The sequence below is a fragment of the Schistocerca americana genome, chromosome 6, assembly GCF_021461395.2.
Source record: "Schistocerca americana isolate TAMUIC-IGC-003095 chromosome 6, iqSchAmer2.1, whole genome shotgun sequence".
In the NCBI taxonomy this organism is placed as follows: Eukaryota; Metazoa; Arthropoda; class Insecta; order Orthoptera; family Acrididae; genus Schistocerca; species Schistocerca americana.
Window position 1 is genome coordinate 585,979,058 of NC_060124.1, and position 144,179 is coordinate 586,123,236.

Below are 144,179 nucleotides of genomic sequence, written 5' to 3' on the forward strand. Positions count from 1 at the left end.
GCTCATCTTATACCCTCCTTTCAAGACACTGTCCATTCCGTTCAACTGCTCTTCCAAGTCCTTTGCTGTCTCTGACAGAATTACAATGTCATCGGCGAACCTCAAAGTTTTTATTTCTTCTCCATGGATTTTAATATCTACTCCGAATTTTTCTTTGGTTTCTTTTACTGCTTGCTCAATATACAGATTGAATAACATCGGGGAGAGGCTACAACCCTGTCTCACTCCCTTCCCAACCACTACTTCCCTTTCGTTCCCCTCGACTCTTATAACTGCCATCTGCTTTCTGTACAAATTGTAAATAGCCTTTCGCTCTCTGTATTTTATCCCTGCCACCTTCAGAATTTGAAAGAGAACATTCCAATCAACATTGTCAAAAGCTTTCTCTAAGTCTACAAATGCTAGAAACGTAGGTTTGCCTTTCCTTAATCTTTCTTCTAAGATAAGTCGTAAGGTCAGTATTGCCTCACGTGTTCCAGTGTTTCTACGGAATCCAAACTGATCTTCCCCGAGGTTGGCTTCTACTAGTTTTTCCATTCGTCTGTAAAGAATTCGTGTTAGTATTTTGCAGCTGTGGCTTATTAAGCTGATAGTTCGGTAATTTTCACATCTGTCAACACCTGCTTTCTTTGGGATTGGAATTATTATATTCTTCTTGAAGTCTGAGGGTATTTCGCCTGTTTCATACATCTTGCTCACCAGATGGTAGAGTTTTGTCATGACTGGCTCTCCCACGGCCGTCAGTAGTTCCAATGGAATATTGTCTACTCCGGGGGCCTTGTTTCGACTCAGGTCTTTCAGTGCTCTGTCAAACTCTTCACGCAGTATCATATCTCCCATTTCATCTTCATCTACATCCTCTTCCATTTCCATAATATTGTCCTGAAGTACATCGCTCTTGTATAGGCCCTCTATATACTCCTTCCACCTTTCTGCTTTCCCTTCTTTGCCTAGAACTGGGTTTCCATCAAAGCTCTTGATATTCATGCAAGTGGTTCTCCTTTCTCCAAAGGTCTCTTTAATTTTCCTGTAGGCAGTATCTGTCTTACCCCTAGTGAGATAAGCCTCTACATCCTCACATTTGTCCTCTAGCCATCCCTGCTTATCCATTTTGCACTTCCTGTCAATATCATTTTTGAGACGTTTGTATTTCTTTTTGCCTGCTTCATTTACTTCATTTTTATATTTTCTCCTTTCATCAATTAAATTCAATATTTCTTCTGTTACCCAAGGGTTTCTACTAGCCCTCGTCTTTTTACCTATTTGATCCTCTGCTGCCTTCAATATTTCATCCCTCAAAGCTACCCATTCTTCTTCTACTGTATTTCTTTCCCCCATTCCTGTCAATTGTTCCCTTATGCTCTCCCTGAAACTTTGTACAATCTCTGGTTCTTTCAGTTTATCCAGGTCCCATCTCCTTAAATTCCCACCTTTTTGCAGTTTCTTCAGTTTTAATCTACAGTTCATAAACAATAGATTGTGGTCACAGTCCCCATCTGCCCCTGGAAATGTCTTACAATTTAAAACCTGGTTCCTAAATCTCTGTCTTACCATTATATAATCTATCTGATACCTTTTAGTATCTCCAGGGTTCTCCCATGTATACAACCTTCTTTTATGATTCTTAAACCAAGTATTAGCTATGATTAAGTTATACTCTGCGCAAAATTCTACCAGGCGGCTTCCTCTTTCATTTCTTAGCCCCAATCCATTTTCACCTACTATGTTTCCTTCTCTCCCATTTCCTACTGATGAATTCCAGTCACCCATGACTATTATATTTTCGTCTCCCTTCACTACCTGAATAATTTCTTTTATCTCATCATACATTTCATCAATTTCTTCGTCATCTGCAGAGCTAGTTGGCATATAAACTTGTACTACTGTAGTAGGCGTGGGCTTTGTGTCTATCTTGGCCACAATAATGCGTTCACTATGCTGTTTGTAGTAGCTTACCCGTACACCTATTTTTTTTATTCATTATTAAACCCACTCCTGCATTGCCCCTATTTGATTTTGTATTTATAACCCTGTATTCACCTGACCAGAACTCTTGTTCCTCCTGCCACCGAACTTCACTAATTCCCACTATATCTAACTTTAACCTATCCATTTCCCTTTTCAAATTTTCTAACCTACCTGCCCCATTAAGGGATCTGACATTCCACGCTCCGATCCGTAGAACGCCAGTTTTCTTTCTCCTGATAACAACGTCCTCTTGAGAAGTCCCCGCCCGGAGATCCGAATGGGGGACTATTTTACCTCCGGAACATTTTACCCAAGAAGACACCATCATCATTTAACCATACAGTAAAGCTGTATACCCTCGGGAAAAATTACGGCTGTAGTTTCCCCTTGCTTTCAGCCGTTCGCAGTACCAGAACAGCAATGGCATTTTGGTTAATGTTACAAGGCCAGATCAGTCAATCATCCAGACTGTTGCCCCTGCAACTACTGAAAAGGCTGTTGCCCCTCTTCAGGAACTACACGTTTGTCTGGCCTCTCAACAGATACCCCTCCGTTGTGGTTGCACCTACGGTACGGCTATCGGTATCGCTGAGGCACGCAAGCCTCCCCACCAACGGCAAGGTCCATGGTTCATGGGGGGGTCACTATCTTATGGTCTCGTAATTATTTAACGCTACAGTGCACTTTCTGGATAGGATGGTGGATCTTTTGCTATATCTCACACTTCGACTCTCACAACCATCATCACGAAACTTTCCTCCAGACCGAGCGGTACAAAAGGAACATGCATAACCCACTACCTCTGAAACTACCTTGCTACTCTCCCATGCAAACCACACATACTGAAGTTACATGACATACACCACACTGCAACATGGAATACAACACAAGGAATAGTCACAACATTATAATCACATCACTTTCAGCTTTCCCACTTCAATTAGTATTCATCCCAGTTTCACACGACACTGGCCCACTTCGTAACTTTTCTTTCCTACTATGGACTCTGGAGGATATGTGCACGTCTTCCTGTGCAATGCAAGCCAAGTGGTGTTGCTGGATAGACGGCTGACTCTTGCTTCACTCTCAGAGTATTATAGTTTGAATCAAGCGTCACACGGAAACATAACACGCAAAGTAATATTAAGAACATATTCATCACACACGCGAGTCCTCAACTGATACCATGGACGAGTACTTCTCTTTATCCTTTGTCTCACACACAGATTGAGACTCACACAGTACTCACCACGTGGAAGTACTCGTCTCTAATTTCAAGTTCTGCACACGCCATTTCTTAAATATTTCCAACTTATAGTACACACGCCAGTAATTCAGCTTAACTTAAGCACTCAGAAGTATTTCAACTTATTGCTACAGGTGGTTTCATTGTGACCGTTGGTCACTTCCGAAGATTACTACGATCCCCTTAATATTACCTGCCTGACATTTAGTTCTCCCCACAAAAGTTCCTGAAATAGAGAAATTATTATTCCAAACTACTCTAAGTATTTCACATGCATACCATGTCTCCACTCTTTTGTTTTTACGGAGCACGCCTAAGACAGGTCTTACCAACACTAGATCCAGCGGCAGAGTGCTGAAACATGGCCGTTCTTCATGTCATCTCGCACCTCTGTCGAGGTGGGGGAAGACCATGCTACCGTATTGGTCAGCCACATTTCAGGCGCTCAAAGCTCCGGTAAATTTCATCTCTTTGGTTCCACCAAAGGTGACCAAAGGGTCGTCTCAAAGATGATCATATATTCACATTCACTATCTGCGGCTAGCAGACGACCATACATTCATTCATTTCACAGATCTCACCAAACTGGATGTAGGGATTTATTTTGTGGGAGTGCACATGTGATCAATTAAATAAATAAATTGTCATTCTTTCCCACACTGGTATCCGGCTTTGATGTATTAATTGAAATTGAGTTATTATTAGAAAAAATATGTTGTACTGACAAGAATAACGAAGAATGTTGTACCTATTTTCAATGTCGGGCGGTACTGTACCCTTTCACCCGCACGGGTCGAACTTGTTGACATGCGGCCGGACGATATTCTGTGGAGTGAAGATCCACATTGTACACTACAGGGTGCAGCGAATACACAGAACTGCCGAATCTTGGCTACTGTTAACCGCTTCCTGTGAACGAAGAGCCATTGGACTTGCCGTATGTGACTGTGTGGTGTGGATCACTCAGCACCTTTATTCTCGGTCCGTTCTTCTCGGTAGTTAATACACACAGGGGGCTGTCAGGTGGGCCGTGACGTCAGCACGTTTTCGAGACCTTCTTGTACAGCATGTCATTCCGGCTTTGGAATAGCGCAGCTGTATGGAAACCACTGTTTTCATGTAAGATGGGCAACGTATCATTTCGCTTACCCAGTGAAAGATCTGCTTAATGCATACAGCCTTCCGACAACGTGTTATCTCTACAGGTTTTCCAGATGCGTGGCCTGTAATATCACGTGATCTGAGTCCATGTAACTTTTGGCGCTGCGGATACCTAAAGGGACGCGTTTACCAGGGACACGTACGGCCTCTACCTGATCTGAAGGCCAGTGTTGTTTAGATCCCACAGGAACTGCTGCCAGCAAGTGTTGCTCACGTCGTTTTAAGGACGCAGCATCCCCTCGACGATGCTGGTGTTTCTATTGAAAAACTTGTGTTCGCGTCGGTTTATAATAAAATCAACGCTATGTGTTTCACTTGTTTGTTCTTTTCTGCCCTCGACCCGTTCCTATTCCGTTACGTATCAGAATATTTCTATACGTGTTAACAGAATCTTCCATCCGTTCTTGGTAGAACAACATTATAATGAATGAAAAGCACCCGTTTGCTTTTGTTCTACAATATTACTTTTATTGTTAACCGGTTTTCGGCTAACAAGGTCATCTACAGACATTTACTGAGTGTTATCACCATAGAAGATACAATGTTTGCAAACAACGTTGGAAGAGAATTAACACGTCTAGAGTGAAGTAGAAACATACAGTAAGTAACATCTTCGAGGGTGTGGTGGTAATGGAAGGAAAAAGTAAAAATTGAACAGTACATAAATAACAATGAAGTAGACAGGAAAACCTTTAACGCAAAATAGGAATAGCAAGCCTAGATAACAGTTTCTATTAATAAACAAAACTAATAAAATAAAATAAAATAAGTACTAGACAAGGCTACATCAGGAGGTATGAAACATGGAGAGTGATACGCAAACCAATTAAAAGAAAAGACAATTATCAACCTTTGCTGTTGTCTCATCAAATATTGTTCATATTTTACTTTGTTCATTTATTTAATGCAAACTGTTATACAGCCACTGTTTTGATTATAATGTTAATGTTAAAATGCAGTACCACCACACTCTAGAAGGTTGCATTTACTGTAGGTTCCCTCAAACGCCTCCATTTTCCTGCATTTATTTATTTCTGTTTATCTTATTGACATTGCTTTAGTTTCTTATGTATTCTGTAGTTACGTTGATAACTGTGTCTTATTTTAATTGGTTTGTGCATCACTCTCCATGTTTCATACCTCCTGATGTCGCCTTGTCTAGTACTAATTTTATTTTATTTTATTAGTTTTGTTTATTAGTAGAAACTGTTATGTAGGCATGCTATTCCTATTTTGTGTTAAAGGTTTTCCTGCCAATCCATTGTTATTTACGTATTGTTCAATTTTTACTTTTTCATTCCATTACCACCACACCCTCGAAGATGTTACTTACTGTATGTTTCTACTTCACTCTAGACGTGTTACTTCGCTTCCAGTGTTGTTTGCAAACATTGTAACCGCTTTGGTGACAATAGTAAATATCTGAAGATGGCCTTGTAAGCCGAAAACCGTTAACAATAAAAGTAATATTGTAGAACAAAAGCAAACTGGTGCTTTTGATTTATTATTTATGTCCGTCTTTCTTGCATTCATAGCGCCGTATTTGCATGTGGTTGCCGAAACTGGAACTAATTTTTTCCAACGTAAATCGGTTCCGCATTAGCGCATTAAAATATCTACAAAATTTCATTGTCATACAATAATTACAGCTCACACTGGATCTTGCGATGATTGATTTAGATTTCAAGTTACCTCGTTGTAATCTTCACCTCGGAGTAGTCTGCGAATCCCATATTTGTTAAATATTCTTATTATCCGTACAATGATTTTTGCTAAAAACCACACCTTGTCAATTCCTATCTATGTCGGCTTTCATCGAACCTTTAAACACAACACATATTAGATGATAAGTATTTTGTTACAGTGGGACCTTCTGGGTAACGAATCACAATCGTTTTTTCCATACGTATATACATACATTACTGATGTAAACTTCTGGTCATTGGCATTCCTTGACAGTGTGGCTGGCACAGAAGACTCTTCCCCACCTTTGACTACCCTGGAGTCCAAAATTAAAGCAACAAATGGAAATTCTGCAAGGTTGCGTTTATTTTGCCATAAAACAGCATAAAGTAGAAACACTGTAACCGATGTAGAACGTAATTAACTGCAACGTGCATAGCAGTAGACAAAGTGTTCTTCGTTTCTCTCCAACTTAACGCATTTGCACACACATTCTGACAACTGATTAATGTGCTCAATATGGGTTGTGACCACCTCTGTCACCACGATAGGCATGACGGTACACACTGTAAACGGTGTCATCAATCTCATGTTGAGGTAATAACGCCCATTCTTCCTGCAGAGCTGCTCACAAGTATAGGAGAGTGGTTGGTAGATGCTGACGTGATGCAGCCCATCCCCCCAGTGCATCCCAGATAAGCTCTATCGTACTCAAATTGGGAGAGGGAGCAGGCCACGTCATGCGTGCAATATCTTCCGTTTCCAGAAAAACATCAACCACTCGTGCTCTAGGATGTCGATCATTATCGTTCATCAATATGAATTATGGGCTCACAGCACCTCGCAGCAACCGCGCATCAAATCCCAAGATTTCCCCACAGTATCTGACATCGGTTAAATCTTGCTAATTCACTCGTACTATTTCATGAAAACGTGTTCGAGTGGTCAACATAATCCCTGCGCACACTGTTAGGGATCCTCCTCGATATCGGTCTCTTTCCACAATGTTTGGTACCTATAATCATTTTCCACGTGTCATCCAGATGCAAATCCGTTGAGAATCACTCTTCAGACCAAATTGGGACTCATCTGCGAAAAGAACATTGCCCAACCGTTCGACTGCCCAGGTGACACGTTGACAGCTCCTCTCTAGACGTTTCCTTCTGTAAAGACACGCCAGAGGTAAATAGACAGCAGGTCGCCAACAATAAAGGCCACTCTGCTGAAGCCTTCTGTACGCCGTTTGCCTCGATACAACACGTCCAGGGGATGCTGCGAGGTCAGATGCCAGTTGCAGTGCAGTAGTAAGCCGGTACCGTCGTGTCCTTAACACCCAAATAACGGTACACTCTGATCTCACATGTGATCGGCCCTGTCCTGGTCTCCGGGATACAGCTTCTGTCTCTATAAACTGTCGCTTCATCCGAGAAACAACAGAACGACTCACATTAAGCCGAAGTAGAGAGGATATAAAATGTGCACTGGCGATGGCAACGAAAGCGTTTCTGAAAAAGAGAAATTTGTTAACGTTGAGTACATATTTGAGTGTCAGGAAGTCTTTTCTGAGAGAATTTGTATGGAGTGTAGCCATGTACAGAAGTGAAACATGGACAGTTTAGACAAGAAGAGAATAGAAGCTTTCGAAATGTGGTGCTACGGGAGAATGCTCAAGATTAGATGGGTAGATCACGTAACTAATGAGGAGGTACTAAATAGAATTGGGGAGAACAAGAATTTAGGGCAGTACTGGAGGGAGGCGTGGAGGGTAAAAAGCGTAGTGGGGGGGGGGGGGGGTCAAGAGATAAACACAGTAAGCAGATTCAGAGGGATGTAGATTGGCGTAGTTACTCGGAGAGGAAGAGGCTTGAACAGGATAAAGTAGTATGGAGAACTGCATCAAACCAGTCTTTGGGCTGAAGACCACAACAACAACAACAACTTCACTTTAATCTTTATATTCACTCGATCACACGACTGCACTTTGAAAAGAAGAAGGAAAAAATCAGGACCCACCGAGTTACGGCGTTTTGCGACTCGTGGACGGCTGCAAAGATGTTTGCTGTTTTGCGTTGTCTGCTACCCTTGGCATCAGAGTGCTGTCTCGCGGCGGTGCGGTGAACTGTGACCTGACGGGCAACTGTCAACCTTCTGTGCTCTGAAACACACATAGGGCCGTTCGTCGTGGGTTCTCCGATTATCCTTTTATTGGTAGATACAGTCGATGTAGGCGCAATTCCGTGGTCGTTTAGTTGCTTAGCAACTGAATTCCAATCGTGATGTCATAAATATATACATTCATCAACCGAAATTCCAGCATATGGAAAAATCAGTTATACTGCTCCAGTTTGTTGAATTGCTCATTTCTGCTTTTGACTGTACTGATTTTGTTTCTACGTCGCACAGTTGTTTGCATGGGCACTTGAATAATGAAATCGTTACTTCTGGAACGAAGTGCATACATTTCGTCTATTTCCGTACTGCCTGGCTAATAGTAGCTTCTTGTATTAACACTTTAGCTTTCGTGCTCAGATCTTCCTTATTGTCTTTAAATCTTGTTACTCAGTTTTCTACTTGATAAACCGACATTCCAATTCGTTTCACGCCAGGGTCGCCATGTGCGAGGATTCGCTTATAATTTAAGTTACCTTGTTGAGATATTCATCTCAGAGTAACTGTGAACACCCAACATGTTAAATATTGTTTTTATCTGTACAATAACTTAATTTTTACTAAAAAGCAGGACTTGGCAATTCCGATCTTTGAACACTTTTATCGCGCCTTTAAACATAACACATACTGGGTTAGATGACAAGCACCTTGTTACAGGTTACCTTCTGGGTAGCGAATGAAGAAGAAGAAGGCGTGTGACGAGGGCCTCCCGTCGGGTAGACCGTTCGCCTGGTGCAAGTCTTTCGATTTGACGCTACTTTGGCGACTTGCGCGTCGATGGGGATGAAATGATGATGATTAGGACAACACAACACCCAGTCCCTGAGCGGAGGAAATCTCCGACCCAGCCGGGAATCGAAACCAGGCCCTTAGGATTGACAGTCCGTCGCGCTGAACACTCAGCTACCGGGGGCGGACTGGGTAGCGAATAATACGTACATATAGTCGTACATTATTGATATAAACTTCTGGTCTCTGGTATTCCTTGACAGCGTGGCTGGCGCAGAAGACTCTTTGCCGCCTTTGACTAGACTGGTGTCCAAAATTAAAGCAACAAACGGAAATTTTGCAAGGTTGCGTTTATTTTGCCACAAAACAGTATAAACAGGTGATAGTAAAATAGAAACAATGTAAATAATGCAGAACGTAATCAATCTTATACCCTTCTTATATACAGGAGTCACCTGTGCTTTTTTCCAATCATTTGAGCCTCAGCAAATGCCGAAGAGTTTTTTTTAATTTCATCAGTCTTCTGTCTGGTTTGATATAGCTTGCCGCGAATTCCTCTTCTGTGCCAACATCTTCATCTCAATGTAGCACTTGCAACCTATGTCCTCAATAATTTGATGGATGCATTCCAGTCTCTGTCTTCTTCTACAGTTTTTACCCTACCCTCTACAGCTCCCTCTGATACCATTGGAGTCATTCGCTGGTATCTTAACACTGCCTTTCATGTCCTCTTTGTTTTGTCCGTCATCGGTTATTTTTCTGCGTAGATAGTAGAACTCTTATACTTCATCTACATCGTAACCGTCAACTCCAATGTTAAATTTCTACCTGTTCTCATTTCAGCCACTTCTAATTATTTTCGTCTTTCTTCAATTTACTCTCAGTACTCATTAGGAGTACTCAATAGGAGTAAGCTGTAAGGTGAGGAGAGTAATAAACAACATATACAAGAGACAAGAGGGAATAATAAGAGTGGAAGAGCAAGAACGGACCGAGCGAGGTGGCACAGTAGTTAGCGAACTGAAGTCGCATTCGGGAGTAGACTGTTCATTTCATTCAGCACATCATGAAGTTTTTCTTCACTTTCAATGAGAATAGCAATGCCATCAACTAATCATATCCATGACATCCTTTCACTATGAATTTTAATTCTACTTCTGAACGTTTCTTTTATTTCCATCACTGCGTCTTCGTTGGATAGATTGAACAGTAGGGGTGAAAGACTACATCTGTGCCTTACACTCTTTTTAATCCGAGCACTTGGTTGCTTGGTTGATTTGGGGGAGGGTACCAATCAGGGAGGTCATCGGTCCCTTCGGATTAGGGGAGGACGGGGAAGGAAGTCGGGCGTGCCCTTTCAAAGGAACCATCCTGGCATTTGCCTGAAGCGATTTAGGAAAATCACGGAAAACCTAAATCAGGATGGGCGGATGTGGGAATCCTCGTCGTCCCGAATGCGACTCCAGTTCGGTAACCTCTGCGCCACCTCGCTCGGTCCGTTCTTGCTCTTCCACTCATAATCCCTCTTGTCTCTTGTATATGTTGTATATTACCCTCCTCACCCTATAGCTTACTCCTATTTTCCTCAGAATTTCGAGCATCTTGCACCGTTTGACACTGTCGAACGCATTTTCCACATCGACAAATCCTCTGTAAAATCGAACTAGGATTCCATCCAGACGTGGTGACTCATTTGTTTTCAACTCTTCCAGTAGCTTCTCGGCGTTAGCGATCCATATTTCGATTTTCTCCACACGGGAGCGTGTGCGGCGATGAGACGATGGTATGTCTGTATGTTGGCATATATGTACCTTTTTTAAAAGCGAAATTTGAGACTTCAGCTTTTGTTTTTCTGTCTTCTATTGACACGCTACACAGTCAACGAGTGACAAAATAGAATGCTTCAACCCTACTAGTGATTTTATGCAGAGCCAGAATGTTCTCGGTTTCTCGACTAGATCCTTCGCTGAGCTATGACAATAGAGCTTATTGTATGCTTCACGTTTCGTTATTTTGTCGGTACACGAATTTCTACTATTTTTTGCTTGTCGACGTTTCTGGTGCACCGATAGTGCATTAATCTCATTTTCCTAATTTTGTTGCTAAACAACGGTGGTTTTTTTTTCGCCCATAATCTACGAACTCGGCACATACTTCTCGAGAGTACGATTTGCAATTGGTTTAAACTTTGCCCATAATTACTCTAAGTCCATCGTACTAGAAATGTTTGTCACTCAGTTTCTATGTGGGTCGCTTACAACTGCTTATCTGCTCATGATGGATAATCCCCGTGTCTTTGTAGACACTACCTATAAGGTCAGATCTGTTTGCAGCTACAAAGACTTAAACACTGCGTGTATTTTATCTGCGTAGCTGCTAAAGAAAGTTTTCGGAAAATTCGTTCAGAAGTACCACCTGCAATGGATCCATAGATGTCCGGATCTATATTCTCGAAACTAAAGTCGCCTTAAACTAATATTCAATGGTCAGGGTGATTCCACGTTACTGAGCGAAGGCTTTCTTTGAATGATCCAACAGCTGTTACGGTGGAATCGGCTGGCCTGTAAAAACGTCCGATGATTAACTTGAGTTCACCTAGACTGGTTACTTGTGTCCAGATAAATCCGCAGTCAGACTCAATGTCGACCTCGCTAGACACAATACTTTGGTCGAGTGCATTAATCACTCCCCGTGTCATGGTATCTAACCTACATTTACGATATACGTTCCATGCCGCGTTAAATATTTCAAAGATTTCTGCTTCATGTTTCATCCAGCTCTCGGTTCAGATTGTGATTTGTTCGCAACGGCTTTCCTCGAGGACAGTAAAATCAGGATTTGTTATGATCACTTACTGTTAAAATTTTGACATTCGATGCCATTACTTTGAACGCGATCTGGTTACGGTCGCTGCATATCCATTGGCAAGTATTCATCAAAGGATGTCACTGTATCGCCTAGACGAAAAAAAAGAGAGAAATGCACTCTATAATCACTCTGCTAACCAAGTACCTGCTTCCTGCACAACTTAAGGATGACTGCACCCTGCACCTTCGATAACCGTAGGCAGGGCTAAGTCTACATCTCGGATGAGCCCACCCAGCAGACATACCAAGCCCTGGGAGCTATTTCCCTATGGGGCTCCGTAACGCGCCATACATTATAAATTCCGATAACTAATAAACCCCTTCACTCGTGTGCCTGCTCCAAACGCCTACCCTAGTGCAATCAAATGGTTGTCAAAGAGTCCAAATAGTGGGAATATTTTCAAAAGTTTTCTCTACAAGCTTTTTATATGCTTCTGAGGGTATAAGTCTCACCAAAATCTCAGTCCGGAAATGGGTCAAAAATGGGAAAAGCTTGAAAATGGGACTTTTATTGATTTTTTTCCCATAACTCCGCATCGGAAAAGTTTACTATTTATGAAAGTAGAGAGGATAACTTACCTCGCAGAATAGGTCTCATTGACTTTTTCCGTCAAACCAAACGCATGGCGTGTAGCGCATGTTGAAGTGAGCGCGGTTTGAAACCTGAGGAGATCGGCCATCTCAGGAGCTACCCCAGGCGCCCTTGCCGTACATCCGCTGAACATCCGTTGCCGAATTCCGTCTTCCAGGAGCGTCACGACGTAACTGGAGTGGTTGGTAGCTGATGCTCGCCGTGGTGGGCGGGTAAGATGTTCGTGAGAGGTCAATGACCTCCCCCCCTTCTGACACGGGGAAGGCCGGTCCTTTGTGTTGGTCTCCTGCGCCGGCAGTTTTTTACGAGTTCGCCCTCGGATGGCTGTTTGAACGCATCTGCGGTCGCTAAATTCAGTTTAAATGTATAAAATAATGATACATTATGAGTTCCAGTGAGACGTGTGTTCTGTGTGGTGGTTTACTGGGTGATGGGAGAGAAGTGTTGCCACTTAGACGTAAACTGGGCTTAGAGAATAGTCTTGAAACAAGTAAGAAGAGGATGCAGAGGATAGATGTCCTTTTGATGCATATGTGCAGAATGAAGCGACGAATGAAAATTTGTACCAAGCACTTTTTAAGGGTAAAATTGTGGCTAAGGCTCGTATGCCATATCGAAGAAAGTACACTAACGAAAAATTAATTGCTGCGGAGGCTAAAAGGGTTGCTAAACCGTAATTTGATTTCAGAACTGTTTTTTGTACGGATTAGCTATTATGCCAGAACTTTTGGCTCAATAAAACAAGCTCTTAGTCAATCGACGGGGTCCAGCGTATTGTGCGCGTTATCTGGAGCTGCCAGAGACTGATCCGAACCTTTCTGAGAGACAAAACAATGAATTATGGCGTTGAATAATACGTGGGATTGGACCAGTTCCTGACTTGGTTGCAGCAGACGACCAGTACCACATTAAATGCATGAAACTACTGCACAATAGCCCAAAGCAGATAGGAAAACAAACGAAGTTTACATGCCACAAAAAGATGTGTGTCGATTTTCGCTTCAGCACTCAGTACACTAGATCCACGGTGACTTCCATCCTGATGTGGAGACTGTGAACAGCTCAATTCCAGAAGTGTGGAAGTGATATAGTGACTGCCTCATCTGTGAGGAAATCAGCAGTTGTTTATTTCAAAAACAGGTTTCAAAATTCTTCCAGAAAGGTAATCTTCGTCGTAAGCGCGTCGACGTGTGGTTGGATCAGCAGCAGACATGCTTGTTACAGGTATTTGATCGCCTGTCCCCTTCCAGACCTGTTTGTTACAGAGAACGAGGTCCTTATCCCTGATACTGTCCAAAATATCGTTACGTGGCGATTGATAAAGAAGAAGCGAGGAAACTTGACTAAATGGTAGACGGAAAGCATGGTCTTAGCACACAGCGTCGTGGCAGCTGTCAGACCCAAGTCTTTCTCGTCAGCACTGCAAGTTCGCCTGTCCACATTCATCAGTAAGGCGTGTGGCTCTTAAAAACTAGTTGATTTACTATCTGCTTTAGGACAGAGTGCGTGCTACACAGAAGTGGTACGTTTTTTAGGTGTCAGCAATGATGGAAAATGGATAGGAATTTGATGCGTTCAGCCGTCATTTCACTTTGTCTTCGACAGTGCTGACTGCAGCACCCAAACTAGTGATGGAAACAACACTTCCCATGTGATGGGAGGAATCCAATGTGTCACATCACACTAGGGTTAGTCATATTTCACGTTGTTGTTATAATTTCCCATTGTGAAACCTCATAATTTCATTATTGTAACAAACAGTACATTGACTTCAACTCTAATTATTTACCTATTATCTGGTATGAACTGAAATTCATCTCACTTGACTGCAACGTATCTATATGTATTTTCATTTTGTTGATGAATCAATAAGTGTAGCCAACGGGGTGGCCGAGCGGTTCTAGGCGCTACAGTCGAGAACCGCGCGACCGCTACGGTTGCAGGTTCGAATCCTGCCTCGGGTATGGATGTATGTGATGTCCTTAGGTTAGTTAGGTTTAAGTAGTTCTAAGTTCTAGGGGACTGATGACCTCAGAAGTTAAGTCCCATCGTGCTCAGAGCCATTTGAACCAACCAAAGAAACTGGTACACCCGCCTCATATCGTGTCGGACCACGTGAGTAGGCAGAATTGCCGCAACACGACGTGGCATGGAGACGACTGTCTGAAGTAGTGCTGGAGGGAATTCGCACAATGATTCCTGCAGGGCTGTGTATAAATCCGTAAGAGTACGCGGGGTTGGAGATCCCTTCCGAACAGCACGTTGCAAGGCATTCCCAGATAAGCTCAATAATGTTCGTGTCTGGGGAGTTTCGTGGCCATAGGAAGTGTTTAAACTGAAAACAGTGTTCCTGGAGCCGCTCTGTAGCAATTCTGGAAGTGTGGGGTGTCGCATTGTCCTGCTGGAATCGTCCAAGTAGGTCGGAATGCACATAAATGGACATAAATAGATGCAGGTGATAAGACAGGATGATTACCTACGTGTCATCTGTCAAAGTCGTATCTAGACGTATTAGGGGTCCCATATCACTCCAACTGCACACGTCCTACATCATTACAGAGCCTTCACCAGCTTGAGCATTCCGCTACTGACATGCAGAGTCCATGGATTCATTAGGTTGTCTTCGTACCTGTAGATGTCCATCCACTCGATACAATTCGAAACGAGACTCTTCCGACCAGGGAACATGTTTCCAGTCATCAACAGTCCCAGGTTGGTGTTGATGGTCCAGCGCTGAAATCTGCAACAATTTACGGAAGGATTGCACTTCTATTACGGTGAACGATTCTCTTCACTTGTCGTTGGCCCCGTTCTTGCAGGATCTTTTACGGCCGCAGCGATGTCGGAGATTTGATGTTTTACCGAGTTATTGATATTCACGGTACACTCGTGAAATGGTCGTACGGGAAAATTCCCACCTCACCGTACCTCGGAGACGCTATGTCCCATCGCCACCACATTCAAACTTACTTATAAATGTTGATAATCTGCCATTGTGGCAGCAGTAGCCGATCTAACAACTGCGCCAGACACTTGTTGTCTTACAAAATAGGCGTTGCCGACCGCAGCGCCGTATTCTGCCTGTTTACATATCCCTATGTTTGAATATGCATGCCTATACCACTTCCTGTAGCGTTTCAGTGTATTAGAAGAACTGTAAGCGAAATGTTTTATACGTCATTTGTGGCACAAATCGTGAAGAACGCAACTTATGATATGATTTATGACGTCATTTTCATACACACCAAAGGCAGTCTAAATTCCTGAAGACTGCGTGAACCAATAGCAATATGAAAAAGTTGTAGAAAAGTCTTCTGACTCCTCTGACGAAGTGGTTTCCTAATGGTGACTGTTTTCGTGCTCAATGTCGTAAAACCATGTCCATCAGACAACTATTTGCTGACAGTGGTATAAAAACTTTGTCATGGTAAGGAAAGAGACCGGGCATGAACCCAATAGAACCTGCGAGCAGGTGTGAAGCAACTATTAAAGAAATGTACCGTTACCACGAGGGCACAGCTCATAGAGAAGCATACGGGAATATGGTACTCAGCCGAAGAAATTGAAAACCTTTATCCACTTCTAATAGAGACCATTCCAAGAAGAGCTGAACTGCATATAAAGACGAAAGGCGTGAAAACGAAATGAATAAATGTCGTGTGACTAGGGCCTCCCGTCGGGTAGACCGTTCGCCGGGTGCAAGTCTTTCCATTTGACGCCACTTCGGCGACTTTCGCGTCGATGGGGATGAAATGAAATGAAAAAACCAAATACTGATGTAACATTTAAGCGTCCCATCAATGCGAGTGCCTCAGAAAACCATATTACCAAACATTCTGCTTGAGTCTAATAATATGCACACAGCTGTACACGTGACGTCAGCTGTCTGCGAGCTGCTGTATCAGTCTGGCATTTTACTGTTGAGCGAAGACCGAAAATTCTTATTTACTGACGCTTCTTGACCTACAGATAATGACACTTGCGGAATTTAGTGTGTCCTGTTACGCATAAGATAGCTGGTGCAAGTCATCACGTGCACATGCGTTACACAGAGACATAAGTCAGATAAATGAAGTGAATAAACATCGTGCCTGACAGCGGCAAGTATCTGCTTTTGATAACAAAATCTCTGACGCGTTCTGCAAGGGTTTAAGAGGTCAGGCAGGATAGCCCGGGGAAAGTATGACGCAGACACTGAGGGTACTCGAATGACAATCGCTGCATGAGGGACGAGTTCGTTGCTATCCTTCTCATATGCCTCGCATAAGAATCACTGGAACGACGTAAGTGCGACTGGGATCCATCAGAGGACATACATTTATCTGTCGATCCATGCTAGAATAAAACATAGCAGGGACTATATTGCATTAGAATGAATTAGCCTCCACCCTGTACCGTGGAATGATTTTCGAAGTAAAGAGAATACACAGCAGGAGACGTCATTAAACCGGGAGGTATAAGAATGATGATTTGACTTAGAAACGTGCACATTGATACCTACATCCACGTATCGTACACACTCCGCAAGGCACCATACAGTGCATGGCGGAGAGCGCCTTCCACCACTAACAGTCATTTCCTTTTCTGTTCCAGTAGCAAATGGAGCCAGATTTAAACGGCTGCCTATGTGCCTCTGTAGAAGCCCTAACGTCTCTTAACTTGTCTTCGGGGTGGTTAGGCAAGACGTAAGTTGATGGCAGTAGAAACATTCTGCAGTCAATCTCAAGCGCCATTTCTCTAAATTTTCTGAATAGCGTTTCACGAAAAGAACGTCGCCTTTCGTCCAGGGATTCCCAATTGAGTTCACTGAGCTTTTTCGTAATACTTGCGTGATACGTGAACCTGCCGATGGCAAATCTAGCTGCAAGTCTCTGATATGCTTCGGTGGCTTCCCTGAATCCGACATAACGGGGATCCCAAAAACTCGCGCTGTACTCAGGAATAGGTAGCACTAATGTTCTATACGCAGTCGCCTTTACACACACATAAAAAAAAGGTTTTGCATCACCCAGGTTCGCAGAACTCCAGAAGACAGACGTTGACTATGGATATTGTATCACAGACATAGTCCCTATGACCAGAGATGTCACTAAACCTGCCAAAGATGTAAACAACCATTCCTGAGCAGCGTCAATTAGACGTGGAGGGTCCGACAGCTGATCAGTTCCAGTCATTCCACCAGGAACGAGCTACACGGCTCGTGTTGTCTGTAGTTCAACCATGCCTAGACGGTCAATACCGCAGTTCGATCGCGTCCGCTTTGTTACTTGGTGCCAGGAAGGGCTCTCAACAAGAAAAGTGTCCAGGCGTCTCGGAGTGAACCAAAGCCATATTGTTCGGACGTGGAGGAGATACAGAGAGACAGGAACTGTCGATAACATGCCTCGCTCAGGCTGCCCAAGGGCTACTACTGCAGTGGATGTCCGCTACCTACGGATTATGGCTCGGAGGAACCCTGACAGCAACGCCACCATGTTCAATAATGCTTTTCGCGCAGCCACAGGACGTCGTGTTACGTCTCAAACTGTGCGCAGGAGGCTGCATGATGCACAACTTCACTCCCGACGTCCATGGCGAGGTCCGTCTTTGCAACCACGACACCATGCAGTGCGGTACAGATGGGCCCAACAACCATGCCGAATGGACCGCTCAGGATTGGCATCACGTTCTCTTCACCGATGAGTGTCGCATATGCCTTCAAACAGACAATCGTCGGAGACGTGTTTGGAGGCAACACGGTCAGGCTGAACGCCTTAGACATACCGTCCAGCGAGTGCAGCAAGGTGCAGGTTCTTTGCTTTTTTGGGATGGGGGCCCGACGTACGCCGCTAGTGGTCATGGAAGGCGGCGTAACGGCTGCAAGATGCATGGATGCCATCCTCTGACCCGTAGTGCAACCACATCGGCAGCATATTGGAGAGGCACTCGTCTTCATGGACGACAATTTGCGCCCCCATCGTGCACATCTTGTGAATGACTTACTTCAGGATAACGACATCGCTCGACTAGAGTGGCCAGCATGTTCTCCAGACATGAACCCTATCGAGCATGCCTGGGATAGATTGAAAAGGGTTGTTTATGGACGACATGACCCACCAATCACTCTGAGGGACCTACGCCGAGCCGCCGTTGAGGAGTGGAACATTGTGGACCAACAGTTCCTTGATGAACTTGTGGATGGTATGCCATGACGAATACAGGCATGCATCCATGCAAGAGGACGTGCTACTGGGTATTAGAGGTACCGGTGTGTACAGCAACCTGGACCGCCATCTTGGAAGGTCTCGCTGTATGGTGGTACAACTTGCAAAGTGTGGTTTTCATGAGCAATAAAAAGGGTGGAAATGATGTTTATATTGACCTCTATTCCAATTTTCTGTACAGGTTCCGCAACTCTCTGAACCGAGGTGATGCAAACCATTTTTTATGTGTGCAGATCAGCTACACATGCATAAAATACTCCCAATAAACCGAAGTCGATCATTTGCCTTATCTAGAACAGACCTTATGGGCTCGTTCCATTTCATATCTTTATGCAACATTAAGCCTAGATATTTAATCGAAATGACAGGAGCAATCAGCACACCATTACTACTGTATTCGAACTTTACGGGATTATTTTTCCTACTCATCTGTCTTAATTTACTTGTTTCTACATTTGGAGCAAGCTGCCATCCGACATAGCAAACAGAAATTCTGTCCAACTCATCCTGAATCCTCGCCGCATCACGCAAATCCGACACTTTTCCGCACACTACAGGATCATCAGCAATCAATCCGAAACTGCTGCTCACTCTAAGCGTTAGGTCGTTTATGTGCACAGAGATCAAGAGCAGCCTGCTCACATTTCCACTTCTGACGATACTCTTGTCTCTGATAAACCCTCCGCCCTGTACCGTGGAATGATTTGCGGAGTATAGAGTGTATGCTGGGACAACATGCTGGGTTCTACAGCTGTGGAAATTAACATAAAAGCATGGATATCCGTAGGAAAATGAACACCGTCGGTTGGAATAGTTGCGCACAGTGTATACGTAATACTACGAGATCCAGTATACCGACAAATGCTGTCAAATGGTACTGGATTTGACGTCAGTAGTACAATACACAACAAGACATCAATGATTCAAGTAGTAGATGGTGGAACTCGGTATAAAGGCAGTCGGTTCTGTACGGTGTTAGTGTGTATGTACGAACATTTACTGCAGACAGGAAACAGACACCATTAGTGACAGAGCGTTCTGTGTGCATAAACAACTGTTGTGACATAACCACGAGAAAATGAGTTATCATGTGATGAAAAATCAAAAATCGATGCGTAGAAGGAAATGCGACTCTTTGAGTGTCAAATTACTAAGAAGTTGAACCTTTCAACAACATTGATTTATAACTTTGGTAGATTCTCGAACTTATGTACAGAACGGAAAATATGGGCAAAGTAGAAATTATCTGAGACGTCGAAACGGTTACTTTTGCTCCAAACAAGGGCCACAAACCATTATTCTTCTCAACTTGCTGCTCTTTTATTGTTGCCAGTAACTGGCAGATATGTACGACAAATTTTGTCAAACGAAACATCTTGCATTCAAGAAACGACTGCAGAAACCTGCTCTATTGGAGTTTGCTGAAAAACATATGTCATGGACTTGAAAGTAGGATAAAGAGATCTTCAGTGATAAGAAGTTTAATGTAGATGGTGAAACACGTATGTATTCAGTGTATTCATTGACAGCGATGGCGAGGCATGACAGAATCTCTGACCAGAGAGTTATTTATCGTGTCTAGTCTGCGCTTGACTGCGCGTGAGCTCAGTTGCGAGTTGGACTCGGTCGGAAGTTGTGTGTAGCGAGTCGCGAGAGGAAGTAGTCAGCCGACTGTAGTAGCGAATGGACGGTAGTACTGAGCGGGCGTCGGCATGGGTCGGCGGCGTGCGGCCTTTACAGCTCTGGTCAAGGTTCGGGACGAGGTATATTGTTAAATAAGGTAATGAAGCAGCATTGCGCACATCTGATAATGTAACATATGTTAATTGTAATTAATTTGTTCAAGAATTGACCCAATAATAATTTGGTTTTCAAAGCAATATTTCCTATGCTTTTCCTCCCAGAATCAATTTATCAGATTAATTACTGCACAGGGCCTAGGGTCAGCGATGCTGCCCTGTTATTGTGGGTTTAAGGATTAATCTTCATTTCTTCATTTTTGTGTCGAGTTTACCTTTGGGTCATTATTATTCTATAATTTTTGTGGGGAGCAAATATTTGGCTCGTTTTCATTATCATAGAATTTTCTTTATTTCTGCTGGGAGGTTACGTTTTACAGCACGATGTCCATTCACATTTAATTATTTTTATTTAATTTTTGTGGGGACGTTACACTTGGCTGTATTCCGATTAACATTTAAATATTGTTATTTTTTCTTTAATTTTTGTGGGGAGGTTACACTTCGCTGTATTCCGATTAACATTTAAACATTGTTATTTTTTCTTTAATTTTTGTGGGGAGGTTACACTTGGCGACATCCGGTCAGGATCGTATTTCTTTGTGAATCTTCTAAGAAACAGTCAGATATCTGCTCTTGTTTACTTAATATAATTAGCATTTTACTAATTTTGTGACTTTCTTTCCTCAGATCATCGGCAATTCGTTGCTCTTTGTTGTATTTGTGTTTGTTGCTTTTTGCATTGTGCTTATTTCATTTGTGAATAATTGTGACTATTGTAAAAATGCCGCGAAAGTATAATGAGTGAAATAACCGAATTAAACAACTTGACCGATAGTAATTGTGACACGCAATGTAATGATGACAATCCTCCATTTAGTAACAATCAGTACGTACCGACCACTAATAATGATTTTGATCTTAGTGATGAACAGACGAATTCAATTGTGTCCTCTGTTAATTTGACGACAATTGATGACGCGGGGCGTTCTATTGCAATGAGCGCTGCCCAGCTTAACGCAACCGGTTTGCAAAAATTAAGTAATGAACAGACAAATTTGTCTAATGAATATGAACAGTGTAATCAGAGTACCACAGATTTATTTAATTCCGATGCAGTGACTAACAATGCACATCTGATTAGCACACATTTTCAAGAATCACAAAATAACCAAATGGTTACAGAAAACGTGACAATTGCAGGTACGCCATTAAACAGCACAAAGAATACAGTAGCGAATTTTGACATGGATCGAATCATAGCATTAATGACACAACTTAACGAGAACAATCTTAAACAACAAAGTGAGAATCTCAAACAACAACTTAATGAAAATTCCAAACAACAGAATGAAAGACAAGACGACATTCACAAACAACTTAATGAAAAATTAGACAACAATTCCAGACAGCTTAGCGAGCAGATTAGAGCCGTTGCCGCGCAGTGTCATGATACCAAGGAACGATTACGTGAGGAAATTGAGAAGTGCGCTAGGAAAAGTAGCGAAGAAATTTGATCGGTTGCTCAAGAATTAAGGGATTTGCAAACAGCTACAACAGAAACACTTAGAGAGGAAATTAGTGTAGTCGGTAAACAATGCTCTGAAAAAGCGACACAATTACGCGACGAGTTTAAAGTAATTACAGCAGAACTTTCGCGCACAATAGATGCAAAGATTGACGCGAAATTTGACCAACAGAACACTCAAATTGACGAACGTTTTAATCTTCACCTACAAAACAGTAATACGCGTTTCCGCAAATTTATACAGGATCAAAATAAAGTAAAACGTCAGGTCATGGAAACAATCACTGCGCAGAGACAAGAAGATAAACGTAAAATGTTTGCGAAGGCAAAAACATACGTAGACAACAATATTGCTACAGTATCGGACAAAATTAATACCATCAAACAGTTGAACACAGAATTACGTGATGAAATTTCTGATCTTAAATTAAAAAACAGACACACACACAGCAGACTTTCAGACAGTGAGAGACAGACTCGAACAATTAGAACTAACACAGGATTCCGATGTCATTAAAGCATACGTTAAAAAATTGAACGAAACCACACGAGAAATTCAAAAACAAATTAATGCTTGTGACACTAAAACCGATGATCAGGTAAAAATACTGACTGAAAAATATGATGAATTGGCCAGTCCTATTGACGTTAATGACAGCAAATCAGACGATACTTCACCGGTTTCATTTAATCAAACACCTGAATTCCAAAATCTACAACAGACAATTAATGAGATCGATTCATCTAATAACACATTACGTAAAAATTGTCAAGTTTACAGCAAGAGGTAACAGAGATAAAAAAAATTTCAGGGCTTAACACATCACACAGACGCCACTTTGCGAACATTTGTCAGACTCACGCAGCGCGTATAATTTGGGTAATCTACAGAGAGTACGGGACTTAGATTCCGAACAGGCACAGACAAATAGATTCTCTTACAATACTGAACCTGTTTCGTCATACAGAGACGATAATTTCGATTACAAACATTTTCTATCAGTGAGAAAATTTAAAGTATTTAATAATGACACAGCACAGATACACGATTTGAACTGTATACGACAATTTATTTTTGTACTTTCAACAGCATTACCTGTAATGCAGAAATTAGGGGGGGGGGGGGGTTGGGTTGTTTGGGGGAAGAGACCAAACAGCGAGGTCATCGGTCTCATCGGATAAGGGAAGGATGGGGAAGGAAGTCGGCCGTGCCCTTTCAAAGGAACTATCCCAGCATTTGCCTGGAGCGATTTAGGGAAATCACGGAAAACCTAAATCAGGATCGCCGGACGCGGGATTGAACCGTCGTCCTCCCGAATGCGAGTCCAGTGTGCTACCACTGCGCCACCTCGCTCGGTGCAGAAATTAGAATTAGCAAGAAAACAACAATTTGCTTTTGGACTTTTACCGCCATTGCCTGCAATGCAAAAGCTAAAATTTATTTGCAGTGCATAATAAACCTCAGAGGATTCATTACGCTTTAATGAATATGTGCCGTAGCGTGCATAGGGCCCCGAGCTGTAGTAGTGCTGTTTGATTTTTAGTTTTCTGCACTGCTGCCTTCTCTTCTACTATCCTTTATATCTATCAAAACAGCTCTTTAACTATTGCTCTACCTAGTATTAAGAATGACTAATGAAAAACCGATACGACAAGTTTTTACCGAAAGTGACAGTTCTCTTTAGACACTCCCGAAATGACAACTATCGCCGTAATTTATAATATCAGAGAAAAATTTAATCATCAGTATGTGTAAAATTAACAGCAAACGCATTTTTTTGGTAACAATAGAAGTTTTCCACCGTAACAGCATGAAAGCAAGCCGGTTAACGTACCTAACCAACAATGTAATGCACAAGGTCAACCAAGCTTTAATGCTTCGCCGCGTGCGCGTACAATCCCAGGTACAACAAATAGTAACGCACGGCAGCAAGGAAATAACTACGTGCAGAAAACACAGTACTTCAATTCCTATCGCAATGCACCGTATAGGAATGACTATCACGACAGACGTAAAAATAATGAGCATAATTACCAACATACGTTTAATAACAGTCGGTCTTACCAGCAGCAGAATGATTAACAACAACATATTCTCATGAATGAACCAGACAGTAGGTATCATCCAGAGCGCAATACGTCTGGAAGAAATAATAGAACAGTTCAAATAGTCGAAATGCCACAGAATCGTCCTGACAATAATAATACGTCAGATAGAATTTGACTAGATACTGTACAGGTCGCATCTTCCGGTAACACAAGCACTACTTTAGACACGCAGAATGTTGTTCATGAAAATGTTATTACTTTTGACGACATCAGAGACTCTCTTTTGCAGGAAAGACCAATTGTGCAAAAATCCATTTCACATCCTGTCATCGAAATTAAAATTGGTTCATCGAAATTTTCAGCAGTAATCGATTCTGGATCACCTATGTCTGTTATAAATGAGGAGACTTTCAACGAGTGTAACAAAGAGAATACCTATCCTACATTACCATTAGGCAAAACGAAAGTAAAAGGAGCAGTATCGAGTAAAGGAGTAGATGTTAAATTACAGACACAGTTATCATTTTGTATTGCAGGTCATACTTTTCACTCAAATTTTTGGATTGTTCCTTTATTGACGACAAACATTATTTTAGGTACGAATTTTCTGGTACAACACGATGCCATTATTGACTTTCAAAATTCCTATTTAATGTTGAAGGATGAAAATGTACAATTGGCTTTAGAATTTCAGCATTCTTTATCTGCGGAAGAACACACAATTAGTCGTACAGAGGTCATTTCTGCATCACGTAACATAGACTGTAATTCCACATTGTTCACTGATACGTACGTACATAACTATAATACTCCAGACGAAGCTGACTACGACGTAATACAGATGATTTCTGATAAAGTTAAGCAGAGTTGTGCAAATACATACGACGAACGCTCACAACTACACAAAATTCTTTTACAGCAAGCTCCAGTTTTTGACAACATTCCTGGTACTATGTCCGGTTTTATGTATGAATTTCAAGTCAAACAGCACGACACATTTAAAGCTAAGCATTATCCCATCCCATATATCCATAGAGAACAGGTTAAGAAAGAATTGCAAGCTATGCTTGACCAAGGTATTATTGAACCGGCAGTTAGTCAGTACATAAACCCGCTCCATATTGTTAAGAAAAAGGATGGCTCACTTCGCCTCGTGCTTGATTCGCGTCACATCAATGACATCATTATTAATGAAACAGATCGACCACAGACACTAGAGGAACTACTACAGAAATTTCACGGTACTGTTATCTATTCTACATTAGATCTGAAATCGGGATTTTGGCAAATTCAGCTCCATCCGAATTGCAGAAAATACACAGCATTTCTCTGTTTTGGTGACTGTTATCAATTTTGTAAATTCCCATTCGGTTTAACTATTTCTTCAGCAGCTTTTATTCGCGGTTTGAACACAATACTTCCGACAGAACTTAAAGACAGAATCACGACGTACGTAGACGACATTCTTATTGCAGAAGCTAACTGGACTGAACACAATTTGATTCTAGAACAACTGTTGCAAACTTTTCATGCTCAAGGACTTACAGTTAATCTCAGTAAATCGCATTTTGGCAAAACTTCTATAAAATTTCTTGGACACGTAATTTCAGCAGAAGGCATTGCGCCTGATCCGGAAAAACTTCAAGCTTTACGTGACATTACTGTTCCTACGACAAAAAAACAATTACGCAGCTTTTTGGGTTTAATTAACTTCTTTCGTAAATTTATTCATCACTCTGCTTTAGACACATCTAGATTATGTCAATTGACAGGTAAAAACACTATTTGGTCCTGGGATAAGCAAGCACATTCTGAATTTATGAACCTGAAACATGCTTTGTTGAATGCACCACTTTTATCGCACCCAGATCTTACCAGAAATTTTTCCATTGCGACCGACAGTTCTAACACCGCTTTAGGCGTACATATTTTTCAGGAAATTGAAGAAGATGGCTCAACAGTAATTAAAAACATCGCATTTGCAAGTCGCATTCTATCACCTGCTGAACGTAATTATTCTGTCACAGAACTGGAAACATTATGTGTTGTTTGGGCTTTCACGAGATTTCGGCACTTTCTTTATGGAAGACATACCACCGTTTACACAGACCATAGAGCAATACAATTTTTACTTTCGGCTAAATTTACACACGACAGACTCAGTAGGTGGAAACTTTATCTACAGGAATTTAATTTCACAATTGTTCACATTCCCGGCACACAAAATATTATAGCGACGCACTATCCCGTTCTCTCAGCAACAATCAGCAAGACATCGCAACCAACTTCTGCAAAGCAAATTTCAGCGTCATGTACACTCAACAAGTTGCATTTGAAAATTTCATTTCGTCGTCATTACAGGACATAGCACAAGAGCAGAATAAAGACAACGTATGGAAAGAGATTAAACACCTCTGGCAAGATAGGAATAATGTTACGATTAGAAACCATTACACTGTACGCAATGACATTCTATTTCGCCGCTCTGATCCTGACAGCAACAATTGGTTATTATGCATTCCTGATGAGCTTGTTAACAAATTAATCTGGTATACTTATTTAAGTTACGCACATTACGGAACTAAAAAATGTTTTCTTATACTGAGACAGAACTGTTATTTTGCCAACATGGAGAAACGTATACGACGAGTTTTAGCGTCATGTAAAATCTGCCAGAAAGCTAAGTCGGACACAACTTCACATATTCCTCCATTATATCCCATTGTACATGTTAAATTAAGACATATGGCCGCTGTAAACATTTTTGGTCCGATTCCCAAAACTAATAGAGGTTTTTGCTACATCTTTGTCGCTGTTGAATTCTCTTCAAAATTTGTTACCTTCACTCCGTTACGCAAAGCTACTGCTAAAACTGTTTCGAAAGCATTTGTAAAACATTTTCTATTTCTTGTAGGGCATGTGTTGAAAGTAATTTCCGATAATGGATCACAATTTCGATTTGCTATATGGACACGTATGTTACGAGCTAGAAACATTTCTCCGATCTATATATCCAGGTACCATGCTTCTTCGAACCCTTGTGAACGATTAATGAAAGAAATTGGTAAACTGTGTAGAATATACTTCCACAAAAGACATATTGATTGGGACACACACATATTCTCATTCCAAGATGCAATTAATTCCATTCCAAATGAATCCACTATGCTATCTCCGTCTGTTATACTGAAAAATGTAGAACCACCTAACAAAATTACAGAATTAGTAAACTTTCCTACATCTCGTCGATTACGACACCACGAAATAATTGACATTGCGCTGAACAACATCAAACGTGCCGCAGAGCGCCGGAGAAGACAGCAAAAACAGGTTTGTACACGCCGTGACTTTCACATTGGACAGAAAATATTAGTACGTACACACTATTTATCCAACAAAGGAAAAGGTAGGTGCAGTAAATTTGAACTTCCATACGCAGGTCCATATCGGATTCGCAGCGTTCCTCACCCCAATGTTGTACAAGTTGAAACTTTGAGAACCAGAAAATCCAAAGGCAACCACCATTGGTCAAACATCAAACCTTTTATTGAATGAAGACACTTTATGATTTAACATGCTATAATGCCATTTTGCTACTTTTATGATCACTTATGCAATTATATTCACAAGACGACTTATTGATGATTATCGTATTTTTTCTTGGCAAATGCCCGGCAAGGTAAGGTTAGCAGGTCGCTTTTCTTGTCGTTACACATTAGACAGTGCACATTTTCCAGATAAAATTACGTATGTTACGAATAATTATGCAATTCTATCTAGTGATATATTAATTTTATCAAATTTTTTCTCTGTTAAAGTCTTCAATTCTCGCCTCTATTAACTACACAACATACAAGCTGAACACAACGAACGTCACAATTTTTGTCTTTCTTAGGTATATACGATTGTTTCATGTTTTGTTTGTATGCACTATGAAATAGTTAAGATATAGCAAACACCAGTTGACTTTGACATTTTGCCTTATGATATCTCAACATCGTGACTACTTTACTGTTACATTGTGATACACTGAGTACATTTTTGCCTCTGAACACTATATACGTTTTTCACATATTACGTTTTTTGTCATGTTATGCTGTATGCTTAATTATGTTACCATAAACCAGTCATTATTTAGTGAGTATATGATGTAAATGCAAGATATTAATCTTTGTTCATCAATTTCAGAAAGAAATGATGCGTGAAAGAAATAAATTAAACAAAATGGGAATTTCACCTTCGGAATGAACGAAAGAGAATGCAATACTTCGTGATGAAGAGTAAATGGATCAGCATTAACAAGAATATACTATACACATCGTAGAATAGCAGTCTTAACTATTTTTTCTTTCAGAATACGAGGCGATTGATGCAGGCTGTCAGACAGAACTACACATCTTCGTTTTAGTGATGGAATATACTAGAGATAAGGGATAGTTGTATAATGAGTAATGAAGTGATTTTTTGCAGATGATAATGAATGCTGATGAATAATGATGAAGAATATGCTACTATGGATAATGAAGTTTTTCTTTACAGGTAATGAGAATAATGGAGTTATGATAATATAGATAATGAAGTTATGGATAATGAAGTTTTTCTTTGCAGATGAGGATAATGTGGAAGTTATGGATTCATGCTATGTAGTTATTTAAGTATTTGTTGCAGTTCGCTTTGACAGCAGGTGTTGTATTGCATAGTATAATGACTGAAGGTTTTGGAAAGGACAGCTATGGAACACAATTTTATACACATTTCATTACCTGTTAATTCGAAGTTCACTACTTTTCAGCATAAAATGCGTTTCTTCTTTCAGCTTAATAATCCATTTTTTATATATTTTTGCAGGAGAAATTATTTATGAAATTAATGTGCTATAAGCAGTTGTTCATTAAATCTATGTCATTTATGAATGTGATTACATATACTCTACTTTTTTCATAATCTTGCTACAGCTGACTCATGACGAATGACGTTACACATTTTCATTTACAGGAACAACCCAGAAGCAAATTTTTTCTTTTTCTCTTCTTACTTTCCCCTATAAATTCCCAAAGCAATGCATTGCTAACAAAAAAATGTATTACCAGTCCCAAATAATGATACCAGTTTAAGAGAGTTCTGAGTAATTCTGATTAGCTCTGAATAGTATGTCACTTGAATAATGAATGCATAAATGAATGCTACTGATTACTGTATTGAGATGACCAATGATTAATTAATAATGCTTTGTAACTGGGAAATGAATGCTACTGATTACTGTATTGGGATGACCAATGATTAATTAATAATGCTTTGTAACTGGGAAATGAATGCTACTGATTACTGTATTGAGATGACCAATGATTAATTAATAATGCTTTGTAACTGGGAATTGAATGCTACTGATTACTGTATTGAGATGATCAATGATTAATTAATAATGCTTTGTAACTGGGAAATGAATGCTACTGATTACTGTATTGAGATGACCAATGATTAATTAATAATGCTTTGTAACTGGGAAATGAATGCTACTGATTACTGTATTGAGATGACCAATGATTAATTAATAATTCTTTGTAACTGGGAAATGAATGCTACTGATTACTGTATTGGGATGACCAATGATTAATTATCAACATTATTCTGTAATACTATGTTATTGACTACCTCCTGTTTTAAGTAATGACTTCTGATGATTTGTAATTAGGGAATGAATGCCAATGTTCTCTGTAAAACGAATGACTTCTATGATTTGTAATTAGAGAATGAGTGCCAATGTTCTCTGTAAAACAATTAATGAACATTTTTCTGTAATACTACATACATGGTACAGAAATGTTCAATGACTGGGCTATGAATGCCGCAAACTACTAATGTAATTCCCAATGAAGACTAGTATGTGACTTAATGTCCTTCACCTTCTGACCTAACTACCCTGAATTACTGCAATATCCATTTGTCCTGTATATCCTCTTGATCATGGAGCACTATATTTGGTTTTTGCACTAATTCTACGTTGGTGTGCCTTGTAAGAGCGTGGTGTTGACACAACATGCTGTCCACCACCGTGAGCGATGGAGATGTTATTATGGTCCCACTGTTTGGTGTACCTGATGTACTGCCAAAATGGTGACACGAAATATTACTACGACATCTCAGTGTCTTGGGTACGCTGATAAATACTTCTGGGAAAAGAACTTCAGATTGTCTCACTTGGTGTTGTACTTCTGTGGAAAGATATGGACTTTCAATGCAGCTGCGTGCAACCTGAAGTGCTACAACCATGATGCAATCCTTCCCTTTCCTATCCTAATTCTTGTAACATAGTGAAAATCATTTTTTTTGCTAACATCATTTGTATTCATGGCCTATACATTTTTTTCGATTTGCTGATATATTCTGAATTTCAGTGTGTGTGCACTTTTGTCATTTTTCTAACATGATTTCTACTCATTGTATGTGCATTTTGATTTGCTGATATGTTCTGAACTACAGTACATGTGCACTTATGTCATTTGTCAATGAGATTTGTACTCATTATGTTTATTTGTTGTGAAAACGTTGAAGAATTTTTCAGTGCATGTGCACTTATGTCATTTGTTAATATGTTTTGTACTCACAGTTCGTTATTGTCTAATATGTTTTGTACTCGGTGCATGTGCACCATATTTACTTCATGTTCTACATCTGTTTGTAAAGTTAATCAGTTAAAAAAAAAATTTGTTGCTCATGGCAAGTCCAAAAGACTCACCATCGCTGCCAAATTTTTGCCCCCCCCCCCTTCCCCCCAGTGGAGGGTTATGAAACACGTATGTATTCAGTGTATTCATTGACAGCGATGGCGAGGCATGACAGAATCTCTGACCAGAGAGTTATTTATCGTGTCTAGTCTGCGCTTGACTGCGCGAGACTCCAGTTGCGAGTTGGACTCGGTCGGAAGTTGTGTGTAGCGAGTCGCGAGAGGAAGTAGTCAGCCGACTGTAGTAGTGAATGGACGGTAGTACTGAGCGGGCGTCGGCATGGGTCGGCGGTGTGCGGCCTTTACATCTCTGGTCAAGGTTTGGGACGAGGTATATTGTTAAATAAGGTAATTAAGCAGCATTGCGCACATCTGATAATGTAACATATGTTAACTGTAATTAATTTGTTCAAGAATTGACCCAATAATAATTTTGTTTTCAAAGCAATCGTTTTAAGAAAAGAATCATTCCAATTGAAACAATATTTCCTATGCTTTTCCTCCCAGAATCAATTTATCAGATTAATTACTGCACAGGGCCTAGGGTCAGCGATGCTGCCCTATTATTGTGGGTTTAAGGATTAATCTTCATTTCTTAATTTTTGTGCCGAGTTTACCTTTGGGTCATTATTATTCTATAATTTTTGTGGGGAGCAAACATTTGGCTCGTTTTCATTATAATAGAATTTTCTTTATTTCTGCTGGGAGGTTACGTTTTACAGCACGATGTCCATTCACATTTAATTATTTTTCTTTAATTTTTGTGGGGACGTTACAATGGTCCGGATGGACTTCAATATGATCGACATAATATGAGAACAGAGCAGCAGATAAGAATGAGCGAAAATTTTGCTGGTGGAAGCGTTAGGATTTGAACAGCATTCTGCTCCAAAGGCAAATCAGGCATTTCTTGAGTGAACGTTAGGAAGACCTCTTAATATATACACTGAGATGCTAGAGACAGAGTGGATTAGAATGTATGAGGACATAAGGGATGAAAGTCTAATGTTTCAGCAAGATAATGCACCTGACCAGGTTTCTGCAAAACAAAAAATTGGTTTTCAGGTAAAAATATCTATGGCTTGCCCCGACCTGCACGTAGCCTAGCTTCGAACTCCATGGAAAACCTATTGTGGAATACTTGCAAGGCCTGTTTGTCGCATTGGAAGGTAATTTGCGGTCATATGTGAGCTGAAAAGAGCGATAAGGGAAGAGCGGGCGACAATGTCACTGCAAGAATTACAAGCCCTAACTAAACCAAAGCCGAAGAGAATTTTTGAGGCAATTATGAAAAAGGGAGGTTGGACAAAGTGCTAACAATACAATAACGCTACAGGACAGTGAGTGCCTTTGTACTAATTTCCATATAGGAAATACAAACGCCCTATTTTGTTACTCGTGTTATGGAAGAAACTATCTAATTTTGTCATGATTATTTATGTCTTATGTGTATTTACTATTTTCATAATAAATTAGATACATGTATGCTTGAGACATTGTGTATTACTTTCGTAGGAACCATACTTTTATACTGATTTCCACTACTATTGTATTTAAAAAGTCCTCGAGTCACTGACATATTTTAGAACCTATCCCGTACGCAAGAACATTTTCTTAAAAATCTGTAACAGGGCACTATGTCAAACGATTTCTGGGAATCTAGGAATATGGGATATACCTGTTGCCCTTCGTCAATGGTACGCAGCATCTCGTGTGAGAAAATGGGAAGCTGAGTTCCGCACGACCGATGCTTTCTAAATCCGTTCTGATTTGTGGACAGAAGCTTTCCTGTCACAAAGAAATTGATTTATTTTGAAATTGGAATATTCTGAAGAATTTTGCAGAAAACCGACGTTAAGGCTGTTGGCTTGTAATTGTAAGTAGCCTTCTTCATCCTTCTTACGTACGAGGTCACCTGACCATTTTTTCAGTCGCTTGGGATTGCGCTCTTGGGGGAAATGCGCGTAAATTGGAAACTAAGTAAGGAGAAAATTCCGAAGATTGCTCACTGCAAAACCTAATTGAGGTATCACCTGTAGCGAGCGGCTTGTTTGTTTTCAATCCTTCCAGTTCTATCGCTACGCCCGGGATGCTATTTCTATGTCCTTTATACGGGTCTCTGTGCGACGGAGAAATAATGGATTGTCTGAACGATCCTCCTGAATGAATGACCACTTCTGAATTAACTGTTATGAAGCCATAGTATCACTGTATTGCGGTATCAGTAAAATGTAAGACGCATTAGTTACCTAGATGTGTAATTTGTTTGACACAGCACGTTTCGGGACGATATGCCCATATTATCAAATTCTTAAAATTAATATGCCGTCAGGCACAGTCAAAAATAATAAACAGTGGCAAACATGCATTGTCAGATGTATGTGATGGAGACTGCTGTATGTTTGACGATGCATGTTTACTGATTACTTATTATTTTTTACTGTATTTAGACGCATGTTACAATCTAAGGAAAAAAGAAAGAAAAAAACGAGGCACCAAGATGGAATTATCCTAATGGGACGGAAATCCGTAGATGTGATGTACTTGTACAGACGAACAAATAATTTCGGAAAATGTAGATGATTTATTCAAGCGAAAGAGCTTCACAAACTGAGCAAGGCCATCACGCGTTGGTTCACCTCTGGCCCCTTGTGATGAAGGGCAACAAAACGGGGCGTAGAATATCGTCGACGTACCGCTGCGCTGTAAGGGTCCTGCTATGAAAAGATATGGAACCCAGGACCACGAGTCTTGGTTGTCAGGCTGTATGGCACTGTACGACAGGTGACAGCCAGGTTGGTTCATAATGACGCCTCACTCTTGTGATGAATTTAGGCATCCGTGTGACTGGGCAGAAATTAGCTCTAATCGCTGATTGTATCGAACGATCTACCTGGAGCTACACGCGTAACACCGTGATGGAAATGGAAATGCCGTGTGGCTAGGGCCTCCCGTCGGGTAGACCGTTCGCCTCGTGCAAGTCTTTCGAGTTAACGCCACTTCGGCGACTTGCGTGTCGATGGGGATGAAATGATGATGAAACACACACAACACCCAGTCATCACGAGGCAGAGGAAATCCCTGGCCCCGCCGGGATTCGAACCCGGGACTCCGTGCGCGGGAAGCGAGAACGCTACCGCAAGACCACGAGATGCGGACAACACCGTGATGATGTCTACGCAGTTGCCGGCAGGTCATTCCCAGCCACAGGGACGCTGCGTTCTCACTGGCTGACAGCTGCTCTCTTGTAGATGTGGCCAGTGCTCAGTCTACACCGGTACACTGTACATGTAGCAAGGTGTTAAGAACTTTTCTAGCCAGCAATCAGAGCCTAATTACACCTATGAGGTATCCGAACATACTTTGAAAGGTGGCTACACTGTGCCACTGCGCCAGAGAGTGCGCCAAAGAGTACTTTTAAGCCGCCTCCACAGTGCCTGTTTAGAGTTCGTGGCAGTCAGTGGTTGTTAAGAGATCGGAGAGGACAGTGTGTGTTAAGAACTCATAGAGACAGTGTGTGCGTGGGCAGAGCTCGTGGTTGTTGTGAAGTTGGAGCAAGATGTTGTAGTAAAGAGTGTAGTTCCATGTCCTATGCAGTTATTTGATGGGAGAGATAGCAGATGTTATTGTAATGAGTGCATTTCGTCAATATATATGAAGGTAAAATTTATAATGTTTTTTTATTAATTGTCTATCTGAAATAATGTGTCACTACAGGTTCAGTCAACAAAGCATCTGGCTTGTGTTCTTGGATTAGAGTGGAATTCTGGTTTTCTTGCGTAATTATAGTTTTTCTAAATTTTCTTTTGTCACGTCAACATAGTTGGTGTTTAAAAAGAAAATTCTTGTCTTGTTGGAAAAGAACGGTGCCAGATGTGGACGTTGAGTCACACTCCCACATACAGAACAGTTACATTTGTGCTTGGATTTTGTAGGTTTTTTTAGTTGCTGGGGACTTAATGAATTAACTGTGTTTACGAAAATCTTCTTACATTGTTTGTTGCAGTCAGATAGCGTAATAATACTAGTCAGGGCCAACCGATTACGAGACTTACGTAATCGGACAGACAGTTACAAAAAAATATTTTCAATCAATTATTTATTTAAATAAGCCCCCATGCACGTGGCGACCGCTGCTTCGGATCGTCCCTTGGATTCTTCTGATTGTGAAAAATGTAGACTGTAGTATTGTTGTAGTGATTTGTAGTTTATTAATTGTAGTCTATTTTGCATGTGTAGATTTGGTAATTGGCATTCTTCTAATGGTATTTTTCAAAATTTAATTTTTATTGCCTTGTACACGCGTTTGACAAATTAGTGCAATTATTTCAATTGTTCGATTGATCGTGTCTGAGGGTGACATTTCATGTGAATAGTATTGTTGGAGATAAGGAGGCATTGTGTGTAATTTTCGAACAGTGACGAATTTTTTGTGTATTTTGTAAATGATTACGCGATCTATGAAAAAGGCAAAAATGATGAATAGTGAGAATAACGAAATTGTTGACATGGCGAACTCGCCAACAGAGGAAAACAGTACGGTGGATAATGAAGTGGAAAACAATGTAATAAGTCGGGAAAATAGTCCGGAACCATTTCAAAATTTTTCGCAATCAGATAATCCACAGAATCCGAGATTAACGATAGAAGATTCTGGAATAGTATCGAACACAGATAGCTTTACAGCCATGCAGAAGGAAGCTGGTTTTGTGGGAAATGTGAGGGGTGAAAAGAATTTTGAAACAGTTACTATGGAGCAGTTGATGAGTGCTATATTAAATGTGGGATCACAGTTACGATCTGAATTAAAAACAGATATGGAAAAACAAATAGGAACTATTAAAACTGATATGGGAACAAAGTTAGACTCACTGGGATCACAGATGGGAACAATTAAAACAGAGATAGGAGCAATGGAAACACGGATGGGAACAATGGAAACTCGGATAGATTCACGAATAGGAACATGTTTCAAAAATATGAAAGATGAATTAAAGAAAGAAATCAGAGAAGAAGTGCAACCGATTTTGAATGCTCACAATAATAGATTAATTGCAGTAGAAATCAGACAAAGGGAACAGGATAGAGAACAGGAAGAAAGAGATCGCGTGATAGTACAAAAATTTTCAGAGTTAAATTTACAACGTACAAACGATAAGAAAGAAATATTTGAAAGAATCGAGGAATCCGTACCAAATGACAGAATAAATAACTTAACGCAACAGTGTGAACACTTAACTACCAAATGTGACAATACTGAAACCCGAGTCGCGACACTTACGGAAGACGTAAATAAACAGAAAGAACAATTAGGTGACTTATCGGAAAGAGTTGAGGAAATTTCAGATAAACTGACAAATCTTAGTTTACATGGGGACAGAGATTCGGATGATACAGCTCCATTACCATTTGCAGAAACCGAAGAATACCAGAACATAAATAAGCATGTTGAAAATCAGGGAAAATTTAATGAACGCGTGAAAAGGGAATTTGAGGCATTACGAAAGCAAGTCAAGCAGATCGAAGGGGAAATTGTAGGAAAAGATAGCAGAAGAAATTTGGAATCACAGGTAGCAGAAGGGTTTGAAGAAAATAATTTGTTTCATTTACGGGATGCAACAAGAGAGCGCCAGGCGCGCGAACTTTACAATAATCGGCATTCGGACTGGGACAGACGCGGTAGGTCTTTGTCGCCACGAGGCGAAAACTTTGATTATAAACACTTTTTGACTGTCCGGAAATTTAAGATCTTCCGCAATTCTAAGAATGACATACATCCATGTGCATGGTTAGAACAAATTATGTACGCACTTCCGCCAAAGTTGCCATTAAGTCACAAATTAGAAATTATGTGCAGTTATTAAAGTCCTCAGGGGATTCACTACTCTAAGTGAATATGTGCCGTAGCGAGCATAGGGCCCCGAGCTGTAGTGGTGCTATTTCTCTTTTAGTTTTCTGTACCGCTGCCTACTCTTTTACTATTCTTTGCATCTGTCAAACCAACTCTTCGACTATCAATCTATCTAGAGAGTAAGTAAACATTAACCGGATATGACTATGTTACCCAAAGGAGATTTCGAAAATTACTGTTTGGACTTACTGTACCTTCAGCAGCATTCATTCCTAGCTTAAACGAAATTTTACCTGTTTATCTTCGTAACAATATTACTTCATATGTTGACGATATTCTTATTGCTAAACGTTCTTGGAGTGAGCACAACAAAATTTTGGATTCATTATTACGTATTTTTGCAAGAGTTGGCATTACAGTGAACTTGGAAAAATCTGAATTTGGTCGTTCTCAGGTGAAATTTCTCGGTCACATTATTTCTACAGAAGGTATTCTTCCTGATCCAGAGAAACTAGATGCTATTCAGTTCGCAATGACATTCCTTTTAAACGAAAATCGGTCGACAACTTTGTTTGGTTAGTTTGTATTCCTGATGAGTGGGTCAATAAATTGATTTGGTATACGCATTTCAGTTATGCACACTTTGGTCCCAGAAGGTGCTTTCATAAATTACGAGAAAATTGTTACTTCAGTAATATGGAAAAACGTATTCGATCTGTTCTTGCCAAATGTAAATTATGTCAAATGGCTAAGCCTCCAACGATTTCTCACAGAGCACCGTTGTTTCCCATCATTCCAGCGAAATTAAAGGAGATGGCTGCAGTCGATTTGTTTGGTCCAGTGGTTCGATCTACTAATGGTTTTGCGTACATTTTCGTAGCAGTGGAGTTGACGTCAAAATATGTGTGTTTTACACCGTTACGCAAAGCAACAGCTCGTTCAGTATCTAATGCTTTCATCAAACATTTTCTTAAAGAAGTTGGTCATGTTGATAAGGTTATATCAGATAATGGATCACAGTGTCGTTCTAAAATTTGGCTTCGTACTCTACAGCGTCGTAAAATTAAACCAATCTTTATTTCACTTTTTCACCCTCAATCTAACGCTTCAGAGAGATGGATGAAGGAAATCAATAAATTGTGCCGTCTTTATTGTCATCAGAATCACAGAACTTGGGATCAGTATCTTCATATTTTTCAAAACATTCTGAATGAACTTCCTAATGACTCAACTTCCTTACCACCTCTATTGGTATTAAAAAATAAAGCACCGACAAATCGCATATCTGAAATCATTCCTTTTCCGCCTTCACGGAAACTGCGGCATTCTGAAGTTGTCAACCTGGCTCTACGAAATATTGCATCTGCGGCTGCTAGAAGAGAGAAATCAGCCAAACGTCCTGGTCGTTCAAAAATCTTGTCAGTTGGTCAAAAGGTATTAATTAAGTCCCACCGTTTGTCTCATAAAGGAAAAGGCTTATGTCGCAAATTTTTTCTGCTTTATAACGGTCCATATAGGGTTCGCAAAATTATACATGATAACACTGTTGAAGTAGAAACTCTTAAATCTCGACGCTCTAAAGGAATACATCATATATCAAACGTTAAAATTTTTGTGGAATGACATACTTGTGAGAAACTAACAGCTACATGTAAACATGCGGAGAGTACAAGGATACCGCGCTGTGTTTTGGCGGCGGCACATACTCAAAGCAACAGTGAAGTCTGCGCGCCGCACAAGGCAGTCGTTGACCGCAAACAATTGCTTCCTACGTCACGCGCCTACAGCTGATCGAGCGCTCAGTGCGAATGCACTGACAGCCGTAAACAAATACACAGTCTAATTTCTCCGACTAAATTCTGTATAAAGCTATAAGGACTTGTTGAATTGTGTTATTAACATTCAGTATTTTGCAGGATACGGTGTATAAAGTATTTAAGACCTTCAGGTAAATTCTGTGCGTGTCCGACGTTAAGACGACTTGCTATCGAGAAATTTTCAGGAAGAACGTAATTTCGAAGAAGAAACTAATAAACTAAAAAAGGGTAACTATTAATTGAGTTCATTTTACAGGTAACCTATTTCCACTTAGGTACGTACTTTAGACGTAAATTGCTGCTCGCGATTACGTGATTCATACTTTGCGCTAATTTCATGTTCTATGGATTTACTTGTGAAGCGACGTGCTTGTATACATTTACTGATTTTGACAATTATTGATTAATGAACTGGGTTGACTTGTATATATTATGCATCGCTTGGCTACTATGCTTTTTCACTGATGTCATATTTTTTTTTAATTATGTGCCTGCTGTGCTTATTTATTTAAATTGTAATGGTAACCTGATTTATTGTGCTGATGTGTTTAGGTATGTAAGTTATACTTTGTGATTTATCTGCTTGCGCCTCCATGTTTACTTATTAAGATTACATATGAACATTTATTTGCTTATGCTGATATGATGCTAATGACCTGTTTATTACGTAAGATATATGTTTGCTGCTTTTTGTATGGATTACATATTTACACATTTCTGTTTTGTTGCCATAACTGCTCTTTAATTTGGTGTATAGCAATGCTGATGTACTGTGTATAAACATAGAGTTTAGGTTACACTGTGGTATTAATTATAGATTGTTCGCTTGGCAAAGCCTCGTTGTAGGAATTGTGCTGCATCCACTAGTTGCTGCATCCACTAGTTGACATTCTGTTCTCTACTGGTGTATTTACTCGCTATTGCTTGTTTTGCTTACGCTCAGTGCCTTATATTTTAAGATAAGAAAATTAACTGCTATAATTCGACGAACGACATTAGTACAAGAAAGTCATAGAAGTCACATGAGCTGAGGTTTTATGGAAGCTGTATAAATTTATGCTAATAGGAAGGAGGCTAACGACATGACAGACCAAAACTAGGTTTAGACCATTAACAGTTATTACACTGCATTTTCGTGAGCAATTGAAATAGGAAGTGACACTTGACACAAAAAATACTCCACATGTTTGCTTCTGTTTGCCATAATTCTTGAAGTGGTGTACACACTGTGAAATATTATGATCATTCACACTCCGTAATCGTACTTAATTACTGAGAGTTATTCAAACTAAGTCTGTTAGAGGTCAGGTATGCATTTCTTTTATTTAATGATGGACAAGGAACCAAAATGTATCTTATAATTTATAATGAGTAGAAAATTTGGGTCAGATGGATTACACAGAGGTTGTGTGTTGGCAATGTGTCTTCGGATTGTATGGGATGCTGAATTGAAGTTGCATTAGGATTTTATCTGTACTTGTTCGAGGAGACTGACTAGAGGAAAGAGTTGTTATGGAAGTGAAATGATATTGGTGCTGAGGTTTATATTTATCGACGTATTATTATAGGTATTGAGAGTATATGAAGTTGTTTGTGGACAAGAGGTAAGGTAAATGATGTTGATGATAAGAGTTATATGTATCGACGTATTGAAGAAGTATTAGTGACGTATTGAGATTATGTGATGCTGATGATTATCGAAGTTTTGGTGTATAAGAGGTAAAGTAAGTGAGGAGCATATTTTTTTTGGTTGGTCTTATGGAACAAGGAGGATGAAGAGAGCAGACTAGAACACTAAAATAGAAGGAAGATGGTCTATACACACACTTTGTTAAATAACTAAGCAGTATATACTTTTTTTTTGGAGAGAGGAAGTAATTGCATATCTTGGCTCACTGACAGTTGTTCAACAACAGTACATTTTGATCTGGCTTGGCAAACATTGGTCTTGACATGATGACTATGACGTTGACTTAACTATTATTGACTGTTATACATTGCTGCCAGTACTACTTGATACACATGATGAACATCAGATTTAGACAGAATTTCAGTTACACAATTAACACTATTCAATTACACAGTAGTATTTAATGTGGATGAGAGATGCGTGAGTGTGTTTTGTGTGTTTTCCTTTCCTAATCCTACCCACCTATCTCCTAAATATTATTTTATTTGTTTGTAGTGGCTTGCACTGACACCCATGAATATTATAGGTTTACTGGTATTTGTGTATTGTAATAGTTAATAGGATAATTATCTGATATCATTTGTGTGTTTGTTGTGATTTGTATGTTACTGTAAAAGCATCTGTATGTGCATTCAAACTATTGTTCATGCCTGAACTGTCTGATTAGTGAAGATAAATATTCTGAACTGTTACCTGCACTTTTCAACATGATGTGTGACATTTGGTCGTGTTTAATTTCTGCTGATGAACAGAGTGATCAGTGCTAATGAATTTGATGGAACTGCTTCTACTGAAAAGATGTCCCCTGTTGCTGTGTGCACCTGATCAACATTGCTGATGCCACTAATGGACTGTTTTTACTGAAATGGTGTCACTTGTTGGTGTCTGCACCTACTCAACATTGCTGGGTGCAACTGATGAACTGTTTCTACTGAAATGAAGTCACTTGTTGCTGTCTGCACCTACTCAACATTGCTGGGTGCCACTGATGAACTGCTTCTACTGAATTAATGTGACTTGTTGCTGTGTGTACCTCTTGAACTTTACTGGGTGCCACAGATGGAACTGCTTCTACTGAAATAATATCACTTGTTGGTGTCTGCACCTGCTCAACATTGCTGGGTGCAACTGATGAACTGTTTTTACTGAAATGAAGTCACTGGTTGCTGTCTGCACCAACTCAACATTGCTGGGTGCCACTGATGAACTGCTTCTACTGAACTAATGTGACTTGTTGCTGTGTGTACCTCTTGAACTTTACTGGGTGCCACAGATGGAACTGCTTCTACTGAAATAATGTCACTTGTTGGTGTCTGCACCTGCTCAACATTGCTGGGTGCAACTGATGGACTGCTTCTACTGAAATGATGTCACTTGTTGGTGTCTGCACCTGCTTAACATTGCTGGGTGCATCTGATGGATTGCTTCTACTGAACTAATGTGACTTGTTGCTGGGTGTACCTGCTAAACATTACTGGGTGCGACTGATGGACTGCTTCTACTGAAAAGATGTCACCTGTTAGTGTCTTTTTTTTTGTGTATAAACTAATCATTGAAAGCATTTTATGTGAACATTTGTATAAACTGATTTTTTGTATATTGTGTAAACTATTATGTAAAGTCACATGTATGAAAAGAAGTTGTATTGCTTACTGTATTTCATATATTAGGTTAGTAAAAGGTCAGTGCAAAGCCAAAATTTTTAACTAATTATGTGATGTTTAGGTATTAATATTATCTTTTATTTTTGTCTGTATTTTTGTGGACGAATTTGGTGGTATTTTCACCACCAATGCTGGCAAAAATACCATCAAATTCTGGCCTGTGGAGGAGGGGCATATGAAAGGTGGCTACACTGTGCCACTGCGCCAGAGAGTGCGCCAAAGAGTACTTTTAAGCCGCCTCCACAGTGCCTGTTTAGAGTTCGTGGCAGTCAGTGGTTGTTAAGAGATCGGAGAGGACAGTGTGTGTTAAGAACTCATAGAGACAGTGTGTGCGTGGGCAGAGCTCGTGGTTGTTGTGAAGTTGGAGCAAGATGTTGTAGTAAAGAGTGTAGTTCCATGTCCTATGCAGTTATTTGATGGGAGAGATAGCAGATGTTATTGTAATGAGTGCATTTCGTCAATATATATGAAGGTAAAATTTATAATGTTTTTTTATTAATTGTCTATCTGAAATAATGTGTCACTACAGGTTCAGTCAACAAAGCATCTGGCTTGTGTTCTTGGATTAGAGTGGAATTCTGGTTTTCTTGCGTAATTATAGTTTTTCTAAATTTTCTTTTGTCACGTCAACATAGTTGGTGTTTAAAAAGAAAATTCTTGTCTTGTTGGAAAAGAACGGTGCCAGATGTGGACGTTGAGTCACACTCCCACATACAGAACAGTTACATTTGTGCTTGGATTTTGTAGGTTTTTTTAGTTGCTGGGGACTTAATGAATTAACTGTGTTTACGAAAATCTTCTTACATTGTTTGTTGCAGTCAGATAGCGTAATAATACTAGTCAGGGCCAACCGATTACGAGACTTACGTAATCGGACAGACAGTTACAAAAAAATATTTTCAATCAATTATTTATTTAAATAAGCCCCCATGCAACTTTCAACTTCCTTCTTCCCTCCAACCGTATCCAACGATTCAGGCTGACAGGGGAGAGAGCTGCTCCAAGATGTTTGCTGTCAGAGATCATCTTTCCTGCATCAAGAGGGTCAACACAAGCGCCGTTAGACACAGGGGAACTATGAGCCTCTACACCCAGTGGCAGTACCTCTTCAAACGTGAACACTTTAGGTTAGGCCTGATAGAGACCGCTGTGATTTTTTTAAAATCTGTTTTCCGACTGATTTGTTGCGAACCACAACGAATTCCTCTCTTGCGCCGACCTCTTCATATCAGAGAAGCACTTTATCCTACGCCCTCAATTATTTTTTGTACGTATTTCAGTCCCTGTATACCCTTGCAGTTTTTACCCTCTATAGCTCCGCCTAGTACCACAGAAGGATTCCCTGATGTTGTAACACACCTCGAATTACGTGTCCCTACTTGTCACTGTTTTCTATATGCTCCATATTCTTCGTCAGTTCTGCAGAGAACCCCCTCATTCCTTACCTTATCAGTCCATCAAATTTTCAACCTCCTTCTGGTGCAACATACGTCAAACAATTTCACTCCCTTCTTTTCCAGTTTTCCCCCAGTCCATGATCCAATGCTGTGCTCCAGAGTTGCATTTTCAGAAATTTCTTCCTCTAATTAAGGCCTGTATGCGATATTAGTAGTCTTCTCTTAGCCAGGGATGCCCTCTTTACCTGTGATAGCCCGTTTTTGTGTCCTCACTTTGTGCGTCACACGCTATTTTGCTTCCAAGGTAGCAGAACGTATGAACTTCGTCTACTTTGCGGTCAGCAGTTTTGACATTAATTTTGTCGCTAACCTCATTAATGCTACTCCTGATTATTTCGGTTTACTTTCCATTCATAGTGTGTACTCATTCGCAGTTCATTCCATCCAATACATCCTGCAATACTGCCTCATCTGCGCTGAGGATGGCAGTTTTAGTCGAAAACCAAGTCACTGTAACCACTCACCACTTCCCACCAGATGCTCATGAGAATAATACCTCCACAATAAGACGTTTTTATTTCCATAAGGCATAGACTACCTGTAACGTACGACGTTCAGTGGACAGATTGGAGCACTGCCTCTGCATCTTACTTACAGTGATGTCAAGCAACACGAAGCTGCTTCCACACCCAAGCGTTATTTGCACTCAAACTCCGCTACAGAAGCCACAACATAGTAAGAAATACTGGCCAATTTCAGAAATAAGTGGAGGCGTCAAAATCTACGTAAATAAAGGGACTCCATTCAGTTTGCGATCAACCCTCATACTATATATATAAAAAAGATATTACTTTGACGTCCTAACATTATACACGGTTCAATCACACTAACGTGACCACAAGCCATGTTTGACGTAAACGGGCAATAAGCACTCACACACAGTAGGTGGCAACGTTAACAGGAAGGGTATACGGGGTGTTACAAAAAGGTACGGCCAAACTTTCAGGAAACATTCCTCACACACAAAGAAAGAAAATATGTTATGTGGACATGTGTCCGGAAACGCTTACTTTCCATGTTAGAGCTCATTTTATTACTTCTCTTCAAATCACATTAGTCATGGAATGGAAACACACAGCAACAGAACGTACCAGCGTGACTTCAAACACTTTGTTACAGGAAATGTTCAAAATGTCCTCCGTTAGCGAGGATACATGCATCCACCCCCCGTCGCATGGAATCCCTGATGGAAATGGAAATGTCGTGTGGGTACGGCCTCCCGTCGGGTAGACCGTTCGCCTGGTGCAGGTCTTTCGATTTGACGCCACTTCGGTGACCTGCGTGTCGATGGGGATGAAATGATGATGATTAGGACAACACAACACCCAGTCCCTGAGCGGCGAAAATTTCCGACCCAGCCGGGAATCGAACCCGGGCCCTTAGGTTTGACAGTCTGTCACGCTGACGACTCAGCTACCGGGCGCAGATGCAGCCCTGGAGAATGGCGTATTGTATCACAGCCGTCCACAATACGAGCAAGAAGAGTCTCTACATTTGGTGCCGGGTTTGCGTAGACAAGAGCTTTCAAATTCCTCCAAAAATGAAAGTCAAGAGGGTTGAGGTCAGGAGAGCGTGGAGGCCATGGAATTGGTCCGCCTCTACCAATCCATTGGTCTCCGAATCTGTTGTTGAGAAGCGTACGAACACTTCGACTGAAATGTGCAGGAGCTCCATCGTGCATGAACCACATGTTGTGTCGTACTTGTAAAGGCACATGTCCTAGCAGCACAGGTAGAGTATCCCGTATGAAATCATGATAACGTGCTCCATTGAGCGTAGGTGGAAGAACATAGGGCCCAATCAAGACATCACCAACAATGCCTGCCCAAACGTTCACAGAAAATCTGTGTTGATGACGTGATTGCACAATTGCGTGCGGATTCTCGTCAGCCCAAACATGTTGATTGTGAAAATTTACAATTTGATCACGTTGGAATGAAGCCTCATCCGTAAATAGAACATTTGCACTGAAATGAGGATTGACACACTGTTGGATGAACCATTCGCAGAAGTGTACCCGTGAAGGCCAATCAGCTGCTGATAGTGCCTGCACACGCTGTACATGGTACGGAAACAACTGGTTCTCCCGTAGCACTCTCCAGACAGTGACGTGGTCAACGTTACCTTGTACAGCAGCAACTTCTCTGATGCTGACATTAGGGTTATCGTCAACTGCACGAAGAACTGCCTCATCCATTGCAGGTGTCCTCGTCGTTCTAGGTCTTCCCCAGTCGCAAGTCATAGGCTGGAATGTTCCATGCTCCCTAAGACGCCGATCAATTGCTTCGAACGTTTTCCTGTCGGGACACTTTCGTTCTGGAAATCCGTCTCGATGCAAACGTACCGCGCCAGGCTATTGCCCCGTGCTAATCCATACATCAAATGGGCATCTGCCAACTCCGCATTTGTAAATATTGCACTGACTGCAAAACCACGTTCGTGATGAACACTAACCTGTTGATGCTACGTACTGATGTGCTTGATGCTAATACTGTAGAGCAATGAGTCGCATGTCAACACAAGCACCGAAGTCAACATTACCTTCCTTGAGTTGGGCCAACTGGCGGTGAATCGAGGAAGTGCAGTACATACTGACGAAACTAAAATGAGCACTAACATGGAAATTAAGCGTTTCCGGACACATGTCCACACAACATCTTTTCTTTATTTGTGTGTGAGGAATGTTTGCTGAGAGTTTGGCTATACCTTTTTGCAACACCCTGTATATATAAAAAGATATTACTTTGACGTCCTAACATTATACACGGTTCAATCACACTAACGTGACCACAGCCCATGTTCGACGTAAACGGGCAAAAAGCACTCACACACAGTAGGTGGCAGCGGTAACAGGGAGGGACCCGGAGGACAGCGCAGTCGTTGTAATGTGGAATCAGGGCGGGTTATCTGACATCTAAAAAGGGCATGATAATCGGCCAAGGATGGAAGCATTTTTGAAACCAGTAAATTTGTAAAATGTTCGCGCGCTGCCGTGGCTAAAGCACACTGTGCATGACAAAATCGCGTTATCGAAATCCGACGCCGAGGCAACTGCGGTTCACCACGGGCCACAGACCACAGGACTGAACGACGGCTGCGGAGGTGAGTGCTGGCCTTTAGACGTGCAGCTGTTGGGCAGTTGAGCGCCCAGATGAACAAAGGGGCTACCAGCAATGTGTCGTCAGCGCGCTTTCAGTGAACATAGCCGCGTGTGGGCCTCTGTAGCAGGCGCCATGTTCGTGCACCCATGCTCACTGCACTTCATCGTCGACGAAGTCTGGAGTTTGCACGTGAATACCGCAACAGGATGTCTATTAAGTGACGACTGGTGGCGTTCTCAGATGATTTTCGTTTCATGCTCAATCGGACAGATGGCCGTTGGCAAGTATGCCGTGAAACGTCTGAAAGCAAACATCCTGCAACAATCGTCAGAAGGGTCCAGGATGGATGGCACTCCCTGGGTGATCTCGTCACTCTCGTCATTGTGGAAGGAACACTGCATCAAAACAAGTATGCATCTGTCCTTGGGGACCATGTCCACCCCTACATATTGTTTGTTTTTCCTCGGCAAGACGCCATATACCACCGGGACAATGCAACGTGTCACACAGCTCGCAGTGTACGTGCCTGGCTCGAAAAGCACCAAGATGAGTTTACCATACTACACTGGCCATCAAACTCCCCGGGCTGAAATCCAATCGAGTACGTATGGAACCACCTCGGCCGGTGTGTTCGTATTTTGCATCCCCAACCGCGAAATCTACACTACTGGCCATTAAAATTGCTACACCAAGAAGGAATGCAGATGATAAACGGGTATTCATTGGACAAATATATTATACTAGAACTGACATGTGATTACATTTTCACGCATTTTGGGTGCATTGATCCTGAGAACTCAGTACTCAGAGCAACCACCTCTGGCCGTAATAACCGCCTTGATACGCCTGGGCATTGAGTCAAACAGAGCTTGGATGGCGTTTATAGGTACAGCTGCCCATGCAGCTTCAACACGATACCACAGTTCATCAAGAGTAGTGACTGGCGTATTGTGACGAGCCAGTTGCTCGGCCACCATTGACCAGACGTTTTCAATTGGTAAGAGATCTCGAGAACGTGCAGGCCAGGGCAACAGTCGAACATTTTCTGTATCCAGAAAGACCCGTACAGGACCTGCAACATGAGGTCGTGCATTATCCTGCTGAAATGTAGGGTTTCGCAGGGATCGAATGAAGGGTAGAGCCACGGGTCGTAACACATCTGAAATGCAACGTCCACTGTTCAAAGTGCCGTCAACGCGAACAAGAAGTGACCGAGACGTGTAAGCAATAGCACCCCATACCATCACGCCGGGTGATACGCCAGTATGGCGATGACGAATACATGCTTCCAATGTGCGTTCACCGCGATGTCGCCAAACACGGATGCGACCATCATGATGCTGTAAACACAACCTGGATTCATCAGAAAAATGACGTTTTGCCATTCGTGCACCGAGGTTCGTCATTGAGTATACCATCGCAGGCGCTCCTGTCTGTGATGCAGCGTCAAGGGTAACCGCAGCCATGGTCTCCGAGCTGATAGTCCATGCTGCTGCAAACGTCGTCGAACTGTTCGTGCAGATGGTTGTTGTCTTGCAAACGTCCCCGTCTGTTGACTCGGGGATCGAGACGAGGCTGCACGATCCGTTACAGCCATGCGGAGAAGGTGCCTGTCATCTCGACTGCTCGTGATATAAGGCGTTCCGTATTACCTTCCTGAACCCACCGATTCCATATTCTGATAACAGTCATTGGATCTCGACCAACGCGAGCAGCAATGTCGCGATACCATAAACCACAATCGCGGTAGGCAACAATCCGACCACTATCAAAGTCGGAAACGTGATGGTACTCATTTCACCGCCTTACACGAGGCATCACAACAAAGTTTCACCAGGCAACGGTGGTCAACTGCTGTTTGTGTATGAGAAATCGGTTGGAAACTTTCCTCATGTCAGCATGTTGTAGGTGTCGCCACCGGCGCCAACCTTGTGTGAATGCTCTGAAAAGCTAATCATTTGCATATCACAGCATCTTCTTCCTGTCGGTTAAATTCCGCGTCTGTAGCTCGTCATCCTCGTGGTGTAGCAATTTTAATGGCCAGTAGTGTAGCTCAGCTGGCCACGCCACTGGAGTCGTCGTGGCTCCACATGACTTCCAGAGCCTCGTTTACTCTTTTCCTGTGCGTGTCGCAGAGGTCGGCGTTGGTTGTTCAAGCTTTTTATGAGTGGTCACATTAATCTTACTAGATTCTGCCGCCACGAGGGTTCACATTGTTGATTGTTGTTAGTTTCATTGACTGACGAAACGGAAACACGTTCCCTGAGTTTTTATCATTATCAGGATGTACCGGGATGACAACTGGAAGAACAGTCTCACGAGGAGTGGGAGGTTGACAGTGACAGCTCCAGAGCCCCGTAGTGTGGACGTGGACTGGCTACACTCGCTCTGTAGCGTTCAGGTTGTAATGGTTCTTTATTTACGTGACCATTACGGCACTCCAACCCCAGTTCTCGACACCAGTAATATCTCACTACTTTTCTGCGAAGTAACAGACATATTTTTGTGACAATATTCAAATTTGGTTTGATTAATGTATAGGTACTGCGATGTATCGATATATTACAGTTATATAGTTCTTGTGTGTATTCATTTCTGTGAGACTGTCATAATTTTTGACTTACTTGTAACCGTTTTGGCGTGAATGCGCACACAACAGTCTTTGTTTCACTTTGCAGATGCTATGTTGTTATTTCGCTTCGTAAAAGAACAGTTAAGTCTTAAGTATGTGAAGATTGATACAAAACTGTTTTCTTGATGATGTGACAATTAAGAAGAAGTATATGTGAATTTACAAGAAGTTTATTAAAAATGTGGATCGTGAACACCAAGTCAAAAATTATTTCTACCATGCCATTGTTCTGATCTGGGATTGTTTGATCATTAAGAATTTCCTGAAAAACGCATTTGTTAGGTCTTCAAATATTGCTAAAATAGGGATCCGGACCTTCTAGCAGCCAAAATGGAATCACCCTAGAATCAACAAGATGAGCCATAACGACTTCGACGACATCTACGTGGGAATCCATTCAATATAAGTGCCAAATTAATGACTTCTTTACTGTGACCTCATTATTTCGATTCTGACGATACCATCCACAGTCAATAGTTTTCTAGTTGCCCGATAAAGCGAACATATGCTGCGTGAGCAACATTATTAATCTGATTTCTAATCTACTTTGCAAGTGGTGGTATTGTTAGAAGGTTCACGAAAATTAGCATTTTTGAGGATTTGCAACGCTCACACTACCTTTGCTGCAACATTTAGCTAATCAAATTCTTTACGGTCTTGCACTGAGAGGGTTGCACGATGTACTGTTTGAATGCCTATAGTACTGCGACTGTGGGCGTTGCCACCCACACCGGTGTAGACGGGGATTGCGTAACAGGCGAGGAACGCGGCTGCCCGCGGATCACGCTCTGAGCAGGAGCACCCGGACTGATGTAAACAAGCCGGCAGCCCGGGGCGGCCTTGGACGCTGAGGCACCCGCGCCGCCGGTTGCGCGGTGATAGGCGGCGACGTGCGCACAGTAGCGAAATTCTTTTTCCGCTGCTATCCGTAGGGGACGCCACGGGCGATCTATCTTCTCCCGCTCCGCCACCCCGTCGCCACGGCAACTGGAATAACTTTGCGACTCACGCTTCAGCGAGTCGAGCGGTGAGGACGAGTCACCAGCCAATCGCAGTCTTTTTCTGAGAGCCGCCTGCTCTGTGCCGTGTTGCGTCATTCAGAAGAAAATGGAGATATTTGGCAAGCACGGCTGGCTTCACGTTCGTAACAATGTCCCTCCCCAGTGTTGACTGTCAATGATAAAGCTAAGTATATAAGAAACTATCAGCCTCAATTGCGGTAATGAAACCAACCTTTACCTAGGTTTCAGACCAATTAATTGAGCCTTCTTCAGAAGATAAACCTGATTCTGTAATATGTCTACGAGGGCGTGGTCTAGAAATAAAACTGAAACAGCCCTCGTAGACTCATTACAGAATCAGGTTTATCTTCTGCAGAAGGCTCAATTACTTGGGCTGAAACCTAGGTTTCACTACCGCAATCGAGGCTGATAGTTTCTTATACATTAGATTATCACGGCCGGTCATTGTGGCCGAGCGATTCTAGGCGCTACAGTCTGGAGCCGCGCGACTGCTACGGTCGCAGGTTCGAATCCTGCCTCGGGCATGGATGTGTGTGATGTCCTTAGGTTAGTTAGGTTTATGTAGTTCTAAGTTCTAGGGCACTGATGACCTCAGATGTTAAGTCCGAGAGTGCTTAGAGCCATTTGAACCAGAGCCAGATTATCACGATTGCTGACAGGGCTGCATTTTGAAAGTAATAAAATGATAAAGTTATTTTATTTTAGCTATTCTGTTTTATAGCATTTTGTTTTTCGTGTATACCCCCTCTCTGGTGATTTTTGAACAATATATTCGCTATAGTTACCTGAAATATTTTGCGGAACTTAAGGAGCCTGTCTCCATTCTCATTCCTACTATCTAGCCCAAACTGTTTCGTAACTCTATCTTCTGTGCCTTCCCCTACTATTCCAGCATCTGGATGCGACATGGAGGCCATGTGATCAGCACACATCCCTCCCCGGCGTTTTTGAGACTTTGAATACCTCAGAACTGCTACTTTCTCGGCTGACGCTGGGTACAACCCGTATCAGTCCTCCCACCGAGGAAAACTCCTTGGCAGTAGTGGGCAGAGAACCCAGGGCCTCCGCATGGAAGCCATGTAAGGTAGCAGATTTGCACCTTACATGATGCTAAATCAGTAATAATACACCGAATAATAATTGATAATTGGTCCATCGGTAGGAGAGAATGGACACAGAAAAGGAAGTTGTGTGTGTCATGACAGACTAACGAGATGGGCTCAGAGGCTGGAACACGACCGGAACCCCTAAGGAAGGTGTTTATGTCATGCCAAACTAAAGGGATGGCCGCTGCCGGACCCCTTTGTCGGCTGCCACTACAGACCACCAAAGACGTTCGGAGAGGCTGGGCCATCACAACAAGAAGCGAGAAGGAGCTATATGCGGAAGAGAGAAAGAGAATTTCGCGCCACAGTGGAAAATTTGGGGAAGACTGTGACGGGATTGGCGCAGAGAGCGTAGAGATACGTGTTAAAAGTTTGGCGGCAACAGTAACCGTGGGAGAATTCTGTGTCGTGGTTGGGTACAAACGCGCACGGATACATGGAAGTCTGTGTCGTGATTGGCTACCAACGCGCACGGATCCATGCGGCGAAGAACGGCCAGGGTTTGCAAGAACTCTGACGGTGGACTCTGGGGTCGGCTGTGGAGGAGAGCAGTCGCGGTGTCTGGCTGCCCTGCTTGGAGAGCGTGGAGAGAAGTTACCGGCATTGAGTCCAGTGGTTACTCTCCAAGTCTGAATAGTTTTGAGCATACGACTCCACATACGTAGCATTATCTGTTCCTCTGAGGAGAGAAACAGATTTGCACTAACTTGTGGTGTTCAGATGCAATCTGAAGTGTACCTTTGCTGCCGCGCGCTTGAGTCGACCAACTACTCTTGGCATATGTGCAAGTAGCTTGAGTATTGACTAGTGACGGACTCCGCAATTGAACACTTGCGTACTGGATTTTACGGACGCAAACCACGTCCAAGCTGGAGATTAAAGCCAAGCTCGCTCACGGGAAAGACGGCATCACGACGTTGGCTGGGCCGACCGTCGTAATCACCACGGAGAATTACGGTGATATTAGCAATCATCAGCCAAAGTAGGGCACTGTAATTCTAAATGAGTTCGTATTCCGCTAGCTCTTTGACTGGCGCTCTCTGAGTCTGTGTCCGTTCAGGCAGAACTTCAATAGAGTCACTTGCGGGTTCAGTGTTGACTTAAGTAGTTAGGAAAAGAGGATGCATTGTGCCAATGATAGGCTAGTTAGGTTAGCGAGTGTATTGGATTGTCATGTTAGGCTAGAAATATTGCTCATCCTGTTCTGAATAAATCTTAATTTGGTATCATATGCTAATCACCGCATTATTGATTTCGTAGCTAGCAATCACCATATTTTTGTTTGATAATAAGAGTGTAATGATAATTTCGATGCAAATGATACTGGGGGCATAACCGCGCGATTAAACAGAGCCAACTTAAGTCAGATAGCAACTCAAGGTCTTCTAAGACTACCGATAGAGATTTTTCAATATATCGATAACTAAACCCCCGTGCGTTGCAGCCTTGTACACTGATCGCTCAGCTAAGCAGGCGGATGCGATCCCTACTAAAGCATTCCAATTCTTCACTACTACCAGCTTTTTGTTTTACATACTAAGTTACTCGTTCAGCGAATTCATATTCTCTCTGTCTTCATCTTCTGTTTGTGACATTGGCTTGCTGACGATTCTAACGAGAATAACCGAATCACTGAACTTTTCAAAGTAACTCGTTCTGTCACTTACCTCCCTGTTCATGACAAATCCTACTCCCATTTCACCATTTCTGCTGCTGTCGGTATTATCCCATATTCGTGCGTGTAGAAATCTTTAACTTGTTTCCATTTCACATCACTGACCCCACTATATCTAGACTTACTCTTTGCATTTCCCTTTTCATATTTTGCTACTCTCCTACCATATTCAGATTTCTGACATTCCACACTCTGACTTTCGTTGTTTATTCCATCTTTTTCTCGTAATCGCCCACCCCTTGGCAGTCCCCTCTCAGAGATGCGAATCAGTGACTAGTCCGGAATCTGTTGCTAATGAAGATAACGACACTTTTTTAATTACAGGTCAGGTGCTCTGAGGATACGCATTGTCTTTCCATTGCATTCTCCATCCTCATGCCGTTGATAATTGCTTAATACTCCCTTTATCAGGAGCAGTTCCTCATAGTAAGGGCAAGAGGGAGTTCTGAAGTCCTATCTGCTCCTCCACCCTCTTTGAAGAGGCCACTCAGAGAATGGGAATTACTCTTTATAACGAAAATGTTCGGCCGCTTGCTAATTAGTCGAAAGCACACACTACTCTGGGCTGCGAAGAGATGACAGACAGCCCTGCCTGTCATTTCTGCTGATCCAGAGCATCACTGACCCAAAAAAACTCCGTATTATTTCCTTTTTTTAATACTTTAATCGAAAATAAATTTGTAATAACTTAAAGCTAACAGTTTGTAAATAAAAGGGAGGTGAATCACATAATTCTGAAACTGAAGATACAACTATGAATTTTACATCAAAGAGAGACGTATAAAAGTTAGATATAAAACCGAATGGTTATTTAAATAAATTATTGGGATATGTCTTTCAAAAGCAGGAAATTATGTTGGTTTTCTTGGAAGAAAAGTGGGCAATAGTGACAATCGACGAAGCAGATATTTTGCAGCTGCAAATCTATATCTCGAGAAAGAATGTAAACGATTTAGTTTAAAAATTAGGATGTATAAGACTTTTAACAGACATCAACAACTATAAACCAAGTCTAGAATTATCATCGAAGATATAATTGCAAATACATTTGTCATACAAAAGCAATTTTTATTGTTTAAGGACACTGACCTGTTCTGCGTTTATTATAATAAAAGAGATATTTACAATGCGTATTGTCGAACGGCACTGTGTCTGATTGCCAGTCCAGAAAACCAGAGAGCCGACTGCTATTGCTTATATTTTGAATTAAAAATATCTTCAGCTAAGACAGCGACCGAAGACTTGAAGTATAAGGAATCATCTTCATTCTTCCCTATCATAGAGGCATAGGAACGTATACAGGTTATGACCATCTTGTGCACTTGGGTTGAGTGACATAAAGATGCGGAAGACAATAGAAACCGTTGCTTTAAAGACTCGTAAAATTTGTACATAGGACATGCAATCTTCCGAAACTTATGCCATGATAACCACTTCCTTTGCAAAGAAATCCAGAGGCAAGCTACTAACCTAGGAGTGAGGACTCACAAGAAGCGGTTTATCAGGAGGAAGACGAATAAGGCAAATGTTCCACGAATGGAAAAGTCCGAATGTCGCACGGACACTGAAAAACTTGAAAAGAAAGCTTAACAGGTTAAAATTAGGTTTGTAGGGAGTAGTGAAGAGAAGTGGAAACAGGACCGCGATTTACGGTCATACTGTTACAGGTAAGAGCGTAATCACACATTCACATATGGTGTTGGGGACAGTGGGTAATATCATTCTGAGATTTCACATGTTTCAGAGCATGTGTCCATGACAAGCGTTTCTTCAATCTGTTGCTGAACTGATACGTCTCTATGAGTAGTGGGACAAGATACAAGCATGTTTGTGTGTGAATGTAGGGGGGTGCGAGGGAAGGGGTAGCTTGTACCCCATGACTCCTTTCCCCCTCGCATTCCTCCGCTGGTTACCGCCATGGACGGAGCACTGAACGATCCTAGCTAAAACTGACCGCTGGAGGTGCTGATACGTCTCTGGAGTCACCAAAATCTGCTGGAGTTGTAGCAAGTGGGAGGCTAAGTGTGTCGCTGTCAAAAATCTGTGAGGCAGGTGACTTAACATTAGATTTCACGTTACCAAAGAAGGCGTGTACGGGAAAAAATGGAAGTTTTCGGACGACTGGCCTGACAAGTTGTGATGGAAATGCCGTGTACCCATTTGGTAGACGTTTCTGACTCGCATTGCCGATCAGAGCAATAGGGTATGCCATCTATCAGCAGAAACGGGCAAGAGACGACTATTACATGGAATTGGCCAAATAGCTAGTGACACCTGGAGCAGACTTTATAAAAACAAGAGTAACTTCACTATTAGAGACAGACAACAGGCGTGTACATTTTTCACCATGAGTTGTAACGTAAAAATGTTTGAATTCTTTGTGGGCGCGAGAGATTGGGGCCATTTTTGCAGTTGAGTGATTACGAGTTGTCCTTGTAGAGATGAGTTACCATTAGAACAGAAACACGTCCAAATCTACGTATGTATTCTGCGAGCATGGTGAAGGGTACGTCTCAGCAGTGCTACTGGCTTTTTGTCCACTTGCTTCCACATATTGATCGAGTCGTCGTACGCGTCCCAGTCTCTCTCATCTCATTGTCGTGACCCCTGCAGGAAATATGCGACGGTGGTGGCAAAGTGGTCTCACAGGCTTCTTCGAATACAGTTTCCCTAAATTTACCCAAAAGGGTTTCGCAAGAAACACATTGTCTCTGTTGTCTCTCTTTCGGAGCTTCACAATTTAGTTCGCCTTGCAGTTCTGTTACAATTTCGTATGGATTAGACCGCCCTGTAACCATCTTATCAGCAGGTCTCTGAATGTGTTCGATGTCTGTCGTCATGCCTACTTGATAATGACTCCAAACATTGGAACGGTACTCTAGAAATGGTCACCCAAACGTTTCGCATGTGAATTCCTTAACAGAAGCATACCACCTTACCAGAACTCTTATCCCATTCGTATTTCCCAATATGTATACACTTCAGCATTATTGATTTGTCTTTTTTTCTGACAATTTGTCACAATATCCAAAATGAGCTAAATTTACAAATCAACTGTAACTTTACATATCTCGATAGTGCTGCTTATTGAGTAGATTTTTTTAAACTCTACAAATCATACGTAACAGTTTAACAGAGCGATACACTACATTATACTGCATTACATTAGATACAGTGACACATAAACTTGACTTTGAGTAAAATTGTTGTGTATATTGTCATCTATAATTGATGTGCATTTCAGTTACATATTCTACTTCTAAATCTGCGTCCGTACCCCCCAAACCACTTTGAAGTGCATGACAGATGATACGACCCGTTACAGCAGTTATTAGGGTCTTTTCCCGTTCCATTCACGTATGGAGCATGGAAAGGGTGGCTGTTTGAAGGCCTGTTCACGTACTATAATTAATCGCATCTTGTACTTACGATCCCTGCGGTACCGATATGTAGGGTGTAGGTTTCCTAGAGTCATTATTTAAAGCTGCTTCTTGAAATTTTGTAAGTAGGCTCTCTCGGGATAGTTTACATCCACTTTCCAGTTCAGTTCCTTCAACACTTCTGTGGCACATTCCCACCTGTCAGTTAAAACTGTGACCATTCGTGCTGCCCTTCTACTTGATAGTGACTCCGAACATTGGAACGCTGCTCTAGACCTGGTCACACAAACTTTTTGCATGTGAATTCCTTAACAGAAGCATATCACTTCACCAGAACGTGTTTCTCGTGTCTGCTATGCATTTCAAAGTAGGTTGGAGGGTAAGACCCTTCTCTGCTTGTCCTATGTAGTACAGATCGACGCACTTGAGCAATATTCTAGGATCGGTCACACAAGAGATCTGTACGCAATCTCCTTAGTAAATATCCTCGGAATAGTGAAGCAACTTAAATAACTTAATAAAAGCAAGTCTTCCGGTCCAGACTGCATACCAATTAGGTTCTTTTCGGAGTACGCTGATGCATTAGCTCCATACTTAACAATCAGATACAAACGTTCGCTCGACGAAAGATCCGTACCCAAAGACTGGAAACTTGCACAGGTCACACCAATATTCAAAAAAGGTAGTAGGGGTAATCCACTAAATTTCAGGCCCATATCGTTAACGTCGATATGCAGCAGGATTTTGGAACATATATTGTGTTCGAACATTATGAATTACCTCGAAGGAAACTGTCTATTGACATACAGTCAATATGGGTTTAGAAAACATCGTTCCTGTGAAACGCAACTAGCTCTTTATTCGCATGAAGTGTTGAGTGCCATTGACAAGGGATTTCAGATCGATTCCGTATTTCTGGATTTCCGGAAGGCTTTTGACACTGTACCACACAAGCGGCTTGAAGTGAAATTGCATGCTTATGGAATATCGTCTTATTTATGTGACTGTATTTGTGATTTCCTGTCAGAGAGGTCACAGTTCGTGCTTATGGAATATTGTCTTATTTATGTGACTGTATTTGTTATTTCCTGTCAGAGAGGTCATAGTTCGTAGTAATAGACGGAAAGTCTTAAGATAGAAGTAATTTTTGGCGTTCCCGAAGGTAGTGTTATAGGCCCTTTGCTGTCGCTTATCTATATAAACGATTTGGGAGACAATCTGAGCAGCCGTCTAAGGTTATTTGCATATGACGCTGTCGTTTATCGACTAATAAAGTCATCAGAACATCAAAATAAATTGCAAAACGATTTAGAAAAGATGTCTGAATGGTGCGAAAATTGGCAGTTGACTCTAAATAACGGAAAGTGTGAGATCATCCACATGAGTGCTAAAAGGAATTCGTTAAACTTCGGTTACACGAAAAATCAGTCTAATCTAACGGCCGTAAATTCAACTAAATACCTAGGTATTACAATTACGAACAACGTAAATTGGAAGGAACACATAGAAAATGTTGTGGGGAAGGCTAACCAAACACTGCGTTTTATTGGCAGGACACTTAGAAAATGTAACAGACCTACTACGGAGACTGCCTACACTACGCTTGTCCGTCCTCTTTTAGAATACTGCTGCGCGGTGTGGGATCCTTACCAGATGGGACTGACGGAGTACATCGAAAAAGTTCAAAGAAGGACAGCACGTTTTGTATTACCAAGAGATATGGGAGAGAGTGTCACAGAAGTGATACAGGACTTGGGCTGGACATCATTAAAAGAAAGGCGTTTTTCATTGCAACGGATTTGGTTCAAATGGCTCTGAGCACTATGGGACTTAACTTCTAAGGTCATCAGTCCCCTAGAGCTTAGAACTACTTAAACCTAAATAACCTAACGACATCAAAAACATCCATGCCCGAGGCAGGATTCGAACCTGCGACCGTAGCAGCAGCGCGGTTCCGGACTGAGCGAGACCGCAAGACGACCGCGGCCGGCCATTGCAACGGAATCTTCTCACGAAATTCCAATGACCAACGTTCTTCTCCGAATGCGAAAATATTTTGTTGACACCGACCTACATAGGGAAAAACTATCACCACGATATAATAAGGGAACTCAGAGCTCGTACGGAAAGATGTAGGTGTTCGTTCTTTAAGCGCGCTATATGAGATTGGAGTAATAGAGAATTGTGAATGTGGTTCGATGAACCCTCTGCCAGGCACTTGAATATGATTTGCAAAGTATCCATGTAGATGTATACTGACTGCACTTCCCCAGTATTCTGCCAAAAAACCGAAGTCTCCTAACACCTTCATACACGATCGTTTTATTTCATGTCCCTGCAGAGTGTTACACACTGATATTTGTATCAGTTTACTGATTCCAACTGTGGCTCTCTGATATTGTAGTATACTACTTCATTATAGATAACTGCATCGTCTGCGGAAAGCCTTCAGCTACTCTTAACATTGTCCGCAAGGACATTAACATAAAACACGAACAGGAAGAGATACAAAAAGTTCCCTGGGGTACACCCGAAGTATTTCTAGATCTGTCGATGACTCCCCATGCTAGATAACTTGTTGCGTCCCCTCTACCAAAAAGTCTGAGTGCAGTCACAAAAGTCACTTGATACCCCATACGTAGCGTAGGTGTGGTACTGAGTCAAATGCTTTTCGGAAAATGTGAAATGCAGTATCTACCTGACTATCGTCATCCATCGTTTCAGCATGTCATGTGAGAAAGGTTTGAGTTGGGTTCCACTTGATCTATGTTTCCGCAATCATTGCTGGTTGGCACGTGTGACTGTTCGAGATGCCTCGTTGTGTTTGAGTTCAGAGTATGTTCTAAGATTCTATAAAAAGTGGGTGTGTCAGTAGTGTGGATTGGATTACTGTAGTGGAGGAATGTCTTGCCTCTCCGTATTAGCGTAAACCGGTGATATATGAAAGGTTATATTTCCTCAGGAACTGATTAAATTTGAAATTATAATAATAATAAATAATAGAATGCTGAACTGCAAAATTAAAGTGGTTTCTTTCATTGACTTCAAAAAAAGCCTTTTACTTGGTGGATTGAGAGAACCTACATCCGATCTTCAGAGAATTTGGGGTCAAAAACAAGCAGGCAAACATTATCAGAGAAATCTAAACAGGCAAAACTTCCAAAGTGAAGTTTTTGGGAGAATTGTTCCAACCATTTGAAATCAAGACAGGCGTGCGACAAGGCGATGGATTATCACCAATACTAATTAACTGTCTCGTAGAGAAGATTGTGAGAATTCGGAATTCCGAACTTGAAAATCAAGGGATTAGCCCAATATGTCTAGGAAGAAAATAGGGCGGAATCAAAGTCAACTGCTTGGCTTTCGCTGATGATTTTACAATACTTTCAGAGAATTTGGTAAAAGTGGCCATACAAATCAACCTACTAGAAAGGATCGCTGACAAGACAGGACCAAGGATCTCCAAAGAGAGAAGCGAAAATTCGTGACAAATGACAAACACGGACCACAATTTCTTGAAACAGAGGTTGGACGGATTGAGAGGGTAAAAAAATTCAAATATCTCGGTGAAGCCACACAAGAGAACGGACTGGAGAAAGCTTCTGTCGTGGACCGCATCTGAGAAATGGAGAGAACTTACGTATTAGCTAAACATATTTCCAACAAAAAATGCATCTTTTGGAATTCCAAAATAAAGCACTACAGTGCTGTGGCAAGAACGGAGTGCCCGTATGCCAGCGAAAGCCTCTCAATGAATTACAAGTTGGGAAAAAAAAAGGGTCAGCCCGCATCTCGTGGTCGTGCGGTAGCGTTCTCGCTTCCCACGCCCGGGTTCCCGGGTTCGATTCCCGGCGGGGTCAGGGATTTTCTCTGCCTCGTGATGGCTGGGTGTTGTGTGCTGTCCTTAGTTAGGTTTAAGTAGTTCTAAGTTCTAGGGGACTGATGACCATAGATGTTAAGTCCCATAGTGCTCAGAGCCATTTTTTGAAAAAAAGGGTCAAATGGCTCTGAGCACTATGGGACTTAACATCTGTGGTCATCAGTCCCCTAGAACTTAGAACTACTTAAACCTAACTAACCTAAGGACATCACACACATCCATGCCCGAGGCAGGATTCGAACCTGCGACCGTAGCGGTCTCTCGGTTCCAGACTGAAGCGCCTAGAACCGCACGGGCACACCGGCCGGCACAAGCTGGAAAAGCTGGAGACACTAGAAAGAAGGAAATTACGGAATATCGTGGGTCAAACCCCGGTTGAAACTGGCGGGAAACTTCGGAGCAACAATGAAATCTACAAAAAGGTGGAGAAAATCTCGGAGACCATGAAAAAGAGGAGGTTATCATTTCTAGAACACCTGCACAGAATGGACAAAACCAGACTAACCAAAAGGATATTCGACTACCTGTGGTAAAGAAGACAACAACGACGTGGGTTAATGAAGCTCGTAACGATCTGGAAAGGTACAACATTCAGGAAGTTCAGATGTTACATTGCGGATGGTACATTTCGGACCATGACCCAAAATTTGGAAGTACTTCAAGTCGAAAGAACAAAGAAGACTGGAAGATCGTGGACGGATGAACAGAAGCGACAGCACAGTGTCCATATGAAGGTGTACTGGAGAAAGAGGGAAATACGGACAAAGAAGAAAGGCAATTGCAGCGTGATCCTAAGTGCTCAAATCGCAAATAAAAATAAATAAATAATTTTCTATTGGGAAAGATAAATGGTGTTGTATATGTCCACTGCATGTGAGTGCAATATTTAGCTGGTCTGTTAGATACGCACCTTGTAAAGTTGATGCATTAAGTTGTTTTGAAAGCGGTGCTGATAATCAAGACAATAAAAGCGGGTTAAAACTTGTGAACTATCTGGGGAAGTTAATCTTTCATTACTGAGCAACTGTTTCACCAGGTATCCAGTCTACCTTACCAAATTCCCAACCAGACTAACATTAATTATAATCTTTTAATAGTCATCTTACAACAACCGGGGATATATATGATGTGTCGACAGAAGTGCCGACGCAGTGTGATTTGAGGGGACCGCAATGCACGCTATAAACACACGAAGGATGGCGTGAGGTCTGAAACAGGATACGTAATGAATGCTATAAAGAAAAGTACGTAGCTTCTGGAATACTTAACTTTAATCCATCCTTGGTATATCGCTATTGACGATACAAGTGAGACTCTATAGTTTCTGACAATATACTGCTAATGGCGCCTTGCTAGGTCGTAGCCATAGACTTAGCTGAAGACTATTCTAACTATCCGCTCTGCAAAGGAGCGAGGCTTCGTCAGTGTATTCGCTAGCAAAGTCGTCCGTACAACTGGGGCGAGTGCTATCCCGTATCTCGAGACCTGCCTTGTGGTGGCGCTCGGTCTGCGATCACACAGTGGCGACACGCGGGTCCGGCATGTACTAATGGACCGCGGCCGATTTAAAACTACCACCTAGCAAGTCTGGTGTCTGGCGGTGACACCACAATATATATATACAGGGTGTTACAAAAAGGTACGGCCAAACTTTCAGGAAACATTTCTCACACACAAAGAAAGAAAATATGTTATGTGGACATGTCTCCGGAAACGCTTACTTTCCATGTTAGAGCTCATTTTATTACTTCTCTTCAAATCACACTAATCATGGAATGGAAACACACAGCAACAGAACGTACCAACTGGACTTCAAACACTTTGTTACAGGAAATGTTCAAAATGTCCTCCGTTAGCGAGGATACATGCATCCACCCTCCGTCGCATGGAATCCCTGATGCGCTGATGCAGTCCTGGAGAATGTATTGTATCACAGCCGTCCACAATACGAGCACGAAGAGTCTCTACATTTGGTACCGGGGTTGCGTAGACAAGAGCTTTCAAATGCCCCCATAAATGAAAGTCAAGAGGGTTGAGGTCAGGAGAGCGTGGAGGCCATGGAATTGGTCCGCCTCTACCAATCTATCGGTCACCGAATCTGTTGTTGAGAAGCGTACGAATACTTCGACTGAAATGTGCAGGAGCTCCATCGTACATGAACCACATGTTGTGTCGTACTTGTAAAGGCACATGTTCTAGCAGCACAGGTAGAGTATCCCGTATGAAATCATGATAACGTGCTCCATTGAGCGTAGGTGGAAGAAACTAAAATGAGCTCTAACATGGAAATTAAGCGTTTCCGGACACATGTCCACATAACATCTTTTCTTTATTTGTGTGTGAGGAATGTTTCCTGAAAGTCTGGCCGTACCTTATATATATATATTTATAAAGAGAAGTTAAATAAAAAGAAATAAATGTTTATATTTGGACATTTATTTTAACATTGATCATTGTTCCGTTAAAATTTCAGCATATTAGACTTGATTCATATCTAAACTCGTGCCTTATGTAGGATTGTGAAAATGTGATTTTGTAATCTTATGGAACACATCAAATATGGAGCCAAGATTAGGAGACTGCATACAACACTGCATTAATAAAATAACACACGAAATACGTTGAAACATGTGCAAGAGGAAATTAATCAGAACCAACCGATTCAATTTTCACCCAAATAAGTTATGTTCGTAGTGCAATCCTGTCCGTCATGAAATTACCACACACTGGTATACTAAATTCACACTAACTCTCTGTGAAATCTTCCCGAAAAGAATAGCTGAGGGCTACTTTGATGATTACATCACATGCTTCACGTGGTCAACTTGGTTTACACAAAGAGTGTAACTCCACAATAATTTTGATAATTAAAATAAATTACATTGAAACACAATTTACAAAAGAAAAACCTCGAACTGGTTACTGTCGTCTTACTATTAACCTGATGGGTCAAACAATTGTATAAGCACGTGGTACTGGTCTCACAAAGTACACCCCAGGTGGGTTGAATATAAAGAAAAGTTGCTATATTGAAAAATATTGTCAAGATGAGACATTATAATCTCATGCACATTCGCATTTAACATTGATGATCTTAGTTAGAGTTACAGATCATCAACACATAGTTCCACATTACTCACAAAGTAGTGACAAAGCAACTACTGGAAGATATTCTGAACTTCACACTCGAATTACACTGCGTTGCAATTTAAGATAATATTAGATATTTTAGATCTAAACCTGAAATACAGGTGATTAAGTTTTCAGTTAGGCTGAACTTAAGAAATCCATTGTCCTACTCACTTAGCACAGATGCGCTTAGCCAGAGATCTTATCACTTCAGGCCCTTGCTGTGGACAGACTGGCATGGGCCCCTACTGAGGGTGCCTCGCAGATACAAACGGAAGTGACCAGAGAGGCAGCTTCCTATACCAACATGACAAGGGACGGACAGGACCATACTAAGAATAGAAACCTCTTTGCTTTTAGAAATCGTAGCTACCTGTTCCGACATTGGTCCTACTGTTCTCTAGCAGACAGGCTTGTCTGCTACTATCAAGCATGCAACTAGAAATACATTTGCTCATTCATCCTTTCACACAGAAGGGAAGGGGGATGACAGTATCTTATCATATACAGTACATAAAAGAAAGCGGATGGAGGTTCCGTATGAGACGGTGTGACATGAATTACATATAAGCTGTGTTTTATAGTGTAGTAGTGTGCCAGATCGTTCTTGATTATGTGTAAAAGTAACATCTTCCACTGCTCAGTCTCCTCCCAGATAGAGTCAGAAACATCATAGTAAATTTAGAAGTGGAATGTATGCCGTAAATGACAACAGATTTAAGAAATTAACATGAAAGGTGTTGTGACTTGGCAAGACAGCCAAGCCACTAGGAGATAGCCGAAAGGCATGCGTTTAAGCTCACGCAGGCTGGCGTGAGGTCTGGAACATGTCAATGATATGAGACTAGCAAAAATAGTACGTATCTGTTGGAATACTTAACTTTAATCCATAAGTGGTGAACATAGCTCTGACGGTACATGCATCACAAGATAAATAGCAGTTGATAATGGCGCCTTGCTAGGTCGTAGCAAATGACGTAGCTGAAGGCTATGCTAACTATCGTCTCGGCAAATGAGAGCGTAATTTGTCAGTGAACCATCGCTAGCAAAGTCGGCTGTACAACTGGGGCGAGTGCTAGGACGTTTTTCTAGACCTGCCGTGTGGCGGCGCTCGGTCTGCAATCACTGACAGTGGCGACACGCGGGTCCGACGTATACTACCGGACCGCGGCCGATTTAAAGGCTACCACCTAGCAAGTGTGGTTGTCTGGCGGTGACACCACAAAAGGAATCCAACAGAGACCTTCAACCTATTGAAACACGTTGGCGCCTCATGCACCAACCTGTTTCCAGAACGTGCTAATGCGGCACTCGCCAGTGCCCTTCTCTTAGGCTGTCACTGGCTGTCGTGTCTGGCGGACTGCCACAGGCTATCTCTGGGATGCTTAGCGCGGTATGTCTCACAGAGTACGTGGAGTTTGGCCTACGGAAGTCGCAGTCCTAGCCCGAGAAAATTGCAGTTTGAGACGTCATGTTCGCTGCAGGAAGTCTCTCTGATGCTGGTTTTCGTATTACATAACGTGCTCGTGGCTTAATCCGTGCATATTAACGCGTCTTTCACTCACTTCGCTTGCAGATCACGTGGGCTTTCGAGTGATGTTTAATTTTCATAGCACGTATTGGTTCAAATTGTAATGGAAATTCTGCATTTCCTTGTGGGTCAGCTCAAATTCATGTGCACACATGGGTGGCAATACACATTTATTATCAGCATATCCATGAGTGTCGGTGAGATTCAACCTGTCTCTCAACTAAAAGTAGGTAGGTATTTCCATTGTGTTAATTTTGGTCTTGTTAAATAATCATGCAACTGATGATTGTTGTGTGGTGGTTGAAACTAACTGTAATCAACCACATGGGGTTGTCTATCCTGTAATTATTCTTTTTGAATAGTAGAATATCTGTCTACCACACTCTGCATACGTATTTTCGCTGCATTAAAAGCTTTCTTCTATTTAAACACGCAATCACGTGGATTTATATACACTCCTATGCAAAACTTAAGAACGAAAGTGACTTTCACATCTGCCAAGTAACATAAGTCGATGAAACTTGGACCACACATAGATAGAATTCCCTGGGGTACACCCGTACATAGTGTAGTACAGATGAAAACTCAAAAAAAATAAATAAATAAATAAATAAATAAATAAAATAAAAAAAACTATAAGACGAACAGAAATGACACTTTTATTCAAAGACAGTAATTACACTGAAGTCAACGCGATTTATTACGGTCTCGTGGACATTACAAAAACAAATTGAAATGTACAAGCTAACAGTATGGTTTTAAATTACAGATCAAATTATCCTTTAAAAGACTTGACAAATTTAAAGCAAGATGTTTAAGATGGTAGTAAATTCCTATGGAACGAAACTGCCGAGTCCCTAGGCTTACACACTACTTAGTCCTAAGCATAACACACACACATACACACACACACACACACACACACACACACACACACACACACACACAAACACACACACACTACCATGTCCGAGGGAGGACTCGAACCTCCGACGAGGGGAGCCGCGCGAACCGTGACAAGGCGCCTCAGACAGCGCAGCTACCCTGTCTGGCCAAGATATTTAAGAGTCAAATGAAACAATGACTAACACAAACTTAGTAAAATTGCTTAAACAAATTTAAATGTCCCAAGTTAACATAATTGATTTTAAATTTCAAAGCGAAATTTAGCCTAGTCCTTTAAGGAACCTTTGTATTGTATTGTATTGTATGTTAACCGGGGACTTGGAAACGACGGAGAGGCTCCGTCCCCGCCGCAGCCGCAGTGGTCCACAACCCCTCGACGACTACCGCAGTCCACTTCACCCCTCCGCCGCACCACACCGAACCCAGGGTTATTGTGCGGCTCGGCCCCCGGTGGACCCCCCACGGAACGTCTCACACCAGACGAGTGTAACCGCTATGTTTGCGTGGTAGAAAAATGGTGGTGTATGTGTACGTGGAGAACTTGTTTGCGGAGCAATCGCCGACCTAGTGTAGCTGAAGCGGAATAAGGGGAACCAGCCCGCATTCGCCGAGGCAGACGGAAAACCACCTAAAAACCATCCACAGACTGGCGGCTAACCGGGCGGGCCTTAAGGGGCCTTACAAATTTAAAACAAAATTTTTAAAAGCCTAATGTGACAATGAATAGCACAAACTTAGTAAAAATGTGTAAACAAATTTAAGTCTCCATAGATAACAGAATAGTTTTAAATTTGAGACCAACATTTAACAAGGCCCTTTTAAGAAAGCTGACAAATTTAAGCAAATACAAGGGCCAGCAAATGGCCCGGCTGACTAGGGAACACTTGACTGGGAAAGGGCACGACACAAAGGTCATCCGAGCAAAAAGACAAAAAGAGGCGAACTCTGAAGAAACTGAACTTCAGCAGCAGTCACCGTACCGTAGAGGAGCTTCACCCAAGATAACGCCAGCGGCGAATCCGAAATGCTGCCAGTAATATCGTACCGCCGATGCACTCACGCTTCTCACACCTGGTCAATTGCACACGTAGACTGCGGAAACAGTAGCTAACCTGTCAGGCAACAGCAGAGAGCTCGTAAAATTAGCTTCATGCGACAAGAAGATATCTAGCAGCACCAACAGGTCAATTAGTACGATAACACACGTTCAGCAAATAGCTGCTATAATATTATTGAATTTCAGCTACTTTTCATGTGAGATATTTGTCATTAAAGAAAAGGACAGCCAACGAGCTGTAGTTCGTAAAGATGCTAAGCATCACAGCGCGAGAGTAAAGAGATGAAATATTTTTTTTAAATGTGCGCCTATACCAAAACGCGCGTCTAGTGTTTAAATACTCTAAATAAACACTATGACCCACTGGGCGCAGATATTTAAAATCATTGCCGCAGCGCTTGATAGCAAGAAGCTGCGAAACAGAAGAAAGAACAATCTATCTTTTGTTAAGAAGTATTCTAGAGACTTCATTATCCCTTGTACTTTTGATCGCCGACATGTTAAGACGCACTATGTAGCACTGCTACAAGTTGTATTTTTATTTTGTGTAAAAACTATGTGAAACGACGAACAAACATTTCGGTAACCCGTGTGAGGACATAATGTACTTACGCGCATACAAGGACGTTTAATTTTACGAAGGAACTGACTGACAAAGCAGCGATTATTGGACTGCACAAAAGAAATATCAGATGTAAGTCATGTATTCATTGTGTATTTGTCAATGTTTAGAGGCTTAAAGTCACTTTGTTCAAAATATATTAATATTTTACGATGCAGTAATTTTCTTCTTATTCTTTTCATTCACTAACCAAAAATGATGTTCAAATTGTATATGAGCTTTGTGACAGTTTCGCTCTTTATCGCGGTATCTCGATTGTATTTGGGAGACCACTAATGTGTTCAGTTTCCGATCTGTTAATCTTTCTCTTACGAAATTTCACTAATTTGCTTTCATTTCCATTTTTATATTCAGATGGATTCCTTAGGTATTTTCATCGAAGATTCTGACTGCGCGAAGGCAATCCGGGTCGAAAGGTCAATTATTCGCGTAATCAATCCGTACGTCTCCTGAACACAACCGAGAACCGACGCATCGGTGATCAGTTAATAATCTCTCTCTCTTTGAAAGTCCTACTAAAAAACGGTGACACAGGATAGCCGTAAGTACGCAATCTGGTGTTAGGTTGCATTTTGTCAGTAAATATTAAAAATAGTTCAAATGGCTCTGAGCACTATGGGACTTAACTACTGTGGTCATGAGTCCCCTAGAACTTAGAACTACTTAAACCTAACTAACCTAAGGATATCACACACATCCATGCCCGAGGCAGGATTCGAACCTGCGACCGTAGCAGTCGCGCGGTTCCGGACTGCGCGCCTAGAACCGCTAGACCACCGCGACCGGCAGTAAATATTACCAACCAACAGTTACAGCATCACAATGATTATTTACTACTATCTCTTATACAGAATAAGCAAGTTCCTAACGCCAGACTGCCTGAACAAGCAGTCCAGAATAAGGCACAACAAAAGCCGGCAAACGGCTATTAACAGACTAAACAAAGAATTTCAAGAATAGTACAATGTAAACACCGGCTGAAACTAGGAATGAGGATATTAATATAACCAAGCTACGAACATAGTTTACTTAGGTTTTAAATAACAGTTCTCAACTTCCCCTTCGAGTTTGTACTCCAGGTTCCTTTAATAATATAACGTTCAGATACCAATACAAGACGGCCTACAGACCAAATCAGGTTCGAAGAAATAGACAGGGAATCTCGATCCCAAAGGTGCCACAGCTCTCCGGCACAACACGCGGTGCAGTAACAGATCTGGCCAGATCAGAATCTAAAACATAATTAAAAGAGCAGATTGATCATATATGTTCGTCACAGCACCGGTAGCACCTGCGACCTGCGTGACATTCTCACCGCTTGTACAGACGATGACAGTAATAACGTTATTCATTATTTGTCAAGGAGAAACACTATCGAAACCAAACAATGAAAACCTGTCACCACAATCGTGAGCTACGGTGATCACGACTTCTCAGGAGAGCAAACACAGGGCGCTCAGCGAACACCGAGGTGGGCAGGCTCAGACAGTTTGTATAAGTGATACAGACCACGGCGGATCCAAATTTCCAAGAGTGCACAATTTCCTAACTCGGGGAAAAATCATAAAGCGCAGGACAATAACGACATAGTCCACTAACGCCGCCAAACTAGATCACACAATACGACTCGACAACTGGAAACAGGTGCCCTTTCAGCACATCGGAACGGTTAATCATAACCAAAGCAGTTCCCTCAGAACGAATCGGTCAAGACACCGATCACCGGCGTGTAACAACACACGTTTCCTCCAACCGACTTCCTTCTTACTCGTCCCCGGAGACAGTCCGTTCCACCCTCGCAAAAATTGCAAACCGCGGAACAAGAGCGCAGCCTGGCGAGCAGAGGGAAAACGAACCAGAGATTCTATCTACAGGCTGCAGTTGACACTAGAGACCCGCCAGGTTAGCCGAGAGCGCTAATGTGCTGCTTCCTGGACTCTGGTAGGCGCGCCAGCGGATTACCGACGACGGCCTGGATGTGAATTTTAGGCGGTTTTCCACATCCCACTAGGTGAATACCGGGCTGGTCCCCACATCCCACCTCAGTTACACGGCTCGCAACATATGTACACTTTCGTACTATTCCTTGGATTACACTAGTCGCAGGCAGTTGGGGTACACTAATTCCGTCCCAGGGGGGTATGGGGTAGTGGCAGGACGGGCATCCGGCCACCCCTTCCACTAACATTACCAAATCCGATTAACCATGCCGACCCTGCCTAACTGTGGGAAAAGGTGCAAGTGAAGGAAAGGAAGAAAGAAAGAAATTGCAATTGACACTAGCCGACACAGCTCGTCCTTCACCTTCTCTTTTCGACAAGGTCGCGCATTGTCATTCAAAAAAGTAACGTCATTGCCGAATGTACCCCTGAAAAGACGAACATGGGGACGGAGTACAGTATCACTACGAGATTGACATGTGGATGTATCGTGTTCGCACATTTGGCGGTGAGTACGCCTGTGCAACATTATGCCTCCCCACACCATAACACCTGGACCGTTGTGGCCGAGCGGTTCCAGGCGCTTCAGTCTGGAACCGCGCTGCTGCTACGGTCGCAGGTTCGAATCCTGCCTCGGCCATGCATGTGTGTGATGTCCTTAGGCTACGTTAGGTTTAAGTAGTTGTAAGTCTAGGGGACTGATGACCTGATATGTTAAGTCCCATAGCGCTTGGAGCCATTTGAATACCTGGACCACCAAAGCTGCTGTGTGCACTAGGTGTTCCTGGCTCCCGCTCTATGGGGGTACATAGAGAATCATTGGACTGAATCTGCTCTCACACGAGAAGAGCACGCGACCCCACTACTGAACGGTCCAGTCCCTAGGCTCTTTGCGATCTCGCGAAATGTGCTGCCGATGCGCCGGTTTCTACGGAACACCCTTCATCTACGTCTAAATGGATACTCTGGAAATCACATTTAAGAGCTGGCCGAAGGTTCATCGATCAACCTCTATTATTCCAATCTCGTACAGGGCGCGTAAAAAAACGAACACCTATATCTTTCGGTATGAGCTCTGATTTCCCTTATTTTCGTACGGTGATCGTTTCTCCCTATGTAGGTCGGCGTAAAGAAAATATTTTCGCACGCGGAGGAGAATGTGGGTGACTGAAATGTCGTGAGAAGATTCCACCGCAACGACAAACGCCTTTCTTTTACTGATGTCCACCCCAAATCCTGTATCATTTCAGCGACACTCTCCCACATATTTCGCGATAATACAAAACGCGCTGCCCTTCTTTGAACTTTTTCGATGTACTCCGTCAGTTCTCTCTGGTAAGGCTCCCACGCCGCGCAACAGTATTCTAAAAGAGGACGGACAGGCGCAGTGTAGGCAGTCTCCGTAGCAGGTCTGTTACATTTTCTGAGTGTACTGCCAATAAAACGCAGTCTTTCGTTAGCATTTCCCAAAACATTTTCTATCCGTTCCTTCATATTTAAGTTGTCCCTAATTCTAATTCCTAGTTATTTGGTTGGATTTACGGCCATTAGATATGACTGATTTATCGTGTAACCGAGGGTAAACGGATTTCTGTTAGCACCCATGTGGATGACCTCACGCTTTTCGTTATTGAGGGTCGACTGCCAATTTTCGCACAATACAGATATCTTTTCTACATCATTTTGCAATTTGTTTCGATCTTCTGACGACTTTGCTAGCTAAACAACAGCGTCATCTGCAGACGGCTGCTCAGTTTGTCTCCTAAATCGTTTACATAGATAAGGAACAACATAGGGACGATAACATTACCTAGGCGCTTCAGTCTGGAATCGCGCGGCCGCTACGGTCGCAGGTTCGAATCCTGCCTCGGGCATGGATGTGTGTGATGTCCTTAGGTTAGTTAGGTTTAAGTAGTTCTAAGTTCTAGGGGACTGATTACCTCAGAAGTTAAGTCCCATAGTGCTGAGAGCCATTTGAACCATTTGATAACATTACCTGAGTAATGCCAGAAATCACGTATGTTTTTCTTGATGACTTTGCGTCAGCTACTACGAACTGTGACCTCTCTGACAGGAAATCACGAATCCAGTCACATAACTGAGACGATACTACATAAACACGCTATTTCACTACAAGCCCCTCGTTTGGTACCGTGTCAAAAGCCTTCTAGGAATCTAAAAATACGAAATAAATTTGAAATCCCTTGTCAGTAGCACTCAACACTTCACGTGAGTAACGAGCTCTTGTGTTTGACAAGAACGATGTTTCCTAAATCCGCGTTGACTGTGTGTCGATAGAACGTTTTCGTCGATGTAATTCATTATGTTCGAACACAATATATGTTCAAAAATCCTGCTGCATTTCGACGTTTATGATATGGGCCTATAATGTAGTGGATTACTCTTACTACGTTTCTTGAATATTGGTGTGACCTGTACAAGTTTCCAGTCTTGGGTTCGGATCTTTCGTCGAGCGAACTACTGTATATAGTTGTTAAGGATGGAACTATTGTATCAGCTTACAGCAGCAGCTTACTGGCCGTCAGGCAAGAAGACCACCCTCTGCGAAGTCGCCGTGCCCCTGCTGTGCGTGATATGCGTGCCTCGCAGTCATATTGCACACCTACACACACCCAACACACACACACACACACACACACACACACATACACGCAAGCCGTCTTTTTCCGTTTCTTGAACTGTCTCGTGTTGCGGGGTGCGCCTCATTTGGCGCTGAAGTCACGGATCTCTAGCTTTTTGTGCACGGCTGGGAGGCCTCTGGCAACATATTCCCGCACTGTCTTTCATTTCGAACGAGTGTCATGTTGCTTTATCTGCAGTTTTGCAGAGCAGTCAATTGAACTAGTATAGGGTTTCTTCATGGTATGAGGTACCATTTAATGGTTCTGCTTCAATAAAAAAAAATTGTGCTTGCTCTTCCTTGCTACGCACTCTTCTGCTGTCTTTTGTAACATTTTCAGCACTCAGGTAAGTCGATGTGACGCAGTTTGGTGAAATGCGCAGTTTGGGGAGCGATGCCGTCAGCCTCAGTCTCACAACATAAACTTCGTCGTTGGCTACTAGAAGTCAAAGTATCTTCCGGCCGTACAGACGGCAAATATATTTTCTTGCACGAGTTTCGTCTATGAGATTAGGTTCATTGCACATCTATTCACAAATGCAGCACCATTCCGGGTAAAGATTTAACAGTCTGTTTCCTTCAGAAACATATAAGTGAAATTGCCTTTTGCGCTTACGAAAGCACTACCGTTGTTATTAAAAACAGACTGCGTTATCAGGGAACGATGTCTAAAATCTGGGTGATAATAGGCGCAAAACTTGTTCCAAAATTGGAACTGAACATTTAGTTTCACTGTTCAAGACGACGGTAAGTTTTCACTGTCACAGAAACGGACTGAAGGTTTTGTAGGTAGGGGACGAACTGCCACCTCCTCCCCTCCCCCACGCACCCCTTCCACACCAAGTTTGCAATTATGTACAGAAAGTACCTTCCGCCAAACAGTAATGTTGCTTGCGGTGTATAGACGTAGCTGTATATGGAGATGCATGAAATGTGCCGAAATTATGGTTATAAATTCCAGGATGAAATACTGTACGGAGAATCAGATAGAAAATCTGAAGACATATTGGGGAAAAATAAGTATGGTTGCAGGACAGAAAAAAAAACTTACAGTGACGGAATTTTGACAGTGCAGTTGGGGATGAAAGGCAGAGCTCAGAGTTTCAAAATCAGAGCAACTTGCCAGCAGCGTGGTCCTGGAAAATGCCTCGCCTGTGTAAAGTGGAACAAGATCTTCAAAGTCATTAGAAGATTCGGTTAAAGAACAGGGATGGAAGCGTAATCTACAACTTCTACAAAGCCCTAGTGGGAGTAATATAATTGGTAGATAGAAAAGTATTATAGTGGGGCAGTATCTGTATAGTTCGATTCAGTGTTCTTTCCGACATGCATGACACTGAAAACTGCGTATACGATTGTACAACGGTTACAAAATTTGTACCTTCAGAACCGACCCAAACTTCGAGGCGGTTAAGGCGATGGCTCGCGTAAAGCGGGAAATCGGGTTCGAGTCCTGCTCCGGGACAAATTTTCATAGTTACTTGTAAATCTTGTAGCCGTTGTACAATCGTATTCGCAATTTGCGAATGCATTTCATAAAAAAACTTAGTTTGTGTTGAGAAGAGTGTTAGACAGGGTTGAAACACGTCAACACTGCTGTTTCTCCAAGAACGAATAAAGCAAGCAAAAGCTAATTACAGGACAGGAATGAAACCTGACCAGGAACAGTTTTTATTGACGAGGTTCTCCACCTACATGGCCCCTTTGGCCAGATGTTAAGAAGCGCTAAGGAGACTTGTTGACAAGAATGGACTAGATACTTAGCACGGAGGTTCCCTAAAGGATAAACAAACAACACGCAGGTGATGAGCGGCAGGGAAGGGAGTATTTATGTATTTAGTCGTGTCAAAAGCGTTGCATAGAAAATTGACAAAAGGAGAAAGGCAGACTAAATATATAAAATTAATACATAGAATGGAAATGTAGATAAAATGTGAGGCAAGTGGAGCCATATAATAATAGTTTCAAATAAGCAGATTACAAACACTAAGTATAATCAGACCAAAAATAAGCAACCGCGACGGCATTGTCCCTGGCCCACAACAGGTTCTCTAGCCCGCAGGAAACTGAACACTGAGCAGTTGTACATGTGCTTGGTGGTCTCTTCGGCTCCACCATCGCATGCAGTTGATGGATTCCCAAGATAGTTCCATATGCTCATATTATCCTTTGTTCTTCCCACGTCACTTCTGTTGAGGAACTTGCATATTTTCCGTTGCAGGTTTTCTCCTGTGGGGAGGGCGTCCACGATGCGATCTCTGCGTTTCTGGTTGTTCATAGATTTTGTCGTCCCATTGACGCTGATGTACTGTCTTTGACGGAAGTTTTTAGAAAGATCTTCCTAGATTTCAGCCTGCATGGGCGAGGTTTGTGTCCATGCAGCGGGTGAGCAGCGTTTAGTTCCGCTTTGCTTCTCTCTGTGTTCCCGCCTGATACAGGGTGAAAAGTATTTAAACCGACAAACCGTGGGAGGTTGTAGGGGACATCAAAACAAATATTTTTCCCTAATGTCATTTTTTCCTATGAGGAGTGTTTAAACCGGTAAAGAAAGATTTCTCTGGCGGCAAATTAATTAAACCAACAAACACTTTTCCATTTTTTTATGACCAAGAGACAACACATTAATACAAACCAATTTGAGTTACAGTAGATTATCAAAAATGCCTCCATTGAAACGTAAACAAAGGTTACACCGTCGGATCATGTTCTGTCTGACACGGGCAAAAATCCCAGGAGTATCCTGAATTGTTCCTGCTGCTGCTACTATCCGGGCAACCAGGTCCGCTTCTGATGCAACAGGAGTTGCTTAAACAAGGTTGCACATCTCTCCCCACACAAAAAAGTCCAGAGGGGACATATCTAGGGATCGAGCAGGCCATGGTACAGGACCACCTCTGCCAGTCCACGTTTCTGGGAACCAACGGTCCAGGAATCGACGCACACGACGGCTGAAATGAGCCGGCGCCCCGCCATGTTGGAACCACATGCGTTGCCTTGTAGGGAGCGGGACGTCTTCCAGCAACTCTGGCGAGTAAATTGTAATACTGCCTGCCACTTAATGTCCTAGGTAGCAGATACGGCCCAATTAAACAACACCGACCCACACAATAACGAAGAATCGCACCTCATGAGCGCTAGTAACTGTGGCATGTGGGTTATCCTCACTCTAAACATGTGAATCGTACATGTTGAAGACTCCATCACGCCTGAACGTTGCTTCATCGGTAAACAACACAGAGGATGGAAATGTAGGATACATTTCACACAGTTCCAGGTACCACTGCGAAAACTGGTTCAAATGGCTCTGAGCACTATGGGACTCAACTGCTGAGGTCATTAGTCCCCTAGAACTTAGAACCAGTTAAACCTAACTAACCTAAGGACATCACAAACATCCATGCCCGAGGCAGGATTCGAACCTGCGACCGCAGCGGTCTTGCAGTTCCAGACTGCAGCGCCTTTAACCGCACGGCCACTTCGGCCGGCGCGAAAACTGGGCCGCCGACCTGAGTGGCCGAGCGGTTCTAGGCGCTACAGTCTGGAACCGCGCGACCACTACGGTCGCATGTTCGAATCCTGCCTCGGGCATGGAAGTGTGTGATGTCCTTAGGTTAGTTAGGTTTAAGCAGTTCTAAGTTCTAGGAGACTGTTGACCTCAACAGTTAAGTCCGATAGTGCTCAGAGCCATTTTTTCAATTTTCTATTTGCATCTTTGTTTCGTAGATGAAAGCGCTTACTTAAGTTCTGGCTGGATTTGGTTTCAGGTAGTTATTTTGGCAGTATGCCGCATGAGTGTGAAGTCCATTTGTTAGATGTCTCTCTCTAATGTTTCGAAGTCTTCGGCCTGACATTGTCAGCATAGATGCAGCATTTTGTGTTAAGAGATTGTGGCTGGTCGTTGGTATAGCTGTTAAACAAGGCTGGTGCTAGGACGCTACCTTGAGGGAGGCATCTCTTTTGTACTCTCCTCCTACTTTTCTTGCCGTCTAGTTCGACGTAGAATCTGCAGTTCCGAAAGTGAGTTCCAATGAAGCCGGTTCAGGGTAATGTCAACCACTGCCCAGGGGAGGCCCGAGTATATGTAAAACGCGAGCACATACTCTGCTTGGAGGCTCTTTTCGTGCCTCCCAGAGACGGGAGTAACGACTTGCTTAAGATCAAAACCGATAACGACACGGTAACTGCAAAAGCGAATGAACTCTTCTGTCGAGGGAACAAAATTACACAGGAGTAAGCAAAGAAAGCCGTCTCCAGCGAAAGGTGTCTGCTGATATGAAATGTTGAACGCAGGGGGAAGTCCCTGAAGGTTTTGAGCACAACGTTATATCGAAGTGAAACTTGCAAGATCAGGAACTCAGAGAAGAAAAAATTGGAAACACAGGAAATGTGGCGTCACTGGAGAATGTTAAAAATTATGTGACCAGATTATTGCGCCACTAGTAGTTTACTGGGCACAGGCTGAGTAAAACAGAGACATCTTCCACGTCTAACGCTAGGCGCCCCGGAAGGGAGCCAGTTTTGGCCGTTTAGGTGGGTTTACACGCGGGCCGCCTGCTGGAATGGAAAGTACTATCCAAGGTGCACCGAGCAGTTACCACCTAAGTTACGTAAGTCGTTAAGCAATGGAAAAAAAGGATTTTAACCATTGACTGTTTTTATTTGATCCTTAATATCTACAGGTTCCGGTTGGGTACCATATTCACAGGATATAAGATAGGAGTACATTGATGGGCGAAAACATTATGACCACCTTCATAATAGCTTGTTTGTCCGTCTTTGGGACGAAATACATCACTGATTCTGCGTATGAAGGATCCGACAATTTGCTGGTAGCTTTGTGGAGGTATGTGGCATTAGACGTCTACGCACGGGTGGTGTAATTCGCGTATATAAAGGACTGCTGAATTGTTTACGCGATGATGGAGCCCGTTAGCGACATGGATGGGTTCCAATAGGATTTACGTCAGGTGAATTTGGTCACAGAGACTATAACGCTTCTCAAACCACTGTACTGTCTCCGAAATAAGGACAATTATATTGTTGAAAGAAGACATCGCCGTCGGGGAAGATATCAAACATGAGGGATGCAGATGGTATGCAGTTGTCAGCGTGTCTTCGATTACTACCACAGGTCGCATGCAAGCGCTGAAGAATGTTTGCTGTAGCATAATACTGCTCCCACCAGACTGTGTCCGTAGCGCGCTGCACGTTTCGAGCCGCCGTCCATCTCGATGACAGTGTTTGTGGAGACGACCATCGAAGAAGTGTAACAAAAATGTGACTCTCCGAAAGAGCCGACACGTTTCCATTGATCGACGGTCGAATCCCGATGGTCACGTGCCCACTGCAACCGTAATTGACGATTTCGTTGCGTCAACATGTGAACTCGTAGGGTTGGTTCGCTGCGGAGGTGAATGTTCAACAATGTACGCTGGACGATGTGCTCCGAAACACTCGTCCGTGCACCAGCACTGTGCTCTTTCGGCAGAGATGCCACAGATCGCTATCCTACTTTACAGAGCAGACAAGCTGTGAAGAGTCGTGGATGTACATCTGTTTAGGTCCTAGTGGTAATTTCACTGTTGTTCTACCTCTTTCCGTAGGTGCTAACGACAGAAGCACATGAACATTCGACCAGCTTCTCCGTTTTCGAGATTCTCGTTCACAGGTTCTGTGTAATAATAATCTGCCCTTTGTCAAAGTCGATTTTCTCAACGAATTTCCCCATTTGCAGCCATTATATTCTCTAGGGTGGTCCTCCGTCCGCGTTTGCTGCGCTTACGTATTTTTTTTCCATGTCACCTCCCCGCAACGCCACCACGCCGCATCCAACGTCGCAGTAGGCAGTGGCCATAATGTTTTGCCTTATCAGTGTAGGTCATGTGAATACAAAAATAATTTTGTTTCCGGGTGATAGGAAATGGAAAACGCCATAATAAGTATAAGAAAAGAACGCAGCATGTTCTAAAAAAGTCTGAAAGAGATGTGCTTCCTGAATGAAATTTTCACTCTTGGGCGGAGTGTGTGCTGATATGAAACTCCCTGGCAGATTAAAAAACTGTGTGCTGGACCGTGGTAGGAGACGAGGTACTGGCGGAATTAAAGCCGTCAGGACGGGTCGTGAGTCGTGCTTGGGTAGCTCAGTTGGTGCCGGCACGATACCTCAGCGTATTCGGTCAGAGCGCTGACTGGCCTCTGTAATAAAAAAAACTGAGTGAAAAGATCAACAACGAACTTCAATGGATGTCGTCTGACGTCCGCCACGACGAAATGAAAAAAAAGAAAAAGAAACGGTTGGTAGAGCACTTGCCCGCGAAATGCAAAGGTCTCGAGTTCGAGTGTCGGTCCGGCATACAGTTTTAATGTGTCAGGAAGTTTCAGATGTGTTCCTGTTGCACATCCTTATCAGAATTTTGTGGAAGACGTTGTCTTTTTTTCTTATACCTATCATGAAGTTCTGCACTGATCTGTTTTTGCCTGATAACCTTTGAAGATGGTCCACGACCGAAACCGGTAGATATTAAAAAAAAAAGTTGGTTGTTAAAACGCGTGTTTTGAGTTACAACGTAGACTGGCGCAGGAGCACTCGATACCGTCGACGCACAGGAAAGGCAGAGCCGCTGTGGTGTAGACGGCCTGCCTGCATCACGTCTGAGAGAGCCGCTGCCCTGTCGTGGCCTGTGTGGCAGAAACCGATGTGACAGGCCCGCCCCTGCCACCGAGCCAGCGCCGTGGACTCGATACGCTGCAACTGCTCGGCCACCTGCATCAGCTGCTGCCAGCTCGTGCGGATAAGCTTATATCCAAGAATCGGCAACTTTTTAGAAAGCACGGCTCGTGCGAAACTCAGCTTGCCCTTTAGTCACATGATACCCTGCGAACCATGGATATAGGATAACAGGCGGATTCCATTTCATAGATTTTCGGAAAGCCTGATAGATCTCCAGAATGAGATTTTCACTCTGCAGCGGAGTGTGCGCTCATATGAAAATTCCTGGCAGATTAAAACTGTGTGCCGGACCGAGACTCGAACTCGGGACCTTTGCTTTTCGTGGGCAAGTGCTCTACCAACTGAGCAACCCAAGCACGAGTCACGCCCTGTCCTCACAGCTTTACTTCCGCCAGCACCTCGTCTCCTACGGGGGGGTGAGTCGTCCTTGGGTATCTCAGTGATAGAGTACTTGCCCACGAAAGGCAAAGGTCCCGAGTTCGAGCCTCGGTCTGGCACACACTTTTAGTCTGCCAGGAAGTTTATGATAGATCTCATTTGAGTGTTAATCGATTGTACAATAATGTCATGTCTTTTCTCTCGAGCTGTTACATGTCAGCGAGCAGCGATGTTATAAGCTGTTTCGAAAGTTAGGTTATCATCTTTGGTTTGCGCGTAGGAACAGTAGCAGACAGTGGTTGGTCGTGTTAAAGTGAGGAAGCAGTTGTAATATTATGTTTCAAACGTAAAGTCTCAATCAATCGATGTGTTCAATTAAGGTGATTATGTAATGGTAACTGATCTGAGAAGGAGGAAGTGTAATGGAATCTTTTATTTACGTGAAGAGGAATTATAAGGTTATTTTTTTGAAGTCACACTTTTATTTCTGTAGCGCCATTTGTTACCTACATCTCTCTTACAATTTTTGATTGATAATAGTGTTTTTAAAAAATACGAAAGGAACCAAGTGTGTTCCGAAAATACTTCGATTTGCAACTAACAGAGAACTCATCGCATCTCACTAGTGTCTCTGTGTAGACATAGTAATTTGCAGCTTCAGCTTAGCGGCGCGTAAGACAGAGCAGTACCACAACGTGTTATCCAGACTTGCGCAGAACAGAGGTAAGGACTAAATATTTTAATTTTTTTTTTTAAATTCAATCGGGGCCAACTTCATAGACAGATAGATTTTTGTATGTTGTGTACCAGTTTTAGTTCTGGGATCTGTGCAAAACTAATTATCGTAGGTTTTATGTCAAAGCTCATTATTCAGGCAATTTATACTGTTCAAAATTCTTGCAGTCAGATTTAACTTTTACAGCATTAAAGGCCTCCCTTTATATTACGACCATTAGTTATTGTTGCCGCGCGGGGTAGTCGTGGGTTCTAAGGCGCCTTGCCATGGCTCGCGCGGCTTCCTCCCCGTCGGACGTTCGAGTCCTTCCTTGGGCATGGGTGTGTGTGTTGTCGTAAGTGTAAGTTTGTTTAAGATTTACTAGTGTGTATGCCTCGAGACGGATGACCTAAGCAGTTTGGTCCCATAGCACTTACCACAAATTTCCAATTTACAGCGCAGTTTTGCCTTCACATTACGACAGTACAAGTTTCATTACGACGGTTGATTTATTATTACAGCTTAGATCTTACAATCAGAAACAGTACTTTAACTTTTATTTATTTAGATAACTTTCGAGCCTTCGACGATGTGCGCCGTTGCAGGCTATTAAAGACGGTTCGACCTCGCGGAACAGGTTCACAGATATGTGAGTGGCTCGAAGCCACTCTGTTGTCCTTGACGGCGTGTGCTGATCAGAGACAAGGGTATCGTCAGCAGTGCCCTAGGGAAGTGTGGTGGGACCGCTGTTGTTCACTATGTACATAATTGGTGTGGCGGACAGGGTGGGCGGTAATCTGCGGTAGTTTGCTAATGATGCTGGGGTGTGTGGGAGGGTGTCATCGTTGAGTGACTGTAGGAGGTGATGAATCGGAGCTAGCTCTCAATGTGCAAAAATGTAAGTTAATGCGGATGGGTAGGAAAAACAAACCAGTAATGTTCGGATACATTAGTTGTGTGCTGTTTGACGCAGACACGTCATTTAAATATCTGGGTGTAGTGTTGCAAAGCGATATGAAGTGGAACGAGCATCTGAGGATTGTGATAGCAAAGGATAGCAGTCCATTTCGGTTTATTGGCAGAATTCTAGGAAAATGTGGTTCTTGCGTAAAGGAGACCACATACAGGACATTATTGCGATCTTTTCTTGAGCAATGCTCGAGTGTTTGGGATCCTTGTGATGTCGGATTGAAGGAAGACATCGAAGCAGTTGAGTGCTATCGACAGGGGATGTCAAATTGATTCCATATTTTTAGATTTCCAGAAGGCTTTCGACACCGTTCCTCACAAGCGTCTTCTAACGAAACTGCGTGCCTACGGAGTATCGCCTCAGTTGTGCGCCTGAATTCGTGATTTCCTGTCATAAAGGTCACAGTTCGTAGTAATAGACGGAAAGTCATCGACTAAAACAGAAGTAATACCCGGCGTTCCCCAAGGAAGTGTTATAGGCCCTCTATTGTTGCTGATCTATATTACCGAAATAGGAGACAATGTGAGTAACCGTCTTAGATTGTTTGCAGATGATGCTGTCATTTACCGTCTTGTAAAGTCATCAGATGATCAAAATAAATTGCAAAACGATTTAGATAAGATATCTGTATGGTGCGAAAAGTGGCAATTGACCCTGAATAAGGAGAAGTGTGAAGTTATTCACATGAGTACTAAAAGAAATCCGCTAAATTTCGATTACGCAATCACACAAATCTGAAGCTTGTAAATTCAACTAAATACTTAGGGATTACAATTACAAATAACCTAAATTGCAACGAGCACATTGATAATATTGTGGGTAGATGAAACGAAAGACTGTGGTTCATTGGCAGAACACTTACAAGTTCTGTTCTGTTCTGTTCTGTTCTGGACTATTGCTGTGCGGTGTGGGATCCACATCAGGTGGGACTGACGGATGATATCGAAAAAGTACAAAGAAGGGCAACTCGTTTTGTATTATCTCGAAATAGGGGACGTAGTGTCACAGACATGGTACGTGAATTGGAGTGGCAATCATGGAAACAAAGGCGTTTTTCGTTGCGACGGGATCTGCTCATGAAATTTCAGTCACCAGTTTTCTCCTCAGATTGGGAAAACATTCTGTTGGCACCCACTTCCATAGGAAGAAATGATCATCACGATAAAATAAATCACAGAAAAATTTAAGTACTCCTTCTTCCCGCGTGCCGTTCGAGAGTGGAACGGTAGAGAGACAGCTTAAAGGTGGTTCATTGAACCCTCTGCCGGGCACTTTATTGTGAATAGCGGAGTAATCACGTAGATGTAGAGGTGGGCTGCTAGATTTGTTGCCAGTAGAATCGAACAAAACGCAAGTGCTACGGAGATGCTTCTGGAACTCAAATGGGGATCCCTGCAGGGAAGAGGACATGCTTTTCGAGGAACACTATGGAGAAAATTTAGAGAACTGGCATCTAAAGCTGACTGCAGAACAATTCTGTTGCCTCCGACATTCACTGCGTGTATGGACCACGAAGGTAAATTACGTGAAATTAGGGCTCATACGGCGGGATATTGACTGTCGTTTAACCCTCGTTCTATTTGCGTGTGGAACAGGAAAGGAAATGACTAGTAGTGGAATAGCGTATCCTCCGCCACGTGTCGTAAGGTGACTGGGGAGTATCAAATGAAATGGTTCAAATGGCTCTGAGCACTATGGGACTTAACATCTGAGGTCATCAGTCCCCTAGAACGTAGAACTACTTAAACTTAACTAACCTAAGGACATCACATTCATCCATGCCCGAGGCAGGATTCGAACCTGCGACCGTAGCGGTCGCGCGATTCCAGACTGAAGCTCCTAGAACCGCTGGGCCAAGCTGGTCGGCCGCGGAGTATCGATATAGATAAGTCGAAACAAGGCCCCAGGAGTAGACAACATCCCATTAGAACTACTGACAGCCTTGGGAGAGCCAGTCCTGACAAAACTCTACCATCTGGTGAGCAAAATATATGAGACAGACGAAATACCCTCGGACTTCAAGAAAAATATAATAATTCCAATCCCAAAGAAAGCAGGTGTTGACAGATGTGAAAATTACCGAACTATCAGTTTAATAAGTCACGGCTGCAAAATACTGACACGAATTCTTTACAGACGAATGGAAAAACTAGTAGAAGCCGACCTCGGGGAAGATCAGTTTGAATTCTGTCGAAACGTTGGAACACGTGAGGCAATATTGACATTACGAGTTATCTTAGAAAAAAGATTAAGGAAAGGCAAACCTACGTTTCTAGCATTTGTAAACTTAGAGAAAGCTTTTGACAATGTTGACTGGAATACTCTCTTTCAAATTCTAAAGGTGGCAGGGGTAAAATACAGGGAGCGAAAGGCTATTTACAATTTGTACAGAAACCAGATGGCAGTTATAAGAGTCGAGGGACATGAAAGGGAAGCAGTGGTTGGGAAGGGAGTGAGACAGGGTTGTAGCCTCTCCCCGATGTTATTTAATCTGTATATTGAGCAAGCAGTAAAGGAAACAAAAGAAAAATTTGGAGTAGGTATTAAAATCCATGGAGAAGAAATAAAAACTCTGAGGTTCGCCGATGACATTGTAATTCTGTCAGAGACAGCAAAGGACTTGGAAGAGCAGTTGAACGGAATGGACGGTGTCTTGAAAGGAGGGTATAAGATGGACATCAACAAAAGCAAAACGAGGATAATGGAATGTAGTCGAATTAAGTCGGGTGATGCAGAGGGTATTAGATTAGGCAATGAGACACTTAAAGTAGTAAAGGAGTTTTGCTAGTAGGGGAGCAAAATAACTGATGATGGTCGAAGTAGAGAGGATATAAAATGTAGACTGGCAATGGCAAGGAAAGCGTTTCTGAAGAAGAGAAATTTGTTAGCATCGAGTATAGATTTAAGTGTGAAGGAATTCGCTTCTGAAAGTTATTGAATGGAGTGTAGTCATGTATGGAAGTGAAACATGGACGAAAACTAGTTTGGACAAGAAGAGAATAGAAGCTTTTGAACTGTGGTGCTACAGAAGAATGCTGAAGATTAGATGGGTAGATCACATAACTAATGAGGAGATATTGAATAGAATTGGGGAGAAGAGGAGCTTGTGGCACAACTTGACTAGAAGGCGGGATGTTCTGAGGCATCAAGGGATCACCAGTTTAGTATTGTAGGGCAGCGTGATGGGTAAAAATCGTAGAGGGAGACCAAGAGATGAATACAGTAAACAGATTCAGAAGGATGTAGGCTGCAGTAGGTACTGGGAGATGAAGCAGCTTGCACAGGATAGAGTAGCCTGGAGAGCTGCATCAAACCAGTCTCGGGACTGAAGACCACAACAACAACAAGTACAGTTGGAGGTCTACAGTTGGCGCCTGGGGCCGTGCAGCCGCACAGCTGCCACCGCTGCTGTTCGCCGCCTGGCTGTGCCTGTGTGGGCAGACGGGCTGCTGCCGTGCTGTGCCCCAACTGCGCTGGGTCCACGCCACGGCGTGCCTCTCCGCGCCCCTGTGCTCTGTGCACGCAGCCATCTGTCCTGCTCTGGTCTAGCCGCCGCACGCTGCCGCCAGAGCGTCCTTGCCGAGTCATTGCCTTCGTCACCCGCTACTCACAATGTCGCGGGTTCAAATGTTGACTGAAAAACTCTCTTTCAAATTCTAAATGTGGTTCAAATGGTTCAAATGGCTCTGAGCACTATGGGACTTAACATCTGAGGTCATCAGTCCTCTAGAACTTAGAACTACTTAAACCTGACAAACCTAAGGACATCACACACATCCATGCCCGAGGCAGGATTCGAACCTGCGACCGTAGCGGCCGCGCGGTTCCTGGCTGAAGCGCCTAGAACCGCTCGGCCACTCTGGCCGGCTGAAAGTAACAGTTACCAAATAAATTCGGTATGATGATTTTAAAAAAATGCCAATAAAAGCACTAATTGGATCTAGATCCTGAGATGTCATCTTATATTAGGTTAGTTACTCTTAACCCTTTATTTGGCTAACCCTTTATTTGGCAGTGTTGCTCTCAAGCAACATCAAATTTACGTTGGCCTTACGGGACAACAAACACTTCCCAGTGCCTTTTACTGGCATTGTTGCCTCCAGGTAACATTCCTTTACACACTGCGAATGCCAGTTCTTGTAATAGTTGAAGGTTTTCCACACAAGATGGCAGTTTGTGCAGTGGTGTTACAGGGATCTCCTCGTGTGAGAAAGACGGGTGTCTTATTTTGGTTCTGAAAGAGTGGATTTCAATAAATTGGCAGTAATCTTAGCAGATTTTCTTCAAGAAATACCCAGAGGTGAGTTTACAGCAGAAATATTTCAATCTAATATTGTTTTGAATTACGTAAATAGTATAAAACTTTTATGTTGCCTGTGAGCAACATTGCCCATAGTTGGGACATGTGCCATTAGTATATTACATATGCTTACGGCGGATATTCAAAACAATAAAATCGTGACACTTGCAAGCACATTTTGTGGTGTCCAACCACTCTCAACAGTAAAATGATGGGTCAGCAATGAGAAAAGAATTGATGTGCCCTGTCCCAGTATTGTACATCAGTACAACAAGCATATGGGAGGAGTTGATCTTGCTCGTATGCTGATAGAGCTCTACAGAGTACCAATCAAAACTAGGTGTTGGTACATGAGATTGTTTGGATTTACGCTAGATCTGAGTGTTGTAAATGCCTGGCTGGCATTTCGAAGAGAATGTCTGGACAAGAAGACCTCACTGAACTCATTCAGGGCAGATATTGCCAATGGTTTGATGTTTTCAGGGAAAAGGAAAGTAGGAAGGCCCTCAATAGACACAACACCACCACAAAAGAAGAGGAGGAAGCCAACAGCTCTGACTGTTACACAAGATGTTCGATTTGATAATATGGAGCATTGGCCTGTATACGGTCCCAAAGGTCGTTGTCGTTATTGTCCATCTGGATTTTCTACATTCATGTGTTCAAAATGCAATATAGTATTGTGCTTCGTTCCAAAGAGGTACTGTTTCCAAAAATCCCATTGCAAGAAGAACTAGAAGGGAAAATGAAACAGTTCTATTACATAGCAGGAATGCATAAATGTGTTTATAAATCAAATTATTCATGTACAGGAAACCTTTTGCTTCAGGTTACCTGTAAACACTTTCTTCTATAGTATGTATAAATGTGGTCTACTGCTGGCAATGTTGCTTGTAAGCAACATTTCATAATTTTCATAGTTTTTGTCAAAAATTTATAAAACTGACTGAATTGTATTTCTTTAAGCATAATAAATAAATATAAGCACAGAAATTTTTTTTTGTTTTTATTTTCACCATTTGCCAAATAAAGGGTTAAAATTAGACGCCAATGTTCTTTTATATTATATTAATAAAACTAATTTTGTTTTTTAGATTTTCGTCAGTCCCTGCGAGCCAGTGATTAGTTCTACAATAAAAAGCCACGCTCGTGCGTGAACAATAGTGACAATTTCTGTTTCATTTGTGGCGAGTTCGTATTTCCTACACAGAAAAGAAAGCTCACGCCTGTTGTCTGCAAAGCTTATCAACTGTGCATGGATGCGAGTTGGGTAACCAGGTAAAGGATGGGCTCCTTACTTTTGCTGTAATACCTGTGCTGCGCCTCTAAGGGAGTGGCCGAATGCGAAGCAAACAAATAAGCGATTCGCAGTGCCAGTTGTTTGGCGAAAACCAAAGAACCATACCAACGACTGTTATTTTTGTGCAGCACCGTCAAAGAAAGGCACGACGACGGTAAATTAAAGGAGTAATGTGTATCCAAACTTATCGTCAGCACTTCCGCCTGATTTCCAAATCCCGGAGTTGCCTCTACCTCAACCCCTATACATTGGACTATCGATGAAGAAGAACGTTTGTCACCTCCTGATGAACGTGAGATACAAGATGAACATTTTACAGTGAATAAGTCAAAGATTCATCGTCCTACACAGGACAATAATGATTAAAATATCTGAATTAGCTAAAATAATATTTAACAGGAATATTGCTGAAGTCTCTTAAATAGGTTATCTCGAAAATAATAACACTTCAAGGAAATAAAAATGTAAATGTTCGTTTCTTCAATATGGTGTCTCTCCGAAAGTTCTTGACCGATTGTCATCTCGTAGAATCGGGTGTACTGCCGGTGGTCCGCGTCTTCCCAACACGATATTTGGGCGTCGTAACTCGGCGTCTTCATCATGTGTTCCCTGAGACTGGTTGACGAGCTGACCTTGTCCCATATTTATGCCTGGGCGGTGTGTGGCGCTCCCTATGCCGTCCGCGCCCACTGTGGCCATTCCTGGCGGTGGTATCAGTCTCTAGGCGCTCCACCTTCGGCCCGCGCCCTTTGCGGCTTTCTTCTGACGTAGCGGACATCCCAAGGCGTTCCGTATTGGGTCCGCACCCGATACGCGCGATCCTAGCACTATTATGGCTCTGTTGAAGTTCCTGTTCGAGAATGAGGCACTTACAACTGCGGCCTACCAGCCGATGTGATTCTTCAGATACGTTGATGACAGGTTTGTGATCTGGCCACATGGCAAGAGAAGACTGGAGTTCCTGGACCTACTGAACACAAGACACCCCAACATCAAGTCCACCATGGAACTAGAGAGTGATGGTCAGCTCCCATGACTCAGTGTCCTGATAAAGAGGAAGGCAGACGAGACCATAGACCACAGTGTGTACAGGAAACCAACACACACTGACTTATATCTACAGACTGACAGCTGCCATCACCCAGCACAGAAGCCTGGAGTACTGAGAACACTCGCACACCGAGCCAAAACACTCTCTGACACAGGCAGCCTGACAGCGGAATTAGAACATCTACAAAGAGTGTTCGAATGGTTCAAAATTATTCACATGGCTCTGAGCACTATGGGACTTAACTTCTAAGGTCTTCAGTCCCCTAGAACTTAGAACTACTGAAACCTAACTAACCTAAGGACATCAAACATAGCCATGCCCGAGGCAGGATTCGAACCTGCGACCGTAGCGGTCGCGCGGTTCCAGACTGTCCGCTCGGCCACTTCGGCCGGCAAAGAGTGTTCACAGACAACAGATACTCCACCAGGGACACCCTCAAAGCGCTCTATCCCACCAGACGACCTGAGGCAACAGGAGAGTAGCAGGAAGAAGAGATCAGGAAAGTAGCCTTTCTACTGTATGCTGGGCCTACATCTGGCAAGATCAGCGGTATCTTGAAGAAACAATATCAAGAGTGTGTTCTGACCACCTAACAAGATAAGGACGCTCCTTGGAACTGTCAAGGATGATTTGGGGTTAAGGAAACCTGTTGTTTACCATATACCCTGAGAATGTGGGATGTCTTACATCGCTCAAACTACCAGAACAGTAGTAATATATAAAGAACACCAAAAATATACCAGGCTACGACAGGTAACTAAATCTGCAATAGCAGAACATTGCCTGGTCCTTGAGCACACTATGGATTATGACAAAACCAGGATCCTGGCTCAGACCCCCAGATTCTGGGCTAGTGTCGTTAATGAATCGATTGAAATCAAGATGGCGGAGAACTTGATCGACCGGGAAGGAGGATGCCAGCTTAGTACTGCATGGAATCCTGCTTTGAACTACTACAGAAACACTGGAAGGAAGTTTCCTCCTCCAGGAATGAACTACAGACGTCCGAGGGCGTAAGTAACGGAACAGAACGGCATACGCGATACCAGGTGGCACCAAGCTCCTTGGAGGATGGCCATCATAATATGCACCTTCAACAGCAGCCGGGTGCCGCAGGAAGCGCATCTCACAGGTGCATACCGGGTTCAGAAGGCTAGGAGAATGGCTCGGCCACGAGAGAAACCCGCCGCGATTCAACAGAGCCATGGTAGTGCTAGGATCGCGCCTATCGGGTGCAGACCCAATACGGAACGCCTTGGGACGTCCGCTACCTCAGAAGAAAGCCGCAACGGGCGCGGACCGAAGGTGGAGGGCCTAGAGACTGATACCACCGCCAGGAATGGCCACAGTGGGCGCGGACGGCATAGGGAGCGCCACACACCGTCCATTCATAAATATGGGACAAGGTCAGCTCGTCAAGCAGTCTCAGGGAACACATGATGAAGACGCCGAGTTACGACGTCCAAATATCGTGTTGGGAAGACGCGGACCACTGGCAGTACACTCGATTCTACGAGATGACAACATATCGCCGGGAAAGTCTTAGAAATTTCTTGACCGATTGCTTAGGAATTTTGGCAGACTGTTGAATTCTAATATGGGCTTGTTTTTAGGTACCTAATTCTTTAATATATGAAATATAATATAAGTATAAGTAACCTTTTGGATTTTTTTGTATCAAATTTTCCCTAGTATTAAACTCATATATATTTATTTATTACATATATTTAAAAAATAGGTACATAAAAACACGCCCTTATACCAGTGGAACGTTGTGTCAACATTTTAAAGCAATCGATCAGAATCTTTTGGAGATTTCAGGTTAGTAACTTCTACATTTTCCATATAAATACAAACGTAGATGATCGTTTCTTCAAATTTATTTATCACCGAAAGTTCTTCAAGGATTGCTTTGAAATTTTGCTACAACGTTGCATCCGAACAGTCAAGTGTTTTTATATATCAGATGGAACGCCATCTGGTATATATTAAATGTAGATGTAATAAAAGGGCAAAAGTGATAAAAATGTAAATATTGATTTCTTTGAAATCTTTAATCTCCAAATGTTCTTGAAATTTTGGTACAACATTGAATTCTAATATCAGTGAGTTTTTAGGAATCCAATTCTTTAATGTATATATATGTTTTAATACATATTATATATAAATATATATGTACAATATAAAGGGAAAGCGTTACCAAAAATCAGAAAATATACCTTTCCAATGTATTTCAAATTTTTACACGTTGCTGTAATAAACGTTTAGGCACATATAGACTATGTACTGTATAATATATAAATGTATACACTGACGGAAAACTAATCACAACACGAAAATAATAATAATAATGCAGAGTAATGACATTTCTGGAATATATTTGTCTAGGTAGCATATTTAAGTGATTAACATTGCAAGATCACAGGTTAATGTAAGGGCTAGATAAGTCACTGCAAATGTGAAATACTGGTACATCAATAACCGGTGTAATCGCAAGAATGTTGAATGCAAGCACGCAAACGTGCATGTACCGAATTGTACAGGTACCTGATGCCAGTTTGTGGAATGGAGTTGAATGTCTGTTGCACTCGGTCGGTCAATCCAGAGACAGTTAGTGCTGTTTCTGGATGACGCTGGACTCGTCGTCCGATGATGTGCCATATGCGCTCGTCTGGAGGCAGATCTGGAGATAGGTCAGGCCAAGCCAGCATGTCTACTCTCTATAGAGTATTTTGGGTAACAACAGCGGTATGTGGGCGAGCGTTATCCTGTTGGAAAACACTCACCGTAATACGGTTCATGTAAGGCGGCACAACAGGTTGAAGCACCAGACTCACGTACAGATCTGCAGTGAGAATGCATGGGATAACCACTGCTGTCATACGAATCGCACCCCAGACCATAAACTCCAGATGTAGGTCCAGTGTGTCCAACATGCAGACAGGTTGGTTGTAGCCGATCAGCTGGACTCTTTCTAACCAACACACGGCCATCACTGAAACCGAGACAGAACAATCTTTCATCAGGAAACAGAACAGACCTCTATTCTGGCTTCTAGTGAGCTCTCGCTTGACACTACGGAAGTCGCAAATGGCGGTGGTTTGGGGTGGGTGGAGTGCACGCTGCAAGGGGGGTCTGACTCAGAGCTGCCATTGAAGTATCCAATTTATAACAATCCGTTGTGTCGCCGTGGTGCCAGCTGCTGCTCAAATTGCTGCTGCACATCCAATACGCGGCGTCAGAGCCATACGCCAAACACGATCTTCTTCCCTCTTGGTAGTGCCACGTGGTGGTCCGAAGACCGGTCTTCTTGAGACCCGACATTCCCGGGCCACCCTTGCCAGCAGCAGGGGCGGATCCAGGATCTCGGTCAGGGGGAGGGCAAATTTTTGGTACCTGCCTTCCAAAAAATTAATTCCAAATAAAAGCATTAATACTCTATATACGCACACACACACACACACACACACACACACACACACACACACACACACACACATATATATATATATATATATATATATATATATATATATATATATATATAATATTCTGCTTTTAGTTTAATTGTGTATCGCTATGTGTTAAGTGTCTTTAATGAAATAACTTACTGCATTACCTAAAAAATATTCTTCAAATACGACACGTGCACTTGAAAAACTCCGTGTTTGTCTGCTAATGTAAAATAAACTATAAAAAGGCTAATGTTCGTTTCCATTCTTAAATCTTCGAAATTAGTTCACCAATTGCTTTCATATGACAGAATGTTGCCATCGAATTCGCGCATGTGTTTATACGCAGCAATGACGATACGACTGCGAAAAGTTGTAACAGGGTATTTGACTGTGTTCAGGAAATCATCTTATATTGTTAATTACGTCAGTATCTGTTTGAATCTGCTGACCGTAACATTTATATTCTTACTGTATGAGAGAATGGATTGTGAATGAATCCACAGACGTTATTTTCGTGTACATTATTACATTTGGCTAATTAATGTTTGTTCACATTCCGTATCAAAAGTGAGAAGAAAGCCAAAACGGGGGCGAAGCGTTCATCCAGATCGAAAACGTGCAATTGCAGAATAAAAGGGACTGTCGTAAGGTTCTCACTATTTGGAACTAATGAGAATATTTTCAAGTATTTCTTCGGTGTTCATTGCTTAATTATCAACACCATCTCTTTGCAAATTGCCACTAGAAACAAAATCTAACATACGCACTGCAGGGAAAGTGCTAAAAAAGGGACACAGATCGCTCAAGCGTCAGCGAATATTATCATTTTATTCGTAAGTATAGTTGTTTCTTCTGTAGTTTATTCACTGAATGGGAGAGGCTACAAGGTCTCTTTTTGAATTGTTACATCAAACTGCGTGCCATTGTTGACATCTTCGACTTCAAGTAAAACATACTAGATAGGCCGACGTAATCAACCCCTAAAGCAGTCCAAAAAAAAAGATCGGTCACGCACCAGGGGGGGGGGGGGAGGGCAATTGCCCCTATTGCTCCTCCGCCCCCCCCCCCCCCCCCCCTCGGATCCGCCCCTGGCCAGCAGGCACAGCCGGCCGAAGTGGCCGTGCGGTTAAAGGCGCTGCAGTCTGGAACCGCAAGGCCGCTACGGTCGCAGGTTCGAATCCTGCCTCGGGCATGGATGTTTGTGAAGTCCTTAGGTTAGTTAGGTTTAACTAGTTCTAAGTTCTAGGGGACTAATGACCTCAGCAGTTGAGTCCCATAGTGCTCAGAGCCATTTGAACCAGCAGGCACATGCAGTGGGTACATTCCTGCCAAGTCTTTCCGCATTATGACGGATGGAACATCCAGCTTCTCACAGCCATAGCCATGTTACACGACATCGTTCGAACTCAGTGGGGTGTTAATGACGGTGTGTTTGTCGTCTTAAAGGCGTTCTTGACTAACATCAACTCACCACGTCTAGTCTCGAAGGCTAACGCTCACGAGCGTTACAGCGTATATTGAAAGCAAAACTGATCTGCATCCTCGCAGTGGAGCTACTTGCACCACTCGTATGTCACTGGTACGGAATTTGAATAGACGTTGTGTTTCTGATGTCACACTTTCGTTTATGTCGCTAAAGTCTTTCTTTGTGTTGTGATATTTTTTCCGTCAGTGTGTGCCGTGTTGGATGCTGAGGTGGCCTCTCTGACTGAAGGCAGGCTTTATCTGCACCAGTGAAGCGGCAGAAGGGCAGCAGTGACTCGGGACAATGAGGGCGAATAAGCAACAAGTGTGCGTCTCGATTTATGTATGCACTGTCTACGCAGACAACTTGTTTGCTTGGCTCTAGAAGGAAGGCGCCGCTCTCTGTCTTACTGGATGTCGATATTGCGTATATTGGTCGCGGTCGTACTGAACACTGAAATTTGTGAACGAATAAGACGTGTAGAAGTGGTGTTGAAGACTCTGTGTTTTCAGGTGCGCTTGAATGATCATTGTGTCTCAAGTTATGGCTTCTTGATCCAAAGTACTAAAACTGTTCTTGAAGCCAATGCTAGATTTGATGCCCCTTGTGAGACTCTCGTGTACCCTTGGATTGCAGACACATTCTTTCGCTTGTTGTACCCTGGTCATAGCCGCCTCCAGGATTTGCTGCTAATCTGAGTTAAGCTGATGTACGCAGCATCAACTACTGCATGTGCCTTTAGGCTCACCTTTAGTACTGCGGCATTCATTTTTTAAAATTTCTTTCCCATTTATTCAGTGGAAGCCATTGCCGGTATTGCACTGAAAACATGTACAATGTACTTGCTTGATTCTGCTCACTTACGGCAAGCTCGCTCTGGGAGCATACATTAGTGAAATATTGTAATGTCTTCTCTAATACTGCCTGCCGCAGTGGCCGAGCGGTTCTAGGCGCTGCAGTCTGGAACCGCGAGACCGGGGGTTCGAATCCGGCCTGGGCCATGGATATGTGTGATGTCCTTAGGTTAGTTAGGTTTAAGTAGTTCTAAGTTTTAGCGGACTGATGACCTCAGAAGTTAGGTCCCATAGTGCTCAGAGCCATTTGAACCATTTTCTCTAATACCATTTTGTTTTAGGTATACTGCGAAGCCTTTTGCCTATGTTTACGTTTCGCAAACGAGTGTGGTACTTCGTATTCTTTGCACTCTTCCTAGTATTTCCCGACTTATGTCGTCGGTTTTCGAGGAGAATCGTTTACATGCAGTGTAGCGTATGCCGGATTGTGTGTGTTTTCTTCGTCACACGTTCGCGGCGGTAGTGCTATATAGTTCACCGTAAAACGGTCAATCCCTCCGGTATGGATAAGGTCACCCAATCGGCACTAGAAATCTGCCATCAGCACGCACCGACGGATGTTCCGTTGCTACCGATATCCGACAACCACGGTGAGATCCAGCCGGATGAATTGCCATTTCTGGAAACACCGCTTCTCCAGCATCATCAACAACAACAGGAGCTACAACATCAACCGGAACAGCAGCGTCTGCACCACTATCATCAACAACAGCAGCAATAGCTGGCTCAGTAGCAGCAGTTTCAACTGATGCTGCTACAACAACAGCAACTACAGCAATATCACCAGCACCAAACATTTGCATGACGTTAGTCAGCAGGTTAGCAATCCCAGCGACCCTTCGAGCTTTACACGTGAAGCCAATGCACCCACAAGTCAGCAACAGGACAGTGGTTCCCGTAGTAAATGGCTGTGTGTCGACTCACCTCCTGTCCCACACCGTGCTATGCGTGAGTTACCGGGTTCGGGTCCTCATTCTAGTAATGGTACAGTGCGGACTAACTCAGAACGCTCTCTGTATCAACCGTTGACCACCACTGCTTTGGTCGTAGGGCCAAGTGTCAACAATCGATACAGTCGATCAGATATTGTCGATATTGTCTCTGTGGAGCGCTTAGATAAGAACGTTGGCAAACTCCGCCCTATGTCGGCAGGCAGGTTTTTATTTTCCTATAACTCTCAGCTCAACATGACTGGATGACATTAGACCATCAGGCAGAAACAGAATCATGATAGAACTAAAACCTGCTGCGGCTGTCATTGCTTTGGTAGAAGGCCGTGTTTTCAAAGATCGTAAGTTTGATGTCTATATTCCCAACTTCATACTCCATACATATTGCATTATTCGTGATGTTGACATCAGCTTGACAGACAAGGAGATCATTGATGCAATGGAGAGCATATGGCCTGTCGCAAGCATCCAACGAAACACTAAGAGACACCATTCACATCCTTAACTAACTATACCGATTCCAGCTCTACTGGTGGTATTCCCCCAGGCTCTGCCCTCACATGTTGCTATTCCGGAGACGCGTTGTCCAGTGGAAAACTGCTGGCGTTTTCATCATCGGGCATGCCAATGTAGACGTCACACTCGATGGAGCAAGTGTTGTGGTCCACACTCAGCGGATTCATGTACTGCAACGCTTCCGACGTGTTTACATTGTTCTCGACCGGATCTAGTGACAGATCGCCTTTCTCTATCAACAAAAGCTCAAATGAGCAAAAGCCTTCGCCACGTCAGGGTGTGTAATTTGGAGCCCGCAACTCTCACACTCCGCTGCTCTCCGATAGCCTCCTAGTCCCCAAAATCCCCTGGTTTTCCCGCCTCTACATCCAAGGCTTTCCCCACCACCAATAGTCGCGCTACTAGATTCTTCTAGGCCACCATCGGTGTCGCCTCGGTTGGGCCCTCTCCCTAAGGGTGCCGCGCATCGTCAACACAACTTCCAGTCGGCAGACCGGGTGCCACGTCTGGCACGAGAAGTCCATCGAAGGCCGCGCTACTAGGCCATTCTGGCGACAGGGATTCTCAGCCATTCGTCACGAATATTCATTCTAAATCTGAGGAGGGTGTGGGATACGCCTTCTTTTTCTCATCTGGTGGCGCCTGCCAAATGTTTGCGCTTCCACCGGAATCTTCTATCTACACAGTGGAGTTACTGGCCATCAGGGAAGCTATTCATTATGGTACCCGGATATTCATATTCGTCCTGATACTTACGAACTCTCAAAGCGTTATGCAGAAATTGCAACATTCCCCGTTTGATAAACAGACCGACAGATACGTTATGGACATATTGGCGGCCATAAGGAACGCGCAGACCTTGGGCGTTAATTTCCAATTACTCTGGGGTAGAGGACATCAATTCATTCTCCATAATGAAACTGTTCAGCGCCTTGCCAAGAGAAGTATTACAGAATTCCAGATACGCCCAATGCTGATCCCTTATGCGGACCTCCCATCGACGATACGGAAGGCTGCTTATCAGGCTTGGAACTGTGAATAGCATGCCTCTCAACACTCTAAGGGCGGCCACCTGGCGGCCGTACAACCGAACTTCTCGACCGTGGTTCTCCTCGGTGCAGCTTCGTAGCCTTCATATGACTTCCATCATTCACATGAGGCTGGGACACGGGGGTTACCCCGCGCACGTATATCGACTGAAGATTATCACGCATGGACACTGCGATAAGGACACAACGGCAGTAGCGGACCTTAACCACATCATATAGGCATGTTCCAAGTACACGACTGCACAATCAGACTTGTATAAGAAGTTCGTTGCGAGAGGTTACCCTCTCCCTACCAGTGTTCCTGTTTTACTCCACCGTTCTGATAAATATAACATGCTCACAGACTATTAGACAGCCGTCGGCATGCAAATTTGATTTATGGGTTGCTGAGGTCTTCATTTTCAAATAGCGTCAGCTCATTTCATAATCAGTGCGTAATTTTGTATTTTAATTTGCATACGAACCTTTATTTGTACATTACAGTTTCATTATTGCTGTCTTATGCATTTTGTGTCACTGTTCTATGGGCAGTACTGTGGGTACTGTTTGTTATATTGTGTTTGTCATTTTGGGTTTTTCTTTTATTTTAAGTACGTATGTCTGTATGCTACAATTCTCATATTGTTGTATGTTATTATTTCCAATTCTGTTTTTCAGCTATTGTTGTACTTATTGTACGAAGTACGGTGTTTGCCATTTCATGTTTTGTCTTTTCTAGAAGAGCATACGTGTGTTTGTCATGATGTTGCTGTATAGTGCCGTTTGTAATTCTGCACAATGTCGTTGTCATTATTGCTGTCGGGTGTTAGTCTAATTGCGCTTTTAGCTTTCTTTAAGAATGTGTCTATATGCTAACTTCTTAATTTTGTACTATTCTGCTTTTTTGCGATTATGTTTCTTTGGCACTTTATAACCGTTATTGGTTGTATGGTCCTTGTAACCAAAAGCCAAAATAAAGTAATGATAATGAAAAAGTCTTTACTGTACTGTGTGAAGAACTTGGAAACCGATTAGATGAGTATTTGCATGTAACGAATGGCCTATGAAAATTGAGCGAGTTTTAAAAAAGACGAAGAATCGTTTCCGGTAAATTTCGTTGATAATAATAATTTTTAATGATGACCTGGCTGCCAGTTGAAGTAGGCATAATATGCTCAATATATGATTATGCTAATTGCTGGTTGGTGTTCTGAGCACAGCCAGTGTGATATACTCACTTGTTAAAATGAGTTTGGTGGTACCATTACTTACGTTTATGGTGCAATTTTCTTTTAAAATAGTAACCTGGGTAGTTACACAACACTACCCAAAGATTGGGAATTGTGCATATTCTACATCTACATCTACATCTGCATCTACATTTACACTCCGCAAGCCACCCAACGGTGTATGGCGGAGGGCACTTTATGTGCCACTGTCGTTACCTCCCTTTCCTGTTCCAGTCGCGTATGGTTCGCAGGAAGAACAACTGCCGGAAAGTCTCCGTGCGCGCTCGAATCTCTCTAATTTTACATTCGTGATCTTCTCGGGAGGTATAAGTACGGGGAAGCAATATATTCGATATCTCATACAGAAACGCACCCTCTCGAAACCTGGCCAGCAAGCTACACCGCGATGCAGAGCGCCTCTCTTGCAGAGTCTGCGACTTGAGTTTGCTAAACATCTCCGTAACGCTATCACGCTTACCAAATAACCCTGTGACGAAACGCGCCGCTCTTCTTTGGATCTTCCCTATCTCATCCGTCAACCCGATCTGGTACGGATCCCACACTGATGAGCAATACTCAAGTATAGGTCGAACGAGTGTTTTGTAAGCCACCTCCTTTGTTGATGGGCTACATTTTCTAAGGACTCTCCCAATGAATCTCAACCTGGCACCTGCCTTACCAACAATTAATTTCATATGATCATTCCACTTCAAATCGTTCTGCACACATACTCCCAGATATTTTACAGAAGTAACTGCTACCAGTGTTTGTTCTGCTATCATATAATCATACAATAAAGGATCTTTCTTTCTATGTATTCGCAATACGTTACATTTGTCTATGTTAAGGGTCAGTTGCCACTCCCTCCACCAAGTGCCTATCCGCTGCAGATCTTCCTGCATTTCGCTGCAATTTTCTAATGCTGCAACTTCTCTGTATACTACAGCATCATCAGCGAAAAGCCGCATGGAACTTCCGACACTATCCACCAGGTCATTTATATATATTGTGAAAAACAATGGTCCCATAACAGTCCCCTGAGGCACGCCAGAGGTTACTTTAACGTCTGTAGACGTCTCTCCATTGAGAACAACATGCTGTGTTCTGTTTGCTAAAAACTATTCAATCCAGCCACAGAGCTGGTCTGATATTCCGTAGGCTCTTACTTTGTTTATCAGGCGACAGTGCGAAACTGTATCGAAGGCCTGATGTTTGTACTGTAATTTCTATTCACTCACCTTCCTTGATGCTCTTGAGAATAATTGTTTATTGTGTTTAACTGATTACTAATTCTGTTGTGGCCTTCTGCATCAGACATCACGGCGCCTAGAGTATCAGCAACCAAACTGACAGCCTGCAGCCGCGGGTTACCCGCTTGCAGGCACACCGAAGCACTACACAACTGACAGGCGATATTGATGAACGGCCACGACAACGACAACACCACAGCAAAGACACCAGCGGCCACCAGGGGCCAATACCGGCCCACATAAACGTAAGGAAGAGGTCGCTGCAGATCCTGGAACTATTTTCCCACGTCAAACCACGTGATGGAAAATAGTTCCGAGGTACTCATCCGCCGAAGCGCTGTAACGGCCGGCGCTCGGCCGCACATCGGCAGTTCATCAGTCCGCCAGCAGACGTGGATAGCTGCCTGCCTGGCAGCCCGGCTTGGATCTTCTCGCTGATCTCTGGATTAGGGTTGGTATATCAGAGAACTCTCTGGTGGAGACTAGTAGGACATTATTTCAGTTGTTTTTTATATATGCAGTGTAACCTCCCCACAAAAATTTAAAAGAATGACAATATTATTTAAGAATGCTAATGGACATTGCGCTAAGTGTAACCTCTCCACTGAAATTTTAAAGACAGAAATAATAAATGAATGGGAGCCAAACGTAACCTCCCTAGCAATTAAATTTAATGACAACAAAAGTGAGAATCGCAATCTGACTCAAATATAAGTTCTTCACAAAAAAAAATGAAAAACAATTCAGCGCTAATGAAATCTCAGTGATGATGATAATTCAATTAAACCGAAATATCGGTCTTTGGCCCTGTGCAAAAATCAGAATTAAATTCTTACCTCATTGTAACTGCTAGTCAAATTTCTGCTCTTATTCTTGCGCACGGCTTGGAGGAACTGCATTGCAAATAATAATATTCTCTTTTTTTTGTAATTTAACTGAAACTTTTCTTGAAGGGAAGTGGGACGAAATCGTTAGTTCAATTAAATAAAATTTTTTTTTGTAAAATTGCTTTTGAAATCAAAATTATTATTGGGGCACTTGTTGGAAATTAATTACAATAAATAAACTTTACATTATCTGATGATTACCTTAATTAACAATATACCTCATTCAGCATCTTGACCAGTGTTGCCGACAGACTACATCACACAACCGCACTGGGCTGCTACTATTGACCGACTGCTCTGCATGACGACTACTAGCGTACTCCACGACGACTGAACAGAGCTACTGCTCGCAACGACTACTGACAGAGTACTGCACGTAACACTCGCGCGGTCAAGCGCATACTAACCACGATAATAGGCTCTCTGGTCAAAGATTTTAACGTGCCTCACCATCGCTGCTACGTTACATACGTGTTTCATAACCCTCCACTGGGGGGGCAAAAATTTGGCAGCGATGGTGAGTCATTTGGACTTGCCATCGCAAGAAATTTTTACAATCTACAGAATATTCAAATTTAGTACATAAATTAAATGTTGTGCACACGCACCGAGTACAAAATATATCAGACAAAGACAAAATGTGAGTACAAAACATAGTAGTAAATCAGAAAACTGTATATACAAATTATTTGACAGAAAACGAAGTGCACAGGCACTGAAAAAATTCTTTAGCATAAACAGAATGGCAAAAAAAAATCATACACTGAAGTATTGAACATACAGAATGAGTACAAATCATATTGAAAAATGAGAAAAGTGCACAGGCACTGAAGTTCAGTAGAAAACATATTAATACCTAACATAAGTGCACATGCACTGTAGTTCAGAACATATCATCAAAAAAATAAAAAATGTATATACAATATAAAAGAATAGAGTGCACATATACTGTACTTCAGAACAAATCGAAAAAAGGTCTTTAGCATTTTCGCAATAAATAAACATAATGGCAAAAAAAAATCATATCGACAAGTGACATAAGTGTACTCGCACTGGAGTTCAGCAAATCGAAAAAAAAATGTATAACCCATGAACATAAATGATGTTAGCAAAAAATGATTTTCACTATGTGACAAGAATTAGGATAGGAAAGGGAAGGATTGCATCATGGTTGTAGCACTTTAGATTGCACACAGCTGTTCTGAAAGTCCATATCTTTCCACAGAAGTACAACACCAAGTGACACAACTTGAAGTTCTTTTCCCATCAGAATTTATCTGTGTAGCCAAGACACTGAACTGTCGTAGTAATGTTCCATGTTTTCATTTTGGCAGTACATTAGGTACACCAAACAGTGGGACCATAATAACGTCTTCATCGCTCACGGTGGTGGACAGCATGTCGTGTCAACACCACGCTCTTACAAGGCACACCAACGTAGAATTAGTGCAAAACCAAAGATAGTGCTCCATGATCACTAGGATAGGCAGGACAAATGGACATTACAGTAATTCAGGGTAGTTAGCTCATAAGGTGAAGGACATTAAGTCACATAATATTGACATTTACAGTCTTCATTAGTAGTTTGCGGCATTCATAGCTCAGTTATTGAACATTTCTGTACCAAGTATGCAGTATTACAGAAAAATGTTCATTAATTGTTTTACATAGAATCAGTAGCCTTCTTTTCCTAGTTACAAAGCATTATGAAATAATCGTGTTCTTTTCCAGTTACAAAGTATAGCATAGTTAATTAATCATTTGTCATTCCAATAGTATTAATCATTAGCCTTTTCCTAATTACAAAGCATTATTAAACAGTCGCATTCTTTTCCAGTTACATAGCATAATTAAGAATCATTACCCTTCTTCTAATTACAGTTAATTAATCATTTGTCATTTCAATATAGTAAGAATCATTAGCTTTTTCCTAATTACAAAGCATTATGAAACAATCACATTCTTTTCCAGTTACAAAGTATAGCATAGTTAATTAATTATGTGTCATTCCAATCTAGTAGGAATCATTAGCCTTCTCCTAATTACAAAGCATTATTAAACAGTCGCATTCTTTTCCAGTTACAAACCATAGCATAGTTAATTAATCATTTGTCATTCCAATATAGTAAGAGTCATTAGCCTTCTCCTAATTACAAAGCATTATTAAACAGTCGCATTCTTTTCCAGTTACAAAGCATAATTAAGAATCATTAGCCTTCTTTTAATTACAAAGCATAGCATCATTTGTCATTTCAATATAGTAAGAATCATTAGCCTTCTTCTAATTACAAAGCATAGCATCATTTGTCATTTCAATATAGTAAGAATCATATTCTTTTCCAGTTACAAAGCATAATTAAGAATCATTACCCTTCTTCTAATTACAGTTAATTAATCATTTGTCATTCCAATATAGTAAGAATCATTAGCCTTCTCCTAATTACAAAGCATTATGAAACAATCACATTCTTTTCCAGTTACAAAGTATCAACATTGAAAACAAGAGCTAATTAATGGCATAATTAATAACATAATTCGTTGAGTGATATTAATTATTGGCACTCAGTGGCCATCAAGTATTGAATAGAATAAAACATTGTTCATCATGCAGTATTATTCAAATCATTACGAAGTCATTATTAAAAAATCAGTTAATTACAGTCATAGCATTAATAATCATGGGCATTTTAAGTAGTCTCATTACAATAAACAGTCGCAGTTATTACCCAGTTACAAAGCATTATTTTATATATACATTTTTTTTGTCTCATTAAGAAGTCATTACTCAAGTGACATACTATTCAGAGTTGATCAGTATTATTCAGAATTATCATAAACTAGTGACATTATGTGGGACTGGTAATACCTCTTTTAGCAATGCATTGCGTTGGGATCGATAATTAATTGGTGAGGCATAACACTATTTGCTTTTGACCTATTGCTGCAAATGAGGATAGGTAACGTCATTCGTCATGAGTCAGCTGTAGCAAGGTTATGTAACAAGGCAGTGTATGTGATCACATTTATAAATGATAAACACAAATGGGTAAAAAATATAAATGCAAGTACTAGAACAGGTATAATAAGTAACAGTTTTAGTAAGTATCATGAAAAGCTTCTCCTGAAAAAAATACAAAATGGATTATTGACCTGAAAGAAGAAACGCACACTATGCTGAAAAGTAGTGAACTTCGAATTAACAGGTAGTGAAATGTGTATAAAAATGTATTCCACAGCTGTCCTTTCCAAAACTTTCCGTCATCCTACTATGCAATATAACACCTGCTGTCAAAACAAACTGCAACAAATACTTAAATAACTACATAGCCCAAATACATAACTTCAACATTATTCTCATCTGTAAAGAAAACTTCATTATCCATATCATCAAAACTTCATTATTATCATCACCTGTAGAGAAAAACTTCATTATTCATAATAGCATATTCTTCATCATTATTCATCAGCATTCATTATCATCTGCAAAAAAATCACTTCATTACTCATTATACAACTATTCCTTATCTCTAGCATATTTCATCACTAAAACTAAGATGTGTAGTTCTGTCTGACAGCCTGCATCAATCACCTTGTATTCTGAAAGAAAAAATTAGTTAAGACTGCTATTCTACGATGAGTATAGTATATTCTTGTTAATGCTTGTTAATCCTGATCCATTTACTCTTCCCCATAAAGTTATTGCATCTTCTTTCGTTTATTCCGTAGGTGAAATTCCCATTTCTGTTGAATTTATTTCTTACACGCATCATTTCTTTCTGAAATTGATGAACAAAGATTAATGTCCTGCATTTAGATCATATACCCACTAAATAATGACTAGTTTACGGTGACATAATTAACCATACAGCATAACATGACAGAAAACGTAATATGTCAAAGACATTGACAGTGTTCAGATGCAAAATGTACAGAGAATAATACAATGCAGCAGCAAAAAATGTAAAACAGTCACGATGTTGAGATGTCATAAGGCAAAAAAATGTCAAAGTCGACTGGTGTGTTATATCTTAACTATTTCACAGTGCATACAAACAAAACTGGAGTACAATGATATACGCAAAAAATGGAAAATGTGCACGGTCTGATATGTAACGACAAGAAAAGCGACCTGCTAACCTTACCTTGCCGGGCACTTGCCAAGAAAAAATACGATAATCATCAGTAATTAGTCATGTGAATATAATTGCATTAGTAAATGGCATCATAGTGTGTTGAATCATAAAGTGTCTTCATTCAATAAACGGTTTAATGTTTGAGATATGGTGGTTGCCTTTCGATTTTCTGGTTCTCAAAGTTTCGACGTGTACAACATTGGGGTGAGGGATGCTGCGAATCCGATATGGACCTGCGTATAGAAGTTCAAATTTACTGCACTTACCTTTTATTTTGCTGGATAAATAGTGTGTACGTACTAATATCTTCTGTCCAACGTGAACGTCGCGGCGTCTACAAACCTGTTTTTGCTGTTTTCTCCGGCGCTCTGCGGCACGTTTGATGTTGTTCAGCGCAATGTCAATTATTTCGTGGTGTCTTAGTCGACGACATTTAGGGAAGTTTACTAATTCTTTAATTTTGTTTGGTGGTTCAACGTTTTTCAATATAACAGACGGAGATAGCATAGTGGATTCATTTGGAATGGAATTCATTACATCTTGGAAAAAGAGTATGTGTGTATCCCAATCAATATGTCTTTTGTGGCAGTATATTCTACACAGTTTACCAATTTCTTTCATTAATCTTTCACAGGGGTTCGAAGAAGCATGGTACTTGGATATATAAATCGGAGAAATGTTTCTAGCTCGTAACATACGTGTCCATACGCCACATCTAAATTGTGATCCATTGTCAGAAATTACTTTCATCACATGCCCTACATGAAATAGAAAATGTTTTACAAATGTTTTCGAAACAGTTTTAGCAGTAGCTTTGCGTAATGGAGTGAAAGTAACAAATTTTGAAGTGAGCTCAACAGCGACAAAGATGTAGCAAAAACCTCTGTCAGTTCTCGGAATCGGACCAAAAATGTCTACAGCGGCCATGTGTCTTAATTTAACAGGTACAATGGGATATAAAGGAGGAATATGTGAAGTGGTGTCTGATTTAGCTTTCTGGCAAATTTTACAAGACGCTAAAACTCGTCGTATACGTTTTTCCATGTTGGTAAAATAACAGTTCTGTCTCAGTATAAGAAAACATTTTCTTGCTCCGTAATGTGCGTAACTTAAATGAGTGTACCAGATTAATTTGTTAACCAGTTCGTCAGGAATGCATAATAACCAATTGTTGCTGTCAGGATGAGAGCGGCGAAACAGAATGTCATTGCGTACAGTATAGTGGTTTCTAATCGTAACATTATTCTTATCTAGCCAAAGGTGTTTAATTTCTTTCCACACATTGTCTTTATTTTGCTCCTTTGCTATGTCCTGTAATGACGATGAAATAAAGTTTTCAAATGCAACTTGCTGAATGTACATTACACTGAAATTTGTTTTGCAGAAGTTGGTTGCTACGTCTTGCTGATTGTTGCCGAGAGAACGCGATAGTGCGTCTGCTATAACATTTTGTGTGCCGGGAATGTGGACAATCGTAAAATTAAATTCTTGTAAATATAGTTTCCATCTACTTAACCTGTCGTGAGTAAATTTAGCTGAAAGCAAAAATTGTATAGCTCTATGGTCTGTGTAAACGGTAGTATGTCTGCCATAAAGAAAGTGCCTAAATCTCGTGAAAGCCCATACAACACATAATGTTTCAAGTTCTGTGACGGAATAATTTCGTTCAGCAGGTGACAGAATGCGGCTTGCAAATGCGATGTTTTTAATTACTGTAGAGCCATCTTCTTCTATTTCCTGGAAAATATGTACGCCTAAAGCGGTGTTGGAACTGTCGGTGGCAATGGAAAAATTTCTGGTAAGATCTGGGTGCGATAAAAGTGGTGCATTCAACAAAGCATGTTTCAGGTTCATAAATTCAGAGTGTGCTTGCTTATCCCAAGACCAAATACTGTTTTTACCTGTTAATTGACATAATCTGGGTGTGTCTAAAGCAGAGTGATGAATAAATTTACGAAAAAAGTTAATTAAGCCCAAAAAACTGCGTAATTGCTTCTTCGTCGTAGGAACAGTAATGTCACGTAGAGCTTGAAGTTTTTCCGGATCAGGTGCAATGCCTTCTGCTGAAATTACGTGTCCAAGAAATTTTATGGAAGTTTTGCCAAAGTGCGATTTACTAAGATTAACTGTAAGTCCTTGTGCATGGAAAGTTTGTAACAGTTGTTCAAGAATCAGATTGTGTTCAGACCAGTTAGCTTCTGCGATAAGAATATCGTCTACGTACGTCGTAATTCTGTCCTTAAGTTCTGTCGGAAGTATTGTGTTCAAACCGCGAATAAAAGCTGCAGAAGAAATAGTTAAGCCGAACGGTAATTTGCAAAATTGATAACAGTCGCCGAAACAGAGAAAAGCTGTATATTTTCTGCAATTCGGATGAAGTTGAATTTGCCAAAATCCCGATTTCAAATCTAGTGTAGAATAAATAGCAGTACCATGAAATTTCTGTAAAAGTTCCTCTAGTGTCTGTGGTCGATCAGTTTCATTAATAATAATGTCATTAATGTGACGTGAATCAAGTACAAGGCGAAGTGGGCCATCTTTTTTCTTAACAATATGTAGCGGGTTTATGTACGGACTAACTGCTGGTTCTATAATTCCTTGATCAAGCATATCCTGCAATTCTTTTTTAACTTGTTCTCTGTGAATATATGGAATGGGATAATGCTTTGCTTTAAATGTATCGTGCTGTTTGACTTGAAATTCATACATAAAGCCGGACATAGTACCAGGAATGTTGTCGAAAACTGGAGCTTGCTGTAAAAGAATTTCGTGTAATTGCGTTCGTTCGTTGTGTGTAGTTGCACTGCTCTTTTTAACCTTATCAGAAATCATCTGTATTACGTCGTAGTCAGCTTCGTCTGGAGTATTATAGTTGTGTACGTACGTATCCGTGAACAATGTGGGATTACAGTCTATGTTATGTGACGCGGAAATGACCTCTGTGCGATTAATTGTTTGCTCTTCCGCAGATAAACAGTCCTGAAATTCTAAAGCCAATTGTACATTTTCATCCTTTAACATTAAATAAGAATTTTGAAAATCGATAACTGCGTCGTGTTGTACCAGAAAATTCGTACCTAAAATAACGTCTGTTGTCAATAAAGGAACAATCCAAAAATTAGAGTGGAAAGTATGACCTCCAATACAAAATGATAAATGCGTCTGTAATTTAACGTCTACACCTTTACTCGATACTGCTCCTTTTACTTTCGTCTTGCCTAAAGGTAATGTCGGATACGTATTCTCTTTGTTGCACTCGTTGAAAGTCTCCTCATTTATTACAGATATAGGTGAGCCGGAATCAATTACTGCTGAGAATTTCGATGAACCAATTTTAATTTCGATAACAGGATGTGAAATAGATTTCTGAATAAATGGTCTTTCCTGCAAGAGAGTGTCTCTGATATCGTCAAAAGTAATTACGTTTTCGTGAACAACATTTTGCGTGTCAAAGGTAGTGCTTGTGTTATTGGAAGATGCGTCCTGTGCAGTATCTAGTCAGATTCTATCTGACGTGTTATTATTATTAGCAGGATGCTGTGGCATTTCTACTATTTGAACAGTTCTATTACTTCTTCCAGACGTATTACGCTCTGGATGATACCTACTGTAAGGTTCATTCATGAGAATAGGTTCTTGTGTAAAATTTTGCTGTTGGTATGTCCGACTGTTGTTAGATGTACGCTGAAAATTGTTCTCATTATTTTTACGTCTGTCGTAATAGTCATTCCTATACGGTGTATTGCGATAGGAATTGAAATACTGCCTTCTTTGTACGTAGTTGTTTCCTTGCTGACGTACGTTACTATTTGTTGTATCAGGGACTATACGTGCTCGCGGCGGAACATTAAAGCCTGGCTGACCTTGTGCATTACATTGTTGGTTATGTATTCCAACCGGCTGACTTTCATGCTGTTGTGGTGGAAAACGTCTATTGTTACCAAAATGTGCTTCCTGTTGCTGAAAATTTTGACGATATTGATAATCTGAATTTTGTCTGTGATTTAAGTTCTGGTAGTTGTCGTTCCTAAAGCGTCTGTTACTTTTCCTATTGAAATTACGTCCCTGATCATAATTACCGTAAGTTTGTTGACCTTGGTTATTATACGAAAGGTTTTTGTTTACAAAAGAATAATCAGATTGCTGTACTTCCAAGAGCTGTAAAAGATCTCTGAATGCTGAAATGTTTTCTTTTTGCTGGCCCGTTAGAAGTGACACTCGTAATGACCGTGGTAATTTAGAGATGCATAATTGTATAAGTGCAGATTCACTGTACGGTTCACTTAGGTACTGGTTTTGTTGGACCATATGCTCAAAAAATTGCGTGACACTGGGAAAATTGGAGTTCTCATAATTTGGCAAACTAATTAACTGATCTTTAATTCCGCGCTGTGTCGTCTTCGACCAGTACGCTGATAGAAAAGCATTCTGAAATTCCTCTACCGAGTAACACTGTCTCGCGAGCGGTCTCATACGAGTTGCCGGTTCGCCTTCCAAAAAGCTGCAAATAAATTCAAGTTTATGCGTAACAGGCCAAGTCGGTGGAAGAGCAAAGCTAAATTGTTGAATCCAATCCAGTGGGTGAATCTGCGTTCTATCGTTTTTAAATACTTTAAACTTTCTCACTGACAGAAAATGTTTGTAATCGAAATTATCATCTCTGTATAATGCAACAGGTTCAGGATCGTAAGAGTATCTATTGAACTGTGGTTGTTCGGAATCTAAGTCCCGTACTCTCCGTAGATTACTCAAATTATACGCGTTGCGCGAGTCTGACAAATGTTCGCAAAGTGGCGTCTGCTGTGATGTGTTATTAACTGAGATGCTTTTCATCTCTGTTACTTCTTGCTGTAAACTTGACAGTTTTCTACGCAACGTGTTATTAGATGAATCGATCTCATTAATTGTCTGCTGTAAATTTTGAAATTCAGGTGTTTGATTACATGAAACCGGTGAAGTATCGTCTGATTTATTGTCATTAGCACTTTCGATAGCATCAATACGACTGGCCAATTCATCATATTTTTCAGTCAGTATTTTTGCCTGATCATCGGTTTTAGAATCGGACGCATTAATCTGTTTTTGCAACTTACGCGTAGTTTCGCTCAGTTTTTTAACATCAGCTTTGATGACATCGCAATCCTGTGTTAGTTCTAATTGTTCGAATCTGTCTGTCAGTGTTTGAATATCTACTGTGTGTGTATCTGTTTTTGATTTAAGATTGGAAATTTCGTCACGTAATTCTGTGTTCGACTGTTTGATGGAATTAATTTCGTCGGACACTGAGGCAATATTGTTGTCTACGTATGTCTTCGCTTTCGCGAACATTTTACGTTTGTCTTCTTGTCTCTGAGCCGTGATTGTTTCCATGACTTGACGTTTGACTTTATTTTGATCCTGAATAAATTTACGGAAACGCGTATCACTGTTCTGTATGTGCTGATTAAAGCGCTCGTTAATCTGAGTGTTCTGCTGTTCGAATTTCGCGTCTATCTTTGCGTCCATTGTGCGCGAAAGTTCTACCGTCATTGCTTTAAACTCGTCCCGTAATTGTGTAGCTTTTTCAGAGCATTGTTTAGCGACTCCGCTAATTTCGTCTCTGAGTGTTTCTGTTGCAGCTGTTTGCAATTCCCTTAATTCCTGAGCAACAGACTTAATTTCTTCGCTACTTTTCTTTGAGCTAGCCTCAATTTCCTCGCGCAACTGTTCCTTAGTGTCATGACACTGCGCGGCAACGGTTCTAATTTGTTCACTAAGCTGTCTGGAATTGTCGTCTAATTTTTCATTCTGTTGTCTGACCTGTTCACTAAGTTGTTTGAGATTTTCGTCATTATTGTCAAGTTTCTCATTTAAGTGTTTGTTATCTTCCCTAAGTTGTTTGAAATTTTCATCAATTTTATTAAATTTTTTGTCCTGTTCACTAAATTGTTGTTTGAAATTGTTGTCTATTTTCTCACTTTGCTGTTGTAGCAAACTTCTCATAATTCGTACCAAGTCAAAACTAGCGTTTATATTCTCTGTGCTGTTTAGTGGTGGATCTGGAATTGTCTCGTTTTGCGTGACCATTTGGTCATTCTGTAATTTACAGAAAGGTTTATCAGTCGGACGTACACTGTCAGTCACTGTTTCGGAATTAAATAAATCCGTCCTACTTTGTGTGATCTGTTCATTTTCATTAGACAAATTTGTCTGTTCGTCACGTGAATTTAGTAAATCGGTTGTGTTAAGCAGGGCAGCGCTCATTACAATAGTGCGCCCCGCGTCATCAATTGTCGTCAAATCAACACAAGACACAATCGAGTTCGTTTGTTCATCATTAAGGTCTACATCATTACTAATTGTTGGAACGCACTGATTGTCAGTGAACGCAGGATTGTCATCATTACACTGCGTGTCACAGTTACTATCGGTCACGTTGTTTAAGTCGGTAATTTCGTTCATAATACCTCGCGATACACTATTCACAGTCTTTCGCGGCATTTTTACAGTATTCACAATTATTCACAAAACAATAAGCACAAATGCAAAAGCAACACACAAATACAATAGAGCAACGAATTGCCGTTGATCTGTGGAAAGAAAGTCACAAAATTAGTAAAAGCGTAGCGCCAAATCGTAATTATACTTAAGCAAATAAGAGCAGATATCTGACTGTTGTTCAAAAGATTCTCAACGAAATTCGATCCTGGCAGGGTCGCCAAGTGTAACCTCCCCACAAAAATTTAAAAGAATGACAATATTATTTAAGAATGCTAATGGACATTGCGGTAAGTGTAACCTCTCCACTGAAATTTTAAAGACAGAAATAATAAATGAATGGGAGCCAAACGTAACCTCCCTAGCAATTAAATTTAATGACAACAAAAGTGAGAATCGCAATCTGACTCAAATATAAGTTCTTCACAAAAAAAATGAAAAACAATTCAGCGCTAATGAAATCTCAGTGATGATGATAATTCAATTAAACCGAAATATCGGTCTTTGGCCCTGTGCAAAAATCAGAATTAAATTCTTACCTCATTGTAACTGCTAGTCAAATTTCTGCTCTTATTCTTGCGCACGGCTTGGAGGAACTGCATTTCAAATAATAATATTCTCTTTTTTTTGTAATTTAACTGAAACTTTTCTTGAAGGGAAGTGGGACGAAATCGTTAGTTCAATTAAATAAAATTTTTTTTTGTAAAATTGCTTTTGAAATCAAAATTATTATTGGGGCACTTGTTGGAAATTAATTACAATAAATAAACTTTACATTATCTGATGATTACCTTAATTAACAATATACCTCATTCAGCATCTTGACCAGTGTTGCCGACAGACTACATCACACAACCGCACTGGGCTGCTACTATTGACCGACTGCTCTGCATGACGACTACTAGCGTACTCCACGACGACTGAACAGAGCTACTGCTCGCAACGACTACTGACAGAGTACTGCACGTAACACTCGCGCGGTCAAGCGCATACTAACCACGATAATAGGCTCTCTGGTCAAAGATTTTAACGTGCCTCACCATCGCTGCTACGTTACATACGTGTTTCAGTAGTTGTGACGACGGATCACTGTTTTGTGTTGGTGTTTACTTGGAGAATTTGTTTTGGTTAACTGAACAGTCCAATAACTTTGATCGTTATTTCCTTTTCCTTACGCGGACATAGCACTGGCAACGAGTTGGTTCGTAGTTTTCACGCGTTTGTTGCTTGTTCTCCTCCATGGCAGAGGATATTCCGGGAATCGATCTGCCCTCGGCACGCGTCCTCGCGCTTTTATCGAGTATGCAGCAGACGAATGAACTTACTATTCAGCAATTGCAGGCTCTGTCCGCCGTCTCCCACGGGTCTCAGGCACTGAGTGCTCCGTCCGCTTCCCCGCTGGTGGGGCTGCGGGCCACACCTCCCACTTTTCCTAAGTTTGACAAGTCTTTGGAGCCTTGGGGCAATTATGTAGCACGGTTTAAAAACATTTTTTGGCGCATGACGTCGTTGGCGACGTGCAGAGGCGCGCGGTTTTTCTTGCCTATGTCGGTCCGGAAATATATCATCTGTTGCAGCAGTTCCTTCTGCTTACGCAGACATAGCAAATTCTGTCAGCTTCTTTGCTGTGGGTCAGTAATATTTTAAGAGTAGTTCAATAATTTCGAGTTTTGTTTTAAATAATTGTCATTACTCAGCATAATAATTTGTACTTATGAAATGTTTGATGGTGAAAGGCAGCTGTTATATGGAAAACACAATTGTAATTTGCTGAACAATGAAATTTTTCAAAAAATCTGCGTCGTTCTTCCTGCGAACCATACGCGACTGCAACAGGAAAAGAAGGTAATGACAGTGGAACGTAAAGTGCCGTCCGCCACACACCGTTGGGTGGCTTGCGGAGTATAGATGTAGATGTAGACCAAGTCTCTGATCTAATAGCAAAGAGTATGAAAGCTCATACTACAAGTGAGTCACTTATTTTGTCTGCTTGCAAAATAATAGTCATGATGATGCTAGGAAATGAAGCAGCTATGAAAATAACGAAGATTTCTTTGTCGAATGATACAGTTCACAGGCCTATTATAGTAATGTCTGCTGATACTGCAGTAATAAGCTCCAGCACTCAAAGTTTGCATTGCAAGTCGATGAATCAACAGACATTACCAACCAGTCGCAACTCTTAGCAATAGTCTGTTTCATTAATCAAGATCAAATAGTAAATCAGTTTCTTTTTTGCAAAGAATTAAGTGCGTCTACTAAAGGTAAGGACGTTTTCAACATTTTAAATGATTATCTTAATAAGTGACAGTTAACATGGGAGTCGTGTTTAGGAATTTGTACAGATGGCGTCCATTCAATGGTAGGCTGTGTTGAGGGCCTTATTTCTTTAGTAAAAAAAAAAAAAAATGAAGATGTTATCGTAACTCACTGCTATCTTCATAGGGAGGATTAATAGCAAAAAAAAAAAAAAAAGAAAGAAACACTGGGAGAAAAAATAAGAGAATTCTTAGAACATGTTGTTCAGATGGCAAATTTTATTATAACAAGACCTGTCAGAATCCGTTTATTCTAAAACCTTTATATCGACATGCAGTCAGAACACAGACGGTTAATTTTACTCACAGAGGTCAGGTGGTTGTCGAGGGGGAAAGTACTTACCAGTGTGCATGAGCTACGACAAGAACTTGTCGTGTTTTTCGAAGAAATGACACATTTACATATTTGCAACCTCCTTCGGAGTGAATTTTGGCTTGCCAGAGTGTAATATTTGGCCGATACATTTCAGCAGTTCAATATTTTGAACACTAGCGTGCTAGGGAAAGAAGAACATATTCTCACATCCACCGACAAAATTAAAGCGTTTCACAGAAAACTACAAATATGGAAAAGAAAAGCTTTCAACTAAACGCTAAGGTAACTTGGAAATGATCCCGTTGGTAAGGAGCAATGCATAAATGAAATACTTCCAATAGTAGTAGATCCTTTAATAAGTTTAGAAGTGAAACTTACATATTTTCTATCCCTCAACAATGAACAGTACGACTGGGTTTGAAACCCATTCACGGAAATTTCAGGTGATCGCGGCTTAACATTAACAGAAGAAGAAGAAGAAGAAGAACTGGCAGCTATATCTACTTCAATGTATTGACGAAGAAATTAGAGTTTCTCATTCAAATTTATCTCCAAAGATTGAAGAAATCGCGACGACACATCAGGCTCATGTTTCTCATAAACACTAGAAAGAGTAGACGTAATGTACGATTCATTTGTATTGCTTTATTACTTTTCCGCATAGTTAGAATTAATCTTTAGTTTTATTGCATAATTTCAATACGTTTCACTGAATAGTTTCTCTTGCCTCTCGTCCTGGCAGGGTAGGAGGCAACACGGCGCTCGGCCGTCACATTTGGGTGACAATCGTGCTTCATGAACCTCTCACATTTTTATACAAATGTTATTTCTTCATATTATGATAATGTATGTTTTTTATTAATATAACTTGTATTTTCTGTAGTCTGGACGCGAAATTCAAAATAAAGACTTAATTGTTATTTTATCACAGTATTTATTTCCTGTATTGATTACCGTAAAATATTCCTCAGAAATATGTGTATAGTGCGATCACAATTATTTCCGGGCTTTTAATTCCGCCCGGGGCTCAAAAAGTTTGAGAATCACTGATCTAGAGTTCAGTAATTTTCTTCTATCGTCTCCTTCTCTCTTGGTACAAGCCTACGGAGACAAGGCGACATAAAACCTTGATATCCACTGGCACGTGGGACGCCGCTTCCATGCTGCAAGGGTAGAACAGGCCGCTACTTCACAACTTCTATTTCGAAACACCATTCACAACGTTGTAGTGCTCCGACGTATCGAAGAGCGGTCTGCTCGATGCGCCACCGTGATCATGTAGCGAACTACGAAGTATCGTAACGGGCAGTACACAGCGACTGGAGTACACGTGTCGTGCAAACGTAGAATAGATAGCGGCTCTAAACATTTCAGTACCTGCTCAGTGTTTATTATCTGTGTGGTGTCACCGCCAGACACCACACTTGCTAGGTGGTAGCCTGTAAATCGGCCGCGGTCCGTTAGTATACGTCGGACCCGCGTGTCGCCACTGTCAGTGATTGCAGACCGAGCGCCGCCACACGGCAGGTCTAGAGAGACTTCCTAGCACTCGCCCCAGTTGTACAGCCGACTTTGCTAGCGATGGTTCACTGACAAATTACGCTCTCATTTGCCGAGACGATAGTTAGCATAGCCTTCAGCTACGTCATTTGCTACGACCTAGCAAGGCGCCATTATCATTTGCTATTTACCTTGTGATGCATGTACCGTCAGACCAATGTTCACCAATTATGGATTAAAGTTAAGTATTCCAGAAGCTATGTACTATTTTTGCTACTATAAAGACCTTGTCCTGCTCCAGACCTCACGCCATCCTGCGTGAGCTTAAACGCGTGCCCTTCGGCCTCCCGTCCTAGTGGATTGGCTGTCTTGCCAGTCCACAAAAATCTGCGCACCTACCTACCATTTGAAGAAAACGCTTACAAGTTGACGATGAATGTTGCAACCACGGATGAAAAATTTGAAATACTGATTTACGGACAATGAAGGACAAATCTTGATGCTGCGGTTTCCTTGTATGCCGAGCGTTTTCCAAATAAAGCTCACTCTCGTTCGTTATTTTGCAAGTTTGTGAACTCCTTTATGTCTGATGGTAGTGTACAGAGCGCATCAAGAACTTCATGGTGCCGATTTTCATGGCTGGGTAGTGTTTTGCGAATGGACACTTCAACAAATCCAGACGACCCACGCGTACTTTGACGAGCTACTATTTTCCGATGAATCTGCATTTACAAACCATGTTAGCGTCAATTGGCGTTAGATTCATTGCTAGAGTGTAGACAATCTCCACTGGTTACGGCAAATTGACTATCAACGTCCTTGGTCTGGTAACGTATGGTGTGGTATCATAGTGAACAAACTCATTTGTCCGTATTTTGTCGATGGCACTTTGAATGGACGCAAATGTCGAACGTTTTTGGAATCTGAATTACCGGTACCTTTGCAGAATGTTGCCCTGGACGTGCGACAACGTATGTGGTTTCAGCATGCCGGTTACCCAGCGCATTACACAACTGGAAAATTAGAGCAGGATCACCTCGAGCCACGGTCGCAGTGGAGCGTCGGGTAGGCCCCTGATCGATGTGTAGCAGGAATTCAACGTTTCGAATTACAAGTTGTGAGATCCTGGCCTGTCCTACCCCACGCAGCATGAAACTGGAGTCCATCGGATATTCGAGGGCCATTGAGTAGTATATCATAAATTATGATTGCTTACCCATTTCTATTCTTCCGATTACAGAGCCATCTATGGCGAAACGAAGAAAACGCTTCAGACAAAGGGTATGTAGATTTTGCCGTAGAATAGTAAGCTGCAGTAAAAAAGTGGTTTCTCATTGAAGATTTCAAAGTTACCCCTGCCACCCATGCATGGGATCGGATCGGATCGGATGGGGGGTTGGGGGGTGGGGGGCGGGACGATCGAGTGTGGTATGATTAGATGTGCCCCCATCCCTCCCCCGAGATATAAAAATTGGAATTGTAAGTTTTTTTTTGAGCCGATGTACAGTATTACAAATGAACACCCTGTGTGTCTAATATACTTTACAAAGGGAAAACTTTGTTCGTAAAAAATCTCAAAATGTAGTTTTCCGATTTACTTAAAATTTTTTCACGTTACTGTGATAAACGTTTAGACACATATAGACAATATACTTTTTATTATATGCAATAAACGTTTTAGCAAACAGGAAAGCTGTATTTATGGCTAATTGGTTAGTGACAGGAATACTACTACAGAATCTGACTTTCAAATAAAAATAAACAATGCTCAAGGTCAGAGAGAAGAGGACTAGATGGACTGAAGGGTGGGAGGGAAAACTGGAAAGAGAAGATGGACAGTGAGAGTGGGCAGGAGATGGAAAGAGAGGACAAGATGGACAGAGAAAGGGAGGAGATGGTCAAGGGAAGGGAGATAGAGAGAGGTGGCCTGAGACAGGGGAGAGAAGGAGGTGAGAGCGTATATCCAATTCCCATACACATTAGAAACGTGAGCTTTCTCTTTTCATTCTCTTGTATTTAAGAAGACAGTCTCAAACAAAACGTGGCAGGTGCAACTGGTAATAAGTGACTTCATGGACGTACGTATTTTGAAACTCTATCTTTCTAGGTGCACTTCACACATCGGTATTAATGGGTGGACAACGTATTTTGGTATGCACAGGATTGAATCTCGAACACTTGAAACAGATTAGTGGTGAATGCATTCATGAGTTAGGCGGCAAGAAATTAATTGCACAAGAAATATAATTTCTCTCACTTTTTAATAGTTTCTCAGATGTGACGGGCTACAGAATAGGCTTTGCACAGGGTGGGACAAATAAAAGTGGACCGGAGAAGAGAGTTCCGGGTACAAAGAAACGTCGCTGAGGAAAGGGAATACAGTGCTAACCTGACTGTAGCAGGTGTTGACAGTGGCCACCATTTCATCTCTTCGCAGTATTGGGCCCTGGTCAGCAAGTTTGTGAACGAGATCGGAGCTGGACTGCTAGAATTACTGCAGTCTCATCCGAAATGTTCTGCTGCAGTTCTGGAAGACTGAGGGTTGTCACGATATACTGTACCTCAGACTTGGAGGGCTCCCCACGCAAAGCAGTCGCACCCTGACATATCAGGCGACCTGGGTGGCCAGCTAGGGCCGCTACCAGGCTGATCTCTGATAACAACTCTTTCAGGCTTGAAGATTGTGTAAATATGCTCCAAGGTTCGGCCAGTTGTGTAGGCACTTCTTCCATCCTGTTGCAAATAGCTGTAGGTCCCCAGTACGCGGTTCCATATACATCGGAGAAGCGATCACTGTGATACGATTTGTTTTGGACCCATCCACTATATTGGAATTTGGCAGTTTTTAATCCATGACATACAATCTTTTAGCTGTTTCTTGTATTGACAGACAACGAATAATGGGAAATAAGATTCCGAGCTTTTCCGTTCTAATGTTTTAATCACATGTCACCTGAAGATGTGGGTTTGACGCAACGAAACTGGTAGTGGTGTAGTAATAAAGGACCATGATACCGCTGAAGCGGTTATTGATATCCAAGCTGTAGGTCTTTTCCTCTTCCGTTAATGCTGCCACAGATTCATGTCCAATCGTATCCACTCTTCCAGGCCACTTTGCCCCTCCCTATACATCAGTGCATGTGCAATAAAATAGTCGTGCAGGGCAATGACAAGTCTCATAGAGTTCACTTCGAAGTCTACGCCAGAGGAAGCTGAAGGAGACTGAGAAAATTGAACATCGACTGAAAAATGAGGAATTCGGGCACTGATTACGTAAATGCTGCCTATCTCTCCTCGCACTCTGGAACTGTGTCTCATGACGTAGAAAAAAGTTTAATCAGTTTTTGTGCATATGTTACACGCTGTAATTCTTCCAGACGAGTTTAGAAGAGTATTTGAACAGAATGGATAATGTCTTCAGAAAGAGGGTGTAACTTGAAGAACAACACGAGAAGAAGGATAACAGTATGTAGTCGAATTAAATCAGGTGACGAGGAGGGAATTATATATTTGTAAATGAGACGCTAAAAGGTAAAAGGGTTTTTCTATTTCGGCTCGCATTCAGGAAGACGACGGTTCAAACCACCGTCCGGACGTCTTGTTTTAGATTTTCCGTGTTTTCCGTAATTCGTTTCCGGCAAATGCCGGGATGGTTCCTTTGAAAGGGCACGGCCGACTCCCTTCCCCATCCTTGCCGAGTCTGATGGGAGAGTTGACCTCGCTGTTTGGTCCCCTTCGTCCGCAGCTCGTAGTCGTGCGGTAGCGTTCTCGCTTCCCACGCCCAGGTTCCTGGGTTCGATTCCCGGGGGGTCAGGGATTTTCTCTGCCTCGTGATGACTGTCCTTAGGTTAGTTAGGTTTAAGTGATTCTAAGTTCTAGGGGACTGATGACCATAGATGTTAAGGCCCATAGTGCTCAGAGCCATTTGAACCATTTTGGTCCCCTTCCCCAAATCAACCAACCAATCTATTTGGGCAACGAAATGAAGATGTCTTTTGTGAACGTATTCGTCTGGATTATAGTCTTCATCGAAGTGAAACGTGAGCAATAAACACCTCACAGACAAAGAGAATTGAAGGTTCTATAATTTGTTGCTAGAGAAGATAGGTAGAGGGAGTAACTAATGAGAAGCGGTGAGTTGGAGAAAAAGGAAATTAATGGCACGACCCATTTGAAAGAAGGTATTGCTCGGTAGAAGACATCTTGAGGCATGAAGAGATTGTCAGTGTGGTAATGGAGGCAAGTGTGTTGGGGTAAACAATGCAGAGGGAGTCCAAACTCGAATACAGTGAGCAGACCCGAATTGTTGTAAGTTGCAGTGGTTACATAGGGATGAAGAGGTCTGTACAGGATAGAGCAGCGGCCAGAACTGCATCAAACTAGACTTCGTACTGCGGAACACAACAACAATGTTATATCCAGTTAGCATACATAAGTAGCGGCCATTTAAAATGTATAATTTTCGTGCTGTCCGTCCCCGGTAGCTGAGTGGTCAGCGCGACAGACTGTCAATCCTAAGGGTCCGAGTTCGATTCCCGGCTGGGTCGGAGATTTTTCTCCGCTCAGGGACTGGCGTCAAATCAAAAGACTTGCACCAGGCGAGTGGTCTACCCGACGGGAGGCCCTCGTCACAGGCCATTATTATTATTATTATTTCCGTCCTTTCGCGTATTAATGTGGTGAGAGGTCAGTGATTAATGTAGAAATAGCAGACGCTTGTCGCAGAGAACTACGTTTCTTTTTCTCTTCGTTGTGATTTTACGCCTTCTCCAGTGTAGGGACCCGCTACAGGGAACCTCTCCATCGCACCCCCCTTAGATTTAGTTATAAGTTGGCACAGAGGATAGGCCTTGAAAAGCTGAACACAGATCAATCGAGAAAACAGGAAGAAGTTGTGTGGAACTATGAAAATAATAAGCAAAATATACAAACTGAGTAGTCCATGCGCAAGATATGCAACATCAAGGAGAGTGTGAAGTCAGGAGCGTCGTAGTCACGTGATTAGCGTGAGCAGCTGTGGAACGAGAGGTCCTTGGTTCAAGTCTTCCCTCGAGTAAAAAGTTTCCTTTTTTATTTTCGCAAAGTTATGATCTGTGCGTTCGTTCATTGACGTCTCTGTTCACTGTAATAAGTTTAGTGTCTGTGTTTTGCGACCGCACCGCAAAACCGTGCGATTAGTAGACGGAAGGACGTGCCTCTCCAATGGGAACCGAACACATTTGGTCGCAAGGTCATAGGTCAACCGATTCTGCCACAGGAAAACACGTCTGATATATTCTGTACGACACTGGTGACGACATGTGCGTCACATGACAGGAGTATGTTGCCGACCCACCTAACTTGTACACTTGGCGAATGGGAAAAAAGATTCTTCTACCTTGCCCGATTTAGGTTTTCTTGCGGATGTGACAATCACTCCCAAAAAAGAGATGAAAACACAAGAGTTTGTCAGATAATAATCGCCTGAAAATAATAAATTAAACTCTTCACTCGAGGGAAAAGTTGCACCAAGGACCTCTCGTCCCGCAGCCGCTCACGCTGACCACGGGACCACGGCGCTCCTGAGTTCACGCTATCCTTGATGTTGCCTATCTTGCGCATGAACTATTCAGTTTGTATATTTTGCTTATTTTTTTTCACAGTGCGACACAACTTCTTCCTGTTTTCTCGATTGATCAGTGTTCAGATTTTCAAGGTCTATCCACTGTGCCAACTTATAACTAAATCTGAGGGGGCTGCGATGGGGAGGTTCCCTTGTTAGTGCGAACGTTACCGCATCTTCTGGCAGTCATTTTGCGCAAAAAATTTCAAGAACAGGCAGCTGAACGGATGTAGCTAGGAAGTGCCGGCAGTTCGGAAGCGAGTGGCGTCTCTACTCCACGGAGCCAACGTCGTATAAGAGCCGCCCCCCACCCCTAGATCCGGGCCTGTGCTCGCTCTCTGGTGCACGAAGGAAACAAGGGAAAAAAATAAGGAAAGAAATCAACCGAGAAGGAAAAGTGGACGGGCGCGCCATTTAGCCGCAGTACAAGGTACTGGCCACGAGAAGTCCACTACTAGCAAACACAAGTCTTACTTAGAGGAAGACCACCTGGTAGGCCGTGCGGTCTAACGCACGGCTTTCCGGGCGGTAAGGACCGCCTGGTCCCCGGCACGAATCCACCCGGCGCATTTGTGTCGACGTCTGGTGAACCAGCCAGTCTGTGGATGGTTTTAGGCGGTTTTCCATCTGCCTCGGCGAATGCCGGCTGGTTCCCCTTATTCCGCCTCAGTTACACTATGTCGCCGATTGCTGCGCAAAGCCGGCCGGTGTGGTCAAGCAGTTCTAGGCGCTTCAGCCTGGAACCGCATGACCGCTACGGTCGCAGGTTCAAATCCTGCCTCGGGCATGGATGTGTGTCATGTCCTTAGGTTAGTTAGGTTTAAGTAGTTCTAAGTTCTAGGGGACTGATGACCTCAGATATTAAGTCCCATAGTGCTCAGAGCCATTTGAACCTTATTTTGTCTTTTTTTTTTTTTTTTTGCTGCGCAAACAAGTTCTCCGCGTACGCGTACTCCACCATTACTCTACCACGCAAACATAGGGGTTACACTCGTCTGATGTGAGATGTTCCCTGGGGGGTCCACTGGAGGCCGAACCGCACAATAACCCTGGATTCGGTGTGGGGCGGCGGAGGGGTAAAGTGGACTGCGGTAGTCGTCCTGGGGTTGTGGACCACTGCGGCTGCGGCGGGGACGGAGCCTCTCCGTCGTTTCTAGGTCCCCAGTTAACGTACAATACAATACAATACTTAGAGGAAGAATTTCTGAGAATGTATGTTTGGAGCATAGCTTTGGATGGCACTGAGACATGGACTGTGGGGAAACCGGAACAGAAGAGATGTGGTACCGCAAAAAATGTGGAAAATTAGATGGAGTGATAAGGTAAGGATTTAGGACGTCCTCCAAAGAATCGGCGTGGAAAGGAATGTATGGAAAACACTGACAAGAAGAAGGGACACGACGATAGGACCTGTTAAGACATTAGGGAATAAATTGCATGCTACTAGAGAGAGCTATAGGGGCTAAAAACTACAGAGGCAGACAGAGATTGGGGTACACCCAGCAGATAATTGAAAACCTAGGTTGCAAGTGCAACTCTGAGATGGACAGGTTGGCGCATGAGACGAATTCATGGTGGGCCACATCAGACCAGCCAGAACACTGACGACTCGTAAAATAGAACACTCGCCTATTTCACAATTTAGGGAAAAAGACAACCTATATCACGTTTTACTAACTACTGTTTGTAGACATATTGTATTCGATTTGCTGATGGTATACGAGTCTCAGCAGATTCTGTAAAGGACATGAACTGCATATTAAAATTTTTGTCTGGAGCCTGACACAAGCCAGAAAATAGACTAAAGTAATGCTGGTAGATAAATCGAACAAACAACCTGAGGCAAACATTAAGATAGGGAATAAAATACTAGGGGTACTTTGCTATCGACGGGCCACGTACATAAAATGTGTGATAAAATTCTCAGATATTCTAATAAATATGTTATTTTTTGTGTAACTTCAGTATTACCTTCTGCATTTCACTATAGTAGACACAGAAGTCATAAATATTCACTGTTGATGAAATATTTGAAAAATAATAACATTTCTCATTGGCCCCATCAACGCTACTGGTTTCCCACACTGGGCCAGCCAGTTCTCATGATTGGCCTGTAGTGTAACAGCTTTTAAATGATATCCATACCGAAATAAGAGTCGATACATTTCATTTTTTTTATTTTGGAGTGGGTTTTTGTTGGTGTCTGAAACCAAATAACATGTATTCGAAACCAAGAAGGCTAAAAGTGGAGATCCCACATTCACAGGTAAAAAAAAGTTTCCCCGATTAACAAAACACTTACGAAGTCTGAGAAAACATGAAATGAAAAGCGTTACTTATGGTTTCTTCATAGTGCCCTACTCAGCCCAAGGATTAGAGGAAATTCGGAGAGGCTGGTTCATCGCAACTAGCACGGCACCACATCACTTAAAAACACCTGCTCTCCGTCCACAGCACGTAACTTAATTTGTGAATGTGACAAAATGGTGTGAACTGCTCTTACTTTGCAGTGATGGTTGCAAAAATTAAATCACTATTACCATACCAAACTACGTTTCAATCATTAACACTATTCAATTACAAGAACATAGTGCAAATCTTACCTTCTTTCTCTGTTGCTTTGTGACTTCTTGGAACAACTCACCAGTAAGAAGGTGAGTGTTAGGCAACACTGGGTACTCTTAATGGCGTGTGTCTATTGTCAATATCGGCAGAGAAATTGAGGCGCCACATCGATTGAGCCAGCTCATCGATAGCAACCTTACCCCAATTCCAGTCAATCAATTTTGCTGCGTGGGAAGTAACAGACAAGCACAGAAATGCAACAGCAAATATTAAGATATATGTATAGTTTCCAGTCATACAAACAGACATAAGACAAAAATATTAGCTTCAAGCCTAAACTTGTAACTAAATCCTTCTCAAAACTAATAATTTAATCACCAGGAAGGGGAAAGTTTAAACTACAATCCTTCTGAAAACTAATAATTTATCACCAATAACGAGAACGTTTAAACTACAAAATTACAACTGTTAATTAATCATGTACTCAGACTTCAACATCTAGTGAATGAAGCCAGTTGACAGCAGAAGGAGTAGCATTAATAAAATCACCGACTGGTCCTAGATTCCTTCTCAGAGGGCAGTTTCTGACAATATAGTTTCTCTTGGGCTCCACAATCGTATGCTGGAGAGTTGCACCATAGCGTTGCACCTGGTGTGACCGGTTCTTATCCTGCTCAGTCTTGTCCACACACATATCTTCAGATCACGTCATGCTAAGCTGGCAGATGGAACTAGAACACCTTGACGTTTCATCGTTCTAACATTCCATCTCTTACGTCACTCTTCTTTTACGTCAGACTCCTGGTTGTTTCTTCCACTATGCCACGGTGGAGTGAGTGATATCAGGCGGTCTGGAGGAGGGTCGTTTAATGCTGTAAGAACTGGAAGGTCTCAGCATAGTCGGGATGTGCATTCTCGATTGGCTGCCTCTAGGTGACGCAACTAACGCGGTGCAATGTTACTGATTCTATGTAGCCAAGGGACTTCACTGTGCTGGTGATAATTCTCATTGATTCATTCAGCAGGATGTCTATATTCCTCGTATGATCACTGTATTGCCTTGTTGAAGCACAGTGATCAACCACTGGGTATATTAGAGTCAAAGCCGCAGTGTGTAGAGTGGATGCTTCAGCACCCAGGTTGTGGGAGCCACTTTCTTTAGGAAGTTCTTTGGGTTCTATAGCTTTTGGCTAGTATTTTCAAGATAAGCTGTCCCCTTTCGCTAGCCTCGTTTGTGATTAAAAAGAAAGAATTAGACTAATTTAATTAAAATTTGAAAACAATTTTAAATTATGTGATGTTAAACGGTTAGCGCGAGCGAAGCGCCAGGGATTGTGCAACACTGAATCGAATGCAGCAGCGCTATACACTCTCTGACAGGAGACACTTTCACTCGATGTACCAAAATTTCGATGAGGGAGAAAGAATCGCGAGTCGTGAATATAAAAGGCATACAGGTTGCTTTATCCACAATAATCATTCACTGTTGCGGCGACCATTGTAACACTTTCGTGAATAACGGATTCCTGTTGCAAATCATATGGAACACTCATATAAACTAATGAAGAATATATACGGATTTATATTAAAGTACATTTCTATTGTGTTATGTCCGCACTATAACACAACAAATGTTCCGTGATAACCAAATTTATTTGACCTTCTGTCACTCAAAACAAAACTTAGGTTCGACTACACAACATTTCGCTGGCTGTAGCGCCAAGGAGAGAATCAGAGCCACTAGTAGAGAATACAAGTCCAAACCACTGCCAACCAGTCGACACCGACGCGTCGCAAGTTTCCAGCCAGGGAGGCCACAGTGCAGTTCGGTCGTCGTGAATCCAGCAGCCGGGTAGTGACGCAGCCATCGGCGGAGATTGAACTCGGTAAACGGGCTTTTTTTTTCTTTTCCTTTATTGATTTTCAATCCCCCGCGAAGGGGGCGGGCTGGCAGCAGCTTAGTACGCTGCTCTACAGCCTACAGGCTTTTATTTTAAAAAACGGAAGAAGAAAAGAAACAAGAAAAACAGGCGATAAAACGGTGACGTCAAGTGTAAAATGGCGGAAAAATGCGGAAAGTTAAAACAGAAAGCAAAAGGGGTTGGCAACGTTAATAAAAGACACAGGAATCAGACAAGTAACATAGTACACACACAATTAAAAAACACGGCGACAGTCTGGTTTCTGTTCGCAAGAGATAAAAGGCACACCCAGCGACAGTATGATGGCCGTTCGCAACACTTCCCAAAAAACGCAACACGGAACACTCACTGTAAAACACTCAATGTAGAACACTGCACAAAAGTGGCGGCGCAAAGATGACACTTCCGAGCCAAAGGCAGATGGGGGGGGGGGGGGACCTGGAGGAGGGGGAAGAACAAGGATGGAGGAAGGGAAAAAACGAAAAAAAAGGGGGGGGGAACCAAGGAGGGGTTAAACGGGCTCAGGGAGCTCGCTTAAATCCGCAGGTCCGGCCAATCAGAGTGTCGGTAGATGGCGCCCTTATACGGTTGCTCACTCTGGTGGCAAGGTCAGCGCCGCCAGGGTAATCCGTATCGATAGTGGTGTGCACGCTGCCGCTAACCACGCGACGACGCGTTCACTGGCGCCAGTTGTTGACACCGTGTGCGGCGCCAGCGGTGCTCGCCGTGTGCCGCGTGTGTTGTAGCACGCCGCGCCGAGTTGACGGCTGCTGTGCGGCGGCCGATACGACAGTTTCAGTTAGTTAACTAGAATAATCCGACGCTCAGTATTCCATGTACCGCGATCAATATCTTTCCAAGTCGTGGGTATAACTGGGTAGCAGGGTAGTTGCTCTCTTGATCAACCTTCCTATTGTGAATAGGTCCAACTGACCCAGTTAGTTTACCAAAACTGGCACAAAACCGCGATTAATATTTATACTATAACTGGACCCTAGGTAACCGTCAGATATGTAATGATTTAAGGTTGTCCTCAATTTTTATTTCAAAATCTAATATAATTTGGGAAACATACAGCTTTGACGTACTTATTGTGACTGGGTCGCTTAGAAGCAGGCAGAAATTGTCACTTGAATTGTAACAAAATTTTATTTGACAAAAACGCGATTGTTGTGGCATGCTCTACAATGGTTCATACACATTTCACACTGTTGTAAGAATAGGTACAATAACTACATCATTAGTCTCATTTTGCGTGTCAAAATGACTTGACCTCCTCTAAATAATGATCCTGTCAATGATCGTGTCAATGATTTTGGCGTTTAAGATTTTCTTGATCGTTCAAATGATAATGGTAACTTATCGGCTGGAAGTGAAGAGGGTGATGATATTGAAGGAGATGAAGGCGGAGTATCGTTATCTAAAGAAAGTAATGTAATTGGACATGTGCAAACGTCGCATTGTGGTGCAGAGTAGTGTAAAAGTCCTCTAGCAGTCAAGAGCAAGGAGAGCATCATACACACTGTCGCATAAGAAGACGAGTAGTGCATTCCCAATAGTGTACGGGTTATGATACTAGATTGTGGGATGGAGAGCCGTGAGTTCAAAGCTCAGGCGAAGTGAAATATTTTAATTTCTATATTCGTTTCAAGTACATTCTAAAAGTATCCACAAATGCCAAGAATCATTGTACTGGAATGTCCTGTGGCTATATATATACCGTATGTATATTATGGAAATGCAGGAGGATGTAGATGAAGATGAAATGGGAGATACGATACTGCGTGAAGAGTTTGACAGAGCACTGAAAGACCTGAGTCGAAACAAGGCACCAGGAGTAGACAACATTCCATTAGAACTATTGACGGCCTTGGGAGAGCCAGTACTGACAAAACTCTACCGTCTGGTGAGCAAGATGTATGAGACAGGCGAAATACCCTCAGACTTCAAGAAGAATGTAATAATTCCAGTCCCAAAGAAAGCAGGTGTTGACAGATGTGAAAATTACCGAACTATCAGTTTAATAAGTCACAGCTGCAAAATACTAACGCGAATTCTTTACAGACAAATGGAAAAACTGGTAGAAGCCGACCTCGGGTTGGATCAGTTTGGATTATGTAGAAATATTCGAACACGTGAGGCAATACTGACTCTACGACTTACCTTAGAAGAAAAATTAAGGAAAGGCAAACCTACGTTTCTAGCATTTGTAGACTTAGAGAAAGCTTTTGACAATGTTGACTGGAATACTCTCTTTCAAATTTTAAAGGTGGCAGGGATAAAATACAGGGAGCGAAAGGCTATTTACAATTTGTACAGAAACCAGATGGCAGTTATAAGAGTCGAGGGGCATGAAAGGGAAGCAGTGCTTGGGAAGGGAGTGAGACAGGGTTGTAGCCTCTCCCCAATGTCATTCAATCTGTATATTGAGCAAGCAGTAAAGGAAACAAAAGAAAAATTTGCAGTAGGCATTAAAATTCAGGGAGAAGAAATAAAAACTTTGAGGTTCGCCGATGACATTGTAATTCTCTCAGAGACGGCAAAGGACTTGGAAGAGCAGTCGAACGGAATGGACAGTGTCTTGAAAGGAGGATATAAGATGAACATCAACAAAAGCAAAACGAGGATAATGGAATGTAGTAGAATTAAATCGGGTGATTCTAAGGGAATTAGATTAGGAAATGAGACACTTAAAGTAGTAAAGGAGTTTTGCTATTTGGGGAGCAAAATAACTGATGATGGTCGAAGTAGAGAGGATATAAAATGTAGACTGGCAATGGCAAGGAAAGCGTTTCTGAAGAAGAGAAATTTGTTAACATCGAATATAGATTTAAGTGTCAGGAAGTCGTTTCTGAAAGTATTTGTATGGAGTGTAGCCATGTATGGAAGTGAAACATGGACGATAAATAGTTTGGACAAGAAGAGAATAGAAGCTTTCGAAATGTGGTGCTACAGAAGAATGTTGAAGATTAGGTGGGTAGATCACGTAACTAATGAAGAGGGATTGAATAAGATTGGGGAGAAGAGAAGTTTGTGACACAACTTGACTAGGAGAAGGGATCGGTTGGTAGTACATGTTCTGAGGCATCAAGGGATCACAAATTTAGCATTTGAGGGCAGCGTGGAGGATAAAAATCGTAGAGGGAGACCAAGAGATGGATACACTAAGCAGATTCAGAAAGATGTAGGCTGCAGTAGGTACCGGGAGATGAAGGAGCTTGCACAGGATAGAGTAGCATGGAGAGCTGCATCATACCAGTCTCAGGACTGAAGACCACAACAACAACAACAAATGTTCTGGCCGGAGGCAGTTCGCTCCGCGCTCTTCTTGTATGTGCAAGTGCTGAATAAACCTTCGTTACGTGAAGTTAGTCTTCGTCATTCATCTACTTACACCCTCCTCTACGTGACATTATTCTGGTGGAGGCGCTGGGTATTGGAACTTGTAATAGCGCACATTATCGACGACAAAGTGGCTCCCATTAGGCCACGACAGAGTCGCCGTTTACGTGGCGAGAAACCCGAGTTCGAGCCATATTCAATAGACCGCAATCTGTCGGAGGACAGAAGTAGAGGACGTCGCTATGACAGCAACTGTGTGGCACCACATGAGACATCCTTCCCTGTTCTGTGGTGGCGATGGCCAAGATCCAAACAAGTATCTGAAGGTATCTGAGCGTATAGGAAAATGTAACAAATGGGATGACACCGTGTGTTTGGCTAACGTATTTTTCTACTTGGAGGGCACTGCCAAACAATGGTATGAGAACAACGAGGAGAAGTTCACAAACTGGGAAGTATTCCATGCGGAACTGCGCAAGTATTTCGGCGACGCACAACGACAGAAATCCAAGGCTGAAGATAAATTAAAGTGCAGGGAACAGCGTCCAGGAGAAACGACAGAATCCTACATTCAAGACGTCTTGGAGCCATATAAAATAGTGGATCTTCGAATGAAGGAGGAAGATAAGGTTGCACGTCTCATGAAGAGTGCGTTGCTGAGGACATGTATCGAGCCCTACTCCTGAAGGAGGTTTCGACAGCAGACGACTTCATAAAATGGTGCCAGTATATCGAGACAATGCATCAAAAACGAATTACACGCAAGAAGTTTGAACGGCTTCCAATCGTCGTATCGATGTCTGTGATGGAGGAAGAAACTGATTTCACAAGTGTTCTTCGTCAGATAGTGAGAGGGGAAGTTCAGAAGACACTTGAGTTGCACGGCGAGCAGAAACCCGAGACTCTTCAAGAGTTCATAAGGGAGGAAGTGGAACAGAGATTGAACCCAATCTTTCGTCCTTCATTTCCGTTTAAAACTAAAAAAAGTCGAGACCCAGGTGAAGTTACGTTCCTACAATGCCGCATTAGGAACCTGTTTGGGCACCAAGGAAGACTGATGTCTGGAGGACCCAGGATAACCAACCAGGTGTTTCCACTGCGGACGACCGGGACATGTGGTGTGCTATTGTCAAGAAAGGCGGCAGCTATTTCGAGATGTCCGCGCCAGAAGACAGACGCCAACTCCGGGACGACGAAGATGAACAAGAAGACGTGGGTGCAGGACCCACCATTGCCGCAAGCTAGCCGCTGGAGAGGACGCTCCCCAAAACGCCGATCAAGGTCTCCATCACCGTTTAGAAGCTCCAGTCGATCACCTAGCCGCCGCAACATGGAAAACTAAAGAGTGCGACCTTCATTGGAGGTGAGGCCGCGGAAGAGAAAAATCACCCGCCATCGATCACTACAAACATGATAGGAAACTACATCGATATCTTCATGGATTGCCGACCAGCCCAAGCTCTTCTGAACTCTGGAGCATCATATTCAGTCATTTCAGAGAAGTACCGTCGCCAGTTGCAGAAAACCGTATTCGTCGACTGCAAAACATCTCTGCTGAAGGTGGCTAACGGGAAATATGTAAAACCTACAGGAAGACGTGTCATTCGTATAAGTGGCCATACGCAGCCCTTAGAATTCGTCTTACAAGAGTGTAGTCATGACGTCATTCTGGGATGGGAATTTTTGAAAGCTTCTCAAGCAATTATAGATTGTGGTCGCTCGAACATTATGCTAGACGAGATGAGATACTTTGGACAGGAAGATGCGCATCCGCGTGTGTGGAGACTGTGTGTGCTGAATGAAGTGATCATTCCTGCATTCAGCGCTAGAAAGGTAGCTCTCATGTGTCATGCCACGCATCAACCCATGGATCTTGTAGTGGAATGTGAGAGAAGCATACCACTGAAGAATAACTTGGTCATCCCAGCCTCTGTCGTCGCGTTTAAGAACGGATTCGGTTAATTGTGGGTAGTTAACAGCCGCCGAGAACCGCAGATCCTCCCAAGAAGCATGAGCGTAGCAAAAGCTGAGCCGTTAATTGAAGAACAGCTGAGCGTCATAGAAACCTCCCATGCCGGGTCTACCACTACGAGACAAGATCTTCTACTTCGACTATCACCAAATCTCACTAAGGAACAACAGACGAAGCTACTTGCCATTCTTTAATTCTCTGAATGCTTCAATCCACAGGAAAAGAGCAAATTAGACAAATCGACGGTGAAGCACCGAATCAACACCGGAGACCATCAACCAATAAGCCAAAGAGCCATACCCTGTGTCAGCAACGGAACGTCGAATAATGCGCGACGAGGTAGAGAAAATGATGAAGAATGACATCATTCAGCCTTCACAGAGCCCATGATCGTATCCAGTGGTTCTTGCCAGGAAGGAGGATGGCAGTTGGCACTTTTGTGTTGATTACAGGAAACTTAATAAGATAACTAAAAAGGAGTTTACCCTCTGCCACGAATTAACGGTACACTGTACTGTCTGAAGGGGGCTAAGTTTTTCTCAGCCATGAACATGTACTCGGGACACTGGCAAATCGAAGTAGATGAGGCTGATTGTGAGAAAACAGCATTCATCACCCCTGAGGGTCTGTATGAGTTTAAGGTAATGCCGTTTGGTCTGTGTAACGCACCAGCAACTTTTGAACGAATGATGGACAATCTTCTAAGGCGCCTGAAGTGGGCGATGTGTCTGTCTTATTTAGATGACATTATAGTGTTCTCAGAGACATTTGATGAACACATTAAAAGACTGAGGTCTGTTCTTAAGTGTCTCCAAAAAGCTGGACCGAAACTTGATCCAAGAAAGTGTCTCTTTGGAGCAATAGAAATCAAAATACTGGGGCACCTTGTGTCAAACGAAGGCGTGCTGCCATATCCGGAAAAGGTGAGAGCTATAACGGAATTTCCTATTCCTAAAAGTTTAGAGATGTGAGAAGCTTCCTCGGATTATGTTCTTATTACCATCGTTTTATCAAAGAAGTTTGTATCAAAGCCAGGCCACTGCAAGAGTTGTTAAAACCTGATGCTACATTTATCTGGGGTAGTGCTCAACAAGATTTTTTCTATGTGCTGCGAAAAGCTCTGACGTCTGACCCTGTACTTGGTCTTTATGATGAGAGAGCACCTACAGAACTACACACAGATGCCAGTGAGTATGGGATCGGTGCTGTTCTGGTGCAGATTTCGGATGGAAAAAAGAAGGTTATAGCCTATGCTTCTAGGACACTTACAAAAGCCGAGAGAAACTACTCAGCTACAGAAAGAGAATGTCTTGCTGTTATCTGGACCATGTGCAAATTTCGACAGTATCTCTATGGAACGCCATTCACATTTGTTAAAGACCAAAATTCGCTTTGTTGGTCGACAGGTCTTTAAGATCCAACAGGATGACAACCGGGTGGACACTACGTCTTCAAGAGTATGACATTACCATAGTGTAGAAAAGTGGAAGAAAACACCAAGATGCCAACTGTCTCTCAAGAAACCCTGTGCAAGACCATCAAGACTTTTACGAAGATAGTGAGTGTCTCGCTGTAATCCAGGATCTCTCTGCTGAGCAGAAGAAGGACGCCAAGATATCTCAAATTATGCATGCTTTAAATCGGTCACAGGATGTGAAAGGACAATTTAAAGAAGTTAATGGATTACTTTGTAAGAAAAACTTGATCCATTTGGAAAGAGGTCGCTACCAGTGATTCCTAAACACATGCGCTTAGATGTGCTATAGAAATTCCATGAGACACCAGAGGCTGGACATTTAGGATTTATTAAGGCATACGATAGGATCCGCAAGAGATTTTTCTGGTTTATTTAAGAGTGTCCGTCACTATGTGTCTCACTGTCGAGAGTGCCAGTGGAGAAAGGCAGTTCCTCAGAAACCACCTGGCCGACTCATACCAATTCCACCAGCCGAAACGCCTTTCCAGCGTGTTGGGATTGACCTCCTCGGACGATTTCCAACGTCTGCTAGCGGCAATAGATGGATTGTTGTTTGCACTAATTGTCTGACACGCTATGCCATTACAAAAGCCGTGAAAACACCCGAAGCATCCGAGGTAGCCAAATTCATCGTGGAAGATATTGTATTAAAACATGGTGCCCAAAGGTCGTTAATTATGAATCGAGGGAAAGTTTTTCAGTCGAATGTTGTGACGGTGCAACATTACTCATCACATGATGACTGCCTACCATCCGCAAACTAATGGGCTTACTGAACGCCTTAAGAAGACTTTGGCCAAAATGCTATCAATGTTCGTCAATATTGAGCAAAGCAACTGGGATGAGGTGCTGCCTTTCGTGACGTTTGACTACAACACCGCCAAACAAGACACCACAGGACTTACGCCATTTTTCCTGGTGCATGGGCGTGAGGAGACGACGACGATGGACACTGTGTTTCCGTTAGGTCCTGATGACGTGGACGACGACTACATCGGCCAGGTGTTAACCAGAGCTGAGAAAGCTCGGCAGTTAGTTCGACTCCGCACGCTGCAGGTTCAAGAAAACGATCGCCGAAGGTATGATGCGAGCCACCACCTTGTTGTCTACCAGCCTGGTGACCTCGTCTGGATCTTCACTCCTGTTCGGAAAGTTGGTCTCTCTGAGAAGCTCCTCATGCGCTACTTTGGACTTTATAAGGTTATAAGACAGTTGTCTGATGTTACTTATGAAGTTGAAGATTTCGACCCCGACACAAGACGACGAAAGATCAGAGATACGGTCCACGTCATTCGAATGAAGCCCTATAAGGATCCTGTAACCCAGGGTAAATTCGAAGCTCCAGCGACGGGAAACAAGCGGAAAGGTAGCGAAGAACGTAGCGGCAAGGAAAGTTCTAAGAAGATCACCGCCAGGGTGAACATCAGTCATCGGGCGTCGGAGTATGCAGGACCGATGACTCGTTCCCGCACTAGGAGGACGTAACAGCGAGACGCTGTTCTCTTAAGGAGGGAGCAATGTTGCAGAAGAAGGCGTCTAGTTTAGTCACCGTAGTGTAGGGGCTATGAAACTAGATTGTTGGATCCAGCGTCGTGAGTTCGAAACTCATGTGAACTGAAAAATTTTTATTTCTGTATTCGATTCAAGTACGTTCTAGAAGTATCCACAAATGGCAAGAATCGTTGTACTGGAATGTTGTGTAGCTGTATATACACCGTATGTGTTCTGGCCGGAGGCAGTTTGCTCCGCCCTCTTATATGTGCAAGTGCTGAGTAAATTTTCGTTACGTGAAGTTAGTGTTCGTCATTCATCTACTTACACCTTCCTCTGCGTGAGAATATGTTATATGAAACTGTTATGGGTATGCTATTATTATTATTAATATTGCACTGCATTATTTATTTATTTATTTATTTATTTATTTAACCTGATCAGATTAGGGCCATCAGGCCCTCTCTTACATCGGACCAGTGTTCCACACATGCAGCATTTCACACATCAGAGTTACCTCATGACAATAGTTTACATGAGAAAATTAGCTTACTCTAGTGACAATATGAATAAAGAGTAGTGACTAAGACCTAATAAAGTAAATGCGGCAGTATTTTTACAACAGGTGCTATACACACAGATCATGATAAAAGCAATAATAATAACAGTAAAAAAATCAAATAATAATGATAAACATGAGAAAAATTGGCAATAGTAATGAAGATTTGTGCAGATGTACATTAATATCTTGGTGTGTAAAGTAGATGTTTACTAGTGTAGCGAGGTTTGGGGAAGGGAGATTTAAGGAGGGGGAAAGAGGGAAGTAATGAGGTGAAGTGCATTCATGTACAGAGGAAGGCATTACTGTTGCTTAAGTAGATACGTCATTAATTGTTTTTTGAAGCCGGACATGTTTTTAAGTTCTCTAACATAACGAGGGAGGTTATTCCATAGTCGGGTTCCTGTTGCTACTGTAAAGGACTTGGAGAAGGTGACTGAGCGATGCAGTGGAGCAGAGAGGATTTTATTATAATGGGAACGTGTGTTTCTGTCATGTTGTTCCGACATGAACGTTAGGGACGAGGAGAGATATGAGGGACAGTGTACATTTATAAGGCAGTAGATGACACAGAGTGTATGGAAATCTCTGCGTTTGTCTGCACGCAGCCAGGACAATTTTGCATATGCTGGTGATATGCGATCAAAAAGTCGAACGTCACAGATATATCGGACGCAGGCATTATTGTCTAGTGACAAGTGCACTGGGGTGCCACGGTTGTAGTCACGATTTCGAAACTCGGTCTAGCCATAGGTATTGTTTTGGTGGGGAACGCAACGCTAGGACAGGCTTTCTAGGGTTATCCCTTTAGCTCCTCATTGTGCCAATTGTCTAGAAAGATGAAAACATCTATCATCCATAGTTCCTTGGGGCTTGTACGCAGTATATTTTTACTTTTTACTTATTGACAGGCTTAGATTTTATTCTACTTATTTGTAATTTATTTTGTTCCTTGTACAGGGTGATTATAATTAAACTTTCAAAACGCAATAGAAATAACACCACTGGTCAGAATGACGTCAAATTGCAACGGAATGTTATCGGGGAAGAGGAAAAACGTATGACAGACGAAAAAAATAGTGTGTAAATTGATCAATAGATGGCGCTGTATGTGTCAGAATCTGTAAACGAAAACACCTATCGCCATGACTGTCTCAATGCAGGATCGCGCTCTGCTTGTAAAGCTGTATTACGAAATGATGACTGTGCACACGTCGCTCTGCAGAAGTTCCGTACACTGAAGGGTTTGAAAAACGGCGTTGGTTCGATGACTTCTGTGGGTGTGCAGAAAATGATTCGAAAAGGCGGGTTCTTTTGGTGTGCAACCAGGTAGAGGGAGGAAACGAATTGTTTCTACGTCAGTGGAAGTAGTGGCCACGGCAGAGCAGGAGGAGACGAGTCGTGATGTGCAAACGTGCAGTGCACGGGGAATTGCCTGAGCACTGGATATACCCGTGAACACGGTGCGTAAAATCCTACAAAACATATCCGTCTTTGCTATTCATTCACAATTAGGGGTGTGCACGAGTTTCTTCCTGTTGACGTGCCTGCAAGAGAGAGCTTAAAATTTCTTTCTCACATGCAAGTGGACAGTGATAGGCCGTGGAAGATTTTGTGGAGAGACGAAGCCCACTTCCATCCGCCAGGATACGTCAATACACAGAATTGTCGAATATGGGCAACGGAAAATCTGTGTGGTGCAGGTTTACGGCATTTATCATTGGGCCATATTTTTCCTAAGAGACATGTGCTTCCTGTCCTGTTGCCTATACCGTCACTAGTAAGAGCTATGAGTGTCTTTTGCGCAACCCCGTCATTCCAGCTCTCCGACAGCGTCGATGTGTGGATGGGATCATTTTTATGTAAGATGGCTCACTTCTGCACATTTCAAATCCAGTTAAGCTACTGTTGGAGCGCCATTTCGCAAATGCTAGAATTATCAGCCACGATTTCCCTACATCCTGGCCGTCCCTATCACCTGATCTTAGTCCGTGTGACTTCTGGCTGTGGGGCTATCTGAAAGACGTTGTGTTCAGTGTTCCGACAGCAAACTTAGCTGCACTGAAGGAACGCGTTGCGCAACACATTCCGAACGTGACCTCAGAAACACTTCGATCAGTTGTGGAATTGCTGTTTCTCAATTGTTGCAGAAAACGGTTGATAGCATATTGAATATGTTTTGCGCCAGTCACAGGGAAATTAATGAACAGATTTGATTTTGTTCGATGCTTTTTATGTGGTTTTTGGCCTCAGGACATTTAAAAACCGATGTAATTGATGCTTTATGCAGTTTTTGGCCTCAGGGCAATTAAAACCGATGTAATTGCTGCTTTTTATGCACTTTTTGGCCTCAGGATAATTAAAAACCAATTTTTACCATCCGATATGATATGACCTTCGCGTGGTGTAACTAACAGTATCACACCTGTACACCCACGCACACTGAGTAGTACAGCTCGTTTAACGTCAAACGTACATCTTGTTGAATGACTCTTTCGTCATTAGTAGTCGACGACTGTTAAATTGACATGCTACATTTTGTAACTATTTATTTTTCTTCTGCCATACTTTTTCCCCCTTCTCCGATAATATTCCGTTGCAATTAGACGTCATTCCGACCACTGGTGTTATTTGTACAGCGGTCTGAAAGTTTAACTTTAATTATAAACTACCTGTATTTAATTCTAGTTTAGTTTATTTTTCTTTATTTTGCATTTTTATCTTATGGCTGCAAACATTCTCCGTCATGCTCCAGGGCCTACGAGGTTTGCTCTTCAACGGATTGACGAAACGAAAGTATCGTCGTTTTCGCTGTTCATAACTGAAGAGATGTTGATAATGATTTTGAGTGAAACTTACAAAGAAATGATAGGGATATCATAAGTAAAAAACCCGACTTTCACTCCTATTGCAAGTCAGGAACTGAAGGCTTATTTGGAACTTCTAATAATGGCTGGTGTGTATAGATCTGTTGGAGAATATCTTGAAGAGCTATGGGACAACATGAATGGTCGGCTACTTTTTCGTGCAACATCACTTTTTCGTTTCCATACAATCAGCAGATTTCTCACATTTGACAACAAAGAAGATCGACCAGCTTGGCGACGTCATTATAAACTGGCTGCTATCAGGACACTCTTTGAAATGTTTCTGGATCAGTTGGCTAAAATGTTCGTTCCTTACGAAGATGTCACAGTGGATGAACAAATTGGATCCATTCAGAGGGAAGTGGACCTTCCGACAGTATATACCTTCAAAACCCAGAGAGAAATATGGGATAAAATTATGGTTGTAATATGATGTAAAAACAGCATCCGTTTGCGAGGCAGAAGTGTATACAGGAAAGCCAGAAAATGGACTGCTTGAAACAAGTCAAGACAGAAATGTTGTTTTGAGGCTTGTTGAAAATATTGAGAAAACTGGGCGAAACATTACCATCCATAGTTTTTTTACGGACTACATGCTGGCCAAAGAACTTCTCAAGAAAAATCGTTAGTAGGAACTCTTAGAAAGAAGAAAGCTGAGATTCCAAAGGAAATGCAGCTAAACAATGGCAGACCATTATTTTCAAACATCTTTGGGTTCCAGAGGGACGTAAAGTTGGTCTCGTACGTGCCAATAAAAAAAGAAAAAAAGGCCAGTTGTATTACTCTTTACAATGCGCCACGACTGTAGCCTGCCTTCAGAAAAGCGAAAGAAGCCTGAAGTAATACTATATCACAACAAAACAAAATGAGGATCAGACACAACAGATAAACTCGCTATCACTTATTCCTGCAAAAAGTGTACCAAACAATGAACAGTTTGTTTGTTCTATAACTTCCAAGGTATTGCTGTAATAAATGCCTGTGTGTTGTACGTACATATCAATCCAGAGTACAATCAAAATAAATTGTACAGAAGGCGGCTATTTCGAAGAGAAAGTGGATATGAAGTATCAAAACCAATGAGAGAGGAGAGAGTGACCAAAAATCTTTCTAACAAGATCAAATATAGGTTGGAGAATATTGCAGGTATGAGTTAAGGAGTAAAAGAACAGAATAGGGGCCAGTACAAAGAGTGTGGACCGAATAAATACCGAAAGACAAACATAAAGTGTAATAGATACCAATTACTCCTGTGCCAAGGGTATGAAAAGATTTACTATATGAACTGCATAAGTTAATGCGACAGGCATACAAATTGAGTTTGATATAGTTCTTCAAAGTCAAATTTTGTAATTTAATTTAAATTTTATAATAATTTTTGTCTGCAATAAATGTTGAAATTTAAACTCTAATGTTTGTTTTTCTGCAAAGAAGTATTTTGAAGTACCATGTAAGAACAGATTAATATTCAAACAAAATTTTAAAAATAATTTTGTATTTTGCTATAAGTGTTGATAACTTCCAACGTCCGTTTTTATGCATAGAAAACCATTTACAAAACATGTTTTGAAGTACCACCTAAGAATAAAACATTTTTTTAACAGTGGGCCTAAGTGATCCATTCACAATTGGTGTGTTACTGTTTAAAACACAATGGAAGGTTAAACCATTATTTAACTTGAATTTCAGTTACAAATCCAATCGACAGCTACCCTTTCAATCTACACTCAGTGAGTCGCACTAACAAACATGCGGACTGCTCTCTGCTTATAAATACGCAAAGAAGCTCTGAATTGATTGCAAGTGCTTCAAACTAAGGAACTGCTGCCAGTTCATTTCACATTCGCCACAAAATAACTGCGCTGAAACGACGTAAGATTGATTGCTGTTATTTTATTAGAATCATTAGGAATAGAACAACATACATTCACTGAAAGGCATAAAGACTGAAAATGGAGTTCAGCAGTTAACGTTCGTGGAGTTGTAACACATCCATCCACCATCATCACCTACCATCAAGGTATGAGAATCGTCAAAAACTGAACGAAACCGGCTACTACAAAGTAAATATTTTTGCGGTCGCAGCTGTTTGTGTCCACTTTTAAAGCACATTTGGCCAGGTCACTGTTCTCCTCGAGAAATGTTGTCAAAAATTACTTATTAATAAAGTCTGAAGTTAACCTACGTTACTAAAGTTTCAGCGTTGTTGATTGTACACTTTATGATAGGATTTGATCATACTGATATGTTAAGATATAGTTAAATTCACTTGCACTACGGAACTCAAAGCAATATACTTCGAATTCAGATTTCAAACATTTCCATCGCAACAATATTTTTGATTTACAATTAACTAGCTTAGAGCCCGCTGCTTCGCTCGTGTAGAGTGTGTCCTCCGCTATTTTTGTTTTCTTTAACGGAATTTTTATATTTATATATAGTATTGGAACACATCACGCTAATTAAGGCCAGAGGCTTGGTCTTTTTCGGATGTACTTCTGACCAAAAAGCGATGCTGGCAGCTGCAAATAGAGGTTTTAATTAATCCTTTCGTTATGTCTGACCAAGAAGTGAAACACGAATTTTCATACATTCAGCTTTAAAAATGTTTTAATATGACGATGTTGTTGGAAAGTTCCTGTGGCGAACAAATACTTTAGGATTAGAGGTGACCACTCACCGAAAAGCAGACGCACTGATTTGTCAATACGCAAACACAAAAGAAAGAAAAATTCCCAGCTTGCTGACTTTGACGAAGTAGAGTACGTAAACACACACACATTCAGCCTAGTTGCGACCATGTAAGGGCACGGGTGTGTGTGTGTGTGTGTGTGAGCGCACGCGCGCGCTTGTGTGTTCTAGATAGTAAAAGGAGTACTCTGAAAGCTACTAAGCTATCCTTGTTTTGTGTGTGCCTATTGACGACTCAACGCTTTTGTTCTTCGGGGGGTGGTCTCCTTTAACCCAAAAGTATTTTAATGAATCAAAATATTTTCATAAAAATTTTCATCGTCTATCTCACTCCACTGGGATTGAATTTCCGAAACTGCCGAAACATTTTTTTTAATTTTTCTAACCAAGAAGTCAAATACCAGTTTTCGTACATATAGCTTTAAAAGTGCTTTAGTAATTCTTTAATAATGATTTATTAAAAAGAATTCACCCACTATTCCACCCCCATAGGGATTAATACTGAAACAAGTATTTCATTAATGCTGACCGAGAAACCAAATAGTACCAGTTGCGTAGTTGTACCTTAAAAATCGCCTTAATAGCGACACGTTTTCAAAAAACCTTTCAATGGAGTGGAATTTCGAAAAATTCTTTCTTAAACTGTAAATAATATGAGGTCAATACCCTCTCCAAATTTTAAGTTACTGTCCGTAGCGAATTAGGCTGTCAGACGGTATATTTCCTTCTATTTATGAAGATAGACAACATTTTACAGAACTGTAACAGATATTGAAAGAAAAAATGACAGCTTCTTAACAAGTCTTCAGAAATAAGAGTAATTTTGCTAACAAATAGCCACCCTAATCCAGAAACAATACAGAAGTTCATCAAGATATTATTTTTTGCATTTTAAGCTACGGCTGTGGTGGGCGGTCTCTGGAAAAACAAAAAAGAAAGTGTTGGAAGTATTAGAGAAGCGGATATGGAGAAGTGCTGCAAAATCATTCTCAGTTGAAAAAAAAAGTAATGAACAAATTCTAAAAGAATTTAAGGAGAACAGCACATTGAGGTGATAGAGAGAATGACGACTAAGTTAATTGGACACCTAAATCGTCATAACAGATACATAAAAACCTGAGTATTAAACCAAGAGACATTTCCAGACGATCCAGATTAGAAAGCGTAATCAGTGCAATAAGCTGCTGCAGCTTCAACCAAACGGAACAGACAGCGAGGGGCAGAAGGATGGCTACATCAACAAGCATTTGCCCCTACTTGGTAGTGACGATTATCGGCTTCGGCCATCTTCAGTTTTAACACTAAACTAAAGGAATATTAAACAAACGTTGCTGATCTGTTTTGTTCTTTAAAGAAAAGCAGATACATAGAAAACACGACAAGACTCTGTATGTGATCACAGATGTCTGTAGTATATTGTCGACCAACAGCTGTGTTCCGAAACTAGACCACTGAAATGGATTTCGCTTCGTTCAGGCTGTGGCAATAGTTCGCAGCCAACTGACGCTCACACTTGCGTGGGGGAGACTCAGGAGGGAAGTGTGAACGAATGGGAAATTCCACCCGCTTACGTTGCAGCCGGTGCGGAAGATTTGGCAGCAGGAGTCCCTGCATTCGTGCGCTGCTGGCCCGCGTGCAGAACTTGCTGGCTGACGTGTGAAGGGCGTATCCATCGCACGCCACTTACCCTCACAAGGGGAAAGCCAACTGATTCGGCTAATATTTGGCAGGTCGCTTGTGTACAACTTAGAACGAAAGACTCTAAGATACTTTGGCTAGACAATCCGGCGATTCGGAATTGACGGGATCGATAGACAATTGAAAACTAAGCACTTTTCACCAGCATACGTGGGGTCCATAAATGCATATTTTTCTACTGCCGCTTACGTACTCGATAAAAACTGTACAGCAAAAGCGCCGCTGCTGTAGCGACCGAGGCATCGGCCTGCGGAGCGAAGAATTTGTATTCCGTTCCCAGTTGCGTTCTGCCGTTTTTTATATTTCTACGTTTTTCCGTTCCGAAATTGATAGGCGTAGGTGGGCTACTGAGGTAAGTAAATTAATAGGAAATAATAACAAGGCAGGCAAATAAACTTCGAAAATGGTTCAAATGGCTCTGAGCACTATGAGACTTAACTTCTGAGGTTATCAATCGCCTACAACTTAGAACTAATTAAACCTAACTAACCTAAGGACATCACACACATCCATGCCCGAGGCAGGATTCGAACGTGCGACCGTAGTGGTCGCTAGGCTCCAGACTGTAGCGCCTAGAACCGCACGGCCACTACGGCCGGCACAAATAAACTTCTAAAACGACTTGGATTAGTGAAGAAATAGTAACAATTTAATCCTGTTCGATTTACAATCTCTGTTTCAGTCACTCTGTTACATGCTCGCAGTTTCCTTCAGAGAATTAGGTGGATGGTACTTGTCACATGAACGTTCGAAGCAACTGTACTCGCGGCGCCAGGAACATCTAACGAATGCAATCTTCGCACAACCACATCGTTCCTTCCGAAGATTCGGAGGAGAACAAACTTAGTTTACATTTAAAAATACTTCTCTTTTGGAAATTAATTTTAATTCATACCACGCATACGATAACATTGTCTGAAAAAGCAATATTGAAAGACGATCACGAGTAACACTGTTAATCGTTATTGCATCCGCTCGGTATTGCAATTCCCGACCGCTTTCCAGAATCATACTACAATGTTGGAGCCTCGAAATACAATGTTTGACTTGGCTCACATACTGGTGAGCAGTTTGACGGTATTATGGCTACCTTGCAAGTCTGTTGCCGCGAGGAGTAGCCGTGCGGTCTGAGGCGCCATGTCACGGTTCGTGCAACTGTCCCCGTCGGAGGATTCAGTCCTCCCTCTGGTATGGTTGTGTGTGTTGTCTTTAGCGTAAGTTGGTTTAAGGTAGATTAAGTAGTGTGTAAGCTTAGGGACCAATGACCTCTGTAGTTTGATCCCATAGGACTTACCACAAAGCAAAGCAAAGCAAGTCGGTTGACCATTGTCATCCACAAACATGCCACCATACGTGACGATGTTAGACTGTCGACTCCAGGAAACCACTATCTGACAACACTGTTGTCAGCAACGTATGGTTTTTAGATGTTCTCAAGATATGTTCTGTAAATTGAGCTCCCCTGTTTTCCGGATTTGGAGCAAGTTCAAAAATGGCTCTGAGCATTATGGGACTTAACATCTGAGGTCATCAGTCCCCTAGAACTGAGAACTAGATAAACCTAACTAACCTAAGGACATCACACACATCCATGCCCGATGCAGGATTCGAACCTGCGACCGTAGCGGTTACGCGGTTCCAGACTGAAGCGCCTAGAACCGGTCGGCCACTCCGGCCGGCTTGGAGCAAGTGAAGTAAATGTTTTTTAATGAATCGGTGAACTATTGACCTCTTCTATACCCCAGGACCAAATTAATCATTAGTTTCTAATAAGCGAGGGAAAAATTTTAGGGAACGATTTTCCAGACATTGTGATGGAATATTGCGCTCTGTACGAATGCACGTTATTTTGTGTACTCTACCAGCTGGGATAAGGGTTATTTTTTGCCCCTCATTCGATAAAGCGTGTCGACTGCTCGTCTTGCAACAACATTACTCCGACCTGTGTTCATACAACGAAGATTAAAATTTTAATTCTCTATTAATCCAAGTCCTTTGAGAAATTTATTTGCCCTCCTTGGTTTTATCCCCTAATGATCCTCCAGTTTATACAAGTATATATGCAGAAACACTACAAATCAAAAGAAGAGGTGCAAATGCGATTGGGAATCGAACGCAGGTGCTGGGCTTCCTAGCCCGACGTTTTGGTCGCCATGTGAGAGGCACTTTCCTTTAACAGCACTTACCTTGTGGCCACATAAGAGGGAGTCGGAAAAGTTTGTTTACTCGATTCCTAGCAAAATATGCGTATGCGGACCAACTAGTATAACGAAAAATGCTCGATTTTCAATTATCTATTGATTCCGACAATACCGAGTCGATTGGGCCTCTTCAACTTTTGGGATGGCTTTTTGAAAAACAAAGGCAATAGAGGGGGTGTTGTCGAGCCAAAATATCTCAGAGTATTCCATTTTCGGTTGTACACAATCGACTTGCCAAATATGAGCAGAAACGGCTAGCCGTGTGTGAGGTAATACATACCTTTGTCAGTTATCGACAATCTTTAGTCGCTCGGCGTCATCGCTCACGTTCTCCTGGTATTCGGTACCTGACCGTATTGTCTACATTTTATAAGACACAATTTTTTTCTTAAACTTAGCATCGCGGAACTTAATGACGACTTATCGTTGAAATTACACGTAATATGCAACTATGAACAAAACGCAACAAAGTGGCGTGAGAAAAATTTGGGAAAGAAACCGTAGGACTGAAAAGTTCTCCAATTGGCTGAACCTATCAGCCGCAAGTGTAGACTCCACGCGTGAACATTGCTACTTCACAGGTAGAGAATTACACTGAAGCGCCTAAGGAATTGGTATGGGCATGCGTATTCAAATACAAAGATATGTAAACAGACAGAATACGGCGCTGCGGTTGGCAACTTCTATATAAGACAAGTGTCTGGCGCAGTTGTTAGATCGGTTACTGCTGCTACCATGGCAGATTATCAGTATTTAAGTGAGTTTGACGTGGTGTTGTAGTGGGAGCCGAAAGTGAACAGCCCACCTGCGTTTTCAGCTAAATGTAATGTGAACATCTTGCAGGACTGAAAGTGTCTGCCCGAAAGCAGAATAGATAAACTTGACAGGTTTATACAAGGCATAAAAGAAAGGGAAAAGTCAAAACAGCGTTTATAAGCAGCAGGTAGTTTGCAAGAATCTAAAAATCGTGTCTAGTTTTTCAAGTATTAAAATGAGTCTGAAATTTGCATACAAACTCGTGAAACGAACCACAACAGCCGTAAAATATCACAAAGTACCTGCCGAGCAAGCGGATATTCTCGCTCTCAGTTCATTTTCATCTAAAACCCATCAGATCGAAATTCTTTTCTCGTCTTCAATGATTTTAGATCATAAAGTTACGATTCTACCACACTGAAGCGTATATCTTACAGTACAGTCACACTTTACTATTATATGGTGACATTAACAGGAGGTAGGATATTACTTTAATTACATTTCCCTATTGGAAAAATCACTGTCACGTTTAGTGACCGGGAAATATGAAAGTAACAACATTAAAAACAGCACGTTCCAGTTAATATCATGCAGTTCTTCTGTTTCTACATGCTACAGGAAAAAACCCAACAACGCTTACTATGTTGTACAGTGCGGCACACTGCTCGTGTCTGAAATGTGTAGTTTCGGCGCTGCCGGCTGTTCGGTAGTAGTGTCTCAGCCCAAACAGTTATGCAACCCTTTCGCCATCAGTGGAAAGCGGACGTACGCACTGCGCCTAATAAGTAGCATTTCTGCGCGTGCGCTGCTTCCTCCGCTTGTGCACTGTTTCCACCACGGTTTGGTAGGTGTGTTGTGTACCGGTGCATGTCGTAATAGTGTCGACAACGTTACTGAACTGGCATACAACTGACGATATGCTGCTTGTGTAAGGTACAGCTGATGGGAAGAGCAGAGCTGCCACGCGAGTGTTTGCCGATGTTGTAGTATGTCGGGCATCTGGTGTGTTTTTACGTAATTAAATCTAGTTCTCTGATTGTATCATAACTGTATCGTTACTGATCCCACTGATGATGCCTTAAAGTGAAAAAAGGAGAAACGCGCCTGGTAGAATAAAATTCAGTGCAGCAAGATAAGGCTTTTTTTATTTACAAAGGAAATATTTCCCTGCTTGCTGCGGAGGATGACCACGCAAGCATATTCATTAATGAATTTTTATTTGAGGTGATGTAATTAAGAACTAAGGATAAAAGAAATTTTTTTAGAAAGGGTTTCATAAACATGGCTCATTTGGAAAAAGTTAGTTGCAGTGGGTACATTTACCGCAAGAACTCGCCGAGTAATTATTCTAGTGAAAAGATTTCATTGTGTCGGATAATATTTACATGTTAGTACCCGTAGAGAATTATCAGTCATGTGTTGAATATTGTAATTATATTTCTCCATCCACTGTTA